This window comes from Phyllobates terribilis, unplaced genomic scaffold, assembly GCF_046119375.1.
Source record: "Phyllobates terribilis strain yellow unplaced genomic scaffold, ASM4611937v1 Scaffold_11__3_contigs__length_659146591, whole genome shotgun sequence".
NCBI classification, from domain to species: Eukaryota; Metazoa; Chordata; class Amphibia; order Anura; family Dendrobatidae; genus Phyllobates; species Phyllobates terribilis.
This window is the reverse complement of record NW_027362771.1, coordinates 631,076,572-631,220,750: the sequence shown is the minus strand read 5'-3', so window position 1 is coordinate 631,220,750 and position 144,179 is coordinate 631,076,572. Positions and strand designations below refer to the sequence as shown.

The following is a 144,179-nucleotide window of genomic DNA, read 5'->3' as shown; positions in this document are numbered from 1 at the left end:
GCCTGGCAGCTGGTGCAAATGGCTTTCATGGGTTTATCGGTAGAGTCTTTAAAAAACAACCAGACTCGGGAAGACCTAACAGTTGTACTGGCAACTTCCTTTGTGCTGGTGTTACGTGGGAATGGTAGCCTACCTTCTGTCTGCAGCCATCACACTGCTTCTTCCTGCCTGTTGGGCTGCTCTCCTCCCTCCCCCTGTGTGCTACTCTCCTTGCTCTGCATGTCCTCCTGCCAGGTTGGGTCAGTTACTATATCATCTACCACATCGTCTTCCACTTCTCCACACTAGTCCTCCTCCTTACTTTCTGGCAATTGTGCCTCATCATCGTCCACGTCTTTTGACACTATCCCACCGTCACCTTCGTGTGACCCTGGCTGCTCAAATATTTGGGCATCGCTACACGCCATCTCCTCTTGCCCCGCTTCAAGTGGGCCAGGCGAGAGGCCCGAATCTATGAATGGAAAAGTGAACAGCTCTACAGAGTGTTCAAGTGGGGGATCAGTTGTCTCTGGGTACTCGGCATGGTGGGAAGAAGGAGGATCAGGGTGAGGAATATGCGGTCCAGACTCACGGCTACTGAGACTTGACCGTGTGGAAGACTGGGTGGTGGTGGTGGTGGTGGCTTAGTGACAGGAAGCATTATCCGCTATCCAACCAATAACCTTTTTACACTGCTCTGGGTACAAAAGTGGTTTGCTGCGGTACCCTAGAAATTGGGACAGGAAGGTCAGGCGAGAAGATGTGGGTGTTTGTTGTGGCACAATTTCAGCTTGCCCATGGCCTTGTCCTCGGTCTCTGCATGCAACATTACCATCACGTCCAGTTCCCCGTCCCTTGCCACGTGCCTTGCCCATTTTAAATGAAGGACAGTATCTTCCATGCTCACTACAAATGTTTGTTAAGATGGATATGTGTAATGTACGTTTTTTCTCCCTACTCTACCTAGTGCACAAGCAAATCTCCACAGCAGCACCTCTCCCTACACTGTCTGATTCCAGAGTGACCGTGATGAGCAAGGCGGCGCCAGGTCTGATATAGACTCGATGACGCTATGCGGCCAGCCAATCACTGTAATGCCACAACCAACATGGCTACGGCATTACAGCGAGTGGCAGGCAATCCTTGCATGTTCATTGACTCTCTAAAGAGCGCCAAACATGCAGGGAGGAGACCCAAGCTCCCGCCGAGAATCCCCGGAAATACTCGGCGAGCGCCGAGCATCTCGAGCAGTGAGATGCTCGGGCGAGCACCGAGCAGTAGCGAGCATACTCACTCATCACTAGTCACCACCATTCATCTGGTCAATGTCGCATCATCGGATCGGCGATGGCAGTGCTGACATCTCCAGTGGCTTCTCTCATTAGCTAGGTTCAAGAGAATTCTGCACATGCACCAGCAAAGGCCATAGCCCATGATGCTACAGCGTGGACTGTTACCTTTGCAGGTGCATATGTAGAACACATTCCCTGGCTAGCAAGCCCAGAAGCTTCAGCCTAGTGACTGAGGCAATGGGGATAACAGTGCCACCAATCCGAAGATGAGACAAGGTCCATTCAAGTGGAGTTGAGGTGAGTATAAAGAATTTTATTATTTTTTACATATTACAGTTATTATGCCCTGGGGTCTGGAAAGAATTCTTGCCCCTTCTTTGCACACTTGCTCTTGCTCAGTGAGATTGGATGGAGACGTCTTTGAACAGCAATTTTCAAATCTTGTCACAGATTTTCTGGGATTTAGATCTGTACTGTGACTGGACCGTTAACATACATGAATATGCTCTGATCTAAATTATTCATTGTAGCTCTGGCAGTATGCTTAGAGTAGTTGTCCTGCTCGAAGTTGAACCTACGCCCCAGTGTCAAATTTTCTACAGCCTCTAACAGGTTTTCCTCCAGGAATGCCCTGTATTTAGCTCTTTCCATCTTCCCATCACCTCTGACCAGCTTCCCTTTCCCTGCTGAAGAAATTATGCTGCCATGATGCTGCCATCACCATGTCTGATGGTGGGGATGTTGTTTTCAGGGTGATGTGCAGTGTTCATCTTCCACCACACATATTTTGTAATATAGCCCCAAATTTCTACTTTTGGTCGCAAATGAAGAGAGCACATTCTTCCACATCCTCACTGTGTCTAGTGATGAGCAAGCCTGCTCTCCACTACTTGGTACTCGCCCGAGCATTACTGTGTTTGACATGCTCCGCGAGTATTTCCGAGTTGCTCGGGTGGGAGCTCAGGTCCCTGCTCTGCATGTTTGATGCTCTCTAAAGAGCCATTGAACATGCAGGGATTGTCTGCCACGCACTGTAATGCCGCTGCCATGTTGGTTGTGGTATTAAAGTGATAGGCTGGCCGCATAGCGTCATTGGGTCTATATGACCCCGCTAGGCTCATTACAGTCTAACCTGGAAACAGGCAGAGTAGGGAGAGCTGCTACTGAGTCAGTGAGAGATTTGCTTGTTTATTAGTTAGTGTAGATATTCAACAACATATCTATATATCTATCTGGACTAACAGTCCTTCTGAGGACTAATCCAGCTGCATATATTCAGTGGTGATTGGAGTTAGGCAGGCAGGCAGGGTTTGTGGCAGTGTATACAGCACAAGAGGGTCCATTGCACGTTCTGTCTGCTGCTGATGTTACAGATATCCGTAGACATAGCCCCAGATATCAGGGACCAGGGCTAATTTTTTTTTATCTTAATCCTGATTATTTGCATAAAAGGCAATCCATAGTACACCATTTTACTCCTCAATTTGCTTGTTAGCACTGCAGAATACAGCCAGATCTTTTCCATCATCAGATGTGATCCCATATTACAGCGATAAAAATCCACAAATTTCTAGTGAATGTGGAAAATATTGTCCTCCATTTAAGAGTTTTGCATCAGGTGTGTCAGTGAAGCTATTCACACGTGATCACTGTGAAGAATAGTAAACTACAGGTCCGCTATTTAAAATTGTGGCTGTCCGTCAGACGTATCACATATAACTGTGGTTCAAATCCAGACATTTGTAGCAAACATGGAAAATATTGTCCTCCATTTAGTGTTTTGCATCAGGTGTGTCAGTGAAGATATTCACACGTGATCGCTGTGAAGAATAGTAAACTACAGTCCAGCTATTTGAAACTGTGGTTTACCGTCAAACGTATCACATATCACTGCGGTTCAAATCCAGACATTTGTAGTGAGCGTGCATTTAAAATGGGCAAGGCACATGGAAAGGGACGGGGAACTGGATGTGATGGTGATGGGGCATGCAGAGACCGAGGTCGTGGGCAAGCTGAAATTGTGCCACAACAAATACCCACATCTTCTCGCTCGACTTTCCTGTCCCAATTCCTAGGGGAACACAGTACACCACTATTGAACCCAGAGCAGTGTCAAAAGGTTTTGGTTGTATAGCAGATAATACTTCCAGTTACTTTGCTACCAGAAGAAGAATTGCTTTTATTCATTTTTAACGCCGTTACTCGTGTGGTATGAGTAATTAGCCGACTTTATTCTTCGGGGCGATGCGATTACAGAGATACCAGATTTATGTAGTTGTTATGTTTATTTATTGATATAATATTTGTTTCTTTTTTGGGTGATTTTTTGGGGGGGTTATTAACTCCCTTCTGACGTATGACCTAATAGTACGTTAGAAGTGACCTGAGCCGATTGGACCAATGACGTACTATTAGGTTATATGGCAATCGTGCTGCACACAAGCGGTGCATAGCGATCACCGCAGGGTGTCAGCTGATAGTCACAGCTGACACCCGGTGCTATGTGCAGGGAGCGGTCCTGCACCGCTCCCGGCATATTAACCCCCTCAATGCTGTGATCTAAGTCGATCGCAGCATTGCGGTGGCAAGGGGAGGTGATCGGTATACTAACTAGTGTTGAGCCACCCCCGTAGTGTTCGGGTTCGGTTCGGTTCGTCGAACACCGGGATGTTCGAGGAACTGTTCGTCGAACTGTTCGTCGAACACCTTAGAACACCGTCGAACACCGTTAAAACCAATGGCAGGCAAACAAAAACACATAGAAACACATAGAAAACACCTTCAAAGGTGTCCAAAAGCTGACAAACTGCTCAGAAGACGCTTTCTTTAAAAAAGCCGGCCGGCAATTCAGCAGCGGCATACACCGGTACCCGACAATTTAGACAAGAAGGAAAAGAGCATCACACATAGATTAGATAGATAGAAACATGTCAGTCACATATATATGAAGTACAGTGACAGTGTTGCTTACTGTACTTGTCATTTAGTGTAAAGGATTTATTAAAAAAAATAATAGTGTTTTCATGCACCGTCTCTTTAAGAAAGCCGGCCGGCAATTCAGCACCTGTACCCGACAATTTATAACCGAAAGAATAGAGCTTCACACATAGATTAGATAGATAGAAACATGTCAGTCACATATATATGAAGTACAGTGATAGTGTTGGTTACTGTACTTGTCATTTAGTATTAAAATAAAGGATTTATTATTAAAAAAAAATTGGCGTTGGGTTCCCCTTAATTTTAGTCTCTAGCGGAGGTTAAGCAGACAGCTGGGGCAGATGTTTGAAGCCTGGGAAGGTTGTAATACCCACGGAGCTTCCCAGGCTACTAATATCAGCCTCCAGCTGAATACATAGCCTTTACTAGCTATTAAAATGGGGGACCCCCCCAAAAAAATGACGTGGGGTCCCCCCTAATTTAATAGCTAGCAAAGGCTAGGCAGACAGCTGGGGGCTGATATTAATAGCCCAGGAAGGGTACCATGAATATTGGCCCCCTCCCAGGCTAGAAACACCAGCCGTCAGCCGCCCCAGAAATGGCGCATTCATAGGATGCGCAATTCTGGCACTTAGCCTCGCTCTTCCACGCTGCCCTGTAGCGGTGGCAGGGGGTAATAGGGCTGGGGTTGATGTCAGCTTATAATGCCAGCTGACATCAATCCCAGGTTAGTAATGGAGAGGCGTCTATAAGACACCCCCATTACTAACCCCATAGTCAAAGTTAAAAGAAAACACAAACACCCAGAATAAAGTCCTTTAATTGAAATAAAGACACAATCCTTTATTGTTCTAAATTAAACCATACTTACCATCACGCCCATTCCAGCTGAAGCCAACGATCTCCTGCAATAAAAGAAAAATAATAAAGCAACATCATCCTTACCTTTCCATGGTTCCCACGACAGCTTTCATGAATTTCCTGAAATAATTTAAAAAAATTGAAGTGGGGCTTCGCACTATATTTGTGTCCAGCCAGGTACAGCAGGCAGGAATGGGCTGCCCCCAACCACCAGCTGCCTATTTGTACCTGGCCGGACACAACAATATAGGGAAGCCCTTTTTTTCTTAATTATTTCATGAAATAATTTAAAGAAAATTGACGTGGGACTTCGCCCTGTTTTTGTGTCCAGCCAGGTACAACTAGGCAGCTGGGGGCTGGAATCTGCAGCGCAGGGAGGCCCAAGCTTTCTGGGCCCCCCCGCTGCAAATTGCAGTCCGCAGCCACCCCGGAAAATGGCGCGTTCATAGAAGCGCCATCTTCTGGCGCTGTACCCAACTCATCCAGGGCCCTGGTGCGGTGGCTCACTGGGTAATAAAGGGGTTAGGGCCAGCTTGGTATTATCAGCTGGCCCCAAGCCCAAAATTTATGGGGTCACGCCAGTATTAGACATGACCGCCATGAATTTCTAGTAAAGTATTTAAAAAAAACACAACATCCAGAATAAAGTCCTTTAATTGAAATAAACACACAATTCTTTATTGTTCTAAATTAAACTATACTTACCATCACGCCCATTCCAGCTGAAGCCAACGATCTCCTGCAATAAAAGAAAAATAATAAACCAACCTCATCCTTACCTTTCCATGGTTCCCACGACAGCTTCAGCTCTGCTATATCGAGATGACAGGCTGGACCGCAGCAGAACGCTGCCATCCAGCCTGTCATGCCGCAGACACTGAGAAGAGCAGGCATGCTTGCGCTCCTCAGTGTCTCGCTGTGACGGCATCCAGATGAGCCGAGGTCATGTCCAATGAACTCAGCTCACCTCATGCACGTCACTGACAGCGTGGGAAAATTTTCACGCTGAAGTGCTGAGTGCAGGAGAATTCTCCCACGCTGTCAGTGACGTGCATGAGGTGAGCTGAGTTCATTGGACATGACCTCGGCTCATCTTTATGCCGTCACAGAGAGACAATGTGGAGCGCAAGCATGCCTGCTCTTCTCAGTGTCTGCGGGATGACAGGCTGGATGGCGGCGTTCTGCTGCGGTCCAGCCTGTCATCTCGATGTAGCAGAGCTGAAGCTGTCGTGGGAACCATGGAAAGGTAAGGATGAGGTTGCTTTATTATTTTATTTTTATTACAGGAGATCGTTGGCTTCAGCTGGAATGGGCGTGACGGTAAGTATGGTTTAATTTAGAACAATAAAGAATTGTGTCTTTATTTCAATTAAAGGACTTTATTCTGGGTGTTTGTGTTTTTTTTAACTTTGACTATGGGGTTAGTAATGGGGGTGTCTTATAGACGCCTCTCCATTACTAACCTGGGCTTGATGTCAGCTGGCATTATAAGCTGACATCAACCCCAGCCCTATTACCCCCTGCCACCGCACCAGGGCAGTGGGAAGAGCGAGGCTAAGTGCCAGAATTGGCGCATCCTATGAATGCGCCATTTCTGGGGCGGCTGACGGCTGGTGTTTCTAGCCTGGGAGGGGGCCAATATTCATGGCTCCCTTCCTGGGCTATTAATATCAGCCCCCAGCTGTCTGCCTAGCCTTTGCTAGCTATTAAATTAGGGGGGACCCCACGTCATTTTTTTGGGGGGGTCCCCCATTTTAATAGCTAGTAAAGGCTATGTATTCAGCTGGGGGCTGATATTAGTAGCCTGGGAAGCTCCGTGGGTATTACCCCCTTCCCAGGCTTCAAACATCTGCCCCAGCTGTCTGCTTAACCTCCGCTAGAGCCTAAAATTAAGGGGAACCCCACGCCAATTTTTTTAATAATAAATCCTTTATTTTAATACTAAATGACAAGTACAGTAACCAACACTATCACTGTACTTCATATATATGTGACTGACATGTTTCTATCTATCTAATCTATGTGTGAAGCTCTATTCTGTCTGTTATAAATTGTCGGGTACAGATGCTGAATTGCCGGCCGGCTTTCTTAAAGAGACGGTGCATGAAAACACTATTATTTTTTTTAATAAATCCTTTTCACTAAATGACAAGTACAGTAAGCAACACTGTCACTGTACTTCATATATATGTGACTGACATGTTTCTATCTATCTAATCTATGTGTGATTCTCTATTCCTTCTATTCTAAATTGTCGGGTACAGATGCTGAATTGCCGGCCGGCTTTTTTAAAGAGACGGTGCATGAAAACACTATTATTTTTTTTGATAAATCCTTTACACTAAATGACAAGTACAGTAATCAACACTGTCACTGTACTTCATATATATGTGACTGACATGTTTCTATCTATCTAATCTATGTGTGATTCTCTATTCCTTCTATTCTAAATTGTCGGGTACCGCTGCTGAATTGCCGGCCGGCTTTTTTAAAGAGACGGTGCATGAAAACACTATTATTTTTTTGATAAATCCTTTACGCTAAATGACAAGTACAGTAAGCAGCACTTTCACTGTACTTCGTATATATGTGGCTGACATGTTTATATCTATCTAATCTATGTGTGAAGCTCTATTCTTTCGGTTCTAAATTGTCGGGTACCGGTGTATGCCGCTGCTGAATTGCCGGCTTTTCATGTTTCACTGTTGGCACTGTTCCCATCGATTTGGGCAATCACTGTAATGCCACAACCACCATGGCTGTGGCATTACAGTGAGTGGCAGACAATCCCTGCATGATTGGTGCTCTAAATAGCGCCAGACATGCAGGACACGCTTTTGGTGCACGAACAGTTATCGAACATAACCTCGAACAGCCGAATTTTTTGCAAATCGTTCGGGTTCGTCGAACAACTCGAACACCGCCCAAAACAGCTCGAATTTGAGATTGGCGAACAGTTCTAGTCGAACACCGCTCATCTCTAATACTAACCTCTTCTTCTGGCCTCCAGTGCTGTCTGCCGTTGCTTCCTGGCTGTTGTCATGACGATCCGATGTCATCATGACAACATTCGGGTCATCAGTCAGCAGGAAGATTCTTTGGGCATGCACAGAGCATGCTCAAAGAATTTTCTCCCTGTGCAGTATTGACAGCCTGTGTAGCACAGGAATGGTGCTGCATTCCTGTGCTATACAGGCGACCAGAATGAAAAAAGTGAAAATCCCAGAGTGGGACAAAGTATAAAAGTCCAAAAAGTGTTAAAAAATGAATAAATAAATAAAAAAAAAAGTGAAAAAATATTTAAAAAAAATAATTCACCAAAAATAAAAATATTATGTACCCATCAATAAATATTATTAGGAAAAAAAACAAAAAAATAAATAAAAGTACAGATATTTGGTATAGCCGCGTCCGGAATGACCTGACCTATAAAACTGTCCTACTAGTTAGCCCCTTCAGTGAACATGGTAAAAAAAAAAAAACAACGCAAAAAACAATGCTTTATCAACATACCGCCAAACAAAAAATGAAATAACACGCGATCAAAAAGACGAGTATAAATAAAAATGGTAACACTGAAAACATTATCTTGTCCCGCAAAAAACAAGCCACCATACAGCTCCATCAGCCGAAATGAATGAATGCGAATGAAGCGATGCAAAAAAATATTTTTTTCTATAAAATAGCTTTTATTGTGTAAAAGCGCCAAAACATAGAAAAACTATATTAATGTGGCACCGCCATAATCGTACTGACCCAAAGAATAAAGCTGCCTTATCAATTTTACCACACTCAGAACAGCATAAAAAAAAACCCATAAAAAAAATTCTGGAATTGCTGCTTTTTGTTTATTCTGCCTCCCAAAAATCGGAATAGAAGGCGATCAAAAAATGTCACGTGACTGAAAATGGTACCAATAAAAACGTCAACTCATCCTGCAAAAGACAAGCCACCACATGACTCTGTCAGCCGAAATATGGAAAAATTATAGCTCTCAAAATATGGCGATGCAAAAACTAGATTTTACAAAAAATGCATCTTTTAGTGTGTGACAGCTGTCAATCATAAAAACCCGATATGAATCTAGTATTGCTGTAATCGTACCGACCCGAAGAATAAAGCCATCTAATCACTTATACCGCAGGAGGAAAGGCGTAAAAAATAAACTCTAGGGTTAGGGTTGGGGTTGGGTTAGGGTTGTGATGGGGTTGGGATTTTTTTCAAAAGTGAAAAAAAAAAGATGACAATATGGTGACTAATGTTGAGCGCAAGTGCTCGCTACTTTAGTTTGCATCGCGTATGCACTGACTATCACGGATGCTTAAGTGACATGCTCGATTCTCTGCCCCATATTCTTCGTGGACAAAAAAAACTCGCGGGGATTGCCTGCCATGCACGAGCGATCCCCACAGGATTTTTTTGGGTGTCTAATCATGAAACATGCGAGCGGGGACTCGAGCATGTCCCTCAAGCACGCGCGATACCTGATGCATACCCGTATACCTGATGCAAACTCAAGTAGCGAGCACTTGCGCTCAAGACTAATGACAACTTATTCAGTATGATGGCCTAATGTTATCAAATTCTGTGTCGTACCTCTGGATTCAAAATGTTCACTATACCGCTTGATAAAATCCTTAAGTGGTGTAGTTTCCAGAATGTTTTCACTTGCGGGGGGTTTCCATTATTTAGGCACAACATGGCGTCCTCTAATTATTCAAGCAAATTTTACAATCAAAAAGTCAAATTGCGCTCCTTCCCTTCCAAACCCTGCCGTGTGCCCAAACAGTGTTTTTTCCCCACATGTCGGGTATCTGCTTACTCAGGAGAAATTGCACAACAAATTGCATGGTGCAATTTCTTCTGTTACCCTTATGAAAAAGCATAAATGGTAATAATTTCATAAATGAATAACATTTTTGTGGGAAAAATGTGAAAATTTTATTTTTATGGCTCTATGTTCTAAACTTCTGTGAAGCACCTGGGGGTTCAAGGTGCTCACCACACATCTAGATATGTTCCCTGAGGGGTTCGTTTCCAAAATGTCACTTGTGGGGCATTTCCACTGCTTTGGCACATCAGGGGCTCTCCAAACGCAACATGGCGTCCGCTAATTATTCAAGCAAATTTTACATTCAAAAAGACAAATGGCGCTCTTTCTCTTCCGAGCTATGCTTGGCGCCCAATCAGCAGTTTTTCTCACGTATGCGGTTTCTGCATGCTCAGGGGAAATTGCACAACAAATTTTGGGGTCAATTTTTTTCTGTTATCCCTGCGAAAATAAAAAAAAATGGGTCTAAAGTAACATTTTTGTGAAAAATTTAAATGTTAATTTTTTTCTACCACATTCCAAAAATTCCTGTGAAGCACCTGAAGGGTTAATAAAGTTCTTGAATGTGGTTTTGAGTACCTTGAGGGGTGCAGTTTTTACAATGATGTCACTTTTGGGTATTTTCTATCATAAAGATCCCTCAAATTGACTTCAAATCTGATGTTGTCCCTAAAAAAATGGTTTTGTAAATTTTGTTGTAAAAATAAGAAATCGCTGGTCATCTTTTAACCCTTATAGCTCCCTAATAAAAAAAAATTTTGGTTCCAAAATTGTGCTGATATAAAGTAGACATGTAGTAAATGTTATTTATTAACTATTTTGTGTGACATATCTCTCTGATTTAAGAGCATAAAAATTCAAATTTTGAAAATTGCAAAATTTTCAAGATATTTGCCAAATTTCCATTTTTTTCACAAATAAACGCAAGTGATATCGAAGAAATTTTACCGCAATCATGAAGTCCAATATGTCACAAAAAACGATCTCAGAATCAGTGGGATCCATTGAAGCGTTCCAGAGTAATTACCTCATAAAGTGACAGTGATCAGAATTGTAAAAATTGGCCTGGTCATTAACGTGCAAACCACCCTCGGGGGTAAAGGGGTTAAAACTTTTTTTTATACTTTTTTGTCTTGTTTCAGTTTGGGACATCAACTTTTTCTTTCCAGATCATTGATCTAATACTCTGCAACACTTTCACATTGCAGGGTATTAGATTAGTGTCTCGCTCACAGGAAAGAGGTGTGTTAGCTCCTGCTCTCAGCAGAAACTTTCAGGTCACCATACTCAGATGACCATGCAGCCATCTTTCAGCCCATTGAGAACATTGGCACAACATATTTGCAATCGCGTTGTGACGATTGGAGTAGAGAGTTAGATCCCTCTCTCTCTAGACCGATCAATGTTGCATTCGCTATTGACAGCAGGATCAGAGCGGTTACATACCCACCATCGGCGTTAGCATTGATCAGGGGCATTTCTACAGAGTGTCAGCTATGATACAGTCATGGCCAAAAGTGTTGAAACCCTTGATACTGTTCCATAAAATTATTGTAGTTACATATGTTTGGTTATACACATGTTATTTCTTTTGTGTGTATTGGAACAACACAGAAAAATGATAATTGGACATAATTACACATAAATCTCCAAAAATGGTCCAGAATTTTTTTATTGGCATCTTTCCAAAATTGTGTGCTAACAACTTTGTTTCATGCATATGATACTCGTTCAAACTCACCTGTGGCAAGTAACAGGTGTCGTCATTATGAAAATCACACCTGAAACTAGATAAAAAGAGAAGTTGACTCAATCTTTACTTAATGTGTCTGTGTGTGCCACACTAAGCATGGGGAACAAAAAAAGAAGAGAACTTGAGAACCAAAAGTGATGAAAAATATCAACAATCTCAAGGTTACATGTTCAACTCCAGAGATCTTGATATTCCTTTGTCCATGGTGCGCGTCATAATCAAGAAGTTTACAACCAATAGTACTGTAGCTAATCTCCCTGGATGTGGATGACAGAGACAAATTAATGAAAGGTTGCAATGCAAGTCGTGTTGAGCCACCCCCGTAATGTTCGAGTTCGGTTCGGTTCGTCGAACACCCGTATGTTCGCCGAACTGTTCGTCGAACACCTTCGAACACCGTTAAAACCAATGGCAGGCAAACAAAAACACATAGAAACACATAGAAAACACCTTCAAAGGTGTCCAAAAGCTGACAAACTACTCAGAAGACACAAATAACACATGGAAAAGTGACAAGTACATATAGTCATGCGAAAAGAAAAGAGGTGGAGGAGTAAAAGGAGGGGGAGACACAGATATAGGCATGTCATGCTCTTCCAAAACCAAGAAAGTGCGTAGCCGACACGGCCAGTCCGTTCCTACCCATGCGACCTCCGAGTCGCCGGGTTTGTGCCAGACCTGCAGTGGACCCTGACAGCCAGCCCCCCTCTCCCAATACTGGTGCCTGTAAGTGGTGGGTCGAGCGAGCCCCCCTGTGGTGGAGGCAGGTCTAAGCTTTTTAATTTAAATTGTCCCTCTAATTTGAATGAATACACTTTAAATCCTTTTACAAGGATCTATTGGAGGGCAAGTCTCATTCCAGCAGCCCCGTAATTCCAGCTCCAGTAGCGTCCACTAAAGCTGCTGCAGTTAAAAAGCTTTTATAAGGATCGAGCTCGGCAGTCCACCACAAGGCGTCCTACCGCCAGTCCCAGCCACCGTGCCTTGGGGTGCCTCCCCAATGCTCTTCACTGAGTGTCCCGGGGGCCCGAACCATTTCCTTTGAAAAAATTAAGTGTCCACTTAGGCACAAAGTATTTCCTGGGCTAGATGCAGTTAAAAATTTGTAATTAGATACTCTCGTTGGATGCAGAGAAAGCACTCCATGGAGTCTCCTGGCACGCCATATATTATTCCCTTAAAAAGCTTTGGGTAGGGGTCTAGGGGACCCTTTTATAGGCAAAATCACGGCCCTGTATCACAATACGTCACCTAGGCTGAATATAAATGGAACATTATCATCACCTTTCATAATCACCAATGGGACAAGGCAGGGATGTCCTCTGTCCCCTCTCTTATACATCCTAGTGATGGAGCACCTGCTCTCATCAATTTGCCATGACCCCAATATTAGGTGGATTGAGGTGGGAGGCACCGAGTACAAGTGCTCTGCATTTGCTTATGATGTCCTAGTATATATCACTCAATTACAAATATCCATCCCTGCTGTTATGTCTGAAATAGATCACTTTGTTACATGGTCAAATTTTAAAATCAATGCGGCGAAGTCTGAGGCCCTCGATGTCTCCCTCCCCAAATCCATACAGGATTCCATCCGGTCCAACTTTCCCTTTGCCTGGCCCTCACAGGGTATCAAATACTTAGGAATTCCTATTCATAGAGACCTCTCCTATCTATGTTATCTTAATTTTGGGCCCTTTATTGAACAACTCCATACAGACCACAGTTGGCAAGTTAGAACTGTAAGATTCACTACGAAAACCACTGGTGTTTTGTGGAAAAGTACATGTACACTGTGTTCCAAATTATTATGCAAAAAGTGTTTAGGAGTGATAAGGTAAGAATTTTTTTGTTTGTCAGTTAAACTCATTGATGGTGATGTGTGTCAGGGCTCTTTATATCACTGTAAGCAATTGCACCTGTGCTAATTAGTTTGGCAGGTGTGTCCAATGAAAGGCAAGACTACTTAAGAAGGCTCTCTCACATTATTAAGCAGCCTACATTTTCTGCCAAAATGGGAAAGAAAAAGGATGTGTCGGCTGCTGAGAAGCAACAAATTGTGGAGTGTTTAGGTCAAGGCATGACTACAATCAACATTGCCAAGACGCTTCATCCTGATCATCGCACAATCAAGAAGTATGTAGCTGATTCACAGTACACACCTGTGCGTGCTGATAAGGGAAAATTGAGGACTCTTTCCTACAGGCAATTTACGTCAAGTTAAAAGAGCAGCGGCAAAAGAGCCTTGTCATAGCAGCAGACAAGTTTTTGAAGCTGCTGGTGCCTCCAACGTCCCCCGAACAACAAGATGCAGAGTCCTTCAAAGGTTTGCAGCTGTGCGTAAGCCATCCTGTCGACCTCCTCTATCCACTGGACACAATCAGAAACGGCTCCAGTGGGCCAAACAATACATGAAGACTGACTTCAAAACTGTTTTGTTCACCGATGAGTGCCGTGCAACGCTCGATGGTCCAGATGGATGGAGTGGAGGATGGCTGGCTGATGAACACCCCACGCAAACACGGCTACAGCGCCAACAAAGAGGAGGTGGAGTAATGTTTTGGGCTGGAATCATGGGGAGAGAGATTGTCGGCCCCTTTAGGATCCCTGAAGAGGTAAAGATGAACTCCATAATGTATGTGGAGTTTCTCAAACAGCACTTTCTGCCATGCTTCAAGAAGAAGAACCGTGTAATCCACAGCAAGATCTTTTTCATGCATGATAATGCACCGTCTCATGCTGCACATAACACATCTGCATTTCTGGCTGATATTGGCATAAATGGGGACAAACTTATGGTGTGACCCCCATGCTCCCCTGACCTCAACCCCATTCAGAACCTCTGGAGCATCATTAAAAGGAGTGTCTATGATGGAGCGAGGCAGTTCACATCTAAGCAACAGCTCTGGGAGGGTATTCTGTCCTCATGCAAAACAATTGAAGCAGAAACCATCCAAAATCTGACAAATTCAATGGATGAGAGAGTTCAGAAGCTCCTTTCGAACAAGGGGTTCTATGTGCAAATGTAACATCACCTAGAATAAAGTTTTGAGTTGAAAACTGTTTGATTTCAGTTTCTAATAACCTGCTAATGCTTATAATTTCAAAAATGAGCATATTTTTGTTCTTTATTAAAATGAAAAGGTTGATCGAAGAGTGTGGGGGATCTAAGAGTGTGGCAACCCAGTAGTCAGGATTGCTTTGAATTCTGACAATCTGAGGGTCATGTTGCAAGTAGTGCAGCAAGAAGGCACTCATGTGTCTTGTGCATCTCGGAGCCCCAAAATTATTTTCCGGGCTAGATGCAGCTGAAAATTACTATTAATTTGAAAGCTGGTGGAGCTTAGTATAGATGGCCTAATTGAATCAGTACTTCAAACTGCTACAAAGCCCAAATTATTTTCCAGCCAAGATACAGATAAACTTGTTTAGTAATTTTAAATCTTGCGGAGTTTAGTATAGATGACCTAATAGAATCGGTACTGCACACTGCTACAAGGCCCAATTTTTTTACCAGCCAAGATACAGGTAAACATGGTTAGTAATTTTAAAGCTTAAAACGTTTGGTGAGGTGATTTTAACAAATCATCAAGCTTTTACTCTCCCCAGGAAGACACAGGGGTAGAAAAGTCATTTCGGATCCATGATTTGTTCATCTTTATGAATGTGAGTCTGTCTACATTATCAGTGGAGAACCGCGTGCGCTTATTTGTCAGCACACCACCAGCAATACTGAACACACGTTCAGACAGAATGCTGGCTGCGGGGCATGACAAGATCTCCAAGGCGTAAGTGGCAAGCTCCGGCCATTTATCCAGATTGGAAGCCCAAAAAGAGCAAGGGTCAAGTGACACAGTCATGGCTTCAATGTTTACTTAGAGATACTCCTGTACCATCGTATCTAGGTGTTGACTATGTGTCAGACTTCTTGTCTCCTGTGGCTTGCAAAGGATGCGCTAAAAAAGTGGTGAAATGATTCCGCAAAATTGATGTTACCAGCAAATACTGTGTTTCTGTTATGTTTTGAGAGCTGAACACTCGACAGTCCCACGGTTGGCAAGTTGGAACTGTGAGATTCACTACGTGCACCATTAGTGTTTTGGGGAAAAGCACATGTAAGATTCTGCAACAGTCTCTGCTGATTCTCCGGCATGCGTGCATCTCTTTCTATGGCAGGAATAATTTCTGCAAATTTACTTTTGAATCGGGGATCTAACAGTGTGGCAACCCAGTAGTCAGGATTATTTCTAATTCTCACAATTCGAGGGTCATGTTGCAGGTAGTGCAGCAAGAAGGCACTCATGTGTCTTGCGCATCCAGGAGCACCAAGTCCCTGTTGTGTTGGTGGCGAGGTAACAATCATGCTTCCTTCCTCTGCCATCTCCCCTCAACCTCGCACAACAGAAATGTGATCAAGGTCTCCCTCATCTGATGAGTCTTCCATCAGTTCGTCCTCCACTTCTTCCTGGGCTCCTGCACCTTCCTTACTAGTTTTGCTGCTACCATGCGCCCTGGTAAAACCATCTCCCTCACCCTCACATGCCTTGGTGCTGCCGACCGTCTGGACCTTGCAGATGTTATCCCTTGAGCACTCCTCCTCCTCTACTCCCTCCACCCCCTCTTGTGCCACCACTGTTTAACATGTTCTCCAGCATGTAAATCACCGGAATAGTCATGCTGATAATGGCATCGTCAGCACTAAACATCTTCGTCGCCATTTCAAACCTGTGCAGAAGGGTGCATAGGTCCCTAATCTGAGACCACTCCTCCAGCGTGATTTGCCCCACCTCTGGATCTCGTTGGCCCAGGCTATACATCACAAAGTATTGCACCAGGGCTTGTCGGTGCTGCCACAGTCGTTGCAACATGTGCTGAGTTGAATTCCACCGGGTAGGCACATCGCATTTTGGCCGGTGAAGTGGCAGGCCCAACGACTTCTGTAGAGATGTAAGTCGCTGAGCTGCGGGATGCGAACGGTGGAAGTGAGCACACATCGACCTCTGGAGAAGGCCATCTAGTCCGGGATAGTGGGCTGAAAATTGCTGGACAACCAGGTTCAACACGAGAGCCATACAAGGCACGTGTGTGACATTGCCCCGGCGAAGGGCCCCACCCAGGTTTGCAGCATTGTCGCACACAGCCTTCCCTGGTTTCAGATCCAGAGGAGACAACCATTCATTAAACTGGTTCTCCAGAGCTGACCATAACTCCTCAGCTGTGTGACTCACATTTCCCAGACATTTCAAAGTAAAAACTGCCTGATGACGTTGAGCCCTGCTGCCAGCATAGTAAGGAGGTGTGCAGGATCCCTTCTGCGCAGTTAGAAATCTTGTGGCATGACCAGACAGGCATTGGGTGCAGGTGGAGGACCGAGAGGAGGTTGAGGAGGCTGAAGCAGTGGAGGAACACTGACATAAAGAGGATTGACGCACAACTCGTGGGGACGGCAAGACTTGGACAGCAGCCCCTTGTCCTGCTGTCACTATAGTTACCCAGTGCCCAGTCAGCGACATGTAATGCCCCTGTCCATGCCTACTCGTCCAAGTGTCTGTGGTGAAATGCACCCTGTCATACACAGAGTTTCTCAAAGAAGCAGTGATGTTGTGTGCGACATGCTGGTGGAGCGCAGGCACACCTTTCTTTGAGAAGTAGTGCCGACTGGGCATCTGGTACTGGGGCATTGCGCCGGACATAAGGTCTCGAAAGTGCTCTGTGTCCACCAGGCGGAAAGGCAGCATTTCTGTAGCCAAGAGCTTGCAGATGGTGAAATTCAACCTCTTAGTTTTCTCATGGCTAGGAGGAAATGGTCTTTTACTTGTCCACATCTGAGGGACCGAGGGCTGGCTGTTGTGCTTAGACAGGGTTGAGAAGGGTGTCCCCGGAAAACTACCAGTCTGTGAGGAAGATGCAGGCGGACATGTTAGGTTGCCTTGATCCAAAGGTGGTGCTATCGATGTCAGACAGTGCTGAACAGCAGCTGGTGTTTCCACCTCCAAAGAAAATGATGACCTGCCAATCACGCTGGTACTTGTGGGTAAAGAGTAGTGTTGAGCCACCCCCGTAGTGTTCGAGTTCGGTTCGGTTCGTCGAACACCCGTGTGTTCGCCGAACTGTTCGTCGAACTGTTCGTCGAACACCTTTGAACACCGTTAAAACCAATGGCAGGCAAACAAAAACACATAGAAACACATAGAAAACACCTTCAAAGGTGTCCAAAAGCTGACAAACTGCTCAGAAGACACAACTAACACATGGAAAAGTGACAAGTACATATAGTCATGCGAAAAGAAAAGAGGTGGAGGAGTAAAAGGAGGGGGAGACACAGATATAGGCATGTCATGCCCTTCTAAAATCCAAAAAGTGAGAAGCCGAGACGGCCAGTCCGCTCCTGCCCGTGCCACCTCCGTGTCGCCGGGTTTGTGCCAGAGCCGCGGTGAACCCTGACGGCCAGCCCCCCTCTCCCAATACTGGTGCCTGTCCGCTGGTGGGTCGAGAGAGCCCCCCTGTGGTGGAGGCAGCTCTAAGCTTTTTAATTTAAATTGTCCCTCTAATTTGAATGAATACACTTTAAATCCATTTACAAGGATCTATTGGAGGGCAAGTCTCATGCCAGCAGCCGCGTAATTCCAGCTCCAGTAGCGTCCACTAAAGCTGCTGCAGTTAAAAAGCTTTTATAAGGATCGAGCTCGGCTGTCCACCGCAAGGCATCCTACTGCCAGTCCCAGCCCCTATGCCTTGGGGTGCCTCCTGATGCTCTTCACTAAGTATCCCGTGGTCCCGAAGCATTTCCTTTGAAAAAATTAAGTGTCCAAACTACAGGTGGTGTAGCTTGCTTAACAGCCGGGATAATCCGCTGACTAGCAGACACTGCTACTAGGCACAAAGTATTTCCTGGGCTAGATGCAGTTAAAAATTTGTAAGTAGATACTCTCGTTGGATGCTGAGAAAGCATTCCATAGAGTCTCCTGGCACGCCATATATGATTCTCTTAAAAAGCTTGGGGTAGGGGTCTAGGGGACCCTTTTATAGCCAAAATCACGGCCCTGTGGGGCAGGGCGACCAATATGCCCCTGAGATGGGCACGACAGTCCCTGTCCCTGGCTGGAGTGGGGGGAGGGAACACTGAGGAAGGGGAACCCTGCAGTGCAGGAGCAGGGAGGAAGCAGTTCCTGGGTGCATTGAGAAGGGAGTATAAAAGGTGGGCACCATCTTAGTTCAGTGCAGAGAAGTCTGAGCAGAAGTGGCAGGGAACAGGGGCTCTGCATGAGCTCTGCTCCGGAGGCGGGCCTAGTAACAGAGGCCCAGGCCTGCAAGAGGGAGAAGGAAGGAAGAGGAGCGGAGAAGGCTCCAGGAACGAGGAATGAAGGGATCCCAGGGGTGCGGACGGGCGAGTCGCCACCGCACGCCCGAATCCACCTGCGTGGAGGGGTCAGGCCAAAGGGGGAGACCGGTCCCCGAACTAGTGGAGGCAGGAAACGACCCTCAGCTAGAAACCGGAGGCTCTGACATTTTATGTGGCGCAGCCCCTTGCTCCACCCGCTAGGAAGGCACCACATAGGGTCAGGGAAACTGGCGCTAAGTTTACCAAGAGGAGGCCCGAGGCAGCCGGACAGAAGTGTTGGTAAGAGAGGCCAGACAAAGGACACACAAAGGGGGTCCTGTGAAGCGCTCCAAAGTTATCTGGGAGTTGTCTGAGCCCCTCACCTGGTGTGCACAGAACGACGTGGGCAGCCGTTACCTGCAGACGTGGTCTGGATAATAAGAACTGTGAGTAAAGGCCCTGAACTGCATCACTGACTCCGTGTCGTTACTGCTGCTGCCCTGCACCATCACCCCCATCCTCCGCATACACTGCCCTGAGGCTATACTCCTCCCGTGGGGAGTTATGCTACGCTCTGCTGCACCCACAACACCAGCCTTAGCGGTCTGCCCTGTAGCGGCGGTTCACTCTGACCGCAATCCACGGGTGGCGTAGTCGGACATTTAAACATCAAAACCACATAAATAGTTCCGCCACTGGTTTGACCGCCCTGAGCCACGGAACCGGATCGCCGCCACGAAGACTACAACCACCAGCATCCACCAAAAAGGGTCCGGCTCCGGGTGTCCCAAGGCCCAGGGGGTGCGTCAGAACATTTTCATCACCTTTCACAATCACCAATGGGACAAGGCAGGGATGTCCTCTGTCCCCTCTCTTATACATCCTAGTGACGGAGCACCTGCTCTCATCAATTCGCCATAACCCCAATATTAGGTGGATTGAGGTGGGAGGCACCAAGTACAAGTGCTCTCTATTTGCTGATGATGTCCTAGTATATATCACTCAATCACATATATCCATCCCTGCTGTTATGGCTGAAATAGATCACTTTGTTACATGGTAAAATTTTAAAATCAATGCAGCGAAGTCTGAGGCCCTCGATGTCTCCCTCCCTAAATCCATATAGGATTCCATCCAGTCCAACTTTCCCTTTGCCTGGCCCTCACAGGGTATCAAATACTTAGGAATTCCTATTCATAGAGACCTCTCCCATCTATGTTATCTTAATTTTGGGCCCTTTATTGAACAATTCCATACAGACCACGGTTGGCAAGTTCGAACTGTAAGATTCACTACGTGAACCACTGGTGTTTTGTGGAAAAGCACATGTACACCGCGTTCCAAATTATTATGCAAAAAGTGTTTAGGAGTGATAAGGGAAGAATTTGTTTGTTTGTCAGTTAAACTCATTGATGGTGATGTGTGTCAGGGCTCTTTATATCACTGTAAGCAATTGCAGACACCTGTGCTAATTAGTTTGGCAGGTGTGTCCAATGAAAGGCAAGACTACTTAAGAAGGCTCTCTCACATTATTAAGCAGCCTACATTTTCTGCCAAAATGGGAAAGAAAAAGGATGTGTCGGCTGCTGAGAAGCAACAAATTGTGGAGTGTTTAGGTCAAGGCATGACTACAATCAACATTGTGCGATGATCAGGATGAAGTGTCTTGGCAATCAAGAAGTATGTAGCTGATTCACAGTACACACGTGTGCGTGCTGATAAGGGCAAATTGAGGACTCTTTCCTACAGGCAATTACGTCAGGTTGAAACAGCAGCGGCAAAAAAGCCTTGTCATAGCAGCAGACAAGTTTTTGAAGCTGCTTGTGCCTCCAACGTCCCCCGAACAACAAGATGCAGGGTCCTTCAGAGGTTTGCAGCTGTGCATATGCCATCCTGTCGACCTCCTCTATCCACTTCACACAAGCAGAAACGGCTCCAGTGGGCCAAACATTACATGAAGACTGATTTCAAAACTGTTTTGTTCACGGATGAGTGCCGTGCAGCGCTCGATGGTCCAGATGAATGGAGTGGAGGATGGCTGGTTGATGGACACCCCACGCAAACACGGCTACAGCGCCAACAAGGAGGAGGTGGAGTAATGTTTTGGGCTGGAATCATGGGGAGAGAGATTGTCGGCCCCTTTAGGATCCCTGAAGGCGCTAAAGATGAACTCCATAATGTATGTGGATTTTCTCAAACAGCACTTCCTGCCATGGTTCAAGAAGAAGAACCGTGTATTTCACAGCAAGATCATTTTTCTGCATGATAATGCACCATCTCATGCTGCACATAAAACATCTGCATCTCTGGCTGATATGGGCATAAAAGGGGACAAACTTATGGTGTGACCCCCATGCTCCCCTGACCTCTACCCCATTCAGAACCTTTGGAGCATCATTAAAAGGAGTGTCTATGATGGCGGGAGGCAGTTCACATCTAAGCAACAGCTCTGGGAGGGTATTCTGTCCTCATGCAAAACAATTGAAGCAGAAACCATCCAAAACCTGACAAATTCAATGGACGAGAGAGTTCAGAAGCTCCTTTCGAACAAGGGGTCCTATGTGAAAATGTAACATCACCTAGAATAAAGTTTTGAGTTGAAAACTGTTTGATTTCAGTTTCTAACAACCTGCTAATGCTTATAATTTCAAAAATGACCATTTTTTTGGTCTTTATTAAAATGAAAAGGTTGATCGAAAAGTTTGGGGGATCTAAGAGTGTGGCAACCCAGTAGTCATGATTACTTCGAATTCTGACAATATGAGGGTCATGCTGCAGGTAGTGCAGCAAGAAGGCACTTATGTGTCTTGCGCATCTCGGAGCCCCAAAATTATTTTCCGGGCTAGATGCAGCTAAAAATTATTTTTAATTTTAAATCTGGTGAAGCTTATTATAGATGGCCTAATAGGATCAGTGCTGCACACTGCTACAAAGCCCAAATTATTTTCCAGTCAAGATACAGATAAACATGATTAGTAATTTGAAAGCTTAAAACGGTTGGTAGGGTGATTTTAACCAATCATCACGCTTTTACTCTCCCCAGGATGACACAGGGGTAGAAAAGTCGTTTCGGATCCATGATTTGTTCATCTTTATGAACGTGAGTCTGTCAACATTATCAGTGGAGAGCCGCGTGCGCTTATCTGTCAGCACACCACCAGCAGCGCTGAACACACGTTCAGACAGAACGCTGGCTGCGGGGCATGACAAGATCTCCAAGGCGTAAGTGGCTAGCTCCGGCCATTTATCCAGATTGGAAGCCCAAAAAGAGCAAGGGTCCAGTGACACAGTCGTGGCTTCAATGTTTACTTGGAGATACTCCTGTACCATCGTCTCTAGGCGTTGACTATGTGTCAGACTTCTTGTCTCCTGTGGCCTTGCAAAGGATGGGCTAAAAAAGTGGTGAAATGATTCCGCAAAATTGATGTTACCAGCAGATACTGTGGTTCTGTTACGGTTTGAGTGCTGAACACTTGACGGTCCCACGGTTGGCAAGTTGGAACTGTGAGATTCACTACGTGCACCACTGGTATTTTGTGGAAAAGCACATGTAAGATTCTGCAACAGTCTCTGCTGATACTCCTGCATGCGTGCATCCCTTTCTATGGCAGGAATAATTTCTGCAAATTTACTTTTGTACCGGGGATGTAACAGTGTGGCAACCCAGTAGTCAGGATTATTTCTAATTCTCACAATTCGAGGGTCATGTTGCAGGTAGTGCAGCAAGAAGGCACTCATGTGTGTTGCGCATCCAGGAGCACCAAGTCCCTGTTGTGTTGGTGGCGAGGTAACAATCATGCTTCCTTCCTCTGTCCTCTCCCCCCAACCTCGCACAACAGAAATGTGATCAAGGTCTCCCTCATCTGATGAGTCTTCCATCAGTTCGTCCTCCACTTCTTCCTGGGCTCCTGCACCTTCCTCACTAGTTTGGCTGCTACCATGCGCCCTGGTAAAACCATCTCCCCCACCCTCACATGCCTGCCGCCTTGGTGCTGCCGACCGTCTGGACCTTGCAGATGTTAGCCCTTCCGCATACAACTCCTCCTCCTCTACTTCCTCCACCTCCTCTTGTGCCACCACCTGACTCCGAATTCTGTTTAACATGTGCTCCAGCATGTAAATCACCGGAATAGTCATGCTGATAATGGCATCGTCAGCACTAAACATCTTCGTCGCCATTTCAAAACTGTGCAGAAGGGTGCATAGGTTCCTGATCTGAGACCACTCCTCCAGCGTGATTTGCCCCACCTCTGAATCTCGTTGGCCCAGGCTATACGTCAGAACGTATTGCACCAGGGCTTGTCGGTGCTGCCACAGTCGCTGCAACATGTGCAGAGTTGAATTCCACCGGGTAGGCACATCGCATTTTAGCCGGTGAAGTGGCAGACCCAACGACTTCTGTAGAGATGTAAGTCGCTGAGCTGCGGGATGCGAACGGCGGAAGTGAGCACACAGCGACCGTGCCCTCTGCAGAAGGCCATCTAGTCTGGGATAGTGGGCTAAAAATTGCATGACAACCAGGTTCAACACGTGAGCCATACAAGGCACGTGTGTGACATTGCCCCGGCGAAGGGCCGCACCCAGGTTTGCAGCAATGTCGCACACGGCCTTCCCTGGTTTCAGGTCCAGTGGAGACAACCATTCATGAAATTGGTTCTCCAGAGCTGACCACAACTCCTCAGCTGTGTGACTCACATTTCCCAGACATTTCAATGTAAAAACCGCCTGATGACGTTGAGCCCTACTGCCAGCATAGTAAGGAGGTGTGCAGGATCCCTTCTGCGCAGTTAGAAAGCTTGTGGCATGACCAGACAGGCTTTGGGTGCAGGTGGGAGACCGAGAGGAGGTTGAGGAGGCAGAAGCAGTGGAGGAACTTTGACATAAAGAGGATTGACGCACAACTCGTGGGGACGGCAAGACTTGGACAGCAGCCCCTTGTCCTGCTGTCACCATAGTTACCCAGTGCCCAGTCAGCGACATGTAACGCCCCTGTCCATGCCTACTCGTCCAAGTGTCTGTGGTGAAATGCACCCTGTCACACACAGAGTTTCTCAAAGAAGCGGTGATGTTGTGTGCGACATGCTGGTGGAGCGCAGGCACACCTTTCTTTGAGAAGTAGTGCCGACTGGGCATCTGGTACTGGGCACTGCGACGGACATAAGGTCTCGAAAATCCTCTGTGTCCACCAGGCGGAAAGGCAGCATTTCTGTAGCCAAGAACTTGCAGATGGTGAAATTCAACCTCTTAGCTTTCTCATGGCTAGGAGGAAATGGTCTTTTACTTGTCCACATCTGAGGGACCGAGGGCTGGCTATTGTGCTTAGACGGGGTTGATAAGGGTGTCCCCGGCAAACTGCCGGTCTGTGAGGAAGATGCAGGCGGACATGTTAGGTTGCCTTGATTCAAAGGTGGTGCTATCGATGTCGGACAGCGCTCAACACCAGCTGGTGTTACCACCTCCAAAGAAAATGATGACCTGCCAATCACGCTGGCTGTTGCGGGTAAAGAGGTGGCAGGTCTGCGCCCCAAAACAGGTGTGACTGCTGTCCCCCCAGTCACAGAGGATGAAGAGGCCGCGGATGCACAAGATATGGCAGACGGTGATTGGCCCGGCCGGCTAGGCCGCATTGTAGCACACTGAGCTTCCCACTGCAACTTATGCTTCATGTCCATGTGCCGGTTCATGCATGAAGTACTCAAACTATGTATTTTTTGGCCTTTACTTAGCTTTTGCTGACAAATGTTACAGATAACACGAGTTGGGTCATCTTTATCGATCTGAAAAAATGCCCAGGCTATGCAAGGCTTAGCACCCATGCGACCTGAAGAGCCACCACGACTTGTGGTGAGAGGCAGAGTTGTGTTTGAGGATGCAGTTGTTGACGTGCTTCCAGTACTACGTCTCTGTCCAGGAAGGCGCAACCTGACCTCGTCGTCACTAGCATCTTCCTCCACCTCCTCTGCTGACCTCATCTCTTGGCTGACTGTGGGTTGACAGTAAGTGGGATCTCCGACCTCATCATCATCACCCTGTGCGTTATCACACCCGTCGTCCTCAGAGCCAACCTGTTCCTGCCCTGACAAAAAACTAAAGTTGTCGCTCCAATCAGGTATTTGAGTCTTATCATCGTCTTCCTCATTGTCTCCACCAACAGGAGTTACAGTTTGGGAATGAGGGTCTACATTATGGTCAGAACCTTCTGCGTCTGGTCCTGGATCCGACTCATAAAGATTCTGGGCATCAGTGCAGATCATTTCCTCGTCTGGATTCACAGAAGCGCTGGAGTCGACCTCTGATTCCCAGGCTATAGTATGAGTAAACAGCTCTGCAGACTCAACCATCTGTTCTACCTCATACTCAGACGGGCAGCTGGAGATTTGGGAGCTGTGAGGAAGCAAGTGCGATTTGGGTGACACCTTTGAGGACTGGAGTATTTGTGATGTTGAAGTTGATGTGGAGGAGAGCCCACTTAAAGGAGCACTTGATATCCCTTGAAGCACCTGCTGTTTTTGTGCCTCATCTGGAATTTGTAGCGATTGGCGTGGCCGTAAGAAAGGGATCTTATCACATTGTCCGCTAAAAGAAGTAGACATTTTAGTTTGGCTGGAATATGGTCTTTCTTCTGCACCTACCCCACGGACACAACCTTTTTTCCCCTTCCCAACACGCCTATTCCCCTTTCCACCAGCAGCAGGCCTTTTTCCACTCATTTTGGTGGTTAACTAATTCACAACTCTGGAGTTGTTTGCACAAAAAAACAATGGATGGTAACCGAGCAGAGCTGAGTGGCCAAACTGGTATTAGGCCAAAACTATTGGCTGGGCTAGATGCAGAAAAAAATTATTTTTAATTTGCAACCTGATGGAGGTCAGTATAGATGGACTAATAGAACAAGTCCCACACGCTGCTAGAAGCCCAAATATTTTTTCAGAGATAAATGAAGAAAAAAATTATTTTTAATTTGCAACCTGATGGAGGTCAGTATAGATGGACTAATAGACCAAGTCCCACACACTGCTAGAAGCCCAAATATTTTTTCAGAGCTAGATGCAGAAAAAAATTATTTTTAATTTGCAACCTGATGGAGGTCAGTATAGATGGACTAATAGACCAAGTCCCACACACTGCTAGAAGCCCAAATATTTTTTCAGAGCTAGATGCAGAAAAAAATTATTTTTAATTTGCAACCTGATGGAGGTCAGTATAGATGGACTAATAGACCAAGTCCCACACACCGCTAGAAGCCCAAATATTTTTTCAGAGCTAGATGCAGAAAATTTTTTTATTCAATTTGCAACCTGATGGAGGTCAGTATAGATGGAGTAATAGACCAAGTCCCACACACTGCTAGAAGCCCAAATATTTTTTCAGAGCTAGATGCAGAAATTTTTTTTATTCAATTTGCAACCTGATGGAGGTCATTATAGATGGACTAATAGACCAAGTCCCACACACTGCTAGAAGCCCAAATATTTTTTCAGAGCTAGATGCAGAAAAAAATTATTTTTAATTTGCAACCTGATGGAGGTCAGTATAGATGGACTAATAAACCAAGTCCCACACACTGCTAGAAGCCCAAATATTTTTTCAGAGCTACATGCAGAAAAAAATTATTTTTAATTTGCAACCTGATGGAGGTCAGTATAGATGGACTAATAGAACAAGTCCCACACGCTGCTAGAAGCCCAAATATTTTTTCAATGATAAATGAAGAAAAAAATTATTTTTAATTTGCAACCTGATGGAGGTCAGTATAGATGGACTAATAGACCAAGTCCCACACACTGCTAGAAGCCCAAATATTTTTTCAGAGCTAGATGCAGAAAAAAATTATTTTTAATTTGCAACCTGATGGAGGTCAGTATAGATGAACTAATAGAATGATGCTATGCCCAAAAGATTTTACTTCACTAGGTGCAGTAAAAAAATTGGTATTCTATACACAGGTGGTATATCTTGCAACACAGATAGGCTACTCCACTGACTAACACACTCTGCAATAGGCCAAAAAGGATTAGCTTCGCTAGATTCAGCCAAATGCTGTGAAAAAAACTTGCACAGCACTGGCACAGACCTGCCTGGCAAAAACTGATAGGAACTGATGTAACCTAGTCCTGAAAAGGACTCCAATTACAATTAGTCTTTACTCCCACAATCTATCTATTTAAGAGCACAGACCTGCCTGATAAAAGTCGTAGGAAATGCTGTAACCTAGTCCTTAAAAGGACTGCAATCACAACTATTCCCTACTCCCAAGCTATCTGTATATTTGTGCGAAAATTGGCTTGAAATTAACAAGGTATAGCGCACACAGCAACAGCGGTGCCGTCTAACACGCAGCTGCAGCAGTGAGAAAATGGTGGCGACGGGGAAAATGGCTTGGTCTTATAGGGCAAGGACATGTGACATACACTGCCAATCACACATGCCCTTCCTTGTGTGAAAAAAAGCACTTCGCTCCGTGTGTGCGCTGCTGATAGGCTGACAGATTGCACCTCCCCACTGCAAATGCGGGAAAGAGAAAAAAAAATTTAGATCTTCATTGTTCCTGCAGAGATCCATCCCCTGCCCCTCCCCCCGCCCCGCTGTACACTCAAACTGCGTATTAACATTAATTTTCATCATTACTGAGAAAAAATCCAGTTATGATTTTGGTGCACTAACAGTTATCGAACATAACCTCGAACAGCCGAATTTTTCTCAAATTGTTCGTGTTCGCCGACCGGCTCGAACACCGCCCAAAACAGCTCGAATTTGAGATTGGCGAACAGTTCGAGTAGAACAACGCTCATCTCTAGTAAAGAGGTGGCAGATCTGCTGTCCCCCCAGTCACAGAGGATGAAGAGGCCGCGGATGCACAAGATGTGGCAGACGGTGGTTGGCGCGGCCGGCTAGGCCGCATTGTAGCACAGTGAGCTTCCCACTGCAACTTATGCTTCATATCCATGTGCCGGTTCATGCATGAAGTACTCAAACTATGTATTTTTTGGCCTCTACTTAGCTTTTCTGACAAATGTTACAGATAACACGAGTTGGGTCATCTTTATCGATCTTAAAAAATGCCCAGGCTATGCAAGGCTTAGCACCCATGCGACCTGAACAGCCACCACGACTTGTGGTCAGAGGCAGAGTTGTGTTGGAGGATGCAGTTGTTGACGTGCTTCCAGCACTACGTCTCTGTCCAGGAAGGCGCAACCTGACCTTATCGTCACTAGCATCCTCCTCCACCTCCTCTGCTGACCTCATCTCTTGACTGACTGCAGGTTGACAGTAAGTGGGATCTCCAACCTCATCATCATCACCCTGCGTGTTATCACACCCGTCGTCCTCAGAGCCTACCTCTTCCTGCCCTGACAAAAAACTAAAGTTGTCGCTCCAATCAGGTATTTGAGTCTCATCATCGTCTTCCTCATTGTCTCCACCAACAGGAGTTACAGGTTGGGAACGAGGGTCTACATTATGGTCAGAACCTTCTGCGTCTGGTCCTGGATCCGACTCATAAAGATTCTGGGCTTCAGTGCAGATGATTTCCTCATCTGGATTCACAGAAGCTCTGGAGCCGACCTCTGATTCCCAGGCTATAGTATGAGTAAACAGCTCTGCAGACTCAACCATCTGTGTTACCCCATACTCAGACGGGCAGCTGGAGATTTGGGAACTGTGAGGAAGCAAGTGCGATTGGTGTGACACCTCTGAGGACTGGAGAATTTGTGATGTTAAAGTTGAGGTGGAGGAGAGCCCACTTAAAGGAGCACTTGATATCCGTTGAAGCACCTGCTGTTTTTGTGCCTCATCTGGAATTTGTAGCGATTGGCGTGGACGTAAGAAAGGGATCTTATCAGATTGTCCGCTAAAAGAAGTAGACATCTTAGTTTGGCTGGAAGGTGGTCTTTCTTCTGCAGATGTTACTGTTACTTTAACACCTACCCCACGGACACAACCTTTTTTTCCCTTCCCAACACACCTATTCCCCTTTCTACCAGATGCAGGCCTTTTTCCACTCATTTTGGTGGTTAACTAATTTACAACTCTGGAGTTGTTTGCACAAAAAACAATGAATGGGAACCGAGCAGAGCTGAGTGGCCAAACTGTGGTATTAGGCCAAAACTATTGGCTGAGTTAAATGCAGATAAAAATTATTTTGAATTTGCAACCTGATGGAGGTCAGTATAGAAGGACTAATAGAACAAGTCCCACACACTGCTAGAAGACGAAATATTTTTTCAGAGCTAGATGCAGAAAAAAATTATATTGAATTTGCAACCTTATGGAGGTCAGTATAGATGGACTAATAGAACAAGTCCCACACACAGCTAGAAGCCCAAATATTTTTTTAGAGCTAGATGCAGAAAAAAATTATATTGAATTTACAACCTGATGGAGGTCAGTATAGATGGACTAATAGAGAAAGTCCCACACACTGCTAGAAGCAGAAATATTTTTTCAGAGCTAGATGCAGAAAAAATTATATTGAATTTGCAACCTGATGTAGGTCAGTATAGATGGACTAATAGAATGATGCTATGCCCAAAAGGTTTTACTTCACTAGGTGCAGTAAAAAAATTGTATTCTATACACAGGTGGTGTAGCTTGCAACACAGATAGGCTACTCCACTGACTAACACACAATGCAAGAGACCAAAAAGGATTTGCTTTGCTAGATTTAGCCAAATGCTGTGAAAAAAACTTGCACAGCACTGGCACAGGCCTGCCTGGCAAAAAGTGAAAGGAACTGATGTAACCTAGCCCTGAAAAGGACTGCAATTTCAATTAGTCTTTACTCCCAACCCATCTGTTTAAGAGCACAGACCTGCCTGATAAAAGTCGTAGGAAATGCTGTAACTTAGTCCTTAAAAGGACTGCAATGACAACTAATTGGCTTGAAATTAACAAAGTATAGCGCACACAGCAACAGCGGTGCCGTCTAACATGCAGCTGCAGCAGTGAAAAAATGGTGGCGACGGGGAAAATGGCTGTGTCTTATAGGGCAAGGACAAGTGACATACACTGCCAATGACACATGCTCTTGCTTTTGTGAAAAAAAGCACTTCGCTCCATGTGTGCACTGCTGATAGGCTGACAGATTGCACCTCCCCACTGTAAATGTGGGAAAGGGAAAAAAAAATGGAGATATTCATTATTTCTGCAGAGATCCATCCCCTACCCCCCCCCCCCACCCTGCTGTACACTCAATCTGCGTATTAACATTAATTTTCAGCATTACTGAGAAAAAATCCAGTTTTGATTTTGGTGCACGAACAGTTATTGAACATAACCTCGAACAGCCGAATTTTTTTCAAATCGTTCGTGTTCGCCGAAGTGCTCGAACACCGACCAAAACAGCTCGAATTTGAGATTGGCGAACAGTTCGAGTCGAACAACGCTCATCTCTAAATGCACGATAGTCCGGATGGTCGATAAGCAACCCTAATTAAATTCCAAAGAAACTCAAGCTTTCTTTCAAGCTCAGGGAGCATCAGTGTCAGCATGAACTATCTATTGACATTTGAATGAAATTAAACACTAAGGAGACCCAGGAGGACCTCACTGCTGATACAGAGACATAAAAAAGCCAGACTGCAGCTTGCCAAAATGTACGTCAGTCAGCCAAAATCCTTCTGGGAAAGCATCTTGTGGACAGATGAGACAAAGATGGAGCTTTTTGGTAAAGCACATCATTCTACTGTTTAAGGAAAACTGAATGAGGCCTACAAAGAAAAGAATACAGAACCTACAGTCAAATATGATGGAGGTTCAAAGATTATTTTGGTTGTTATGCTGCTTCTGGCACTGGGTACCTTGACTGAGTGCAAGGCATTATGAAAATATTATGAAGATTACAAAAAGATTTAAGGTCTTAATATAGTTCCCAGTTTCAGAAAGCTAGGTTTGCTACCTAGGTCATGGGACTTCCAGCAGGACAATGACCCCAAACAAACTTCAAGAAGCACCCAGAAATGGATGAAAACAAAGCGCTGGAGAGTTTTGAAGTGGCCAGCAATAAGTCCAGATCTAAATTCTATTGAACATCTGTGGAGAAACATTAAAATTGCTGTTGGGTTAAGGTGTCTTCAAATATGAGAGACCAGGAGCAGTTTGCAAATGAAGAGTGGTCCAAAATTCCAGCCTAGAGGTGTAAGAAGCTTGCTGATGGCGATAGGAAGTAAGTGATTGCAGTTATTTATTCCAAAGATTTCAGCTAAATATTAAGTTGATGCTGCCAAAAGTTTTATAAAGGTGGCAACAATTTTGTCCTGCCCATTTCTTGGGTTTTGTTTGAAATATTGTCCAATTTGCCTTTTTTTCTGTTTTTCTTGTGTTGTTCCAATACACACACAAAAAAAATAAACACGTGTATAACAAAACGTTTAATTGCAATAATTTTCTGTTAGAAATACTTACATTTCTGGACCAATTTCAAGGGTGCCAACACTTTTGGCCATGACTGTATATACAAATAGGTGTATATACACAATAGAATAGACACTATAATGGCAAATAATTTCTGCTTCCCCCTAGATCCCAACTACTGAACTTTCACGTGATGGTTTACAAAAGCAGGAAGACCTGGCTGCAGCAGTGGGTGCTGTGAATTGTGTGTTGCTGGATTGGTGTTGCAGAAAGCAATTCAACATGAGTAGCACCAGCGTTCCTGCACACTTCTCCCCTCCCCTGACATGGTCGCTGACTCATCACTGCCTCGGCCCCTGGCCCACACTTCCTCCTCCTCTGGCTGCTCACGGCTTGCAAATCCCAAGGCACTGTGCTTAGAGCATGCTCCTTCTTAAAAGGGACAGTGCTTGCAATCCTAAAATTGTCCACTGCCAATGGAGAAATTTATTTATGGCACCTCCACCTGATGGGAGGTGTCTGAGCAATGTGCTAAGTCAGTAGTCTGCACAATTGCTAGTTGTCAGGTTCCCAATGCCCACCAGTCCGTTTACCTGTCCTGTACTTGTCTACCTGTACTTGCCTTGTGTTCCTGTACATCAGCTGTGCCCGCCTGCACCTGCCTGCCAGTATATCAGAAGTGCCCGCCAGCACCTACATGCCTGTACATCAGCCATGCTCGCCTGTACCTGCCTGCCAGTCTATCAGTCGTGCAGTCCAGCACCTTCCTGCCTGTACATCAGCCATGCCCACTAGCCCTCCCTGCCTGGACATAGGCGGTGCTCACCAGCAACAGTCTGTCTGTATATCAGCCATGTCCACCAGCATCTGTCTGCCTGTACAACAGCGGCACACATTAGCACCTGCCTGTCTGTACATCAGCCGTTGCCGCCAGCACCTGTCTGCCTATATATAAGCCATGCCCGCCAGTGCTTGCCTGCCTGTATATTGGCCGTACCTGCCTGCACCTGCTGTGTCAGTCTGTGTACAAGCCGGAACTGCTGGAACCTGCCGTGTCAGTCTGTATACCTGCTGTGCCTGCATGTACTTATCAACTTCATCTAGTCTTGACCATTTCATCTACCTGCCCCTTTGGGGTTCAGCTGCTGTGCATCCAAGGTCTATTTTGCAGTAACACCTGGCATCCATATGGAGCCATGTCTAACCTCACCATCAGGGGCTCTGGTGAAAAGTCAGGTAATCATCCAGCTACGTCCCTCCAGGTTTTCCTCAGATCACGGCACAGTGGTTCCACCACTACCATTAAACCATACAGAGGAAACAAGTGTTTAGATTGTCAGAAATTTAGCTTTATTGGTGAAGCCCCCTCCTCCAAGGGCCTGACTGCACAGGGGGTATGCGCACGCCTGGTTAGGAGCCATAGTGTCCTTCCTGCTAGAAACAGCAACTTGTAAATAGGACATATGAACTGGTGAGTTACCGCAGTTTATGAAGAAGAGATTGTGTCTGCGACTGACCTAGGCAGAGGAAGCTGTTACTGCCTGAAAGGAGAAAAGAAAGGGTCAATTCAGAGAGTCAGCAACTTAGAGAGGGTATAATGAAACTTTTTGATCCCATTTAAGGAGCCATTGAGCTGTATTGCAAGAGGACTAAATGTACATGGATGATGAAGAGTTACTTCCCAAGATCATAACATATGTGGGTGATGAGGAGCCTTTATAAGTGTGTGTAAAACCTTCTTATAATCATTCAACGGTCACACGTTATTTATGTCAGCAGAACAGTGCAACATTTAACTAAGATTATTCACCGGGGCGGCAGAATCAGGCGGATATGCAGCGATACTAAATAACCAATGGTGCACAAGCTTATGGCCTCCATATTGGGCAGAACAAGTGCTGACAAAAAATAGACACTCCTGGAAGTCTTCTCAATAGTGGTAGCAATAGAAATATGGGGCGCGTGCCGGGCAAACAAAAATATATGCTTCATAACAAAAAACACCAGCCTAGCGCACTGAATTAATAAGATGGCATCATCGTCTCTCCCAGTGCTAGGCCTACTACGCCGGCTAGCAATCCTGTGCCTAAAACACAATGAATGGGTCAACGCTAGCCACGATGCTGAGGGGTCTAACGCTGCTGCTAACGCTTTATCACAATTCAATTGGCAGATTTTCACAGAGCTCCTCCCCAATGCCCACCCATTGGGCAACAGTTGCCCACCCTCCCTATGGGATCTAGTGGCAAACAGTTGATGCCATTAATCAGAGCGTCAGTTGCCCCATCGACGTGGCAAGCATACGATATGGCATGGGAAGAGTGGACACGACTAGTAGCAGGCAGACGGGTTGACCAATGTGAACAAGCCAGATTACAAGTCACCATAGAATTTCTCCACCAGCTAATGATGAGGGCCATATCAGATTAGATCGAGATAATGATTAAACAGGATGATGGGGGGCTTTCACTTAGTCTTGATGCCGAAAAAGCCATTAATTGGCTGAGCTGACTCTTCATGTTCAAAACACTTAAAACCTTTGGCCTTTCAGGCCCCTTCTTAAATGCAGTCTCAAACTTATACACTAACCAGACATCTTTAATAAAACTATACATCACTCTTCAGAAACCTTCACCATTGATAGTGGCAAAAGACAGGGATGCCCCAACTATTATCCCTTTTATTCACCTTTTGCAATGAGCCCTTAGTGGCCAGGGTTAGTTCCCACCCTGAAATAAAAGGGGTTCAGGTGCATGATAGACATTTTTAAGTCTCCCTGTCTGCGTATGACATATTATTAACATTTACTAAATAATAAACAACCTATCCCAATCTGCATGCAGCGCTTGGGGAGTATGGTCAACTTCCAGGCTACAGAATAAATACAGCTAAAACGAAGGTTCTCCCTCTAAGCATCATCCCTGACTCTCTAAAACTTCTCTGCAGTAACTTCAAATATCAATGGAGGATTGCCTCTCTAAAATACTTAGGTGTCCATCCTACATTGTCCTACTTGAAATTATATACTCATTTTATCCCTCTACTTTTCTGTGAACTACGTTCCCTTCTGGCCATGGGGAAACCACTTGAAATATCCTGCTTGGTCATCAAAATGTCCCTGCTGCCTAAACTATTATATTACATCAAGAACTTTCCTGTAAGAGTTCTGTTTCTGGAACTGAAGTTTCTTCAAACTAGAATCCTTGACTTCATATGGAAGTTTAAGCAGTACAAAATACCAAGGTGATGCTCTCATGTAAATCACAGGGAGGGCTGATTTGCAAAAATACTACTCGACCACCAACCTTAGATCAATTCCCTCTTCGACGGCCCAGTTTGCTGACTCTCTATGGATTGAAATTGAGCTTTTGTGGCAAGCTCCAGTGCACCATAAAACCCTCCAATGGCATCACACTCCCCCTAGGGCCCATTGTGATTTTCTAGGTCCCATGTCTTTCATGAGAAAATAGTGGAAGTCTTTCCAAACACATTTCCCATAGGTTTCCAAACAATCACTAAGTATTAATTTCCTTTATAATCTTGAGATTTCAGACAGCTTGATGGCCAGAATGGTCAGATCATGGCCCTCAGCTGTTGCTTTTAGAACTACACTCATTTGGTTGGGTTCCGGCAAATGACCACCTGAGGAATATTTCCACCAACAATTTATTAATTATACCCTGTGCTCCCAAACAGTCTCCCTATACTCCTTTTGAGAGGCTATACTGGCAGAGCACCTCCTCTAAGGGACTTATCACTGTGTTCTAACATACAGTATACTATTTTCCCCTATGACATCCACCCTCTGCACCATAGACACAGAAATGAAGTGGAAACAGCCTGTTGGCATAAATATCTCCCAAGAAATGTGAAGTTCTAATTGAGGCTGAACATGTACATCCTCTATCTGTACTGCCCACAAAGAAGTGCAGTTCAAACTACTCATGCATTGGTACCATACCCTGGCTATCCATTACTTCCTAAACTCATCAATTCTACCCATCTGCTATAAATACTTAATGTCTACTGGCTCCTTTAGTCATATAATCTGGGAATATAGTCTTATTACCCTTTTTTGGGTGGGTGGGCGCATTGGTAGATGGCCTATTCTCCTTTCGCCTTCCCCTGAATCCTCTAAATTATTACTGAATAATCCCATCACGAGCAAGATAAAGAAGTCAGTCAGGCTAATCCTATACAATTGCACGAATGCTAAATCTCTGATAGCTAGACCCTGGAAACAAACTGAGCCCCCATCTCATCTAGATATATATGAGTGACTATAGGAAATCTGCTCATTGAAGGGAACAGCCAGGAGATCCCACAGATATCTCCCCGCCATTGCTAGATGATCATGAACCAGCACTTTGCCTCCTCCAATCCAACTACAGTAAACTGCATCTCCCAGGATTGGCAAAGATTATAATTTGCCATTTGCCATTATCAGCACAAGTTACCCCACATACCTCACCCTCCAGTGACTCACAACTGGGCTGGCCTTCAAAAAACCATAGTATGTGGCTCAGTCTTAGAAAATTATGAGATACCCAAATTTTATGATATCTTGACCCCTGGAATTCCTAGACAGGAAATATTACAGTCATGTTTTCTATGACGATTCTACCTTTATATTGATAGGAAACATGGCAAGGATAGTATCATCCATCTGTCGTTATTCAATTTGAAGATGTTATGGTCACTGCCCAAGATAGTAAGACAATGCGTTACACCAGACACTTCGTCATGACTCTACAAATACGCCTTTCATATTTATCCTTTCTATGCCGTTCATGAAAACATCAATATTCATAATAATGTGAATGGAACAAAGAATATGGAAACTCATATCAGTCTGTTTGCAGTTCAGAGACACATGTGGGCATGGGCCATAATCTGTCACCTTCCACATTTTTAAGCAAACTGGTGGATCAGGTATTCATCATATTCCAACTTTAATTACCTGTTTCCAGAAGAGCGGGAATTGGTTGGTCTCAGCCCAAGACAAGCGTCATATAGAGGTTAATAACCAGCTTTTTGCTCCATTTAATCCACACAATATGAGAACTTGATAGATTTTCGCAATCATATTTATAACAAGGGCCTTAAGGCCCCTCTCCAAAACACCCTGGACAAATTTGCACAGATTATGGATCCCCTGGGATGTTAATGATGCCACAGCCAACTTTCTAGATGCCTAATGGAGTCACGACCATAATACCTCTCTCATTAATCCATTTTGTCAAAATCTTTACCTTATTTATTGTCCTTCATCATATGGTATGTACCCCCCTTCTCAACTTTTGTTTTTCTTTTCTTATTAAACATTGAATTGAACATATTATTGAGAGTTAAGAACACTGGACATTAAAGGGGTTGTCCGGTCTAAAATAACAAGTCTGTTGTCTATGAGACTGCAGATTTGTGAATCCTCAGAGTGCACGCACTGCGAGCTGTGAAGATTTTCTAATGTCAGAGCTAAGAATGGTGGTCATGTCACCGCAGGTTTTCCATAATCATTTTCTACTCCAGAATTCGACCAGACTGTTTCCAGTGCACTCAATGCAAGTGTATTGCACAAGGTTGGAAAAAGAGTAATCAGGTTCTTGCGAAGAGAATGCATATTGCATACTTGTGGTCACATCACCGCCATTCTCAATGTTGACATCGGAGAATTCTCACAGTGGACAGTGCTTGTGCTGTGACGATTCACAAGTCTTTAGTCACCTAAAATGACTGTAGACTTATCGATTGAGCTTGGACAACCCCTTGAATTTTGTATCCGAGTTTGTGAAATTTGAAAAATAAAAATGACAGTTAAAAAAAAAAACTAAACCAAAAACAAAAAGTTGCCAAGAAATATTTTCTTCCATTTCTTCAGTGCAAGATTTCAGGGTGATATTTTGAAGATAATAGACCAGAGCCCATTGCCTATGCACTGGAAAATTCACTACTTCCTTTTAAAACAACTCTTCCATTTACTTCCTGATTTTTATCCACTTTGAAAAAAGACAGCAGAGTAAGAAAAAGTGTAAAAGGAGCCACAGAAAGATTGTGCTGAGATCTCTAATCAGTTTTTTCCTCATTCCAGAGCTGGATTCACAACAACACAGCTTAGTACTGCTGTATAACTTCCTCTATCCTGCTGCTGCTTCTGTGTGATAACCTTATTCCATTTTTTTAGTTTATGTTAGACATCATGGCAGCTTGTGTCCTCCCACCAGCTCAGAGTCAACTGAGATATAGAGCCTGCCAATGGGAAAACTGGGGGAAATGTAGTGAACAAGTTATACAGTATATTGCCCATGAATTCCTCATGTATACACATGGGGCAACTTTTTCTAAAACTTAATTTAAAATATATTTAGCTTTTAAATTTCCCAGATCCAATGACCATGCCAATCTTTCAACATACCCTTTACACAATGGGGGGCATTATATCTGAAAGAACGACTGTAATCAACAACCTCTCTGAAAAACTAACATGAAAGAAACTAAAAAGGACATTATCTGAGACTGGAATTTAATTTTGTATTCTGTACTCACATTATTACTTACTCTGAAGTAAAACATTTTTGCTTGGTTGCAACCATATATCATGGTTCAAACTTTAGATATCAGAGATCTACGTCTTTCCTCTCTTATAGCTCCTACCTAGGTTATTTCTCCCTCCTTATCTTGAAAACATGATCAATGCATTCTTTGCATATGCCCTTTACCCCCTTCCCTCTCCCCATTCAACACAGATTATTTCCTCTGATATTTAGGCTTAATGTCCACAGTGCAGAAATTAAGCAGAAATTTTCCTGAGCATTTCTGCATCTCCTTGGCAGAAAAACACATGCAGTTTTTCCATGCATTGTTGAAGCGTTTTTGCATGCTTATTTGCCATGCGTTTTTCCAATGCATTGTATAAGCAAATTCGCATGCAGAAACGCACAAGAATTTGTCATGTCCGTATTTTTTCTGTGAGTAAAATCCACACAGAAAAAATTCTGATCATGTGCACAGAACTTGCAGAATGTCATAGGAAGTCATGGGATAAGGTAGGCAATGCATTTCCGAAGCGTTTCCGCGCTGCAAATCCGCACCAAAAAACGCACCAAAAACGCATCGTGGGCACACAGCCTTACGATATAGAACCATAATGCAGCCACTATACTTATTTTGTTGGTATATTCTTATTTTTGTATTTTTCTGTTTATTCTTTGAGGATATTTCGTTTCCTCATCATCACCCTTATCGTTCTCTGTTACCATCCTATATGGTGCTAGCAAACAACACATTTTAAAGATTTCAAACACACTTATATGGAATTAGGTTTTTTGAAGGCATTTTGCTAATTGGTGGGGACCTGAACCTATCACTACATCTCCAACCAAAAATATGTTCATACTTTGATCATGGCAAAGTAACAATGGATCTTTGGGTCTGAAGATATTCGGCTCCTTATAAACAGTTACAGAGGTGATTAAATTTGGTTTGATCTTCTTATATGGACTATCGGATCTTGACCCAGTTCTATTGCTGTTGTTCTTCTCTGATATTGTCTCTCTTCATACATTGAAAACAAAATCAGGAGTGAATGCAAAATAAAGGAGAAATAAAATTCCTTAAATGTATATTCTTTATGATTCAGTCCTGATTGAGTTACAGGGTATATGGACAAGTTAAGTATTTGCGGCAGGCATTTCTGTACCATAATTGTGTCTCTTGGCATAAAAAACATGCATCTTTAATGTGATTTTTCCAATTTATTAGAATAGGAGAAACCTTATGCAAAACACTGAAAGAATTGACATTATGATGATTTGAAACTGTCTCAAATCTGCAAAGAAAAAAATAAGCAACATGTGCATGAGGTTTCTAAAGTCTCATTCACTTCGTCGGGTCAGTAAAATGCTGCATTTTTCGCTGGAAGAACAAACTGAGGAAAAATGCGGCAAAAAAGGAAAACACACACTTACAAATTCTCTAAAATTAAAAGCACCAAAACTTTGGACAATTATGGGGACCATAGTCTCTCAATTGCTAGGGAACCTCTACTCCTACAGAAAAAGGAAGTGAATAACCCCAAAAAGCTAAGAAAAAATAATAGAGACCTATTTGAGTATAAAAAATATGAATTTTTATTACATAAAAATTGGCAAAATACAATTATATCATAAAAAGCTATAGTAGTGGATCAGAGGTGAGGACACAAAAAAAGGAGTGACATCAAGGACAGACAATGGAATCAATATGTGATTGGGTAGCAAAAAAATGACTATACATATGGTTACATGTTACTAGCAATGAAAAAGCATTCAATATGTGTTTCATGGGAATGAAGTTAATGATGTGGTATGACCACTAAGTTTCCCCCACATATACACAAAGTCACAAGTCTCATACAACTATCACATAACCCAGTGAGACATAATGAGAAAGGTAAAAAAATGCAAAACAAGAAAAAGAAAACCATGTATATATATATAAAGTGACAAGTGCTTACCCATAAAGTAGTGTGCATGTCTATGCCATTTTTGCGCACATGTGTATAGTCATTTTTTGCTACCCAATCACTTATTGATTCCATTTTATATCCTTGATGTCACTCCCTTTTTTGTGTCCTCACTTCTGATCCACTACTATAGATTTTATAACATTATTATATTTTGCCTATTTTTGTTATATTTGATAAAAATTGATATTTGTTATATTAAAATATACTTCTGTTATTCTGTCTTAGCTTTTTGGGGATAATCACTTCCTCTTTCCTTAAAAATATAGTAGAAGAATTGTTCTCAAATATCTGATGTAAAAAACAGCAAAACTACTTAGAACACGACACCTAGATGTGTTTGTACCTGTGCGACCTGACTTATTGGCCAGGATTCAAGGTGCAGTATGCGAACAGTTTGCAAAACATGAGAAGAATCTCATTTGGGAGGAATTTATAGGTTAGGGAACAAAACATACAAATGTTGCAGTGTTTCATCGCCTTCTTGTCCTTCTCATTCTAACTTTGAAAACTTTAGCTAAATTAGCAGATTTCAAAAGAAACTTAAATGTTATATCCGTCAAATTATATCGAACAAGCACTTTTATCAGGAACTGGCTCATTTTATGTTATGGTGTCAACCAGTGGTGGTGCTGTTATAGGTCATTGTGCTACTATTCTAATGATATTTCTTTGGTCAACCACTGTTGCAACTTTTTTGATCAATTCTGCTCTTTACGTGTATGTTTGTTAGACAAGTGACCTTTTTGGGTGGACGGATGTCCTTGCACATAATTGAGCATGGTAACTTTGTGAGCTATATATTATGTGCAGATGGAAAACAGAAAGTTTGTTAAAAGTTTAGTCTCGGAACAATGTGAAGTTGGTCGAGACTTTAAAGATGTTTCAACTTTCAGTGCAGATGTTTCCAGCTTTAATGGAAGTATTCCATTCTGCTGGAGAAAACTTTTTAGATATGGTATATGGGCACAGTGGTCATAGCCTTTTAATAGAATTAGGTAAGCAAATTCATATTCAAGGACAGAGTGTGTTTTGACTCTTGACATTATTGAGGACATATAAAGGACAACATCAGGTCCACCTCATTTTTGATAATGATCTCTATTGGATGAATATTCTCTGGTTCTCGGTGGCATGAGGTCATTTGCCAGACGTCCAATATAGTCACTGGAAGCTCAGAAAGCATAGTTCTCATCACTGTGTCCAACTGATAGGACAACCAATCACTTCCATGGTCAAACCGGTATCCGGTGTTGGCTGATTTAATGAGAATCTTTGTATCAGGGCTACGTTCCAAGAGTTGTCTAATAGCTTCTCGAATGTGCCATAATCTCCGGACATAAAATGCTATGGGATATGTGAGAAAGTGACTCCAGCAAGTCAACACAATGACCATATTTCCCCTAGGCCCCAGCCTATGAAGCTCTGTAGCAATGTACTGTAGCTCTCTAATTCCTGTTCGTTTCATGCGCAGAGGCTTCTGATGTGATCTCCACTGTACAATATAGTTATTTTCTGAGTCTGTGGCCAATAACGGACCAGGGTTATGAGTTACATGAAGGTCTATTTGCTTGAGAGCTGAAAATGTAGAAAATAAAATTAGTCAACTGAGCTTTACAACAACGTAATCTTGGAAATCTTCTGAAATTATAGTATAGAACGCCTATAACCCTTTTTTAAATAATAAGTTTAAAAATGTATTAAATATATTTATTACTATTTAGCTGAAATCATATTATAACTCTGATGTGCCATTGGCAAATCCAAGCACTTATGTGAGTAATTTTAACCACTTACTTGGAACAAACTTCACTAGATATTCCCACCATTGGCGGAGTGTGGAGTCTCCGAACATGTAGACCATTTTTTTAGCAAGGCATTTAGCTACTTTGATGGAAGTATTGAAGTCTTGATTGGAGCACACATGGGAGCTCCATATATCTTGGTAATAAAATCCTGATGGATTTGGATTTTTCAGTACAGATGTACAAGTATTGTTAGCTTAAAAAAAAAAATATATATAACAATAAATGTGCAGTTTCATTCATTCAAATGTTCATTTCTGATTATGTTTTCAACAAATTCTTAAATATTTCAAAGAGAATTATTCTAAATATGAAGGATAGTATACAATCACCAAGTAATCCTTTGCATATATAACAAAATTGTCTCCGAAATGTTTCTCATTACTTGACTCCCTTCATTCTCTACTAAATTTGATTTTATGGTGTTTAGAGTTTTTTGCACTATTTTATTAATTGTCACTAAGCATACACCATTTAATTAGTAGTTTCACTCCATATGTGAAGTTGAACATAACTTGTTTTGTTGTATTTTTCAATGTTGACATCACAGAGGAGCAGTAGTAATTTGTGAGAGGAGTAGGGACTTGTCATTGACAGCCACCACACTGGAATAATAGCAAGGATGAGTAGCATCTGCGATTTCAGCCATTTAATTGGTCAATAGGAATTTTCATATCACAAAGAAGGGGTTACGATGCCCTTAAAATTTAATATATGCAGTAATGTACAGGGTAACATTTCTCCTTATGGAGAGACACATGCCTGGCATGTCAGTGTAAGAAGGCTTATACGCCAATACAATGCTCCTCTAGAAAATTAAATTTGTAAACTGCCACTTAAGAGAGGAAGAGAACTTGAACTCTAGTACCACCTTTTGGAAGTAGCAATCCTAAAAGTCAATATTGACCCTATAATGGGCCTTGTCACATGACTTAGGATAAAAACCAAACCAGAATCTCAATTTGCAGACACTGTTTCTGGGTGTTGCCTTCATCAGTGCAAAGTGGGGATCTCATTTGGTAATTTACATATTTAATTTCCCAGAGAAGCATTACATGGCTTTTAAGCTTCCTTACACTGACATGCCAGGCATGTCACTTTCCACAAGAAGAAAGGTTACCCCTTATATCCCAGTCTTAAGCCTCTCATCCAGACAAATCACATCATACTTTGAACTGATGAGGAGCAACACTCCAAAATACCGTGTTTGCAAATTGAGATTTTGGTTTTATTTTCATAGTAAGTCATGTGACAAAGCTCGTTAAATGGTCGATATTGACTTTTAGGATTTCTACTTCCTATTGGTGGCTCTAGAGTTCAAGTTCTTTTCATCTCTGAAGAGAAAATTTACAATATATGCTCTAAGTATTAAAATTCATTACAATGAAAAATAAGATTAAGAATTAACACTCTGCAAAAAAAGATGTAAAAATGTAAAGGAATTGTCCATTTTTTATATAAAAAATTAAAGAAGAATTGTTCACTTATCTTCAGTTACTCTTATTCTGCCAATTCATTTGATTGCTAAGGCGTTCTCCCAACAGATGGATATATTGCCATCTAGTTCCAGTGTGTCGGACAATGCACTAGAAATCACAGACAAGCCGAGACTAGATAAACTTTGGAACAAAAACTGCAGGGGATCACTCGGGGTCTTATTTATTTTTTGTTTATGTTGTCTGAACCTTTCTAACAATATTTTAAATTCCTCGAAAATTCTTTTTAAGTGAATTGAAGGAAAGATGGATGATCATAGATAGATAGATGGATAAAACATACCTCTAACATAATCTTTACGGGGAAGAACATTAAAAGGTTTGACATTTGATGAAAGTTCTTGTTCAATCAATGACCTTGTAGAGAAAAAATATATATATTATTTTTGCTTTTGTGTTCTAATTCTGGATGAACTATTTTGAGCTGTTGATATTATTTTTTAAAATTTGTTGTCTTATAAAGGAATGTTTCAGCAGGTTTTTGCTACCTCATCTGAAGGCAGCATAATGTAGGCAAAGAGAAGCTTAGTTTACTGGGTGCCTCAGTTCTGACATAGAGTTTATAGATTTAGCAATAAAGCAGAGCTGAGAAAGCTAGCCCCGCCCACATCAGGCTCTCCATATACAAAATCCATAGACTCTGAGCTGCTTATTAGAGGAGGGGGCGTTGCTGGACTAATGTAGTCCAGCAATATTAATCTCTTACTGATAAATTAGTAGAAAATCCTTCACAATTAGTAAACAAGTGAAACATCCCTGAATTCTGTGTTTCAGCCTCTATCTCCTGCTGTCTACAGATTACATAGAAAAAAAAACTGCTGATAGATTCCCTTTAAGATGGAACCAAAACTGATATTATTTAAAGATTATGTACATTCACGGCACAATGATAAACTAATCAACAGATAGGTAATCAATTTGAGGTCGGCGGGTATCTGAGAGCCAGCACCCCCACAGATCAGCCATTATTTTCTTGGCGACCCCCAGATATAAGCAATTTGAATGGCGCTGCAAAGGAAAAATCCACACAATGTGTAGTAGTCGCTGCCCTGTTCTACAGAGTAACTTCTATTCTTTTAAACACAACTGTTCTGCAGTATCAGCCAGCAGCTGCTACACAATAAATGGAGCTTAGCCGGAGAAATTAAGAGCTGATTGGTGGGGTTCTGGTGTTTATTTTTTTTTTCTTTTTTTTTTTTTTTTTTTTTATGTAGAAGAGTACAAAACAAGTAATTACAATGAGAACAACTGTTGTTCTTTTTTATTGAGGATAACACGATTGCCACCAGATGAATGGTCACGATAAGAATCATAGGGTAGCATTTTTGGCCTTTTGCACACCCATTTTTCTTCATTGAGTGTGTCATAATATTCACAAACATCTTGCCCGGGAAGGTCAAAATTACATTCCACCACTTCTATTTTTCCATTTTTGACAAAATAGCCTTTGAAGAAAACCTGAGTCAAAGATAAGAACAAACAGAGAATTATATGAGTAAAGGGTCATTCACACAATTGAAATTATTACGTATCCATAATTTATGGAACTTGGAACTATGGATCTGTGGAAGCAGCCCATCAACATACTCAGCTTTCACCAGTAACCCACAACAATGAATAGAGATGATGGTGGTGGGGAGTTGAACATGCATACCTCTGCTCCATTCAGACAGGGCACTTTAGAGGCCCATCTCAGGATTGCTGCGGGAACCAGTGAGACGATTTTCGTGATCAGTAAGTTTTCCACTTTTAATGACATGGAATAAAGGACAAATGTGTTAATACCCCTTTAATCTCTTCTTTTTAAAACAGGGGTGTTCAGCTTTTGGAATGGGGTTGGATACTCCACCCATTATATACATTATGTAATTTACATTGAAAAGATTTTACCAGATTTATGTCCTTCTCATTTCTTCCTCATTGAAGTGCTAAATTGTGGGTCTAAAACACACAGTCCCCTGTGTGTCCCCTGTGTGTCCTACATCCTACATCCTACAGATAAAACAACCCTTTATCAGACATTTGTGACATATGTCACAACTGACATAATATAAATGGCACTGGCAGATCATGTTAACATCATGCATCAGGGACTTACGGACTGTATCAAATTTATTGGTATTGATAAGATCAGGTTTCCACAGAGGAGTGAAGATTGGGATAGGAGTATCCTACAAAGAGGATACATGATCTACATACCATGGTACCCAGGGGACTGAATGAGCAGGTATCATATAAATGTTTCCTGTAAGGTGAGGGATAGTTGAGGGACAGGAGAGTAGGGATAGCCACCGCGGAGTGGGGCCGGGCACCAATGCACAGGTGTTAGGGTGCCAACCTCCAATGTCAGGTAGTGCAAGGTGTTGAAATCAAGTTTTAGGTTCAGATATAGCCACACCCATTTCTGAACATCAGACTTTGTTGGTCATCCTGCGAACGATAAATTCTCACCTGACCCTCATTGTCCCCATCATGGTTTAGCCTTGTTCCCCTTCCAGCAACATAAGTCATAATGTGTACTCTCAGCTCCTTGGGGTAGTCAGTTCTCTTGTCGGTGTCTCTGACCTAACCTCTATTCATTTTTTTTTTTTTGCATTTTTTTGCCTATTTTACCTGTTCTTGACTCTCAAGGTTCTGGAAATCTCTCTGTTTTGCCCAGTGTTGCTTTACTGTATTATGATGTACCGTGACAAGAACACAAGCCATACCTTAGAGGTTGGGTTGCACATATTGAGTAAGGACATATTTTGTCTGTGCTGCCCCCTGTTTTCCCTGCCTAGACTATCTTTGTCCAACACTTAATGTCATTTTGAGATGTCAACATGTGGAGGGTGGCCAGTTAGGGATTCATCTTTTAAGTGGGTATTGAGAACAGGATTCTCTCTCCCTTTGTGAACATCTTTCTTGCTTCTTTTGCAGTATTGTGTGACTGCTTAAGCATAGTGCTGTTTTGCAGTGTTCAGTGCATTCCACTGGAAATGACGACCAGGCAGCCAGGAATGCTCTCCACTGAGGTGGATTGCGCTCCAAGTGCCATAATTTGGTCAGATGCGACCGGAAATGTTGCAGCCGGGAGCTCCAAAAGCGGCTGGCATAAATAGCAGCTCCAGAGCGGGGGATACTATGGCACTCATGGTCAGATGTTACCACTTAGGAGGATATGGACTGGTTGGTTTGCAATGCTGCAGCATTCCCAGTCATGAAAGTCTCCCCTGAGGAATTTGGATGAGAGGAAATGCATAGGGAGTTGTGATGAGCGAGTATGCTCGCTACTGCTCAGTGCTCGCCCGAGCATCTCACTACTCGAGATGCTCGGCGCTCACAGAGTATTTCCGGGGTTGCTAGGCAGTAGCTTGGGTCTCCTCCCTGCATGTTTGGCGCTCTTTACAGAGCCAATGAACATGCAGGGATTGCCTCCAACTCACTGTAATGCCATAGCCATTTTGGTTTTGGCATTACAGTGATTGGCTGGCCGCACAGCATCATCAGGTCTATATTAGACCTGGCGCCGCCATGATCATCACAGTCACAGTGTAGGGAGAGGTGCTGCTGAGCAAGGGAGAGATTTGCTTGTTTCTAGTTAGTGTAGGTGTACCAAACTATGTTAGAGACACATATCCATCTCAACACACAGTCCTTCTGAGGACTAATCCATCTGCAGAGATGTCAGGCAGGCAGTGTATATAGGCAGTCAGGGTATATAGTAGACTGCAGTGCACATATCACAAGAAGCTCCATTCCTGCTTTGTGGTTTCTCCGTCACACGGATTACATATGGCTTCGCTCCAAATTCAGCCATTTGTAGTGAGCGTGGAAGATATTGTCCTCCATTTAAAATGGGCAAGGCGCGTGGCAAGGGACGGGCAACTGGTGACGGTGATGGTGCATGCAGAGGCCAAGGCCGTGGGCAAACTGAAATTGTGCCACAAAAATTAGCCACATCTTCTCGTCTGACCTTCCTGTCCCAATTCTTAGGGGACCGCAGCACAACACTATTGAACACAGAGCAGTGTCAAAAGGTTGTTGGTTGGATAGAGGATAATGCTTCCAGTCACTTTGCCTTCACCGCCACCACCACCCTGTCTTCCGCATGTTCAAGTCTCAGTAGCCGTGAGTCTAGACTGCATATTCCTCACCCTGATTCTCCTTCCTCCCACCTTGCCGAGAGCCCAGAGACAGCTGACTCCACACTTGAACATTCCGAAGAGCTGTTCACATTTCCATTTGTAGATTTGGGCCTCTCGCTCGGTCCACTTGAAGCGGGGCAAAAGGAGATTGCATGTAGCAATGCCCAAATACTTGAACAGCCACGGTCACATGAAGTTGACAGTGGGAAAGTGTCACAAGAGGTGGACGATGATGAGACACAATTGCCAGAAAGTCAGGAGGAGGACCAGGGTGCGGAAGTGGAAGACATGGTGGTGGATGATATAGTAATTAACCCAACCTGGCAGGAGGACATGCAGAGCGAGGACAGCAGCAGACAGGTGGAGGGAGGCAGAGCACCCCAACAGGCAGGAAGAAGCAGTGTGGTGGCCACAGAAAGAAGGCAGGCAACCTTTCCCTGAAATACCAGCATGAAGGAAGTTGCCAGCAACCTGATGGTGACGGCATTCCCTCGGTACTCGTTTTCCAGCCGCCACTATTCCTCCCGGTGTGCCGTCCCCGCATTACACAAGTACGTGTCCCAAAACATTATCCGTGCTCTCAACAACACAGTTACCGGGAAAGTCCAGCTAACCACGTACACGTGGACAAGTGCCCCTGACGAAGGCGCTTGCCAAAACGCGCGTCGGGGTGGACGCGTGTCCTGCGTGTGGGAGCCCCTTACTACATAATTGTAGGTATATATCAATTTTCACTATTTACTAATCATGCAAGGATAGCTATCTACTTCAGGTACACATTGATATATTTTCAGGCACTTGCATCGCCGTTCTCTTGATGTAGGCATTGATATTCTCTGCCCTGTCTCCCTGGTATACATATATTGACCAACATATATTATGCATTGATGCTGCTATTTACCTGTACCCAGTACACTATCTTGTACTTTGTACACAATCTTGGGATAGACATCTAAATATCCATAGCACTGACACTTTTTTCATTGTGCACCCTATTTATATTTCACCATTTCCTATTTTATCCTATCTATTTATATGACTATTTATTTAATCATCATGATATAATATTCCCCCTTTGTTCTACTTTTCTCTCCCACATGGAATATCATATCGGACACTCGCCCCTGTTTTTAGATGCTTTTAGTTTATTTTTATCATGTATTTGATCTGCTATTCATTGTTGTCACCTGTTGTTAATTAATAATAAATATGGAATTATTCACTACACCTTGATATTTGGGACTTTATGGTCGGCTTCCCTTTCTCCCCTTCTTCTTTTGGTGGACAAGTGATTGTAGGCAGGGACGGTACATCTCGCTGACGGCATACTGGGTTAACATAGTGGAATCCGGGACCCAGTCGGACCTTGGGACGGAATATGTCCTTCCAACATGGATTGCGGGCCCTAAGTCAATCAAGGTTGCCTCCACAGTCTACAGCTCCTGCACCTCATCCTCCTCAGCCCCCCCCCTCCTCTTCAGCCTCCATCTCCAAAATGACCACATTAGTCACAAGCTGGAAGCACTGCAGCATTGCCTCGGCCAAGCAGCAAAAGGCTGTGCTGAAGGTAAAATGCTTAGTTGAAAAACAGCAAAATGCTGAAGAGTTGTGGAGAGCTCTGAAAGAGCAGGCAGATCTGTGGCTCACACCACTGAAGCTACCAGCCAGGAATGGTCGTGTGTGACAATGGCTGGTACCTGGTGGTGGTTCTGAGGCGAGGTGAGCTTGCACACATACCATGCTTGCCCATGTGCTTAACCTTGTGGTTAAGTGGTTTCTCAAATCCTACCCATAGCTTCTGGATCTGCTCGTTAAAGAATGCCGCCTGTGTGCCCATTTTAGAAATTCACCTACAGCTTCCGCCTCCTTTGCAATGTTTCAGCAGCGTTTGCCCCACCGACTCAAAGACTGGTGTGTGATGTCCCCACTCGTTGGAACTCTACACTGCAGATGTTGGGAAGGATTTGTGAGCAGAAGAGGGCAGTTGTTGAGTATCAGCCTTCACAAAGCAGTCGGTATTCAGTTCAGACTCCAAACATTAGACCTCAGGAGTGGACATGTATGTCAGACATATGTACCATCCTTCAAAACTTTGAGTACTCCACCAAAATGGTGAGCGGCGATGATGCCATAATTAACATCACCATCCCGCTTCTCTGTCTTCTTAAATGCTCTCTGCTCACAATCAAAGAGGTTGCATTGCAGGAGGAGCATGATGAGATGGAGCAAGGAACCATATAGGGTGATTACACCCAGCCCAACATCATCTCATCCCAAAGTGGATTGGGTGACCATGAGGAAGAGGAGGAGGAAGAGGAAGAATAGGAGCTAGTTTTATGCACTATAGATGGTACTAGCTGCACAACTGTTATACCGTCTGTTCAGCATGGATGACCACAGGACAGAGAGGAAAAGGAGGTGGGGAGCATGGTCAGTCATCCTCTTGGTGAAGACACGGAAATCTTGCCTGTTAGCAGTCTGGCACGAATGGCTGAGTTTATGTTACGCTGCCTTTCCCATGACCTTTCCGTTCTCAAAGTTTTGGGTGACAGTCATTACTGGTTGGTGACACTTCTAGACTCACGCTACAAGATCAACTTTATATCTCTTATTCCTGAGGCGGACTTGTCTACAAAAATGGTGCAGTACCAGAAAGCCCTTGTTGCGGAACTAATAAAAAAATTCCCATCTGAAAACGCTGGCGACAGAGGTCACAGTTTGTTGGACAACCAAGGAGTACAGGCAAGAGAAACACAACTTCAATCCAGCAGAGGCAGGGGAACACTGTCAAAGTTCTGGGAGAATTTCCTCAGCCCCTCCCATTGCACAGACACAGAGGCGCAGGGTACTCTCACAAGGAGTGCAAAGTTTGGGAAGATGCTGAGGGAGTACCGTGCCGACCGTACCAAGATCCCCCGTGATTCCTCTGTGCCTTATAATTATTGGGTATTCAAGCTGGACACGTGGCATTAACTGTCTCTCTATGCCTTGGAGGTCCTGGCTTGCCCTGCCCCTAGAATTATATCAGTGCGGATTTTTAGTGCTGCTGGTGAAATTATAACAGATAAGAGCATCCGCCTGCCAACTGAAAATGCTGACAGGCTGACTCTTATAAAAATGAACAAGGGCTGGATTGGGCCAGACTTCTCAACACCACTGAATGATAGCAGCATAACATAAACTCAAATCTAGTGTCTTTTTTTGGGAGGTCTATTCCCATGCACCTCTACACACAGACACATGGGTATACGCTTCCTGATTTTGGCTATTTGCTCTTGTCCTCCTCCTTCTCCTCATCCTCATCCTCCACCATCATATCACCAGGGTGACCGTGGTCTGTGATGCAACACCCACATAATTTTTTTAAAGGTTGTTTATGATGCCAGTAAAAAAAAATGGTATACAGTATGATCATGTACACTCCCCAGGGGTAAATGTTTGTCACCCCATGCACTTAGTGCATGGGCATTACAAGTATAGGAAACCGGCTCCTTTCTAATGGGAACATTTTTTATGAGGCCCTCCTCCACGTCTCTTCCAAGGGGCATTGGAGTGCCTCCCAATTTTTGGCAGCCATTGCATTCACTGCATAGGCAAACATAATGGGAGACTCACTTCCTAATAATGGTAACATTTTTTTTCAGGAGGCCCTCCTCTATGCCGCTTCCAAGGAGCATTGGAGTGCTTCAAATTTTTGGCAACCCTTGCATTCACTGCATAGGCAAACATAATGGGATACCCACTTCCTTATAATGGGAAGATTGTTTTCAGAATGTCCTCTGACCTCCACGTCTCTTCCAAGGGGCATTGGAGTGCCTCCAAATTTTTGGCAACCATTGCATTCACTGCATAGGCAAACACAATGGGAGACTTTTCTCCTAATAATGGGAATATTGTTTTTAGGAGGCCCTCCTCTAAGTTTCTTCAAAGGGGTATTGGGGTGTGTCCAAATTTTGGGCAGCCCGGCCACTCACTGCATACGAAATAACAGTATAGGAGACCCACTCTTTAATGCTTAACTTTTTTCACAAAAATTTTACCTTAGACCCATTTTTTTTTTTTTTTCGCAGGGATAACAGGAAAAAATGGACTGACTTTGATTGCAGCATTGAGGGGGTTAATGTGCCGGGAGCGGTGCGGGACCACTCCCTGCACATAGCACTGGGTGTCAGCTGTGACTATCAGCTAGCACCCAGCAGCGATCGCCCCTCAACGCTTTCGTGCGGGCGTAATCACCATATGACCTAATAGTACGTCATTGGTCCAATCGGCCCAGGTCACCATGACGTACAATTAAGTCACATGCCAGAAAGGGGTTAAAGATAAATAACAGGGCAAATACAAAAACCACCACAAAGATATATAGGTTCATATATTGCATGAAGGCATATAGGCCAAAGTACTAAAGTGTCTGTCACAAATCAGAACAAATCTGTTTAAGAATGCATAGGACTCCTACTGTAGATAAAAACTGAAACAGTCTTACCAAGTCCTGCAAAAAGGCTGTGGCTCACTCAGTACCAATGTGGTGTAAATCTCATAGGTCCAACAAACTGGCGACTTGTAAGGGGAGATGGAGGTGCGGTGCTCCCTACTAGTGATGGGCGAGCACCAAAAATGCTCGAGTGCTTAATGCTCGGGTCGAGCACATTGGAATACTCGGTTGCTCAACCCGAGCAATGAGCCCAATGTAAGTCTATGGGAAACTCGAGCATTTTTCAGGAGGCTCCCCCCGGCGGTCTGCAGAGGGCCTAAAAATTGCCCAAATCAATGGGAACAGTGCTCAAATTACATGGGGACAGCATGGGGAAGACTCCTGGAAAAATTTATGACTCCCAGGTCACTGCTGTCAACAACGTTGTCAGAGTATTACGCCACTTTTACGGACTCACAATAAAACATACAAAAACAAAACCAAATGGATTTTCCTGGGAAATATGTTATGGAACATCCTTTCCAGGGTAATGACTTGTATGGAAGGCAAAATAAATAACCAAAAATAAAAATACTCCACACCTTGGGTTATGTTCACATGTAGCATTTTTGATGCATTTTTGCACTTTTGCATTGCTTTGAAACGTGGCAAATGCATTCACTGGGAAATGTCATTTTAGCATTTTACGACCTTATCTGGCCATGTGCTGTGTGACACATCATGAGGCACATCCTGTTTCATTTATGAAGGAGGGACTCTGAAGGTCACAAACATTATTTTTACATCCTTACTATTCTAAAAGAGCCAGCAGTCGGCTATGCTTTGTTGTTCTCATTATTAAAGAGTGGGTCTCCTATACTGTTATTGCATATGCAGTAACTGCAACACAATTTTGGACGCAACCCAATATCCCTTTGAAGAGACAGAGGATGGTCTCAGTAAACAAAAAAATTCCCATTATAAAGGAGCGGGTCTCCTATAGTGGTAATGCCCATGCTGTGACTGCAAGGGTTGCCAAAATTTTGGAAAAATCCCACTATATACAGTATTTAAAGACACATAGAGTAGGGCCACAGTAATCACATGTTCCCATTAGAAAGGAGAGGGTCTGCTATACAGTTATAGGGTATGCAGTGAGTCCAATGGCTGCCAAAATTTAGGAAAAACTCCACTAACAATTTAAACACAAATAGAGCTGGGCTACAGTAACGAGTATAACATGTTCCCATTAAAAAGGAGTGGGTCTTTCATACTCTTTGCCTATGGAGTGAATGCAACGGCTGCCAAAAATTTGGAGGAACCCCAATACCCCTTGCAAAAGACACAGAGGTCAGAGGGCCTCCCGAAAACAATGTTCCCATTATTAAGAAGTGGTTCTCCCATACTGTTTGCCTATGCAGTGAATGCAATGGCTGCCAAAAATTTGGAGGAACTCCAATGTCCATTGCAAGAGATGTAGATATGGTGATATGGTAGATATGGTCGTGATGTGGAGGATGAGGAGGAGGAGGAGGAAAGAGCAAATTGACAAAATCAGGAAGTGTATACCCATGTCTGGGTGTGAAGACAGAGGTGCAAGGGAATAGAGTTAGACCTCCCAAAAAAAACCCCCACTTTATTTGAGTTTATGTTATGCTGCTATAACTCGGTGGTGTTGAGATGTCTGGCAGAATCCAGCCTTTGCTCATTCATGTTTATAAGAGTAAGCCTGTCAGCATTTTCACTTGACAGGCAGATGCACCTATCTGTTATAATTCCACCAGAGGCTCTAAAAACCCACTCTGATAAAACACTAGCGGCAGGGCAGGCCAGGACCTCCAAGGCGTAGAGAGCCAGTTTATTCCACATATCTAGCTTGGATACCAATAATTATAAGGCACAGAGGAATCACGGAGGATGTTGGTACGGTTGGCACGGTACTCTCTCACCATCTTCCCAAACTTGTCCCTCCTTGGGTGAGTACCTTGCACCTCAGGGCCTGTGTGATGGGAGGGTATAAGAAAACTGTCCCAGTACTTTGACAGCTTTTCCCTGCCTCTGCTGAATTGCATTTGTGTCTCTCTCGCCTGTAATCCTTGGTTGTCCAACGAACTGTGACATCTGCCGCCAGATGGGAATTTTTAAATAATTTTCCAACAAGGCCTTCTCATACTGCCCCATTTTATTAGGCCTGTCCTGTTCAGGAATAAGAGACAGAAAGTTCTCCTTGTAGCGTGGGTCTTGAAGTGTCACCAACCAGTAATCACTGTCACCCAAAATTTGGACAATGTGAGGGTCATGGGAAAGGCAGTGTGACATAAACTCAGCCATGTGTGCCAGACTGCTAACAGGCAAGACTTTGTGTCCTCACCAAGAGGATGACTGACCAAGCTCTCCTCCTCATCCTCCTCCTCCTCCCTGTCCTCGGGCCATCCACATTGAACAGACAGTATGACAGTTGTTCAGGTAGTACAGTCTATCGCGCAGGAAAGTAGCTACTGTTAGTCATCCTCCTTCTCCTCCTCTTCCTCATTGTCACCCAATCCACGTTGGGATGAGATGAGGCTTGGCTGTGTGTAATCACCCTGTATGGTTCCTTGCTCCATCTCATCATGCTCTGCCTGCAATGCATCCTCTTTGATTGTGAGCAGTGAGCGCTTCATAAGACAGAGTAGCGGGATGGTGACGCTAATAATGGCGTCATTGCCGCTCATCATCTTGATTGAGTCCTCAAAGTTTTGGAGGATGGTACATATGTCTGACATCAATGTCCACTCCTGAGGTCTTATATGTGGAGTCTGAACTGAATAACAACAGCATTGTTAATGATGGTAGTCAACAACTGCCCTCTTCTGCTCACAAATCCTTCCCAACATCTGCAATGTAGAGTTTCAACATGTGGGCACATCGCTGATCAGTCGGTGAGCTGCAAGCTGCAAACGCTGCTGAAGCACGGCAAGGGCGTCAGAAGTTGTAGGTGACTTTCTAAAATGGGTACACAGGCAGCGTACTTTGACAAGCAGATCTGGGTAGGTTTTGAGACACTGCTGAACCACAAGGTTAAGCACATGGGCCAGGCACAGTACGTGTGTGAGCTCGCCTCGCATCAGAGCTGCCACCAGGTTCTGGCCATTGTCACACTTGACCATGCCTATCTGTAGGGTAAGCAGTGTGAACCAAAGATCTGTCTGCTCTTTCAGAGCTGTCCACAAGTCTTCAGCATTGTGTGGTTTGTCATCTAAGCATATTAGCTTCAGCACAGCCTGTTCCTGCTTGGCTGAGGCAATGCTGCAGTGCTTCCAGATTGTGACTGATGTGGTCATTTTGGAGATGGAGGCTGAAGAGGAGGAGGAGGTGCAGAAGCTGTAGACTGTGGGGGCAACTTTGATTGACCCTAGGTGCAAAATCCTCAGCTTCGGGAGGACGTGTTCCATCCCAAGGTCCGACTGGGTCCTGTCTTCCACTATATTAATCAGTGTGCCATTAGTGAGATGTGCCGTCTCTGCCCACAAACACTTGGCCACATGTCCGTGGCTAGATGGATATTCCCGGTGACTCCGTTTTTGAGGGCACGGCTAATGTTTTGGGACATCTGCTCGTGCAATGTGGAGACGACACAATGGGAGAAATAGTGGGGGCTGAGGACCAAGTAACGAGGGACATCTGCCGCCATCAGTTTGCGGAAAGCTTCCGTCTCCACAAGCCTAAAAGGCAACATTTCTAGCGCAGCGTAGTGTTGCCTGTGGAGCGTTGCCTGCGTATTTGCGCTTGCATTCCAAGGACTGGGGTAGGGACAACTGAACGCTGCACTGGGACAAGGACGTGGACATGCTTGCTGATGGTGCTAGTTTAAAGTGTGCAATGATATGTGCAGGGCGGGAGGCATCTTCACTTGCACCATGGACAGGGGATTTGCAAACACGCACAAGAGCGGAAGAACTAGTGGTGTCACCCGCAGACGCTGTTTCTGGACCTCTGTCATACAGAGCAATGACAGCAGCACACAAGGGGAGGTAGGCGCAGCACCACAATAGGTAGGAAGAATCAGTGTGGTGGCCACAGACACAAGGCGGAAAATTGTTTCTCGCAGCGCCAACAAGACGGAAGTTGCCAGTACAACTGTTAGGTCTACCCTTGTCTGGTTATTTTTTAAAGACTCTGCTTATAACCCAAAAAAAGGCAATTTATACCACCTGCCAGGCCAGCATCAGCAGGAGTGACAAAACTACCAGCCTGACCACCACCAGCATGATCAGGCACACGTCAGCAAAGCACCCGACTTTGTGGGGCGAACCCCAGAGTCCACGACCAGTGTCAGTGGGTGTCACCACTGCTTCTTCCGCTGTTGTGCATGTAAGAGAACCCATTGTTGTGCGTGCAAGGCAATCCCCTGTACATACTGCATGCAAAGATGCCCCCTCCTCTCAATCTTCACTTGTTATGGAAGTTTCTCAAGAAACAGCATCAACGTCTAGGTCCACGTCCCACCGCAGCGTTCATTTGTCCATATCCCAGACCTTTGAACAAAAGCGCAAATTCGCAGCCAACGCCCCGCAGGCCACAATCCTAAATTCTCACATTTCACGACTAGTGTTGAGCATTCCGATACTGAAATATCGGGTATCGACCGATATTCGCTGAATCGGAGTTCCAATACTGAGTTCTGATACTTTTAGAATATCGAATACCGGAATCGGAAGTTCCCATAATGCAATGAGCCAGTTTGATTTTATTCAGCCAATGAGGATCCTAAGTAGTGTGGGCACATCCTATTAGGCATGTTAGGCATGTTAACTAATGGCATGGCTGTGATTGGCTGCTGAAATGATGTCATGATGCACTATAAAAGTCGCCGCCGCCATTTTGGGTTCACTCTGCTGTGAATTCAGTTAGGGACAGGACACTGCTGTTCTGAGGGACAGTTTGAGCTAGCGATTTTCTCTATTGTGCTTTACCCAGGCTACTTTATAAAGCTTTCTTTTGCCTTGCAGCGCTAGTGCACTGTTCACGGCTGTCTGCGAGGTCTCTGTGTGTGAGTGCAGCTCACGCTGTAGTGTGTTCTGCAGCCACGTCCGGTTGAAGCCCGCTCAGCGTCCGTCACTGCCTCATACATTGTCCTTTTTTGCATTAGTAGTGCTCATTTTTCCTGATTTCTCCTATTAGTGTGGTGGTTCCATCCGTATCCATCTAGATTGCTTGCAAACACACTATATAGTAGTAGATAGAGGAGCCTTTCAGCAGCCTTGTGCCCTGCAGCCCCAGCCAAATTGGTATTAGAATATTTTTTGTAGCCTCATCTATTGCATTGTAGGTAACCTTCCTGCACTGTAATAGCTACAAAAAGTTTGTGATACTATCGGTTTTACATCTTTGGGCACATCCAGTGTCTTTTTGTGAAATAAAAAAATTAAATAAAGTTTACCAAACAGTCACTCCACTTTACAGTTGTGTAGGCCACATTAGCTCATATCAAAGTCTAGTCCAAACTTTATAAAATTAGTGTTTCTTATACCTGTTTGCAGCTGTTCAGGAATTAGCAAACTAAGACCTTAGTACTTTTCTGGCTATCTTTATCAGTCTACCAAGATGAAGAAGGCAGGGAGTAAGGCATGTGGTCGTGCTCTTGGGCGTGGAGTTTCTGCAGGTAGAGGATGTGGAGATTCTGTGCCTGCTGTGGGCACCAGTGACTCAGCATCCCCCAGTTCTACCAGGGAACAGTCCTTTATGCGTTAACAGTCCTTTGTAGGAGCTCACCATACCCCACTGCTGCGGGAGGACCAAATTGAAGCCGTTGTCAGATGGATGGCAGCTAACACATCGACTTCAATTAGTTCCAGATTCTCTAAGGTCATGAGCACTGAAGAGCACCCATCTGTCTGTTCACCACCTGCCGAATTGCCCAATCAGTCAGAGAACCCTGGACAGGAACCATCTCTACTTCTGTTCTCTGAATCTCTTTGCTTGGAAAGAGGGGGCCATCCAAGCAGAATTCTAGAATTTGAAGAAGAGGTAGTATGTAGTGATGCGCAACTGCTTTGTCTCTCTGAATCTGAAGAGGCGGGTGGGCCAGTGCCTATGGTCAGCACACCTCAGTACGCATTTGATGATGAGACTCAGGTGCCACTTTCTGGTGCGTACTGTGCTCTCGAGACTACCCAGGAGAAGCAGTTGTTTGAAGAGGGTAGTGTAGATGATGAGGTCCTTGACCCATCATGGCGTGAGGTACAGGAAGGTGGTGGGAGCAACTCTGAGGAAGAGATTCCCCGAACGGCCCAAAAAGGAGGGAGAGGGAGGTGGCTGACTTGGTTGCATGTAGCCTCCACTTCGGCACCCATTAGGAGCATGCATCTTCCAAAACCCAAAACGGGCGCTCCCAAGACTTGCAGTGCCTGGTCCTTTTTTGACGCAGTTGCAGATGACATTTGCTTTGTCAAATGCAAGCTGTGTAATCAGAAAGTGAAAAGAGGGAAAAGTGTCAGCAACCTCAATACCACAAATATGTGGAAACATGTGCGGACCAAGCACGTGGTGGAGTTACAAAGATACACTGAAGACCTAGGCCAACCTACAGTGCCACCTACCACCTCTTCAGCTCATGTTGTAGCCTCTTCCTCCATCTCACACACAGCTGATTCGGCCTCCTCTCAGGATCGCCATGGAAAAACCTCTGGCACTGTTGCACAGAGACACAGTGTTATTCCACCCACAGCACCATGTTCCCTGTCATCCTCACACTCCCAGGCCAGTCTACAGCCATCGTTAGCACAGGCATGGGAGAAAAGGTGCCCATACTTGACAAACGACCCCTGAGCATAGGCTCTGAATGCTGGCATTGCAAAACTACTGTCCCTTGAAATGCTATCATTCAAGCTGGTGGAGACTGACATCTTCCGAACTTGATGGCATTGGCAGTCCCACAATACACTGTGCCCAGACGCTTTTATTTCAGCATGCAAGCCGTCCCTGCCCTGCAACAGCATGTGGAGGGAAAAATTAAACATGCACTACAAAACTCCGTCAGTAGCAAGGTCCACCTGACCACCGATGCGTGGACCAGTAAGCATGGACAGGGACGATACCTTTCCCTCACTGCCCAATGGGTAAATGTTGTGGAGCCGAGTACAGATCTTGAGAGTGGCGCTGTACGTGTTCTGCCAACTCCAAGGGTTGCAGTAATCCAGTCTGTACACATTGACTCCTCCTCATACTCCAGTTCCTCTGAATCAGTGCTGCAGGAGCCGTCACGGTATACCTCCACATCGACCCGTGAACGGTTACCTGTTTTGACCGATATGAGCACAGCCATGGCCAAACATCAACAGGCCGTGTTGAAATAAATTTATTTGGGGAATCGAAGCCACAAAGCGCAGGAGCTCTGGAATGCCATCAAGCAGCAGAGCGACGTGTGCTTTGTGCCAGCGAATCTCCAGCCAGGCATGGTAGTGTGTGACAATGGCCGAAATCTGGTGGCAACTCTGGGCCTAGGCAACCTCACTCACATCCCATGTCTGGCACATGTGCTCAACTTGGTCGTGCAGAGTTTTTTGAGGGACTATCCGGATCTTGATACACTGCTGCACAAGTTCCGCATAGAGTGTGCTCACTTTCCATTTTCCAGCATCACAAGACCGTGCATTGCAGCTCTGCAGCGCCGATTACGCCTTCCGGAACATCGCATCATGTGTGACCTACCCACCAGGTGGAATTCAACGTTACATATGTTGGAGAGGTTGTGTGAGCAGCAGGCAGCAGTAATGGAGTACCAGCTGCAGCAGGCGCAAACAAGTCGCACTGCACGCCGTTCACACTTCACCACCACTGAGTGGGCCTTAATGAATGACATCTGCCACGTTTTGCATGCCTTCGATTATTCCACGCGGATGGCGAGTGCAGATGATGCACTAGCCAGCATGACTATCCCCCTTATCTGCCTGCTTGAAAAAACACTGCAAGCACTAAGGGAGGAGGTTTTGGGAGAGGTGGAGGATGAGGAGTCACAAATGCCATCTGCTTCTGTACAGTCTGCGCAACGTGGTTCCTCATAAAGGCCTAGGCAGGGGACACTTTGTGAGGAGGATGAAGAGGAGTCAATGGAGGAGGATGACATCTGTCCAGAGGAGGGAGGTACACAATGCTCTAGTAGTCAGTATCTAGATCGAGGGTGGGGTGAGGCAAAGCAGGCAGAGATCATGCCTCAAGCAGGAGACAGCATTTCTTGGCCAGTTGGCAGTCTGCAGCACATGGTTGCTTTCATGCTGCAGTGCCTGAGAAACGACCGCCGCATCACCCACATTCTCAACACGGCTGATTATTGGGTATCCACCCTCCTAGATCCTCGCTAACGGGATAACTTACAAAGCCTCGTAACACCGTTGAACCGGGAGTGTAAAATGCGGGAGTACCAAGACGCACTGGTGCATTCCATCATGTTCTCCATTCCACCTGAGAGCAGTGCTGCTAGTGCTTTACAAAGCAGCTCAGTGCGTCGAGGCAGTAGAGGAAGCTCTGCACAAAGAGGGAGCAGAAGCAGGACCTCAGCACAAGGTTAGACCAGTATGGCCGAAATGTGGCAAAGTTTTGTGTCCCCGCCGCCACAAATGTCTATACCATCGCAGACGGCTCCAGTCAGCAGGAGGCAATGTTTCCATCAGATGGTGACAGACTACATGTCTTGCCCTCTCAGTGTACTCCCAGACTGCTCTTCCCCCTTCAAGTTTTGGGTCTCTAAGCTGGATACATGGCCAGAGCTTAGCCAGTATGCATTGGAGGTGCTGGCTTGCCCTGCTGCTAGTGTATTATTGGAACGCGTCTTTAGTGCCGGAGGTGGTGTACTAACAGACCGTGGCATTTGACTATCCTCCAATAACGTTGACAGGCTTACTTTTCTGAAAATGAAAAAGGCCTGGATCTCGCATGAATTTGCCAGTCCTCTTCCAGATTAAATAATTGCTTGGCAACAGTATCCAGGTCTCCTGTTGTATTCATGTTTCTACCACCTGAACTGTAATTCCTGGGCTCCAACACCGCCAGTTGCTGCTCAGAAGTGCCGTCTGCACAGTCAACACTTGCTCCAGTGTAATTGGGGTTCAGTAATGTCAGCTGATCCCCTGCTGTGTGTCCGGCAATTTCTCCTGCTCTGTCCACATTGACACTACTACTAATTTTAAACTTGCTCCAATTTGGCCTCTGGCTCCACTCTGTTTTCAGTATTTACCCTGGGCTCCAACACCACCAGTTGCTGCTCTGAAGTGCAGTCTGCACAGTCAACACTTGCTCCAGTGTTATTGGGGTTCAGTAACGTCAGCTGATCCCCTGCGGTGTGTCCGGCAATTTCTCCTGCTCTGTCCACATTGACACTACTACTGATTTTAAACTTGCTCCAATTAGGCCTCTGGCTCCACTCTTTTTTTTAGTATTTACCCTGGGTTCCAGCACCACCAGCTGTTTCCCAGTAGTGTCTTTGGCACGGGTACCCCCTCCTGCCCTGCCTGGTTCCAGCACGCCAGCTGTTTCCGGGTAGTGTCAACATTACGTTGCCTCCAATACGTTGTCCTGACGTGTTACGGTCGGGTTAGCCGACTGTATGGTGTGTAGCGCCGGCGTCCCTGCCCTCTGCTAGGCAGGGACGCTGTTACCCTCACCTCTCTGCTCCGTGCCCGGCGTCCTCCTCCCGCTCTGCTGGCAGCACGCGCTCCTTCCCGGCCACTGTGCTTAGGGCGCGCGCGCTCTCCCTCCCTCTTAAAGGGGCCGCGCGCGCCGTCCTAAGGAGTCCCCGGCCAATGGCCCGAGGACTTCACCATATATAAGGCACCTCCTCCAAAATGGAGGTGCCCGAGCAATGTTGTTGCACTGTTCACTACTCTGCTTCAGCCCTCAGGTCCCGTTGCCAGTTACCTGCCAGTTACCTGCCAGATTCCTGCCAGCTTGCTGTCTTATTCCTGCCTGATATTCTGCTACCTGCCTGCTAGCCTGAGGTCCGACGGTCTGCCTTACTACTCCTGTCAGTCGGTCTAAGGACCAGCTTGCCCGCTCACCTGGGAGCGCACATCAGCTACCTGCCTCCTTGCCTGAGGTCCGACGGTCTGCCTTCCAGCTCCTGTCAGTCTGTCTATGGACCAGCTTGCACACTCACCTGGGAGCGCACATCTGCTACCTGCCTGCTAGCCTACCTGGAGGCTCTGCCGTCACGTGCTGTGACCACCCGCCTGTCCAGTGACTCCTGACCGCTCACCTGGGAGCGCTCATCTGCTGCCTGTCTGCTAGCCTACCTGGAGGCTCTGCCGTCACGTGCTGTGACCACCCGCCTGTCCAGAGACTTCTGCCCGCTCACCTGGGAGCGCTCATCTGCCGCCTGTCTGTTGGTCTTCCTGGAGGCTCCGCCGTCACATGCTGTGATCACCCGTTTATCCAGAGACTCTCGCCTGCTCACCTGGGAGCTCACGTCTACCATCAGCCGCCACAGGTCGTACCAACCCTTTACCCAGAGACTGCCCCGGTCACTTGCCATGACCTCCTGCCCGTTCTTCCAGAGACTGTCCCGGTCACCTGCTGTGACTGCCTGCCTGGTCGCCACCCGCTCCCTTACAAGGACCGCCCCCTTGTATAGTAGCTCAGAGGTTCCGCCTCCCTAACCCGTTACAGTTTGCTCGGGCCATGGAACCCGGTGGCACCGAAGCTCCCTCGCTCTCGGACCTGTGTCATGAACTGTCCCGTCAGAGGTCCCAACAGGAGTCCATCCTGGGTCACCTGCGGAATGTCAATTCTCGCCTGGACACTCTGACTGCTCCGCCAGCAACCTCCGCCAGTGCCATGACTCGCAATCCGGCAGCTCCGCTGCCCACTAATACCATGGTATCCTACCCCGGACCCCGGCTTTCTGCACTTCCTCGCTTCGGAGGCGACTCCGCCCAGGCTTGGGGCTTCATAAATCAGTGCACCCTGCACTTTGAACTATTGTCCCACCAGTTTAACTCCGACCGGGCCAAAATTGCCTTCATCATGTCCCATCTCACCGGGGAGGCCCTGGCCTGGCTAAATCCTCTATGGGAGAGAGGAGACCCCCTGGTGTCCGACTTGCCTGCCTTTCTCACGGCTTTCCGGAAAGTCTTCGACGAACCCGGATGGAAGACCTCATCCGCATCATCACTGCTACGCCTCCGTCAGGGAAGTCTCACCGTGGGCCAATATGCCATACGGTTCCGTACCCTTGCCTCGGAGCTGGCCTGGGATAACGACGCTCTGGTATCCGTCTTCTGGGAGGGTCTGTCCGGCCGTATTAAAGATGAACTTGCCGGTCGGGACATTCCTACCACTCTCGATGACCAAATAACTCTTGCCACCCGGATTGACCTACGGTTCCAGGAGCGTGCCAAAGAGGTCACCCGTGAGAGGAGGTTTCCACGTCTAGCTCCTACTTTTCAGAAACCCGTCACTCCCTCCGTCTCTCCCCAGGTACACTCTCCTGAGCCTATGCAGGTCGACCAGACCAAGATGGTCAAAACCCGTCAGGACTTACGCCGTGCCGAGGGGAGCTGCTTCTACTGTGGCAGTAAGGAGCACTGGATCCGTGCCTGCCCGGAGAGGTCGGGAAACGCCTGTGTCTAGGTTCGCTCAGAGAGGTCGACCTAGACAAGAATAAATCCTCTTCATCTCTGCTGCTGTCAGTCTCAATCGTCTGCGGGGAGAACCGTTATTTCGAACTAGCCCAACTTCACTCTGGAGCAGCCGGGAATCTTATTTCACAGTCCCTGGTAGAGAAATACCGCATCCCCACCAAACCTCTGGCTGTACCCTTGTCTGTTGCTGCCGTGGATGGGGGTCTCTTACCACGCCCCATCCAACTCATCACCGAATCCATTACTCTGCAGGTGGGAATGCTGCATTCTGAGAGTATCTCCTTTCATGTTCTGCCTGGACTCTCTCACGCCCTCTTGCTAGGTCTACCTTGGCTCCAGAGACATGCACCCGTGCTTGACTGGCAGACCGGAGAGGTCCTTCGCTGGGGACAGGACTGCCATAAGACCTGTCTGGTTCCCGTCCATCCCGTCCATCCTTCTCCTACCCCAGCTAATCTACCTGGACTTCTGATTCCTTATTGGTCTTATGCTGATGTCTTTAATAAAAAGGAGGCAGAGACACTACCCCCTCATAGACCATACGACTGCCCTATCGACCTGTTACCCGGTACTACTCCTCCCCGTGGGCGTATTTATCCATTATCCGCTGCTGAGACCCAGTCGATGTCCGAATATATTGAGGAGAATCTGGCCAGGGGATTCATCCGGAAATCTACCTCCCCGGCGGGAGCAGGCTTCTTTTTCGTCAAAAAGAAGGACGGCTCTCTCCGTCCCTGTATAGACTATAGAGGCCTTAACCAGATCACGGTGAAGAATAAGTACCCCCTTCCGCTCATTCCGGAGTTATTTGATCGTCTGAGGGGGGCTAGAATCTTCACCAAACTGGACCTCCGTGGGGCGTACAACCTGGTTCGTATCCGTCAGGGGGATTAATGGAAGACGGCATTCAACACCCGGGACGGCCACTATGAATATCTGGTAATGCCCTTTGGTCTCTGTAATGCTCCTGCCGTCTTTCAAGAGTTGGTCAATGACATCTTCCGGGACCTTCTCTACTCCTGCGTAGTGGTGTACCTGGACGACATCTTGGTCTTCTCTCCGGATCTCCAGACTCACTGGAGGGACGTTCGTCAGGTCCTGCTCAGGCTCAGGCAGAATCACCTCTTCGCTAAATGCGAGAAGTGCCTCTTTGAGCAGACCTCGCTTCCGTTTTTGGGCTACATTATTTCTCAGACCGGCCTACGAATGGATCCAGAGAAACTGTCTGCCATCGAGAAATGGCCTCGACCGGAGGGGTTGAAGGCCATTCAGCGGTTCCTGGGCTTCGCCAACTACTACCGCCTCTTCATACCACACTTCTCTTCCTGGACTGCCCCAATTTCCGCGCTCACCCGTGAGGGTACTAATCCCAAAGAGTGGCCGCCCGAAGCAGAGGAGGCCTTTCTTTCCTTAAAACAGGCCTTCTCTTCCGCCCCGGTGCTGCATCGCCCGGATGGCAACAAGCAGTTCTTCCTGGAAGTTGACGCCTCCTCCTCTGGAGCCGGAGCGGTACTTACTCAAAAATCATCTTCCGGGAGGATGGTAACTTGCGGCTTCTTCTCTAAACTCTTCTCCTCCTCAGAGCGCAATTATTCCATAGGAGACCGAGAGTTATTGGCCATCAAACTGGCATTGGAGGAGTGGCGTTACCTGCTCGAGGGGGCTCTTCACCCGGTAATAATTTACACTGACCACAAGAACTTGGCTTACCTCCAGCATGCCCAGAGACTTAACCCGCGCCAAACCCGGTGGTCCTTGTTTTTTGCTCGCTTTGATTTTGTTCTTCATTTTCGCCCGGCTGACAAAAACGTTAAGGCGGACGCCTTGTCGCGATCCTTTCTGGTGTCTGATGTCGAGGAAGATCCGAAACACATCATCGATCCCGCCAGAGTAATGCAGGTGGCTCCCGTGAGTCTAAATCGTCTCCCTCCCGGAAAGACGTTCGTATCAGTACCTGATCGGGAGAAGATCCTTCACTGGGGTCACTCGTCTAAACTGGCTGGCCATGCCGGTCAGAAAAAGACCCTCCAGCTTATTACCCAGCACTACTGGTGGCCTACCCTGCACAAGGACGTAATAGACTTTGTTTCTGCCTGTGTGTCCTGCGCCCGCAACAAGGTTCCGAGACATCTGCCAGCCGGTCGCCTCCTTCCGCTTTCTGTACCTGCTGCCCCCTGGCAGAATATAGCAATAGATTTTATAACTGACCTCCCAGTCTCTGTCGGTTGTACGGTCATTTGGGTGGTCGCTGACCGCTTCTCCAAGATGGCTCATTTCGTTCCCCTGCCAGGCCTCCCGTCTGCACCCGAGCTAGCTAAAGACTTTATTCGTCACATCTTTCGTCTTCATGGCCTGCCCCTCCACATCGTGTCGGATCGTGGGGTACAGTTCACCTCACGCTTCTGGAGAGCCACTTGTAAACTGCTAGACGTCACCCTGGACTTCTCTTCCGCTTACCACCCACAGTCCAATGGTCAAGTGGAGCGGATCAATCAGAACCTGACCAGTTACCTCCGGCACTTCGTTAATGCCCATCATTCAGACTGGGTGGATCTCCTACCATGGGCCGAGTTCTCTTATAACAATCACGAGAGCGAATCCTCCTCCAAATCCTCGTTTTTTGTAGTCTTCGGTCAGCATCCTCGGATTCCTTTTCCTGTCTCCACCAATGTGGACAACCCGGCTGCGGAATCTCTCGTTAGCAAATTTTCCTCCATTTGGGAGAGTACCCGATCCGCACTCCTTCAGTCGTCCGAACGGATGAAAAGACACGCTGACAAAAAACGCCTGGATCCTCCACAATTTCGTCCTGGAGATAAAGTCTGGCTCTCATCTAAATATGTCCGACTCAAGATACCTTCTTACAAGTTAGGGCCTCGGTTCATCGGTCCTCTGGAGGTCATCAGTCAGATCAACCCGGTGGCCTATAAATTGAAACTCCCGGCCAACTTACGGATCCCTAACTCCTTCCATGTATCTCTCCTCAAACATGTGGTACTTAACTCTTTTTCCAAGTCTACAGGTACGCCTCCTGCTCCGGTTTCTGCTGAGGACGAGTTTGAGGTAGAGAACATTCTTACCACCAAAAGGGTAAGAGGAAAGACCTTTTTTCTAGTAGATTGGAAGGGGTTTGGTCCTGAGGAGAGAACGTGGGAGCCCCGGGAGAACATCCATGCCCCTCTTATCCTTGCTAAATTTCTGTCTGGCCTAAAAACGGGGGGGGCCTAAAGGGGGGTGTACTGTAGCGCCGGCAACCCTGCCCTCTGCTAGGCAGGGACGCTGTTCCCCTCACCTCTCTGCTCCGTGCCCGGCGTCCTCCTCCCGCTCTGCTGGCAGCGTGCGCTCCTTCCCGGCCACTGTGCTTAGGGCGCTCGCGCGCGCTCTCCCTCCCTCTTAAAGAGGCCGCGCGCGCCGTCCTAAGGAGTCCCCGGCCAATGGCCGGAGGACTTCACCATATATAAGGCACCTCCTCCAAAATGGAGGTGCCCGAGCAATGTTGTTGCACTGTTCACTACTCTGCTTCAGCCCTCAGGTCCCATTGCCAGTTACCTGCCAGATACCTGCCAGATTCCTGCCAGCTTGCTGTCTTATTCCTGCCTGATATTCTGCTACCTGCCTGCTAGCCTGAGGTCCGACGGTCTGCCTTCCAACTCCTGTCAGTCTGTCCATGGACCAGCTTGCCCGCTCACTTGGGAGCGCACATCTGCTACCTGCCTGCTAGCCTACCTGGAGGCTCCGCCGTCACGTGCTGTGACCACCTGCCTGTCCAGTGACTCCTGCCCGCTCACCTGGGAGCGCTCATCTGCTGCCTGTCTGCTAGCCTACCTGGAGGCTCTGCCGTCACGTGCTGTGACCACCCGCCTGTCCAGAGACTTCTGCCCGCTCACCTGGGAGCGCTCATCTGCCGCCTGTCTGTTGGTCTTCCTGGAGGCTCCGCCGTCACATGCTGTGACCACCCGTTTATCCAGAGACTCTCGCCTGCTCACCTGGGAGCTCACGTCTACCATCAGCCGCCACAGGTCGTACCAACCCTTTACCCAGAGACTGCCCCGGTCACTTGCCGTGACCATCTGCCCGTTCATCCAGAGACTGCCCCGGTCACTTGCCGTGACCATCTGCCCGTTCATCCAGAGACTGCCCCGGTCACTTGCCGTGACCTCCTGCCCGTTCTTCCAGAGACTGTCCCGGTCACCTGCTGTGACTGCCTGCCTGGTCGCCACCCGCTCCCTTACAAGGACCGCCCCCTTGTATAGTAGCTCAGAGGTTCCACCTCCCAGACCCGATACATGGTGCCTGAAGTTTAGGTGACTCCTATGTGGGCTGCGGGATCTGGCAATGAATTCTGGTTCCTTAGTGCCAATTGGACAAGCACCCCTGTAGGACTGCGGGTTTCGATAACTACGGCCGGCTCGCGGCCTTGCAACTTTTTTTTTCATGTGTACCTTCTGCTGCCTATCTGAGTTCCAGTACCATTAGCTGGTTCTTTGGAAATCAATCTTGAATATGTCCCCCTGGGTTCCAGTAACATCAGCTGGTTCCAGGCAGTGCCTTTGGCTTAGGTGACTACTTCTCGGTATCCGAGTTCCATCAATGTCTTCTGGTCCTTGGTAGTGCTTTCTGGCACAGGTACCTCCTCCTTATTAACCGGGTTCAAGTACCATCAGCTGGTCCTTGGTAGTTTCATTGGCCTTTGTACCTTCTGCTACCCATCCGGGTTCCAGCACCGTCAGCTGGTTATCGGCAGTTCCTCAGCTTTCTTGTACCTTCTGCTACATTTCCAAGTACAAGCTTTTTGAAATGGTTTTTGGTAATCACTGTGGATCTCCCTGATGATGACCCTGAAGACAACGACCCTGAAGACCACCCCGAAGAAGACGAGGACCCTGAAGACAATGACCCTGAAGACGTCGAAACTGAAGACCACACCGAAGAAGACGAGGACCCCGAAGACGACGACCCTGAAGATGAAGACCCTGAAGACCACCCCAGAGAAGACCAAGAAGATGACCTGAAGAAGTTGAAAAAGAGGATATACAACAAGAAGACAACCACCAAGATACAGAAGAACAAGAGACAGAAGACCAAGAAGCAGAAGAACAAGAAGCTGCAGAACAAAAAGCAGAAGAACATTAAGCATAAGACTAAAAATCAGAGCAAAAGATATTATCTAAATTATAAGCAGAAGAAGACTAAGCAGTGTATGGGAGTGGGTCCGTTCCTCCTCGTGGTGCCCCTGGAAAATACCTGCTTCTGCAGGCAAAACTGAACGCGGACAATCCTGTTGTAAATCTTTTGTGACAGGCAGAACAGAAGGTATAATCTTCAAACTTTTATAGATAAAAACTACAGGAATGCCTGTCACAAATAAGAATATGATGATTAAGAAGATTATGAAGAAGATGAAGAAGTAGAATATGAAGAAGAAAAATAGTTGAATAAGAAAAATATGAAGAATGTAAAAAAAGGAATAATGGGAAGAAGGTGAAGAAGAAGATGAAGAAGGTGAAGAAGAAGTTCCTTCATGTAGAATTAACCTACAAGGAAAAAAAGAGTTTATTTTCATTCCGATATTTGTGTCCCATTGACTTACATTTTTTTCCGATATCGGAATCGGCGATATCCGATATTTTTTGGGTATCGGTCCAATCCAATCCGATCCGATGGTTCCCGATATCAGAAGGTATCGCTCAACACGACTGCTGGCATTGGAAATGCTGCCTTTTAGCCTGGTGGAGACGGAATCCTTCCGCAAGCTTATGGTGGTGGCCATACCTCAGTACTCGGTCCCCAGCCTACACTATTTTGCCCAGTGTGCCATCCCCGCACTACACAAGCACGTGTCCCAAAACATCTGCAGTGCCTTCATCAACGCAGTTACTGGGAGAGTCCACCTGACAACCGACACGTGAACAAGTGCTTGTTGCAAGGGACGGTACATCTCCCTGACGGCACACTGGGTAAATATAGTGGAAGCCGTGACCCAGGCGGACCTTGGGACGGAACACATCCTCCCCACACTGAGGATTTCGGGCCCTATGTCAGTCAGAGTTGCCCCCACAGTGTACAGCTCCTGTGCATCCTACTCCTCCTCCTCCTCATGTTCTGCCTCCATCTCAGATATCACCACATCAGTTACAAGCAAGAAGCACTGCAATATTGCCTCCGCCAAGTGGCAGCAGGCTGTGCTGAAACTCATAAGCTTAGGTGATAAACCTCACTCTGCTTGTGAATTATGGACAGATGTGAAAGAGCAGGCAGATCTGTGGCTGAGACCGCTGAACCTACATCCAGGCATGGTGGTGTGTGACAATGGCCTGAACCTGGTGGTGGCTCTGAGGCGAGGTGAGATCACACAAGTACCATGCCTGGCTCATGTGCTTAACCTCATGGTACAGCGGTTTCTTAAATCGAACCCCGAGTTGCCAGATCTGCTCGTCAAAGTAAACCACTTGTCAGCTAATTTTCGGAAGTCGGCTACAGCTTCCGCCGCGCTTGCTGTGTTGCAGTAGCGTTTGCAGCTTCTGGCCCACCAAATGGTGTGTGATGTCCCCACATGTTGGAACTCTACCCTCCACATGTTGCAAAGGATTTGTGAGTAGAAGAGAGCAGTTGTGGAGTTCCAGCTGCAACAAGGCCGTCGGTATTCAGGTCAGACTCCACACATATGACCTCAGAAGTGGACCTGGATGTCTGACATATGTACCATCCTGACTAACTTTGTGGAGTCCACCAAGATGGTGAGTGGTGATGACACCATCATTAGCATCAGCATCACACTTGTCTGTCTTTTGCAACGCTCTCTGCAGAGAATTAAAGAGGAAGCATTGCAGCCAGAGTATGATGAGATGGATCAAGAAGCCGTAGCGGGCGATTACACACAGCCCAGCCTCATCTCATCCCACCGTGCATTGGGGGACAATGAGGGAGAGGAGGAAGAACAGGAGCTAGTATCATGCACTGTAGACTGTAGTACCTGTGCATTTTTCATACCGTCGGTTCAGCATGAATGGCCTGAGGACGGGGGGGAGAAAGAGGAGAAGGAGAGCATGGTCAGTCGTCATCTTGGTGAGGACACGGAAGTCTTGCCTGTTACCAGTCTGGCACGCATGGCTGACTTTATGTTAAGCTGCCTTAACCGTGACCCTCACGTTGTCAAAATGTTGGGTGACAGTCATTACTGGTTGATGATACTATTAGACCCCCGCTACAAGGAGAACTTTCACTCTCCTATTCCTGAAGTGGAGAGGTCTACAAAAATGGGACAGTACCAGAAGGCCCTTGCTGCAGAACTGTTAAAAAAATTCCCGTCTGAACACGCTAGCGGCAGAGGTCACAGTTCGTTGCCCAACCAAGGAGTACATGCGAGAGAGACGTAACTCCAATCCAGGAGAGGCAGGGGAACACTGTCAACATTCTGGGACAGTTTTATGCGACTGGCCCAGCTTACAGGCCCTGATCCGTGGGGTGCTCTCACAAGGAGTGGAAAGTTTCAAAAGATGATGAGGGAGTACCTTGACGACCGTACCAGCGTCCTCCGTGATTCCTCTGTGCCTTTTAATTATTGGGAATCCAAGCTGGACACTTGGAATGAACTCGCTCTGTACTCCTTGGAGTTCCTGGCCTGGCCTGCCGCTAGTGTGTTAGTGGAGCGTGTTTTTAGTACCGCTGGGGGAATTATAACTGATAAGTGCACTCGCCTGTCAACTGACAATGCTGAAAAGCTGACCCTTATCAAAATGAACAAGGGCTAGATTGGGCCAGACTTCTCATCACCACCAAATGACAGCAGAGTAACATAAAGTCAAATCCACTGTGTTATTTTGGGAGGTATCTTCCCATGCACCGCTTCACACCCACAAATGGGTATACACTTCCTCATTTCGCCTGTTTTTTGCTTTTCCCCTTATCCTCCGATTCCAACACCACTATAAAACCAGGATGACCGTGGTCCGTGTTGCCAGCATTGCAAGTTCCTCCGTCCTAATTTTTGGCAGCTTTTGCTTGGAAGGCATAGGCAAAGACAATGGCAGACCCAATCCCCAATAATGGGAATAATGTTTTTAATATGCTGTACTGCATGGCTCTTGTACGGGGCATTGCAAGTTCCTCCATCCTAATTTTTGGCAGCTTTTGCTTGGAAGGCATAGGCAAAGACTATGGGAGACCCACTCCCCAATAATGGGAATAATGTTTTTAATATGCTGTACTGCATGGCTTTTGTAAGGGGCATTAAAACCGTCTTGTTAAGCTACTGTGACCTCCATGTCTCTTCCAAGGGGCATTAAAACCGTCTTGTTAAATTACTCTGAACTTCACCCCTCTTCCAACAGGCATTAAAACCGTCTTGTTAAGCTACTGTGACCTCCATGTCTCTTCCAAGAGGCATTAAAACCGTCTTGTTAAACCACTCTGAACTCCACAGCTCTTCCAAGGGGCATTAAAACCGTCTTGTTAAACCACTCTGAACTCCACATCTCTTCCAAGGGGCATTAAAACCGTCTTGTTAAACCACTCTGAACTCCACAGCTCTTCCAAGGGGAAATAAAACAGTCTTGTTAAAACACTCTATACTTCACCACTCATCCAACGGGCATTAAAACCGTCTTGTTAAGCTACTGTGACCTCCACATCTCTTCCACGGGGCATTTATATTGTCTTTTAATTCCACTTCGACCGCCACCACTCTTCCAAGGGGCATTAAAACAGTCTTGTTAAGCTACTGTGACCTCCATGTCTCTTCCAAGGGGCATTAAAACCGTCTTGTTAAACCACTCTGAACTCCACAGCTCTTCCAAGGGGCATTAAAACCGTCTTGTTAAACCACTCTGAACTCCACAGCTCTTCCAAGGGGCATTAAAACTGTCTTGTTAAACCACTGCAACTTCCACTACTCTTCCAAGGGACATTAAAACCGTCTTGTTAAGCTACTGTGACCTCCACGTCTCTTCCAAGGGGCATTGAAAATGTTGTTTTTAATTACCTCTAACCTCCACGACTCTTCCAACGGGCATTGCATTTCCTCCTAATTTTAGTCAGCTTTTGCTTTTCAATGCATAGGCGAAAACTAAGGGAAAACCACTTCCCAATAATGGGTAGAAAGATTTTAGTACGCTGTAATACACGTCTGTTTCAAGGGACCATGCAGTTCCTCTTAATTTTTGGAAAGCCTTCCATTAACTGCTTAGGCCAACAGTGTATAGGAGATCCAGTTGCTATAAATTGAGAAAATGGTTTAGTTAAGGCCCTCTGACCTCCATGTCACTTCCAAGGGGCATTGGAATGCCTCGAAATTTTTGGTAGGCATTGCACTCACTGTATGCACTATAACTGTGTTGCCGAACAGCTCCTTTTGGTACAGAAACATATCCTACAAGACATGTGTGGTTGACTGGCCTGATATTGATGTGAATGGTACCTGTTACTCCTGCTCTTTCTCCTTTGTCACCACCTCATCCATCATTCATCACCTGAAGCGTTGTTTTAATGGGAGTCATAGAACTGAAATAGTAGCAGGAAAACATCCAGCGATCCTCGGAGGAGGTAGATATGCGCCAAATCGCTGACCACCTCAGGCCTGGCCGCTGGTACATACATCCGCTTGCATTCCATGGAACAGAAAGCTAAGGAGATGGATTGCCTCATGATCATGAATAATTTACTCGTTGTATAGGAGGCTGACCACTGCTGCAGTCTACCTTCTGAACTTTGTGTTGAAGCCTGATTGACCTAGGACCAGCAATCCTCTATGTCGGGAAGACGTGTTGCATCCCATTGTCCAACTGTGTCCTGGCTTCCACAATATTAACCCAGTGTGAAGGCATCAGTGAGATGGACCAACCATGGCCACATTCACTTGTCCACGTGTTTGTGATTAGGCTGTCCTTCCCACTAAATGCACTGTGGTGGGCACAGGTAATGTTGTGGTATGCACTCTTGTGTATAAGGTGCACCGGTACAAATAGGGGTGGCTGGGGACCGTTTATGGACACCCGGCCATCCCTAGACGGCTGGGGACCAAGTGTGGGCACCCGGTCGCTGGGCGGCTGCGGACTGAGTATGGACACTCGGCCGCCGTGTGGCTGGGGACTGAGTATGGATACCAGGCTGCCGACGCAGCCATGACTTGGTGGCCAGATTTTGCCTCTACATGCCTAAATGGCCCAATTTCAAGTGCAAGCAAGCAAGCAGTATGGTATTGCAGCCTGGAGGTGAGTGGGTGGCAGGCTGCGTACTTGCGCTTGCATTGCAAGGAATGAGGGAGGTACAACTGAACACTGCCCTGGTACAAGGACATGCAAGTCTGCATCTTCTGATGAGGCAAGGATCACTTTTGATGCGCACACTTTAAGGCAGTGACCTGGGTATCAGAGATGCTTCCAGGGGTCTTCCCCATGCTGTTACCAAGTTTTTTCAGCACTATATGCATGTGTCACACAGCACATGGCCAGATAAGGTTGTAAAATGTTAAAATGACGTTTCACAGTTAATGCATTTGTCACGGTTGAAAGCAATACAAAAGTGCAAAAACGCATCAAAAATGCTACTTGTGAGCATAGCCCAAGGTGTGGAGAAGTATTTTTGTTTTTGGTTATTTATTTTAACTTATACACAAGTCATTACCCTGGAAAGGATGTTCCTTAACGTATTTCACAAGAAAACAGTTTCAGTTTCATTTTTGAACGTTTTATTGTGAGCCCATAAAAGTGGCTTAATACCTCTGACCACGTTGTTGACAGCAGTGACCTGGGGGTCAGAAATGCTTCCTGGGGCAATCCCCATGATGTCCCCATGTCATTTGAGCACTGTCACTATCATTCTTGGCATTTTTTAGGCTTTCTACAGTTTGCCGGGGATGCCGCCGCAAAAATGCTCGTGTTTCCCATAGACTAACATTGGGCTCGTTGCTCGGGTCGAGCACCCGAATAACACGGTGAGCTCGGCCCGAGCTTCGAGCATCCGAGCATTTTAGTGCTCGCTCAGGTCTACTGCTGAGACTTGACTGTGTGGAAGACAGGTTGATGGTGGTGGTGGCAAAGTGACTGGAAGCATTAATCTAGTAATTGGGACAGGAAGGTCGAGCGACAAGATGTGGGTGTTTGTTGTGGCATAATTTTAGTTTGGCCACGACTATGTCCTCAGCCTCTACATGCACCATCACCATCATGACCCCTTTCCAGTCCATTGTCACGCACTTTGTCCATTTTAAATGGAGGACAATATTTTCCATGCTCATGAGAAATGGCAGATTTTGGATATATGTGATACGTCCGACAGAGAACAACGGTTTTAAATAGCAGGCCTGTAATTTGCTACTATTATTCTACACGGAGACCTAGTGTGAATAGCTTCACTGACACACTGCAACGGAACAGAAAAGCAGGCCAATATTTTCCACGTTCAGTTTAAAGTTCTGGATTTTTATCGCTGAAATATGGAACAGATCTGGCTGTATTCTGCAGTGAAAACAATTAAATGGAGCAGAAAAATAGTGTACTCTGGATTGCTTTTTAAGCAAATAATCAGGATTAAGATAAAAAAAGAAAATTGCACTTGCCCCTAATATCTGGGGCTATGTCTACATATATCTGTACTTATTAGAGCAGCAGCAGACAGGACGTTCATTGGTCCCTCTTGCGCTATATATACTGCCTTCCTGCCTAGCATTGAATTTATGCAGCTGGATTAGTCTACATATATACAGTACAGACCAAAAGTTTGGACACACCTTATCATTTAAAGATTTTTCTGTATTTTCATGACTTTGAAAATTGTACACTCACACTGAAGGCATCAAAACTATGAATTAACACATGTGGAATTATATACTTAACAAAAAAGTGTGAAAAAACTGAAAATATATCTTATATTCTAGGTTCTTCAAAGTACCCAACTTTTGTTTGATGACTGCTTTGCACACTCTTAATGAGCTTCAAGAGGTAGTCACTGGAATTTGTCTTCCAACAATCTTGAAGGAGTTCCCAGAGATGCTTAGCACTTGTTGGCCCTTTTGCCTTCACTCTGTGCTCCAGCTCACCCCAAACCATCTTGATTGGGTTCAGGTCTGGTAACTGTGGAGGTCAGGTCATCTGGCGTAGCCCCCCATCACTCTCCTTCTTGATCAAATAGCCCTTATGCAGCTTGGAGGTGTGTTTGGGGTCATTGTCCTGTTGAAAAATAAATGAAGGTCCAACTAAACGTAAACCGGATGGAATAGCCTGCCGCTGCAAGATGCTGTGGTAGCCATGATGGTTCAGTATTTTGAATAAATCCCCAACAGTGTCACCATCAAAGCACCCCCACACCATCACACCTCCTACTCCATGCTTCACGGTGGGAACCAGGCATGCAGAGTCCATCCGTTCACCTTTTCTGCGTCGCACAAAGACACGGTGGTTGGAACCAAATATCTCAAATTTGGACTCATCAGACAAAAGCACAGATTTCCACTGATCTAATGTCCATTCCTTGTGTTCTTTAGCCCAAACAAGTCTCTTCTGCTTGTTTCCTGTCCTTAGCAGTGGTTTCCCAGCAGCTATTTTACCATGAAGGCCTGCTGCACAAAGTCTCCTCTTAACAGTTGTTAAGGAGATGTGTCTGCTGCTAAAACTCTGTGTGCCATTGACCCAGTCTCTAATCTGAGCTGCTGTTAACCTGTGATTTCTGAGGCTGGTGACTCAGATAAACTTATCCTCAGAAGCAGAGGTGACTCTTGGTCTTCCTTTCCTGGGGCGGTCCTCATGTGAGCCAGTTTCTTTGTAGCGCTTGATGGTTTTTGCAACTGCACTTGGGGACATTTTCAAAGTTTTCCCAATTTTTAGCACTGACTGACCTTCATTTCTTAAAGTAATGATGGCCACTCGTTTTTCTTTACTTAGCTGCTTTTTTCTTGCCCTAATACATATTCTAACAGTCTATTCAGTAGGACTATCAGCTGTATATCCACCAGACTTCTGCACAACACAACTGATGGTCCCAACCCCATTTATAAGGCAAGAAATCCCACTTATTAAACCTGACAGGGCACACCTGTGAAGTGAAAACCATTTCCGGTGACTACCTCTTGAAGCTCATCAAGAGAATGCCAAGAGTGTGCAAAGCAGTCATCAAAGCAAAAGGTGGCTACTTTGAAGAACCTAGAATATAAGACATATTTTCAGTTCTTTCAGACTTTTTTGTTAAGTATATAATTCCACATGTGTTAATTCATAGTTTTGATGCCTTCAGTGTGAATGTATAATTTCCATAGTCATGAAAATACAGAAAATCTTTAAATGAGAAGATGTGTCCAAACTTTTGGTCTGTACTGTATATATATATATATATATATATATATATATATATAGTGGAATACTTATACTAACAGGACGTTCAATGGACCCTCTTGCTATATGCACTGCAGTCTGCTACATACACTGCCTGCCTAACTCCTGCTATCACCGCTGCATATATAGCTATATTAGTCATCAGAAAGACTGTTAGTTCAGTTATATGCGGCCAGCCAATCACTGTAATGCCACAACCAACATGGCTACAGCATTACAGTGCATGGCAGGCAAACCCTGCATGTTCATTGGCTTTCTATAGAGCATCAAACATGCAGGGATGGGACCCGAGTTCCCGACCGAGCAACCCGAAAATACTCGCCGAGCTTGTCGAGCACAGTGATGCTCGGGCGAGTACCGAACAGTGGCGAGCATGTTCGCTCATTACTATTGGGGAGTAGCTCTGCAAATAGTAATGATTTAGTGATACAAATTACCTACAAAGATGCTGAAACTGCCTAAAGCCTGTACAGCCTTGTGAGAAACATTTAGCTCGGACAATGGCAGGGTGAAATCACACTGAAAAGCACAGCAGAACTGAGATAGATAGTTATAATACTAAATAATATTTTTCTTAAACTACTACTACTTCTAAAGTTTCAGCATATTCTGTAGCCCTTTACTAATCAGAAGGGATATGTAGAGACAATATCAGACATTACAGAACCACACATAATTTAACAGATACCAAGAGGAGTGAGGTTCCTGCTGCTCACAAACGTACAATGTAGGAGGAAATAGGGGAGACAAAAGATAAATGTAATAGTGCTTGTGTTGTACGGTCCTGCCATTAATAAAAAAAATATGGTATTCACAAAACGTTGAAGAACTGGTGACTAGCACAGAGTGCTGTGTGCTATTAAGAACAAGCAAGGTGTGGACACAGATGATATGAGGGATCAGATTCTGAGAAAAGTTTGGGAAGGGCAAAGAGGGAATACTTAACTAAGTGAGGTGAGGTGAAGTGATAAACCATTCTAAATAAATTTTCTCATACAGTGCATTCCAAAAACTGGCACAGCACAAGAGAAGTCTTGGGGATGGGGGTTTAGATTATTGAGGATTTTAGTTTTAGGTCATTAGCAGAGTTGCATTGGTAGGGTGGTGGTCAGAGATGAAGGAGGAGATGTAGGGTCGTGCAGAACTGTAGAGAGGTTTGTAGGTGAGTGTGATAAGTTTATCTTCTATTTTGTAGTGGACGGATAACCAGTGCAATGACTGGCACAGAGTAGAGGCATTGGTATAGAGGTTGGCGAGGAATATGATCCTGGCTGCAAGTTTTAGGATGGATTGGAGAGGGGAGAGTTTAGTAAGAGGGAAACTATAAGGTAGAGAGTTTCACTGGTACAAACAAAAAGGAATAAGAGAGACAATAAGAGTTTTGCTGCCTCAAATGAAAAGAAAAGGTCAGATTCTAGAGATGTTTTTGATGTGCAGGTGGCACAAGAGAGTGAGTCATTGGGTATAGAGAATAAAGGAAAGATATGAATTAAATATAACCCCAAAGTGGTTGAAAGTTGGCAATTACTTGTACAACTTGCCTCTTGGGGGACTTGTAAAATAGCACATTTTTCTGCCCTGTAAATTGCTGCTTAAAACTAAACTAAAAGTTAAAGGGGTTTTCTAGTGATGGGATACTTATTCACATTACAAAACGGAGCAGTAGGTACGATGCACAGTCACTTCTTCATTCTTTCTCTATAGAGCTGCCAGAAAAAGCCAATTGCAAGGGATTTGAGTGCCCAGCTTTACTGTTCAATGCAGGTCCCAGTGGATGGATTTCTACTGATCAAAACATTAACGCATATTCTATGGATAAGCGATAACTTGTTTTCACCGGACAACCCTCTTAACGGCAACCCTCTTAAAGGCTATAGCAGGTTTTTACTATTTAATCTGAGAGCAGCATAACATAGAGCAGGAGTGCCAGAATCCAGAAATGTGTCACTTACTTCACTGCGTTTTGTAATTTCAATACAATCAGCATTTTATCAGCAAGGGATTATCAGTGACTGACAAGGTTTCACATGCAGACCAATCAGGCTAGTTTGTGTAACTCCGCCCTCACCATTGATTGGCAGCTTGTTGGCAATGTACACAGGAAGCTACCAATCATAGGTGTGGGTGTGGTTATTCACAGCTCAGCTTTCTGACCACTTCTACATCTGTAACAGATAAAACAGGAAATCTATCAAAAGTGCAGAAAGCAGTCAAGTAAGTGACACAAAGCTGGAACCAGGCTCTATGCCCCTACAATATGCTGCTTTCACAAAAATAGAAAAAAAACATGGTGACAGTTTCTCTTTAAGTTCTTCAGATTTCACGATCATTGCATAACTAAATGTGTCCTTCAACCACCAAGCTTTTTTTTAACACTTTATGCAGTTGTAACAATCAAACTTTTGTCACAAGGCTGTAACCAGAAAGAAGTAAAGGAATTTGTTTCATCATTATGTTTTCCTTACTTTTTTTTAAGTTGACTCTGAACTACTACCTACAGAGACTTATGGTCCTAGCCAACCAGCAAAATCATCATAGACGACCCACCCTCTATCTGTATTTGCCTCTTTCAAGCCTTTGAAGTCTCAAATGTCAAATATAACTGTTATTTACATGGATAAGACTTTCATTAGTTTCTTGTATTACTTTACCTTATCTGGTCGTGTATTCCTTTTCTCATTCAAAATTGCAATGGCTTCACTGGAATGCATGAGCTTTATGGAGACCATGGTCTCACCAGGCCACTGAAGAATGAAGGAAGCTGTGTAGGAGCCATTCTTGTTGTCTGTCACAGTTCCGCTCACTCCAGCTTTCAGACTTGGGGAATGAAGCTTTGCATTGAAAAAATCTCCACCATAGCTCTTTGCCCGACCTTTATGGTCCTTGGCTATGATGAGAACTTCCAAATTTTCTCCCACAATGTAGGAAGACCGGGGATGAGGTAAGAAATATTCTGAGTTCTTTGGATGGGTGGAAAACTCTAAAATTGTATTGTCCGGGGGCAATGGCCATTGAGTCAACTTCAAAAGAACGAGAAGCTCTTCATCCCAGGGATTCATCGTTGGCAATGATGCAGTAGTAAACGTTGCAGATTTACTTGCCTTCATTATGCAGCTTTCTTTCCTGTTTAGTCTGTAGATAAACTGAAGATCACCTTTAGTTAAACACTAAAGAAGTAGAAATCAAGGGAATCAAAGCTATAAGATACATGAGAAGGTTGTAAGATTGGTGAAACCCAGTATAGGCATTTTCTTCTTAGAACTTACACTGGTCTCCAAAATAAGTATTTTTTAACTCTGATTTTGCCTTGTAAGGTGGCTCCTGTCTGCCACATTCATCCAATAATTATATAGAGAAATGACTTTGCTTGTGTTAGACTGATGGGCAACAACTTGTATTAAAAGGATTCTAAAGTGTCTCACACAAAAATATGGGCACCAAACTAACACATCCCTTCCTTTTCTTGGAAGACAGTGGCCACCTCACCAGGTGCAATAAGGTGCAAGGCCTTTATATATGCAAACCATAGCAGCAGAACTCCGAACATAAATGATACAATGGACTATGGATATATGTAGAAAACCTTTATTGAATCTTGATCTGTCCAAAAATGGCACTGCAGAAAAACGTTCATACACCAATAGTATCAGAGAAATATATATATACACATGTAAAGTGATCATAATTCAAAATGCTAAAATACAGAAGGTTTATAAGTTTACAGGAGTTTATACAGTGAGTAAATTTTATACTCAAGGCAACAAATATTGTAAATAATGAGACATCATAGTACATGCCAAACTATATAATTGTAATTGAGAGACTTCCATAATCCCAAGGATGGCATGTACAAATTGGCAAGAGATTCATGTGCAAGTTACCCAGGAAGGTCTAAAGTGTCTGAAGTGCCGTCCCTAGATGTAAACAAATGACTGGTATGGTAGACGGTTTGCCCAAAAAATAATCCATTAGTAATAAAATAATATAATAATGTGGGCAAGAGACAAAGCCTCAAAGACCGAGGGACCTATGAATGCTAGGATTAGGAAGGCAATGCTATGACAAACCTGTATGGACCCGAGAGGAGTGCGTGGCACTTACCCCGATGCACGTTTCGGCATTGGGCCTTCGTCAGGGGTACTTTATATATGCAGTAGAATCATGTGAGTTGTGCACTCAAAATGAATTAGTGTCCTTATTTTTTTTTTCTTAATACCTCTATTAAAGGGTTGTGTGTCCTAAAAGTTTCTAAACAAAAAATGCTCATAGAAAAATGTAGAAAATTTAAATAAAAAAAATAAAAAATGGGCATATTATGTTTTCCCATTTGTTTGTACCCCAGTATATCATACTGAACAAGAGGCATTGTGGAAATAAAAGATGGCTCTTATGACGCCAGGTGCCTCCCCTTTATTGACTCAGTCATCACTTTCTACAATTCAGTTTGAGAAGAATCTATTTTTTTTTCCTTAAAATTGTCTGGGCTTTAATTAATTCTTATTTACTCCCCCAAAAACACTTCACTGTCTAAAACTTCATGCCTGTTTCAAACTAATATGCATTGGACACACACTTTGGTCTCGTGTGGCTGTCACAAGTTGCATAATGCTGGTTTCTTATCATTCCTATCATATCTCTCCCTCACACACTGGACACTTGTATCTGCTCATTTCCCTCCTTCTTAGCTGAACTCTCCTTTATTATCCATTTCTCACATACTAGATGAGTGTTATATCGCGTCACTTTCCTCATATTTCTCCCTCCTGTACACTGTCTATATCTACCCTAACCATGGACCATGAGTAGTGTTGAGCCACCCCCGTAGTGTTCGAGTTCGGTTCGGTTCGTCGAACACCTGTGTGTTCGCCAAACTGTTCGTCGAACTGTTCGTCGAACACCATTAATACCAATGGCAGGCAAACAAAAACACATAGAAACACATAGAAAACACCTTCAAAGGTGTCCAAAAGCTGACAAACTGCTCAGAAGACATAACTAACACATGGAAAAGTGACAAGTACATATAGTCATGCGAAAAGAAAAGAGGTGGAGGAGTAAAAAGATGGGGAGACACAGATATAGGCATGTCATGCCCTTCTAAAATCCAAAAAGTGAGAAGCCGACACGGCCAGTCCATTCCTGCCCGTGCCACCTCCGTGTCGCCGGGTTTGTGCCAGAGCCGCAGTGGACCCTGAGGGCCAGTCCCCCTCTCCCAATACTGGTGCCTGTCCGCTGGTGGGTCGAGCGAGCCCCCCTGTGTTGGAGGCAGCTCTAAGCTTTTTAATTTAAATTGTCTCTCTAATTTGAATGAATACACTTTAAATCCTTTTACAAGAATCTATTGGAGGGCAAGTCTCGTGCCAGCAGCCGCGTAATTCCAGCTCCACTAAAGCTGCTGCAGTTAAAAAGCTTTTATAAGGATCGAGCTCGGCTGTCCACAGCAAGGCGTCCTACCGCCATTCCCAGCCCCTATGCCTTGGGGTGCCTCCTGATGCTCTTCACTGAGTATCCCGTGGTCTCGAAGCATTTCCTTTGAAAAAATTAAGTGACAAACTACAGGTGGTGTAGCTTGCTTAACAGCCGGGATAATGCGCTGACTAGCAGACTCTGCTACTAGGCACAAAGTATTTCCTGGGCTAGATGCAGTTAAAAATTTGTAATTAGATACTCTCGTTGGATGCTGAGAAAGCATTCCATAGAGTCTCCTGGCACGCCATATATTATTCTCTTAAAAAGCTTGGGGCAGGGGTCTAGGGGACCCTTATATAGCCTAAATCACGGCCCTGTATCGCAATACGTCACCTAGGCTGAAGATAAATGGAACTGTATCACTCTGAGGGCTCGGTTTCTACAAAGGTATTGCACCTCACCCAGAGGTGTGATATCTCACTCTCAGGTAAGGATGGAGTGTGGATCAGGACCCGACACCTGCATGCATTACACCACATTGCCGTGGGGCAGGGCGACCAATATGCCCCTGAGATGGGCACGACAGTCCCTGTCCCTGGCTGGAGTAGGGGGAGGGAACACTGAGGAAGGGGAACCCTGTAGTGCAGGAGCAGGGAGGAAGCAGTTCCTGGGTGCATTGAGAAGGTAGTATAAAAGGTGGGCACCATCTTAGTTCAGTGCAGAGAAGTCTGAGCAGAAGTGACAGGGCGCAGGGTCTCTGCATGAGCTCTGATCCGGAGGAGGGCCTAGTAACAGAGGCCCAGGCCTGGAAGAGGGAGAAGGAAGGAAGAGGAGCGGAGAAGGCTACAGGAACGAAGAATGAAGGGATCCCAGGGGTGCGGACGGGTGAGTCACCACCGCACACCCGAATCCACCTGCGTGGAGGGGTCAGGCCAAAGGCGGAGACCGGTCCCCGAAACTAGTGGAGGCGGGAAACGACCCTCAGCTAGAAAACGGAGGCTGTGACATTTTATGTGGCGCAGCCCCTCGCTACACCTGCTAGGAGGGCACCACATAGGGTCAGGGAAACTGGCGCCAAGTTTACCAAGAGGAGGCCTGAGGCAGCCGGACAGAAGGGTTGGTAAGAAAGGCCAGACAAAGGACACACAAAGGGGGTCCTGTGAAGCGCTCCAAAGTTATCTGGGAGTTGTCTGAGCCCCTCACCTGGTGAGCACAGTACGACGTGAGCAGCCGTTACCTGCAGTAGTGGTCTGAATAATAAGAACTGTGAGTAAAGACCCTGGACTGCATCACTGACTCCGTGTCGTTACTGCTGCTGCCCTGCACCATCACCCCCATCCTCCGCATACACTGCCCTGAGGCTATACTCCTCCCTCGGGGAGTTATGCTACGATCTGCTGCACCCACAACACCAGCCTCAGCGGTCTGCCCTGCAGTGGCGGTTCACTCTGACCGCAATCCACGGGTGGCGTAGTCAGACATTTAAACATCAAAACCACATAAATAGTTCCGCCACTGGTTTGACCACCCGGAGCCACGGAACCGGGTCGCCGCCAAGGAGACTACAACCACGAGCATCCACCAAAAAGGGTCCGGCTCCGGGTGTCCCAAGGCCCAGGGGGCGCATCAGAACATTTTCATCACCTTTCATAATCACCAATGGGACAAGGCAGGGATGTCCTCTGTCTCCTCTCTTATACATCCTAGTGACGGAGAACCTGCTCTCATCAATTCGCCATAACCCCAATATTAGGTGGATTGAGGTGGGAGGCACCAAGTACAAGTGCTCTCTATTTGCTGATGATGTCATAGTATATATCACTCAATCACATATATCTATCCCTGCTGTTATGGCTGAAATAGATCACTTTGTTACATGGTCAAATTTTCAAATCAATGCAGCGAAGTCTGAGGCCCTCGATGTACCCCCTCCCCAAATCCATACAGGATTCCATCCAGTCCAACTTTCCCTTTGCCTGGCCCTCACAGGGTATCAAATACTTAGGAATTCCTATTCATAGAGACCTCTCCCATCTATGATATCTTAATTTTGGGCCCTTTATTGAACAACTCCATACAGACCACAGTTGGCAAGTTAGAACTGTAAGATTCACTACGTGAACCACTGGTGTTTTGTGGAAAAGCATATGTACACTGTGTTCCAAATTATTATGCAAAAAGTGTTTAGGAGTGATAAGGGAAGAATTTTTTTGTTTGTCAGTTAAACTCATTGATGGTGATGTGTGTCTGGGCTCTTTATATCACTGTAAGCAATTGCAGACACCTGTGCTAATTAGTTTGGCAGGTGTGTCCAATGAAAGGCAAGACTACTTAAGAAGGCTGTCCCACATTATTAAGCAGCCTACATTTTCTGCCAAAATGGGAAAGAAAAAGGATGTGTCGGCTGCTGAGAAGCAACAAATTGTGGAGTGTTTAGGTCAAGGCATGACTACAATCAATATTGTGTGATGATCAGGATGAAGTGTCTTAGCAATCAAGAGGTATGGGTCCAGATGGATGGAGTGGAGGATGGCTGGTTGATGGACACCCCATGCCAACACGGCTACAGCGCCAACAAGGAGGAGGTGGAGAAATGTTTTCGGCTGGAATCATGGGGAGAGAGATTGTCGGCCCCTTTAGGATCCCTGAAGGGGTAAAGATGAACTCCATAATGTATGTGGAGTTTCTAAAACAGCACTTCCTGCCATGGTTCAAGAAGAAGAACCGTGTATTCCACAGCAAGATCATTTTCATGCATGATAATGCACCGTCTCATGCTGCACATAACACATCTGCTTCTCTGGCTGATATGGGCATAAAATGGGACAAATTTATGGTGTGACCCCCATGCTCCCCTGACTTCTACCCCATTCAGAACCTCTGGAGCATCATCAAAAGAAGTGTCTATGATGGCGGGAGGCAGTTCACATCTAAGTAACAGCTCTGGGAGGGTATTCTGTCCTCATGAAAAACAATTGAAGCAGAAACGATCCAAAGCCTGAAATATTCAATGGACGAGAGAGTTCAGAAGCTCCTTTCGAACAAGAGGTCCTTTGTGCAAATGTAACATCACCTAGAATAAAGTTTTGAGTTGAAAACTGTTTGATTTCAGTTTCTAATAACCTGCTAATGCTTATAATTTCAAAAATGACCATTTTTTTGGTCTTTATTAAAATGAAAAGGTTGATCGAAGAGTGTGGGGGATATAAGAGTGTGGCAACCCAGTAGTCAGGATTACTTCGAATTCTGACAATATGAGAGTCATGTTGCAGGTAGTGCAGCAAGAAGGCACTTATGTGTCTTGCGCATCTCGGAGCCCCAAAATTATTTTCCGGGCTAGATGCAGCTAAAAATTATTAGTAATTTTAAATCTGGTGGAGCTTAGTATAGATGGCCTAATAGAATCAGTACTGCACACTGCTACAAAGCCCAAATTATTTTCCAGCCAAGATACAGATAAACATGATTAGTAATTTTAAATCTGGTGGAGCTTAGTATAAATGGCCTAATAGAATCAGTACTGCACACTGCTACAAAGCCCAAATTATTTTCCAGCCAAGATACAGATAAACATGATTAGTAATTTGAAAGCTTAAAACGGTTGGTGAGGTGATTTTAACCAATCATCAAGCTTTTACTCTCCCCAGGATGACACAGGGGTAGAAAAGTCGTTTCGGATCCATGATTTGTTCATCTTTATGAACGTGAGTCTGTCTACATTATCAGTGGAGAGCCGCATGCGCTTATCTGTCAGCACACCACCAGCAGCGCTGAACACACGTTCAGACAGAACGTTGGCTGCGGGGCATGACAAGTTCTCCAAGGCGTAAGTGGCTAGCTCCGGCCATTTATCCAGATTGGAAGCCCAAAAAGAGCAAGGGTCCAGTGACACAGTCATGGCTTCAATGTTTACTTGGAGATACTCCTGTACCATCGTCTCTAGGTGTTGACTATGTGTCAGACTTCTTGTCTCCTGTGGCCTTGCAAAGGATGGGCTTAAAAAGTGGTGAAATGATTCCGCAAAATTGATGTTACCAGCAGATACTGTGTTTCTGTTATGGTTTGAGTGCTGAACACTCGATGGTCCCACGGTTGGCAAGTTGGAACTGTGAGATTCACTACGTGAACCACTGGTGTTTTGTGGAAAAGCACATGTAAGATTCTGCAATAGTCTCTGCTGATACTCCTGCATGCGTGCATTCCTTTCTATGGCAGGAATAATTTCTGCAAATTTACTTTTGTACCGGGGATCTAACAGTTACATAGTTACATAGTTGCATAGTTTATAAGGCCGAAAAAAGACAAGCGTCCTTCCAGTTCAGCCTATTTCTTGTGCACTGCAGCTATTCCGCAGCGTTGATCCAGGGTAAGGCAACAAAAAACCATGCGGTATAGGCCAATTTACATCATTGAGTAAAAATTCACTTCCCGACACCAATCTGGCAGTCAGATTAAATCCCTGGATTAATTAACTAAGCATAAGATGTAATTTTATTGTTCTCAAGAAAGGCGTCCAGGCCTCTCTTGAACTCATTAAGTGAGTAGGACATCACCACTTCCTCTTCCAGAGAGTTCCAGAGTCTCACGGCTCTGACCGTAAAGAATCCCCTTCTATGCTGGTGCAGGAACCTCCTTTCCTCCAGACGCATAGTGTGCCCCCTCATCTTTGTCACCATCCTTGGTATAAAAAGGTCATGGGAGAGATCTCTGTACTGCCCCCTGATGTATTTATACATATTTATTAGGTCTCCCCATAGCCTTCTCTTTTCCAATGTAAATAGGCCTAATTTTGACCACCTCTCTGGGTATTCTAGTCCCTCCATTCCCTTTATTACCTTAGTCGCCCTCCTTTGTACCCTCTCTAGCTCCAATATGTCTTTCCTGAGCACCGGAGCCCAGAACTGTGCACAATATTCTAAGTGCGGCATTACCAGCGCTTTATACAGAGGAAGAACAATGTTCTCGTAATATGCCCCTATTCCTCTTCTGATGCATGCCATGACTCTATTTGCCTTTGCAGCTGCTGCCTGACACTGGGCACTCCAATTTAATTTGCTATTAACCAAGACGCCCAGGTCCTTCTCCATGTCAGATTTCCCCAACGGTTTCCCATTTAATATGTATGGGTGACTGCTGTTTTTCTTTCCCATGTGCATGACCTTACATTTATCGGCATTGAACCCCATTTGCCATTTTTTGGCCCAACTCCCCAATTTATCTAAATCCTCCTGTAGCTGTGCCCTATCCTCATCTGTGTTAACTACTTTACAAAGTTTAGTATCATCTGCAAATATTGCTATTTTACTATGCAACCCTTCCACTAGATCATTAATAAATATATTAAATAATATAGGGCCCAAGACAGACCCTTGAGGCATCCCGCTAGTAACCCTGACACACAATGAGCTTACTCCATTGATAACCACCCTCTGCTTTCTATCATTCAGCCAGCTATTTACCCACTTGCACACATTATCCCCCAGACCAAGCATTCTCATTTTATATACCAACCTTTTGTGTGGCACGGTATCAAACGCTTTGGAGAAGTCAAGGTCTACAACATCCACTGACTCTCCCCGGTCCAGCTGTGAGCTCACCTACTCGTAGAAGACGATCAGGTTTGTTTGGCAGGAGCGATCCCTCATGAATCCACGTTGATATGGAGTTAGACAGTTATTATCATTAAGACATTCTACAATAGCATCTCTAAGAAATCCTTCAAACAATTTACCCACAACAGACGTTAAGCTGACTGGTCTATAGTTCCCAGGGTCACTTTTAGACCCCTTTTTGAATATTGGTACCACATTTGCTTGGCGCCAGTCTAGTGGGACAGTCCCTGTCCATAAAGAGTGCTTGAATATAAGATACAGCGGCCTGTCTATCACATTACTTAATTCTTTTAGTACCCGGGGGTGTATGTCATCTGGGCCTGGTGACTTGTCTATTTTGATATTATTTAGGCATTTCTGAACTTCCTCCTGGGTTAGGTGGGTGATATTTAGCAGAGGATTTACTTTATCACTCTGCATTTCCTCCAATAAATTGTTTTCTTTTGTGAAAACAGTGGAGAAGAAGCTATTGAGTAGGTTTGCTTTACAATCATCGCCCTCTATGATTTTACCCAGGTTATTTTTCAATGTGTGGCAACCCAGTAGTCAGGATTATTTCTAATTCTCACAAATCGAGGGTCATGTTGCAGGTAGTGCAGCAAGAAGGCACTCATGTGTCTTGCGCATCCAGGAGCACCAAGTCCCTGTTGTGTTGGTGGCGAGGTAACATTCATGCTTCCTTCCTCTGTCCTCTCCCCCCAACCTCGCACAACAGAAATGTGATCAATGTCTCCCTCATCTGATGAGTCTTCCATCAGTTCGTCCTCCACTTCTTCCTGGGCTCCTGCACCTTCCTCACTAGTTTGGCTGCTGCCATGCACCCTGGTAAAACCATCTCCCCTACCCTCACATGCCTGCCGCCTTGGTGCTGCCAACCGTCTGGACCTTGCAGATGTTAGCCCTTCCGCGTACAACTCTTCCTCCTCTACTTCCTCCACCTCCTCTTGTGCCACCACCTGACTCCGAATTCTGTTTAACATGTGCTCCAGCATGTAAATCACCGGAATAGTCATGCTGATAATGGCATCGTCAGCATTAAACATCTTCGTCGCCATTTCAAAACTGTGCAGAAGGGTGCATAGATCCCTGATCTGAGACCAGTCCTCCAGCGTGATTTGCCCCACCTCTGGATCTCGTTGGCCAGGCTATACGTCAGAACGTATTGCACCAGGTCTTGTCGGTGCTGCCACAGTCGCTGCAACATGTGCAGAGTTGAATTCCACCGGGTAGGCACATCGCATTTTAGCCAGTTAAGTGGCAGGCCCAACGACTTCTGTAGAGATGTAAGTCTCTGAGCTGCGGGATGAGAACGGCGGAAGTGAGCACACAGCGACTGTGCCCTCTGCAGAAGGCCATCTAGTCCGGGATAGTGGGATAAAAATTGATTGACAACCAGGTTCAACACGTGAGCCATACAAGGCACGTGTGTGACATTGCCCCGGCGAAGGGCCGCTCCCAGGTTTGCAGCATTGTTGCACACAGCGTTCCCTGGTTTCAGGTCCAGTGGAGACAACCATTCATGAAATTGGTTCTCCAGAGCTGACCACAACTCCTCAGCTGTATGACTCACATTTCTCAGACAATTCAAAGTAAAAACCACCTGATGACGTTGAGCCCTACTGCCAGCATAGTAAGGAGGTGTGCAGGATCCCTTCTGCGCAGTTAGAAAGCTTGTGGCATGACCAGACAGGCTTTGGGTGCAGGTGGAGGACCGAGAGGAGGTTGAGGAGGCAGAAGTAGTGGAGGAACTTTGAGATAAAGAGGATTGACGCACAACTCGTGGGGACGGCAAGACTTGGACAGCAGCCCCTTGTCCTGCTGTCACCATAGTTACCCAGTGCCCAGTCAGCGACATGTAACGCCCCTGTCCATGCCTACTCGTCCAAGTGTCTGTGGTGAAATGCACCCTGTCACACACAGAGTTTCTCAAAGAAGTGGTGATGTTGTGTGCGACATGCTGGTGGAGCGCAGGCACACCTTTCTTTGAGAAGTAGTGCCGTCTGGGCATCTGGTACTGGGGCACTGCGACAGACATAAGGTCTCGAAAATCCTCTGTGTCCACCAGGCAGAAAGGCAGCATTTCTGTAGCCAAGAGATTGCAGATGGTGAAATTCAACCTCTTAGCTTTCTCATGGCTAGGAGGAAATGGTCTTTTACATGTCCACATCTGAGGGACCGAGGGCTGGCTGTTGTGCTTAGACGGGGCTGAGAAGGGTGTCCCCGGCAAACTGCCGGTCTGTGAGGAAGATGCAGGCGGACATGTTAGGTTGCCTTGATCCAAAGGTGTTGCTATCGATGTCGGACAGTGCTCAACACCAGCTGGTGTTACCACCTCCAAAGAAAATGATGACCTGCCAATCACGCTGGCTGTTGCGGGTAAAGAGGTGGCAAGTCTGCGTCCCAAAACAGGTGTGAATGCTGTCTCCCCAGTCACAGAGGATGAAGAGGCCGCAGATGCACAAGATTGGGCAGACTGTGGTTGGCCCGGCCGGCTAGGCCACATTGTAGCACAGTGAGCTTCCCACTGCAACTTATGCTTCATGTCCATGTGCCGGTTCATGCATGAAGTACTCAAACTATGTATTTTTTGGCCTCTACTTAGCTTTTGCTGACAAATGTTACAGATAACATGAGTTGGGTCATCTTTATCGATCTGAAAAAATGCCCAGGCTATGCAAGGCTTAGCACCCATGCGACATGAAGAGCCACCACTACTTGTGGTCAGAGACAGAGTTGTGTATGAGGATGCAGTTGTTGACGTGCTTCCAGAACTACGTCTCTGTTCAGGAAGGCGCAACCTGACCTCATCGTCACTAGCATCCTCCTCCACCTCCTCTGTTGACCTCATCTCTTGGCTGACTGTGGGTTGACAGTAAGTTGGATCTCCAACCTAAGCATCATCACCCTGTGTGTTATCACACCCGTCGTCCTCAGAGCCAACCTGTTCCTGCCCTGACAAAAAACTAAAGTTGTCGCTCCAATCAGGTATTTGAGTCTCATCATCGTCTTCCTCATTGTCTCCACCAACAGGAGTTACAGTTTGGGAATGAGGGTCTACATTATGGTCAGAACCTTCTGCGTCTGGTCCTGGATCCGACTCATAAAGATTCTGGGCATCAGTGCAGATCATTTCCTCGTCTGGATTCACAGAAGCACTGGAGCCGACCTCTGATTCCCAGGCTATAGTATGAGTAAACTGCTCTGCAGACTCAACCATCTGTTCTACCTCATACTCAGACGGGCAGCTGGAGATTTGTGAGCTGTGAGGAAGCAAGTGCGATTGAGGTGACACCTCTGAGGACTGCAGTATTTGTGATGTTGAAGTTGATGTGGAGGACACCCTACGTAAAGGAGAACTTGATATCCGTTGAAGCACCTGCAGTTTTTGCGCCTCATCTGGAATTTGTAGCGATTGGCGTGGCCGTAAGAAAGGGATCTTATCACATTGTCCGATAAAAGAAGTAGACATTTTAGTTTGGCTGGAAGATGGTCTTTCTTCTGCAGATGTTACTGTTGCTTTAACACTTACCCCACGGACACAACCTATTTTCCCCTTCCCAACACGCCTATTCAACTTTCCACCAGCAGCAGGCCTTCTTCCACTCATTTTGGTGGTTAACTAATTCACAACTCTGGAGTTGTTTGCACAAAAAAACAATGGATGGGAACTGAGCAGAGCTGAGTGGCCAAACTATGGTATTAGGCCAAAACTATTGTCTGGGTTAGATGCAGAAAAAAATTATATTCAATTTGCAACCTGATGGAGGTCAGTATAGATGGACTAATACAACAAGTCCCACACACTGCTAGAAGCCCAAATTTTTTTCAGAGCTAGATGTAGAAAAAAATGATATTCAATTTGCAACCTGATGGAGGTCATTATAGATGGACTAATAGAACAAGTCCCACACACTGCTAGAAGCCCAAATTTTTTTCAGAGCTAGATGTAGAAAAAAATGATATTCAATTGGCAACCTGATGGAGGTCAGTATAGATGGACTAATAGAACAAGTCCCACACACTGCTAGAAGCCCAAATATTTTTCAGAGCTAGATGTAGAAAAAAATTATATTCAATTGGCAACCTGATGGAGGTCAGTATAGATGGACTAATAGAACAAGTCCCACACACTGCTAGAAGCACAAATATTTTTTCAGAGCTAGATGTAGAAAAAAATTATATTCAATTTGCATCCTGATGGAGGTCAGTATAGAAGGACTAATAGACCAAGTCCCACACACCGCTAGAAGCACAATTTTTTTTCGGAGCTAGATGCAGAAAAAAATTATATTCAATTTGCAACCTGATGGAGGTCAGTATAGATGGACTAATAGAACAAGTCCCACACACTGCTAGAAGGCCAAATATTTTTTCAGAGGTAGATGCAGATAAAAATTATTTTTAATTTGCAATCTGGTGGAGGTTAGTATAGATGGACTAATAGACCATGTACCACACACTGCTAGAAGCCCAAATATTTTTTCAGAGCTAGATGCAGAAAAAAATTATATTGAATTTGCAACCTGATGGAGGTCGGTATATATGGACTGATAGACCAAGTCCCACACACTGCTGGAAGCCCAAATTTTTTTCAGAGCTAGATGTAGAAAAAAATTATATTCAATTTGCAACCTGATGGAGGTCAGTATAGATGGACTAATAGAACAAGTCCCACACACTGCTAGAAGCACAAATATTTTTTCAGAGCTAGATGCAGAAAAAAATTATATTCAATTTGCAACCTGATGGAGGTCAGTATAGATGGACTAATAGAACAAGTCCCACACACTGCTAGAAGCACAAATATTTTTTCGGAGCTAGATGCAGAAAAAAATTATATTCAATTTGCAAACTGATGGAGGTCAAAATAGATGGATTAATAGAATGATGCTATGCCCAAAAGGTTTTACTTCACTAGGTGCAGAAAAAAAATGGTATTCTATACACAGGTGGTGTATCTTGCAACACAGATAGGCTACTCCACTGACTAACACACTCTGCAATAGGCCAAAAAGGATTATCTTTACTAGATTCAGCCAAATGCTGTGAAAAAAACTTGCACAGCACTGGCACAGACCTGCCTGGCAAAAACTGATAGGAACTGATGAAACCTAGTCCTGAAAAGGACTCCAATTACAATTAGTCTTTACTCCCAACCTATCTATTTAAGAGCACGGACCTGCCTGAAAAAAGTCGTAGGAAATGCTGTAACCTAGTTACTTAAAAGGACTGCAATCACAACTATTCCCTACTCCCAAGCTATCTGTAGATTTGTGCGAAAATTGGCTTTAAATTAACAAGGTATAGCGCACACAGCAACAGTGGTGCCGTCTAACATGCAGCTGCAGCAGTGAGAAAATGGTGGCGACGGGGAAAATGGCTGGGTCTTATAGGGCAAGGACATGTGACATACACTGCCAATGACACATGCCCTTGCTTGTGTGAAAAAAAGCACTTCGCTCCGTGTGTGCGCTGCTGATAGGCTGACAGATTGCACCTCCCCACTGCAAATGCGGGAAAGAGAAAAAAAAATGGAGATCTTCATTATTCCTGCAGAGATCCATCCCCTGCCCCTCCCCCCACCCCGCTGTACACTCAAACTGCGTATTACATTAATTTTCAGCATTACTGAGAAAAAATCCAGTTATGATTTGGTGAATGAACAGTTATCGAACATAACCTCGAACAGCCGAATTTTTTTCAAATCATTCGTGTTCACCGAACGGCTCGAACACCGCCCAAAACAGCTCGAATTTGAGATTGGCGAACAGTTCAAGTCGAACACCGCTCATCTCTACCCATGAGCTCTCCCTGATTCCCTCCCACTTGTCCTTATCACTCACACACATATATTTTAAGGAAATACTTATGTACTAGTTACATTGTTAAACAACAAAATTGAAAATTGAACAAAAGTAGCTAATTCCTATAGATTTGAGGCTGCTAAAATGAAAATGACAGATAAAATTGAGAATTAGCTCTAGTTTTATTTTGCAAGTATCAATCATGGAGAATTGTAATGAGATAAATGTATGGAAGCAAAGACATTTTTTCATATTCTCTTGTATTAGGTTGGCAATATCTGGGGAAGAGAAACACTGCAGCATGGTACAAAAAATACAAAATGAATCATTGGTTGATTTTAAGAAAACTTTTCTCTCTCCTCTACACATCAAACCAGGACTAATAAAAAACTTTGTAAAGAGCAACAAGAAAGTGATGGCTTCAAGTAAATGACAACAACCTTTCCTTGACTAAGTCATGCCAAGATGAAAGAGGGTATCTTTGTTGGCTCACAGTTTAAGGAGCTTTACAAGAACGTTCAGTTCAATGATGTACTTCAGGCTGTCAAGAAGGTAGAGTGGAATAGTTTTAAACCCTTTACCACCTTGAGATTTTCCTTTTTAGCACTTTCGTTTCTTCTTGCCCTTCTTCCCAGAGCCATAGCTTTTTTATTTTTTCCATCAATATGATGATGTGAGGGCTTATTTTTTTGAGGGACTAGCTGTAATTTTTGATTAAACCATTGGTTTTACCATATAGTGTACTGGAAAAAGGTAAAAAAAATTCAAAGTACGGTGAAAATGCATAAAAAGTGCAAATTCACAATATTTTTTGGGGTTTTTCTTTTGACTTGTTCACTAAATGCTAAAATTGACCAATGCATAAGATTTTCCAGCTCATTACGAGTTTGTAGAAACCAAAAAATGTATAGGTTCTTTTTATATAAGTGATTAAAGATAATTAAAAAATTGTAAGAAAAAAAAAATTGGTAATGTTCCCATTTTCCGACACTCATAGCGTCTTTATTTTTCAGGATCTGGGGCCGGGTGAGGGATTATTTTTTGTCACCTGAGCTGACTTTTATTGATATCATTTGATAAACAATGGACAATCAATAGAGACGCTCCATAGCTTTATTACAAACGGCACGCCAAGAGAAAGCGCCCTACTTGAACCTGCAATAAATGTACTTATCTAGTTATTTACTATGTACTTTTGCCCATGTAATGATAGTTTGTCACAAAAATTCCCAATAAATGTGTGGATTAGTGGATTTCATTAGTCTCATTGCTCCGCATTTCCTATTTTAAAGTCTAGAGCTAATTATCTAGCGATATGGTAATATTCTCCTCTCTTATGGTCGTAGAAATGTGAATAACCTCATATCGATGCATTTACAAAGAAGTCATGAAAATTTGTTGAGCAGTGTCATTTTTCCCCCATTTACCTTTTTTGCTTTTTTGCTGAGATATGATATATAAAAAAGTTACACATCCCTTTCACTAATCCTAATTCTATCCCTAATTCTAGTCCTCACCTTAGTTCTCACCTGAGCTTATCCATCAACGTAGCCATAGTCTCTGTCTTTCCACTCAAATATTGAAAGGAAGAGAAAATGTACGGGCTTTCTACTTGCCATGATAGGTGAGAATAGGAGTATTTTTGCCCCGATAGTGTGCACCTGAGTGCATTCCCTTCAGACCCTTCCCGCGCATACCTGTCAATAGTCAACTGGATGAGATCCAGCTGGTTAAGGCGGACATAAACTCCTGAAAGGGATAATTCAGTGACCTAGTTGAGACAGAGCAAATATCAATATTTGCAGATGACACAAAGTTATGTAAAACAATTAATACAAAAGAGGACAGTGCAGACCTACAGAGGGATTTGGATAAGCTGGGTAGGTGGAGCATTAAATGGCAAATGAGGTTTAACGAGGAGAAATGTAAGGTCATACATATGGGAAGGAAAAATGGAAGTCACCAGTACTCACTGAATGGGAAATCATTGGGGAATTCAGAGATGGAGAAAGACTTGGGCATCTTGATTGATAGCAAACTAAATTGGAGTGCCCAAAGTCAGGCCGCTGCTATAAGGGCAAACAGGGTAATGGGATGTATCAGAAGAGGTATAGCTGCAAAGGAGGAGAACATTGTTCTTCCACTGTACAAAGCACTGGTCAGACCACACTTGGAATACTGTGCTCAGTTATGGGCCCCAATATATAGAAAGGATATAAACGAGCTTGAAAAGGTACAAAGGAGGGCAACAAAATTAATAAAGGGAATGGAGGGACTGCAATACCCAGAGAGGTTGGCAAAACTAGGACTATTCAGCCTGGAAAAGAGAAGGTTGAGGGGGGATATAATAAATGTGTACAAATATATTAGGGGACAGTATAGAGACCTTGCCAGGGATTTGTTCAAAAGGAGGGATATTACGGTAACAAGAGGGCATTCACTAAGACTGGAAGAGAAAAGGTTCCAGCACCAGCATAGGAAGGGGTTCTTTACGGTAAGAGCAGTGAGAATATGCAATTCACTGAGTGAGGAGACGGTAATGTCGGATTCACTACACCAGTTCAAGCGGGGACTGGATGCATTTCTTGATACCAGGCAGATTTCAGCGTATACTTAAAAATAAAATAAAATAGTAGGTTGATACAGGGATTTATTCTGACTGCTGGTTTCAGAGTCGGGAGGGAATTTTTCCTCAGGTGAAGATTGGCTAAATCATTTGGGGTTTTTGCCCTCCTCTGGATCAACTTTAGCAATTACAGAACTAACAGGTCGAACTTGATGGACGCAAGTCTTTATTCGGTTTTACAAACTATGTAACTATGTAACTATATTTAAAAGGGAGAGGGAATTGCAAATTTTTGGCCTCTCGAAGAGGATTAGATGGACTGACATGATAAAGCTGAAGGGTGATATCTAAGCATCAAATATACATTGATTTTGAAATCAAATTAAATTTAATTACAGTTATATTAGTATTTATTTGCAAGATAGCTGCAGGATGATTAGCAACTACATAAATTTTAGTCATATATCATCTTTAACCCCTTAAGAACTGAGTCATTTTTTTGTTTTGCTTTTTTTTCTTCCACCTTAATTTATCCCTCGTATATTAGAAAGTTAAAGAAGTCAGAACCCAATAAACCGATATCGACCTAAATCATACCCAAAAAAGGACCAATTCATATAAAGAGAAAAAAGAAGTATGTACAAACAAAGAGATTATCTGAAACTAGTCACTGTTTATTGATTAGCCCCCTTCACAACCTTTGACGTATATCTACATCAACGGTCATGTTCCTGGTTTTGATTCGGGCTCCAACGCTGAGACATCATCTTTCCCCACACTTGATGGTTGATTTAACTAGTCATCAAGTGCCTTTAACAGTCTCCGGCTGTTAACCAGATATTTACACATGGCAGTCGAAAGTGTGTCACAAATCCCGCCCATCAGCACCCTTGTCACTTGATCACGGGGTGCTAATGGATTATTATGACAGCTGGGGGTCTGCAGAAGACCCCCGTGCCTGTCATTGTGAACCTCCTGTGAATGCCGGCTCATGGCCATCGTTCATGGGAGATTGTGATTTTTTATGGGAGTGCTTCTTTAAAGGGTTCGATCACACAAGTGTAAAGCATCCAATGATTCTCTCATGTGAGAGAATAAAATGCTTTATGCAAATGACAATCAACTCAAACTCTGCAGCAAGCATGAGCCGAGTGTCAATTTACTGTGCTCCGACTGACACGCGAGAATCAGATGATAGAGGCAGAGAAGATGGAGAACTTAATTTCTCCATCTTTTCCATTATGCGACTTGGCAGGGGCATAACGACCATGGTCGCAGCTGCAACTGGACACAGTGGGTGAGGGGTCTGCTGATGCCAGCCCCTACTTCAGCTGGATGTGCGTCTTCTGATGCACATCCAGCTGAAGTGTATTGCAGTGTAAAGACCCATCAGGTCCGTGCACCGCAATACACGCTGCTGGATAAGAGGCCAACAGCTGACGTCGATATGCATGTGACCGGGGGTGCATGGCAGTGTCGTCATGTGCTTTCATTACACGCCGATGTCAGCTGCTGGCTTCAGAAGTGGACCAAAAGCAGGGCCAAATATGAGGATGTGGGCCATATACCAGGATGAGGGCCATACACCAGAATCAGGCCTAGGATGAGGGACATAAACCAGGATGGGACCCAGGATGAGTGACATATACCAGGATGGGGCCAAGGATGAGGGTCATATACTAGGATGAAAGTCATGCACCAGAATGAGGGACATATACCAGGATGGACTGTGCATTTTACCATATTTTTCAGACTACAAGACGCACCGGACCATAAGACGCACCTAGGTCTTAGAGTAGGAAAATAGAAAAAAAAGTAAGCAAAAAATGTGGTCATGATGCACTGTTACAGGGGAGGGGGGTCTGCTGCTGACACTGGTATAGGGGTAACATCTTCCAATTTTGTTAATATCCTCCATCTGGGTATGTATGGCCCCTCCTTCCTGGTATACATGGCCCTCATCCCCATCCTGGTATATGTGGCCCTCATTCCCATCCCCATCCTGGTATACATGGCCCTCATCCTCATCCCCATCCTGGTATACATGGCCCTCCTCCCCATCCTGGTATGCATAGCACCCCAATCCCCTATCCTGGTATGCATGGCACCACTTGATCCCCCATCCTGGCATGCATGCACCCCTTGATCTCCCATCATGCTTTGCATGGCACCCCTTGATCCCCCATCTTAGTATGCATGGCACCCCTTGATTCTGGTATACATGGCATCCCTTGATCCTGGTATGCTTGTCACTCCTTGATCCCCCACTCTCTTATGCATGGCACCCCTTGATCCCCCATCTTGGTATGCATAGCACACTTTTATCTCCCATCCTGGTATGTATGGCACCCCTTGATTCCCCCATCCTGGTATGCATGGCACCCATGGATTTGCTCATCCTGGTATGCAAGGCTCCCCTTGAGATCCTGGTATGCATAGCACCCCTCTTCCTGGTATGCATGGCACCCCTTGATCCTCCATCTTGGTATGCAAGGCATACCTTGATCCTGATATGCATGGCACCCCTTGATCCTGGTATGCTTGGCACCCCTCGATTCTTGTAAACAGGGCACCACATGAGTCCCCCATCCTGGAATGCATGGCACCCCATGATTCCCCCATGCTAGTATGCATGGCACCCCTCTATCCTTGAATGCATAGCACCCCTCCATCATGGTATGCATGGCACCCCTTCATCCTCCATCCTGATATGCATGGCACCCCTTGATCCTGATATGCATGGCACCCCTCCATCCTGGTATGCATGGCACCCCTTGAGCCCCCATCATGCTGCCCACAAAAAAATAAACAATTATACTCACCTCCTCTCTCCTCCATCTCTGTGTCCCACTCTGCTGCCGACACTCTCACTGCGTGAGACGCACCATGGCAGAGCGCGTATGGCGTCCCTGCCATGTGCCCTCACACAGTGAAGTGCTGTGCCGAGTAGTCAGTGCTCCCCATACAGGGACTCTGTGCGTGGGGAGCAGTGACCATTCACTCTCTTCAATGGCATGCAAACTGCAGCCTCTGCGCAGCTCCCCTTGGGCTCAGCGGTCAGTGTGCCCACTATTAAAGACCATGAATATTCACTACAACCCATGGGTATTTACACTGCTCAAAAAAATAAAGGGAACACTCAAATAACACATCCTACATCTGAATGAATGAAATATTCTCATTTAATACTTTGTTCTGTACAAAGTTGAATGTGCTGACAACAAAATCACACAAAAATCATCAATGGAAATCAAATTTATTAACCAATGGAGTCACCCCCAAAATTAAAGTGGAAAAACACACTACAGACTGATCCACCTTTGATGTAATGTCCTTAAAACAAGTCAAAATGAGGCTAAGTATGGTGTGTGGCCTCCACGTGCCTGTATGACCTCCCTACAATGCCTGGGCATGCTCCTGATGAGGTTGTGGATGGTCTCCTGTGGGATCTCCTCACAGACCTGGACTAAAGCATCCGCCAACTCCTGGACAGTCTGTGGTGCAATGTGACGTTGGTGGATTGAGCGAGACATGATGTCTCAGATGTGCTTAATTGGATTCAGATCTGGGGAACGGGCGGGCCAGTCCTTAGCTTCAATGCCTTCATCTTGCAGGAACTGCTGACACACTCCAGCCACATGAGGTCTGGCATTGTCCTGCATTAGGAGGAACCCAGGGCCAACTGCACCAGCATATGGTCTCACAAAGGGTCTGAGGATCTTATCTCGGTACTTAATGGCAGTCAGGCTACCTCTGGAGAGCACATGGAGGGCTGTACGGTCCTCCAAAGAAATGCCACCCCACACCATTACTGACTCACTGCCAAACCGGTCATGCTGAAGGATGATGCAGGCAGCAGATCGCTCTCCACGGTGTCTCCAGATCTGTCACGTCTGTCACATGTGCTCAGTGTGAACTTGCTTTCATCTGTGAAGAGCACAGGGCACTAGTGGTGACTTTGCCAAACCTGGTGTTCTGTGGCAAATGCCAAGCGTCCTGCACAGTGTTGGGCTGTGAGCACAACCCCCATCTGTGGACGTCGGGCCCTCATACCACCCTCATGGAGTCGATTTCTAACCGTTTGTGCAGACACATGCACATTTGTGGCCTGCTGGAGTTCATTTTGCAGGGCTCTGGCAGTGCTCATCCTGTTCCTCCTTGCACAAAGGTGGAGGTAGCGGTCCTGCTGCTTGGTTGTTGCCCTCCTAGGGCCCCCTCCATGTCTCCTGGTGTACTGGCCTGTCTCCTGGTAGTGGCTCCAGCCTCTGGACACTACGCTGACAAACACAGCAAACCTTCTTGCCACAGCTCGCATTGATGTGCCATCCTGGATGAGCTGCACTACCTGAGCAATTTCTGTCTGTTGTAGAGTCCGTCTCATGCTACCGAGTGTGAAAGCACAACCAACATTCAAAAGTGACCAAAACATCAGCCATAAACCATTGGTACTGAGATGTGGTCTGTGGTCCCCACCTGCAGAACCACTCCTTTATTGAAGGTGTCTTGATAATTGTCAATAAGTTCCATCTATTGTCTATTCCATTTACACAACAGCATGTGAAATTGATTGTCAATCAGTGTTGCTTCCCAAGTGGACAGTTTGATTTCACAGAAGTTTGATGTACTTGGAGTTATATTCTGTTGTTTAAGTGTTCCCTTTATTTTTTTGAGCAGTGTATATACACACACAGTGGGAAAAAAAGTATTTAGTCAGCCACCAATTGTACAAGTTCTCCCACTTAAAGAGATGAGAGAGGCCTGTAATTGACATCATGGGTCGACCTCAACTATGAGAGACAAAATGAGAAAACAAATCCTGAAAATCACATTGTCTGATTTGGAAATATTTTTTTTTCAAATTTTTGTAGCAAATAAGTATTTGGTCAATTACAAAAGTTCATCTCAATGCTTTGTTATATATCCTTTGTTGGCAATGACAGAGGTCAAACGTTTTCTGTAAGTCTTCACAAGGTTGGAACACACTGTTGATGGTACTGTATGTATGTTGGCCCATTCCTCCATGCAGATCTCCTCTAGAGCAGTGATGTTTTTGGGCTGTTGCTGGGCAACACAGACTTTCAACTCCCTCCAAAGGTTTTCTATAGGGTTTAGATAAGGAGACTGGCTAGGCCACTCAAGGACCTTGAAATGCTTCTTACGAAGCCACTCCTTTGTTGCCCTGGCAGTGTACTTGGGATCATTGTTATGCTGGAAGACCCAGCCACGTTTCATCTTCAATGCCCTTGCTGATGGAAGGGGTTTTACGCTCAAAATCTCATTATACATGGCCCCATTCATTCTTTCATGTACTGTACACTGATCAGGCTGGTTCGGTAGATAGCCAGACTGGTGCTCTGGGTAGGCAAGCAGGCGGGCGTTACAGGTAACAGTCAGGAGCTCCAGGTAGGCAGACTGGTTGGCACGGCAGGTTAAAGGCAGGTGCTCCAGGTAGGCTGGCTGGTGGGCACAAACTGTAGACAGACAGGAAGACAGAATTGTTAGACAGACTGACAGGCAGGACTGACAGACAGCGGGACCTGAGGGCTGGAGCAAGTGTTAGCACACGGAAGAAAAACCTTGCACAGGCACCTCCATATTGGAGGAGGTGCCTTATAAAGGGGAAGTCCTCCGGCCATTGGCCGGGGAATCTGTAGGCTGGAGTGCTTGGCCCTTTTAAGAGGGAGGGAGCGCGTGCGCCCCAAGCTCAGTGACCGGGAAGCTGCGCGCGTTGCGCGCCACAGCAGTAGGGGAGCCGGCGGATGCCTGGCCTGGACCGCGGAGGTGAGGGGAACAGCATCTCTGCCCGGCAGGAAGCTGACACCCAGATGCTACAGAAAACTTCAGATGGGCCCGGACATGTAATGGCTTAAGCAGGGAGACACTGCAGGATCTGAGTCCCTGGCGGAGTAGAGTGTTGCTGATGGCAGTCTGTGTAATGTTGGTCCCACCTCTCTGCAGGTCATTCACTAGGTCCCCACGTGTGGTTCTGGGATTTTTGCTCACAGTTCTTGAGATCATTTTGACCCCATGGGGTGAGATCTTGTGTGGAGCCCCAGATCGAAGGATATTATCAGTGGTCTTGGATGTCTTCCATTTTCTAATTATTGCTCCCACAGTTGATTTCTTCACACCAAGCTGCTTGCCTATTGAAGATTCAGTCTTCTCAGCCTTGTGCAGGGCTACAATTTTGTTTTTGGTGTCCTTCGACAGCTCTTTGGTCTTCACCATAGTGGAGTTTGGAGTGTGACTGTATGAGGTTGCGGACAGGTGTCTTATATACTGATCACAAGTTCAAACAGGTGCCAGTACTACAGGTAATAAGTGGAGGACAGAGGAGCCTCTTAAATAAAAAGTTACAGGTCTGTGAGAGACAGAAATCTTGCTTCTTTGCAATTGACCATATACTTATTTTCCATCAAAATTTGAAAAAAAATTATTTCCAAATCAGACAATGTGATTTTCAGGATTTGTTTTCTCATTTCATCTCTTATAGTTGAGGTCTACCTATGATGTCAGTTACAGGCCTCTTTCATCTTTTTAAGTGGGAGAACTTGCACAATTGGTGGCTGACTAAATACTTTTTTTCCCCAGTGTATATATGCACATACAGTAGCTATTGTACCCGTTCTAAGTGGGTGGCAAGCATTTTTATTGGTATATGGTCTTCCATCCTGTTATGTGCTGTATTAAAGTTGACTCAACCTCTGTCCTGTGTGCTTGTGTGTACCACATTGAGCATGGAGAAAAGAAAGAAGACCAAAGAACTGTCTGAGGACTTGAGAAATCAAATTGTAAGGAAGCATGAGCAATCTCAAGGCTACAAGTCCATCTCCAAAGACCTGAATGTTCCTGTGTCTTCCGTGCGCAGTGTCATCAAGAACTTTAAAGCCCATGGCACTGTGGCTAACCACCCTAGATGTGGACGGAAAAGAAAAATTGACGAGAGATTTCAACGCAAGATTGGGCGGATGGTCGATAAAGAACCTCGACTAACATCCAAACAAGCTCATGCTGCCCTGCAGTCGGATGGTACAACAGTGTCAACCCGTAATATCTGTCGGCGTCTGAATGAAAAGGGACTGTATGGTAGGATACCCAGGAAGACCCCACTTCTTACCCCGAGACATGAAAAAGCCAGGCTGGAGTTTGCCAAAACTTACCTGAGAAAGCCTAACACGTTTTGAAAGAATTTTTTCTGGTCAGATGAGACAAAAGTAGAACTTTTGGGGAAAAAGCATCAACATAGAGTGTACAGGAAATAAAAGAGGCATTCAAAGAAAAGATCACGGTCCCTACAGTCAAACATGGCGGAGGTTCCCTGATGTTTTGGGGTTGCTTTGCTGCCTCTGACACTGGACTGCTTGACCGTGTGCATGGCATTATGAAGTCTGAAGACTACCAACAAATTTTGCAGCATAATGTAGGGCCCAGTGTGAGAAAGCTGGGTCTCCCTCAGAGGTCATGGGTCTTCCAGCAGGACAATGACCCAAAACACACTTCCAAAAGCACTATAAAATGGTTTGAGAGAAAGCACTGGAGACTTTGAAGGTGGCCAGCAATGAGTCCAGACCTGAATCACATAGAACACCTGTGGAGAGATCTCAAAATGGCAGTTTGGAGAATGCACCCTTCAAATATCAGGGACCTGGAGCAGTTTTCCAAAGAAGAATGGTCTACAATTCAAGCAGAGCATTGTAAGAATCTCATTGATGGTTACAGGAAGCGGTTGTTCGCAGTTATTTTGGCTAAAGGTTGTGCAACCAAGTATTAGGCTGAGGGTGCCAATACTTTTGTCTGGCCTATTTTTGGAGTTTTGTGTGAAATGATCAATGATTTTATTTTTGCTTCATTCTATTTTGTGTTTTTTCCTTGCAAGCAAATTAAATGAAGATAATAAGACCAAAGAATTTGTGATTGCAATCATTTTCAGGAAGAAACTGAGTATTATCTGACAGAATTGCAGGGGTGCCAATACTTTTGGCCACCACTGTATATATATACACATACACTGCTCAAAAAAATAAAGGGAACACTCAAATAACACATGCTAGATCTGAATTAATGAAATATTCTCATTGAATACTATGTTCTGTACAAAGCTAAATGTGCTGACTACAAAATCACACAAAATGCATCAATGGAAATCAAATTTATTAACCAATGGAGGCCTTGTTTTGGAGTCACCCCCAAAATTAAAGTGGAAAAACACACTACAGGCTGATTCAACTTTGATGTAATGTACTTAAAACTAGTCAAAATGAGGCTCAGTATTATGTGTGGCCTCCACTTGCCTGTATGACCTCCCATCAATGCCTGGGCATGCTCCTGATGCGATTGCGGATCGTCTCTTGTGGGATCTCCTCCCAGACCTGAACTAAAGCATCTGCCAACTCCTGGACAGTATGTGGTGCAAGGTGATGTTGGTGGATGGAGCTGTTAGAACCATCCTGTTTGTTTTTTCCATGTTGTGTTTTCCGGTCACGTGACCATCTGCCTTTTTATTCCAGCTTCGCACTTCTGGCTGTTCTGGACTTCAGTGATTGACTGTTTCTCTAGCCAGGTGCTTCTGTGCCTTTCTCTGTCGGTTCGCTTGGTCCTTCTGGGACCTCTAGTACTTTTTTTGTCAGTTTGTCTTTTTGTGTTCTGCAACTACTTTTCTGTTTAGGAGGTGTCCCATTTTTGTCCCAGTCCTTAGTTCTTTTAGGATCCCCTCCCTTAATGCCATAGGTCTTCGTTCAGACTAGCCGAGGACTAAGGCGGGTCGGTTCGCTATGAACAGGCAGCCCGCTACATCGTAAGGATTCAGCTTAGTCTTACTGTAGGGTCAGATTTCCCCTATCTTTCCTTAGTTCATGTTGCAGATCATAACAGGAGCGAGACATGATTTCCCAGATGTGCTCAATCGGATTCAGGTCTGGGGAACGGGCGGGTCAGTCCATAGCTTCAATGCCTTCATCTTGCAAGAACTGCTGACACAATCCAGCCACAAGAGGTCTGGCATTGTCCTGCATTAGGAGGAACCCAGGGCCAACCGCACCAGCATATGGTCTCACAAGGGGTCTGAGGATCTCATCTCGGTACCTAATGGCAGTCAGGCTACCTCTGGCGAGCACATGGAGGGCTGTGCGGCCCTCCAAAGAAATGCCACCCCACACCATTACTGACTCACTGCCAAACCGGTCAAGCTGAAGGATGTTGCAGGCAGCAGATCGCTCTCCACGGCTTCTCCAGACTCTGTCACGTCTGTCACATGTGCTCAGTGTGAACCTGGTTTCATTTGTGAAGAGCACAGAGCGCCAGTGGCGATTATGTCAATCCTGGTGTTCTTTGGCAAATGCCAAGCGTCCTGCACAGTGTTGGGCTGTGAGCACAACCCCCATCTGTGGACACCGGGCCCTCATACCACCCTCATGAAGTCGGTTTCTAACCGTTTGTGCAGACACATGCACATTTGTGGCCTGCTGGAGTTCATTTTGCAGGGCTCTGACAGTGCTCCTCCTGTTCCTCCTTGCACAAAGGCGGAGGTAGCTGTGGCAGTAATCTTTTTTCTCATGCCATCTTGGCATGTGTGAGAAACACCAGCTGGCACTGCTCCATAATATAACATAAGAGCAAGTGCTATCCAATGACATATCAGACAGCACTCATCCGAGTTATACGCTGGCTACTTGTCAGTGTCAGTAAAAATAAAAATGGTATATGCTCAAGTTCGAGAACTGTGTACACAGAAAACAATAAGCTGAGGGAGAAGAGCAACAGGGACATGCTCATAGTAAAGCACATGCCTAGACCTCAGAGGACTGTTTACATAGTGATGCACACTAGAGAAAATGCAGAAAATATGCACATCAACAAGGTTGTTATCTTACACACAGATGTAAAGGTCAAAGTCGTGTGCAGCTTACATGCAAATAATGTACCACCAGCACAGCCCAACCTATACTTCAAACAGTGTGACCCACAAAATGGTATTTAGTAAAATGAATGTTATATACTCAAGTCTGGGAACTGTATACATCGGCAGCACTAAGCTGAGGGAGCCCACGCGTATCGCCAACGAGAAGTGCTGCTTGCTCAGGGATAAAGTGTAGAGATGAGCAAGCCTCTCAAGGTTTGATTTGTTTCAGATCGACGAACGTCCCAATGTTTTCTGAGCAAAACTTCCCGATGTTCTCTGAACATATCCGAATCCCATTGGATTCAAGAAGAGTCAAAACCAAATGCATACAAGACCTTCAAAATGGACCAAAAGCTGCCAAAACAGCTCAAATTAGGGGCAGACACCAGGAAAGGTGGCATCAAGTGACATACAGTCAAAATTTTATAATGGCACAGAAGCAATGAGCCGTAGGCCATGCATGAGGGATCAGGGTTTGGGCCAGCATTTACAGCTTTGAATTTAACTTTAAGTTAAGATGAGGTTGGTGAGGGATCAGTGTAGGCCTGCTGTGCTGTGAGCCCTGATACCACCTGCAACAGCTCAAGCTGCTTTTCTTCTCAGCCACACTCAGGTGGCAAAAATATCAGCTTTGTAGACTACAATTGCTAAAAAATGTAAGTATAGTAACACAGGTAGTTGCCTGAAAGTAAGTGCAGGCCTGTCAGTTTGGGAGCACAACTGCTGCAGGCAACACACATGAAAGAGATTCAATCAGGAGTCTCCACATTTACAAAAATTAGGGGCAGGCACCACCAAGTGGCATCAATTTCATCACAGTAGAACTAGTATAATGGGGTACTGACACCCCTTCTACAACAGCAAACCCAGCAGATGGAGACCCAATCATAAGTCTCCAAATTTCCAAAAATTAGTGTGAAAAGCAGCAACAGCAACTGCAGGCACAGAAGCCACGACAAAGATATCACAGCCTGCAATAAGAAAGAGATCAATGCAGCACACTAAAAAAATACACCATCGTTTAGTCTGCACAGTCTGTGATTGTGGTGTAAAAGTCCTTGGAGATCCATGACTTGTTCATCTTGATGAAAGTTAGGCGATCAACACTTTTAGGGGACAGTGGGATGCGCTTATCCGTCAGGACACCACCAACAGCGCTGAACACACCTTCTGAGAGAACTCTCGCTGCCAGGCATGAAAAAACCTCCAAGGCGTGACAAGCGAGATAAGTCCACTCTCCCATTTTGGAAAACCAAAATATAAAAGTGTAAAAGCCCTCCCTGATGGTATTGACATTGAACTCGAGATACTCTTGCCATCCTGTTATCCTTGCCAGTCATTCACCACGTGTCAGTACTCTGTTGTGCTGGTGCACGAGCTGGTCTAAAAAACGTGTGAAAGGACTCACAGAAATTGCTTCTGCCACTTACACTGCTGCTAATGTTTTTGCATTGACAAATTGATGTTCTTGGGGTTGGAAGTTTAGAGCTATAATGCACACTGTGTGCCTCGCAGCTGTCATGGGGAAAACCTCTCTTAAGGTTATCTAAAAGCGTGTTTCGATACTCCAGCATGCACGTATCCCTTTCCAGGGTATGAAGCATCTGGCAAAATTTACTCTTGTATCGTGGATCTAACAGAGTAGCAACCCAGTAGTCAGGACTATTTCAAATCCAAAGACTATGGGGATCATGTTGCAGAAAGTGCAGCAAGAAGGCGCTCATGAGGTGGTCTGTGTTGGGCTCTTCCATGAGGTTCAAGCCCATGTTTTGTTGGTGGCTGGGTAACACCGATGCTTGTTTCTTCCGTCCTCTCCCACCAACCACGGACAACAGAGATGGGATCATCCTCTTCAGCTCCTGACTGTTGCTCACCCATCACCTCTTCCTCCACATCCTCTTCCTTTTGTTCCTCTGTTCCTGCACCTTCACTAACAGTTTGCCTGGTAACATGAGCCTCCCTAGATTGCTGTAATCCACCCTGCCTTGGCACCCACCTTGTTATCCCTTCTGCATCCTCCTTTACTTCTTCCTCTTCCTCTGAGACCACCACCTCCTCCTGCAGGTTATTCAAAGTTTGTTCCAGCATCTAGATGACCGGAATAGTGATACTGATGATGGCATCATCAGTGCGAACCATTTTGTGGCCATTTCAAACCTGTGCAGAAGTTTGCAGAGGTCCTTAATCTATACCCTCTCCACAAACGTTATTTGCTCCACGTCCGTAGTGCATTGGTCATGGCTATATGACATGAGATACTGTGTCCGGACTCATTTGTGCTGCAATAGTTGCTGCAACATATGCAGAGTGGAATTCCATCATGTTGGCACATCGCATATCAACTGGTTAACCGGTAGGCCAAAAGACCTCTGTAGCGATGCAACTTGATGACTCGCGGGGTGCTATAAGTGGAAGTAAGCACACAGTATCCAAGATTTAAACAGCAGTGCATCAAGGCCAGGATAATGACGGAGAAATTGCTTTACCACCAGGTTGAGGGCAGGAGCTATGCAAGACACATGTGTGAGGTTGCCCTTTTGTAAGGCCACCACCAGATTCGCACAGCTATAGCATGCGACCTTCCCAAGCTCCAGGTTTAGTTAAGACAGTCATTGCACAAGCTGTCCATAACTCTTGACTGCGTGTGTTACAACTCTCCTCTTAGTTTTTTTTTTAGTTTGCTGGTCACATGACCATTTTGCCTATTTAATCCGGCTCCGCCCTCCTGGCTTTGCTGGACTTCATTTGTATTTACTACTGTTGAGCTAGCTTGTTACTCTTTTGCCGTTCCCTGTTAGTTTTTGCTAGGTCTTTTGACCTCTACGCTTTTTATTGTGTGTTTGTCTTTCACTGCTTCTATTTCTGCTAGGAGGTGTCCAACTAATCCCCGACAGATTTATCACCCGACAGAAACATATATTAGCTTTGTTACGAGAGAAGTTGAATCTCTATTGAATCGGATACAACTAGGAGGTTTTTCTTACAGTAGTAATCTAACCATGAAAGAAAGGGAAGCCCTTAAACTTTTACAGGATGATAAGACAATAGAGATAAAGCCCGCTGACAAAGGGGGATCAATTGTAATAATGGATAGGGAGAGATATATTGGGGAGATAATGAGACAATTATCAGATTCTACAACTTATCAACCATTAAAAGGAAACCCATTGAAAGATATACAAAGGAAAATTGAGATAATGATAGATAGATATAAATTAGGGGGTAATATTGATTCAAAGTTGGCTGATTTTTTGATTAAAGATGATCCTATCACCCCAGTGTTTTACATATTACCGAAAGTGCATAAAACTTTAATTGATCCTCCAGGCAGACCAATTGTGGCGTCCACAGAGTCAGTATTATCCCCTCTATCTATAACATTGGAACACATTTTGACCCCTCTAGTAAAGAAAAATAAATCTTTTTTATTAGATACAGGAGATTTTTTGAAAAAAATTAAAACTATTCATAATATATCTGCAGATGCCATCATTACCACAATAGATGTTACAAGTTTATATACATCAATAGAACATGAAAAAGGATTAAACGCAGTGAGGTGGCTTCTTGAGATTAATGAATTTCCAGGGGTTCAAAGAGATATGGTGATGGAGTTACTAAGGGTGGTTCTGTATGAGAACTATTTTTTATTCCAAGATGTATATTACAAGCAGAAGAGGGGATCGGCAATGGTTGCGAATGTGGCCCCCCCATACGCAAATACATATATGTCATTTTTTGAGGAGCATTATGTCTATGAACATCCTCTATTCAAGATACATGGGAGAGCCTGGTTTAGGTTCATAGATGACATTTTTTGCGTATGGGAGGGGCCACAAGAAACCCTAATGACATTCTATGATGATTTGAATAGTGTATGGAGTGAACTAAAATTTACCATTTCATATAGCACTGAGAGGATAAATTTTTTGGACACTATGGTAATTAGGAATGAGAAAGGGGACTTTGAGACAGATTTATATAAAAAAGATACGGACAGGAATAGTATCTTACATTTTAGGAGTGCACACCCACATTCTGTTAAAAAGGCTATCCCCAAATCACAGTTTCAGCGAGTGACTAGGATTGTTACCAACCCCTCCACCTGTTCAAGAAGAATTAAGGAAATGTGTGAAAATTTTAGATTGAGAGACTATCCTCAACGTATTCTAGATGGGGCATTAAGAGAGGTGGTTACTGATGAAAAAACACGTAGAAGGGATGAATCACGTATATGCTTTGTGAGGGAATATCATCCGGTCAATTTAAAAGTAGATCAGATTATAAAGAAATATTGGCATATTCTAGGGCAGGCATATCCGAATGTGATGGAATTTAATATACCTCCCCTTATCTGTAACAAGAGATTGCCCAATGTGAAGGATAAACTAATACGGGCGGATGTTGGGAGCGATGCAATAATTCCAAGACAAACTTTTCTTACAACAAAAAATAAAGGAACGTATTCCTGTCTGAATTGTGCTCAATGTAGTAATGTAATTAAGGGGGAATATTTTAGTCATCCTAGTACAGGTAAAAGATTTAATATTAAGGGCTTCTACACGTGTAAATCTACAAATGTGGTTTATCAGATAAAATGTCCGTGTGGTTTTTCATATATTGGAGAAACAATGCAGTCAGTAGGAACACGGGTCAATAAAAATAAATCTACTATCAGGTGTGGAGATACTTCGCTTCCCCTTCCATTACATTTTAAGGAAAAAGGACATTCAATAGCCCAATTGAAATATCAGGTGTTAGAACAAATAGATACACCTAGAAGAGGAGGCAGTATCAAAAAAATCCTTTTGCGTAGAGAAGCCTTTTGGATTTATACTTTGGAAACTTTATATCCAAATGGCCTAAATCGAGAATATGATGTTAGTGGTATTATGTGATTAGGATAATGAGTAATATATACATCCTATTTCTCTTTCTAGACATCTCAGATGCGATGAAATCCTGAAGTATCTGCATAGGAACAAATGGGATGCATATTGTACTTGCCATATTTTGTCGGATTAAATAAGATTGAATGCGGAGATAAGACATGATGTAAGCTGGACGGCTTCCCTATGTATTTCTAGGAATCACGGGTGGACAGTTAATTATACTGTCACCGTTAACGAAATAAATAAGGTCTAATTTAGGGAATAGAGGATAACAAAGGATAAATTTAAAAAGTCACTTTTATCTCAGACAACGATCTGGGGGAGGTGAGGATCACTTAGGACATAGATGTTCTCTATTCCCGTATGTCTGTGATTGTTATTTCAGTAGTAGCTTTATATGTAGTTACAATTTATAATGAGATATAAAGTGATATAGAAATAATATGATGAATTTTTTCTACTATGTGAATTGGGATCTATGGGAATATGGCAGTATACTGATCTCTTTATAAGGTATTTATTAATAGAATTATAAAGGGCAAGAGAATAAAAGATAGATTTAGTCACTTGTTGCAGGCTGTTCATGAGGAATCAGTTGTATATACAAATGTAATAAACAGTATTGTTCTAATAAAAAATCCTTTTGAAAAAATCTAGAAATATCAAGAATTTTTTTTCCAGAAAAATGATATAATGTTGAATGTGTTTAATAAAAAGAACATTGAGAAATTTAGATGGCAATATCTTTGATACATTTATGAAATGGAATCTATGTTTTATGAATTTACTTGTCATTGATATATTTGATTCCATGGGAAATATTAAAAAATCCTAAAAACATTAAGGATTTTTTCTGGAAAAACTATGAAATGTTATATATTTTTAGCGAAAAGAATGTGGAGAAATAAAGATATAATGTGGTATATGCATGCAATAAATTTTACAATCTACGATGTATATGGTCTTTGTGTAATTGGGGATTATTTAAATATATGAATTTACTTGTTTTTTTTCATTGTGCAACTTGAGTTTATTATTGCTTAATTTTTTGTATGTTGTTGTAAATTCTGTTATATATAATTTTTTTATTGGTCTACTCTTTTTTTTATGTTAATGAGAATTATGTCATTTCCGGGGATTTGTTTATAAATATTTTGACTGAATGTATTTAACCACAATTGAAAAAAGCCTTGGACAGGCTGAAACGTCTTGTGTGAGTTGTGGAATAAATCAACTGATTATCAACACGTGAGTGCCGGGATTTTCTTTTCCTACAGACATTGTCTTCCACGTGCACCACCCTAGCTATACGGAGTGCCGACTATTCCTTTTTGATTCCAACTAATCCCAGTCCTTAGATCTTGTAGGGATCCCTCCCCCACATCTATAGGTCTGCGTTCAGACTAGCCGAGGACTTTAGCGGGTCTGATCGCAGGATCAGGTTCCCCGTTACATCGTAGGGATCTAGTTTAGTTCTATTGTAGGGACAGATCTCCTGCCTTTCCTTAGTCTCTTAAGCAGATCATAACAGTAAGTCCAGCCAAGTAAAAAAAATATATATATATTTTCTCTAAGGAAAGACCTCCAGTTTTCCTTCATGGTCTTGGTGCAAGATTTGGCTCAACGCTTGCAGGGACTCTCTCTGGAGGTGACCAAGCTCCAACAACACGTGAGTAGCTGTTCTGGAGCGCATTTTGTGGAACCAAAGGTACGTCTGCCTGATCTATTTTTTGGCGAACAACAAGATTTTTTTTCTTTTAAAAATGCTTGTCTATTATATTTTCGTTTGAGACCCGGATCCTCTGGTGATGAATCACAGCGCATAGGGTTCATAATGTCACTTTTGCGCAAAGATCCTCAGGGATGGGCCTTCTCTCTACAACCTAGTGATCCGTGCTTTAGATCAGTGGATAGTTTTTTTTCTGCTTTAGGTTTGTTGTACGATGATCCTGATCGTGTCTCATCTGCTGAGTCTGAAATAAGACGTTTGAGGCAGGGATCAGGTAATGTGGAAAAATATTGTTCTCACTTCCGTCGGTGGTCTGCCAGGTGAGGTGGAACGATTCTGCTTTGAAAAGCTTGTTTCTTGCAGGGCTATGTGAAAGGGTAAAGGATTTACTGATTGCTTATCCCACACCTGGAAACTTGCAGGAGGCAATGCAATTAGCTATACGGGTGGACAGGAGACTGCGTGAAAGGGTTAATGAGAGCAAATCCTCTGCTATGTCAGCTTCGAGTCTTGAGAGGTTCTGTGCTGACAATGGAGAGCCAATGGAAATTGGGGCGATGGCACCCCGCTCTCAGGAAAAAGACCGCCACTTTCTGAAGGCTTGTGTTTCTATTGCGGAAATTCTGGTCATTTTATTAAAAGCTGTGTGCTTCGTATGAAGAAAGAAAAAAAATGGTCAGTCATGCCCGTATTGCCTGTTTAAATTCTAAGGGAGTATTCCTATCTGTCACTACTGCTGCTCAGGATGAATTAATTGAATTTCGGGTATTTGTGGATTGTGGATCTACTCTGAATGTGATTGATGGGGGATTCTTGGAAAAACTTAAATTAGAACCTAAAACTTTGTCATCCCCTATTGCTGTGGTTTCTGTCGATGGCTCTCCCTTGAAGAGTGTTACTCACAAGGTCTGTGAATTTCCCCTCACTATTAATGGTATTCAGCAAGAGAATTTGGATTTGGTGGTATTGGATAATTTGCCTTCTCCAGTAATATTGGGGTTACCCTGGTTGAAATTGCACAATCCTGTGCTGGATTGGTCTACCAATGAAATTAAGTCCTGGAGCCCTAAGTGTTATGACAAGTGTTGTAACGGGCGCATTGCTGCTGTGGATAGAGGGGAATTGCCTGTACCTATTCTGGATTTTTGGAGAGTTTTTTCTGAGGAGGAGTCGCAGGTTTTGCCTCCCCATAGAGACTATGATTGTACCATTGAATTTGTCCCTGGAGCGACTCTTCCTAAGAGTCGTTTATTTAATCTTACTATTCCTGAGAGAAAGGCTTTGGAGGAATACATACAGACAAGCTTGGCAGCTGGTCACATTAGGCCTTCCAAGTCTCCTGTGGCTGTTGGTTTTTTTTTTGTAAAAAAAAAAGATGGCGGTTTACGTCCTTGTCTGGACTTTCATGAGATTAATAAAATTACTGTACGCAAATCCTTACCCACTGCCATTGATTCCCGATTTATTTAACCAGTTAGTGGGGGCCAAGTGGTTCTCTAAAATTGATCTCCGGGGGGCATACAATTTGTTGTGCATGAAGGAGGGTGATGAATGGAAGACTGCTTTTAACACTCCTGTAGGTCATTTTGAGAATCTGGTTATGCCTTTTGGTCTCACCAATGCTCCAGCATTTTTTCAGAATCTTATTAATGATATCCTTAGACCTTTAATCGGCAAAAATGTGGTTGTGTATTTGGATGACATTTTGATTTATTCGCCGGATCTGGAGTCTCATTGTCGGAGCGTACGTGAGGTATTACAGTTATTAATGGACAATTCACTTTTTGCTAAGCTGGAGAAATGTGAGTTCGCTGTACAGAGAATTAGTTTTTTGGGCTACATTATCTCCAGTGAAGGTTTTGAGATGGACCCGGTTAAAGTTCAAGCTGTGCAGGAATGGCCTAGGCCTATTGGTTTGAAATCGATACAGAGGTTTTTGGGTTTCGCCAATTATTACAGAAAATTCATAAAAAATTTTTCTATTATTGTCAAACCGCTGACCGATCTCACCAGGAAAGGTGCTATTGCGGTTCAGTGGACTTCTGAGGCCATTGAAGCTTTTGTGTTTTTAAAGGAGAGGTTCACCTCTGCTCCCATCCTTATGCAGCCTGATGTGACTAAGCCGTTTTTGGTTGAGGTTGATGCTTCTTCGGTGGGGGTTGGTGCGGTGTTGTCTCAGGAAAACAATAATGGAGTACATCCCTGTGCCTTTTTTTCAAAAAAATTTTCCGAGACTGAACTGAATTACGATATTGGTAATTGGGAATTGCTGGCGATTAAACTCGCATTTGAACACTGGCGTCACCTCTTGGAAGGTGCTGAATTTCCCGTTCAGGTTTTCACTGATCATAAAAATCTGATCTATCTTGATGCTGCCAAGCGCTTGAATGCCCGTCAGGCTAGGTGGGCACTTTTTTGCTTGCGGTTTAATTTTTCCGTTACTTACATCCCGGGTACCAAGAATGTTAAAGCGGATGCTTTGTCTCGCAGCTTTTCTCCCATGGTCGGTGTTGAGGAGGAGGAGGAGACCATTTTACAAGAAGGTGTTGTGATTGCTGCATTGGACTCCGTTTTGGAGGATGAGATTCTTAAAGCACAGGAGAATGCCCCATCTAACACTCCCCATGGGAGGTTTTTTGTGCCTAGGACCTTTAGGAGAGATTTGTTTGTTGAGTGTCATGAGTCTCGGTTGGCAGGTCATCCAGGAATTTCTGAGACCAAGAGACTTGTGGGTCGCAGTTTTTGTTGGCCTGGATGGCAGAAGGAAGTCATTAAGTGGGTGCGCCAATGTACTGTGTGTGAAAGATCCAAGTCTTCGCATGCTCCTGCTGCGTGGTTGCTTTGCCCTCTGGAGGTTCCTAGTGCACCTTGGACACATCTGGCTATGGACTTTATTACTGACCTTCCTCCCTCTGAAAGTTTCACGGTCATCTGGGTGGTCGTGGACCATTTTAGCAAGATGTGTCACTTGGTTCCCTTCATCAAACTGCCTTGCGCTAAGACACTCGCTAAGGCCTTTGTCAAGGAGATTGTCAGACTACATGGTGTTCCTACTGACATTGTTTTTGATAGGGGACCTCAGTTCGTGGCTCGTTTTTGGCGTGCCTTTTGTGACAGGTTGGGAGTTCATTTGTCATTTTCATCCGGATATCATCCTGAGTCTAATGGCCAGACAGAAAGGAAGAACCAGGATGTTGAGCAGTTCTTGCGTTGTTTTGTGGCAGACAATCAAGAGGGGTGGTCTGAGTTTCTGCCACTTGCTGAATTTGCTCTTAACAACCATACATCCTCTTCTGCTGGGTGTTCGCCTTTTTTTTGTTGTTCTGGGAGACATCCGTCTTTTGGGTCATTTTCCAAATTGGTTTCGGCTGTGCCTGAGGAGGAGAGTTTTTCCGGTGATTTGGAGAGAGTTTGGACGGATGTGCGTGGTAATCTTCAGGAGGCTAACAAAGAATCTAAGAGGTACTTTGATAGGAAGCGGCAAGAGGTTTTGTTTGCTGTTGGTGACATGGTTTGGTTGTCCTCTAAGAATCTGCGATTGAGGATTCCTTCGAAAAAATTGGGTCCCAAGTTCGTAGGGCCCTTTAAGGTACTTCAGATAGTTAACCAATCTGCTGTTAGGCTGGAGGTTCCTACGTCCTGGAGGATTAATCCGGTGTTTCATGTTTCTCTGTTGAAAAAAGCTGATGTGTCGGATGGTGACGCCTCTGCCACTGTTCCTCCGATGGTGGAGGACGGGGAATATGAAATTTCCCGCATCCTAAATTCTAGACGGTATAGAGGGAGTTTGCAGTATCTCGTCGCTTGGAAGGGTTTCGGACCTGAGGATAACTCATGGGTGAGGGCGGATGATGTTTCTGCCCCCAGAGTTGTCCGAGCGTTTCACAGGAGGTTTCCTGGTAAGCCTGGGCCTAGGGGATCCAGAGGATCCTCTTAGAAGAGGGGGTACTGTTACAACTCTCCTGTTAGGTTTTTTTTTAGTTTGCTGGTCACATGACCATTTTGCCTATTTAATCCGGCTCCGCCCTCCTGGCTTTGCTGGACTTCATTTGTATTTACTACTGTGGAGCTAGCTTGTTACTCTTTTGCCGTTCCCTGTTAGTTTTTGCTAGGTCTTTTGACCTCTACGCTTTTTGTTGTGTGTTTGTCTTTGACTGCTTCTATTTCTGCTAGGAGGTGTCCAACTAATCCCAGTCCTTAGATCTTGTAGGGATCCCTCCCCCACATCTATAGGTCTGCGTTCAGACTAGCCGAGGACTTTAGCGGGTCTGATCGCAGGATCAGGTTCCCCGTTACATCGTAGGGATCTAGTTTAGTTCTATTGTAGGGACAGATCTCCTGCCTTTCCTTAGTCTCTTAAGCAGATCATAACAGCGTGACTGTGATCTCCAAGACATATTAATTTTAAGACTGCCTGATTGCGGTGAGCCCTGGCTGCGCAGTACAGAGGTGGTGGGGATTCGCTCTACACTATTGGAATGCATGTCTCATTAAAGGGAATCTGTTACTCCCTGGGACTTATCAGACCTCTAATATGGACATATAGGTGATAGAAATTTAAATCCATACATACCTGCTTGCTTTGATATATCTTTTTATAAAATCCATTTTTCTAGGCATGGCGACCGGGGGACGCCAAGAAATGCTTGCCTACCTACTTAATTTAAATATTCACATATAAATTTTGGAAAAGAAAGCGCATGGATGTCATTTACAAAGGGTTGTATCCTGAGACAACACAGTCCCTACCCCCACCTCCGATGCATCAACTTCCTACAATGAAAAATTGCAAAGCAACGAGATGGCTGAGTATAGGTGCTGTGGCAAAACATCTCCTTAAGGAGGAAAAAGCCTGCTGGGCGGCATTCAACCAGTTAGAAAGATTGGACACCTTTCTTGTCATGTCAGTGAGTGGTTTCTCAATTACAGAATAATTTTGGATAATTTTCTGGTAAAAATTAGTAAAACCCAGAAAGCGCTGTAATGCCCTTCAGTTTCTTGGAACGGTCTCAATCAAGTACAGCACGGATCTTCTCCGGATCCATCCGAAAATCTGATGATGACAACAGGTACTTCAAGAACTACACCTCCTGGATTGCAAAAACACATTTCTCTAGTTTGGTATATAGTTTGTTATATCTTAATATGTGTACTACCTGTTTAATAAGATCCTGATGCATTTGAAAATCGGGTGAGTAAACCAAAATATCATCCAAATAGACCACCACAAACCTGTCCACTAAATGATGGAAAATATCATTTATGAAATGCTGGAACACCACATGTTCATTTGTAAGACCAAAAGACATAACCAGAATCTCAAAACGCCCCTCAGGGGTATTGAATGCCGTTTTCCATTTATCCCCCTCTAACCAGATTGTAGGCTCCCCTTTAATCAAACTTTGAGAACACCATAGCTCCCACAACCTCATTGAATAAATCTGGAATCGGAGGGAGAGGTTACAGATTTTGGACAGTAATTTGATTCAAATCCCAGAAATCTAAACAAGGATGGATACCCCATCTTTCTTCTTCACAAAGAAGAACCTGGCCGCCACAGGCGAAGATGAGGGTCTGATATGTCCCTTCTCCAGAATGAAAGGAAGGGAAATGTTTAAGCAGTTGACAGTAATCTCCCCATTCAACAATTTCCCTGGATTGCCAATCCACTATCGGATTAGGTTTCACCAACAAGGATTGACCCAGTACAATCGGAGTGGGAAGACCCTCAAGGACATAACAAGGAATTACCTCATAATGAAAAGACCTCCCCATCAGTCTTATATTATGTACAATCTGAGTCAGAGCTTTCTGTGCAAGTGGCAATGAGTCAATTGCATAAATAGGAATGGGCTTAGTCAATGTATAGCAAGCAAACCCATGAGTTCTCACAAACCCAGCATCATCCATGCTGACTCCAGCTCCACTGTCAACAAACACAGAAATTTTCTCAGTCCTACTATCTAGCAGCGGAATATTGGCGCCAAAAATTACAAGCTGAGATATGGCCTGCTGTAGGTATCACATTAGTAACAGAAATTCGATATTTATACTCTGGACGAGCTCTGGATACAGCTGAATTTCACCGCCAGAAAATTTTAAGTTCAGATATGGCCTGCTGTATGTAGCACTTTAATAACAGAAATAATTAGACTTTCAAAAGATGTACTCCTGCATGGAACACAATATCAGCAGTGCACAACAGAGTTCTATGCTGGAATGTTGCCTGCTGTCTCTGTCTGGACCACACTAATAGAAAAAAAGTCCTAATAAAGTCCTAATAAATACAGTAGTGGTAACACAATCATTTCCCGCACTTTTACTGAATTGCTCTGGTGTCCGATCACGAATCCGATCATGCAATGTTGGTGAGGAATTTGAAAAAACTAACATTTTCCGAATATGTTCACTCATCTTTAATTGTCATATTCTGAGAGCTGTAACCTTTTTTTTTTACTACATGAGCCATGAGCCATATTAGGGCTTGTTTTTTGCGGCACAATTTGGTGTTTTTATTTTTATTTTTTTTATTATTTATGTATTTATTTATTTTATTTTTTACACATGACTTTTTGAAAACTTTTCATTCAATTTTCAGTATGTTGAAAAAGTGACATTTTTGTCATTTTTTTTTTAAAACTTTTTTTTATGATGTTCTCCATATGGAATAAATAACGTGACCGTTTTATAGTTCAGGTCATTCCAGGTGTGCCGATGCCAATTATGTATAAGCTTTATTTTATTTATTTTTTTTAATGTAACACAAAGGTTGAGTTTTTATTGGCAAGGTGGCTTTTCATGATTTGTTTGTTTTGTGTGGGGTTTTTTTTTTTTTTTACTTTTTTCTTTATATTTTAATCAATATTTTATTTTTACTTTTTCATTTAATCCCACTGTGGGACAGGAATATTTTTTTTATTTTGATCACTGGTCTCATACACTGCAGTCCTGCAATGCCTGAGACCTGTCAATTCTATGGTGAGTCAGCCTGTTGGAACCAGCTAATAGCTGGGTCTAACAGGCCACATTAACCGGGGGTCTTCAGAAGACCTCAGGGTACAATGACAACGATCAGCGCCTGAGATTAATAGAGACTCCTCTGTTCACTGAGAATAGATGATGCAATGTCCAGCACGCATCCTCCTCTCTGCAGGGCGGCCCAGCTCCTCTCCCCCGCAAAGAGGTAAAGTTAATCACAGGCATGGATTGATGGCAGAGAGAGTAACTTGAACCTGACTCGCTGTTGCCCCACTGCAGTCTGGCAGCCAGCGCCCTGTAATGTCAGACAGGTCACTCGTAGCTGATGCCGGCCATGCTTGTAGTTCTCCAGCCAGCAAGGAACAGGTGTGAATACTACAAACACTTAAATCACACGACAGTTAAAGCACAAGATCCTGGGCAGTTTAACCCCTAAGATACTGCCTTCAATAGTGATTACAGCAACTCTGAAGAATAGATTGTACAGTATCAAAACAACACATGGATTTACAAAGAAAGATGATTTTTTTTTCTATTGTCTCCCTTTAATTTCTAAATATTATGTGCTCCAAAGTTGCTGCGATTTTGGTGCCAAAACCTGAGGAAGTTGTATAAGGTTTATTTTTAAACTTTATCAACATGCACAAGAGACAAATGTTCCATGACAAAAATGCAGCAAAAGTACAGTAACAACCTGCTTTTTTTTAATCAGCTTTTTTATTGCCAAGAGAGCAGGTTTTGATGCAGAAAGAAAATGCAGCAAAAACGCAACGTGTGAACAAAGCCTTAGAGTCAATTCCACTGGTGGGGTTACACAAGGATTCAGCAGAGATACTAATGTCATAGATCTTCCTCTGGTGTGTACTATGCAGTACATAGTTAGAAGAGTATACGATGGAGGAAATATACACTACAGTGCGCTTTGTGCTTAATTGCAGGGTGGCTCTCCGGTGTCTATCCCACGGGTAGGTACTCGGCACCCCAGTAAAGCAAAAGCTGATAACTCATGTAAATTGTCCTGTATACTAGACTTACCCCTGTGAGGAGAGAAACTGTGCACACTGCAACGAACGCCAACTTCTTCATTGTCCCCTTGTGACCCACATCTGCTTAGATACCGAGCCTCAGTAATTCATAACCTTCACTTCATCTCAACATTGGTGGATCCAAAGAGCTCCAGTCAAAGAGCAGACAGATCTCACCCTCCACATTAATAATCAGATCATAATAAACTTATTTGGCCGCTCCCATCTCACACAGTCCTCCAATTGTAACATAGTGACACAAAAATCATGTTACTATGTTACAATTGGAGGACTAACTCAGAAAATACTCTAATTAGCTCGTAAAGAGGGAAAACTAATTAGGGGCTGACAGGTTATTTCATGAAGATGATTCACAAACAGGATAAGCAGGTTTCACTTAATATCCGAGAACATGAGCAAAAACAAAGAAGATACAAGTCATCTCGTAGGACGTCACTTTGCTTGTGTTACTTACAGATAACAAGGTTTGATGTCTGGAACCAAAAGAAGTCCAGTTGCATAAGGCACATTTTCTTTCCCCTGAGTTAATAATTGGTAAAGTGAAAAAAGATTCAAGCCCATCGAGTTCAGCTAGTAATCCTTACCAAGACCATATATGTAAGTAAAGAATTAGTCCTGGGCAGAAACTGGCAATGTGTATTGTTGGGCATATTCCTGGTGGGCTGATTTGTAGGGGCACTGCCTGCACAGATACCAACCCTGCAAGTTGCAGTATCTATATGTTGAAGGGCTGAAAAAATTGTGGTGACATCATAATCATAAAATCATAGTCCACACAGCCACCTCCCAGCTGAAGTGTGCTGCCTATAAGTGAACAGAAGGGGACGAAAGAGAGGAGAGTGCTAGTCCCCATATCACATGTGGGAGGGGTGACAACAACAAGACGTCTGGTGCTAATAGGGAAGGACGGTTTAGGGGTGTGTTACTGCCACTGAGGGAAGTGAGGGCAACAATACTACTAGTGAGGAAAGGGGACGTAATAATACTATAAGTGACTGAAGCGGGAGCAATTATACTACCAGTGAGGGAAGTGGGGGCCATAATAATACCAGAGAGGGAAATAGGGGCAATATTATTACCACTAGCATCAATAGTGCTAGTGAGGGAATCTGGGACAATAATTCCACAAGTGATGGAAGTGAGGGCAATAATACTATCAAACAGAGTAGTGGGGGCAAAAATACTTTCAGAAAGGGAAGTGGAGGCAATAATGCTACCAATGAGGGAAGTGAGGGCTATACTGTTACCAATGAAGGAAGTGAGGGCAATAGTACTTCCATTGAGGAAAGTGGGGTCAATAATACTACCAGTGAGGAAAGTGGGGGCAATAATACTATTAGTGAGGGAAGTGGGGGCAATAATTCCACCAGTGAGGGAAGTGAATGCAATAATACTTGCAGTGGGGGAAGTGGGGGCAATAATACTACCAGTGAGGGAAGGGGGTGCAATAACATCATAAGTGAGAGAAGCGGTAGCAATTATACCAGTGAGGGAAGCCCGGGCAATAATTTCACCAGTGAGGGATGTGAGGGCAATAATACTATCAAAGAGGGAAATTGAGTCAATAATACTACCAAAAAGGGAAGTTGGGGCAATAGTGCTACCAGTGAGGGAAGTGAGGGAAATAATACTACCAATGAGGGAAGTGTGAGGGTGGTGAGGATGGTATCCCACTCCTCTGATATTTCTGTTGGTTGAATGTATTTTACATGCATGTTACTGCCATGTTTTTAATGGTCATTTCCCTATGGGCTGCAGTGTTGACTGGAGGCCACAAGATATCACTGTCTTTCTTTTCACTTTGGTATAGAATGTAGGTGAAATCTGTCCAGAAATAAGACAAGATACAGACATCAGGCACAAAGATAGTGTGAGGGTTAACTGGGTACAGCCCATAGTGGGAGGGTGTTCTGTGTATGTCTGGGGGAAGGGATCCATTTTAGGCAGTCTAGAAGAGTTTAGAGTAGTCAGTGAAGAAGGATTAGTGAGAAGAAGAGAGACGCGTGTGTGCTGGAGAAACAAGGAGGATGGGCACATCACAGTATAATCTATACTCTAAGGTCAATTTGTGGATCCTGGCCTCTTCTAGCCGATAGGCAGTAACGGACGTGCTTGGACTAGGGAGGCTCAGAAGCGAGGTAGTCCCTGCTACAGTTAGGTATTGCTAGCCGTTGGGTGAAGCAGGAGCTTCCTCGTTTCCCTTAGGGCCAAGTCACACCGTGATTAGCACCGTGTGGGGATTGAGACTGTGTTTTACCATCTGTGAATGCCGTGTTTTGCAACATGTGTTGTACCAGTAATCCCCTGTTTCGAAGGCCATGCTGAAGAAGTAAATTAGACTGTTTTGGTTTTAAAGAACTGTGTTGTCTTTCATTCAAAGAGCAGAAGATCTGAACCCGCCTGAACCAAGGATGAAAGTGAGTAAAGACTTCCACAGCATACAGCCCAAAGTGCAGCCCCCCACACACACCCAGGGATAACCACATCCCCATATTTCTCTAGTGGGCTGGGGTGATGAAGAAACCATAACATCCCTCGCCACTGTCTACCACCCTGAGCCCCGTTACAGAAGTAGGGGCAATAATACTACCAGTGAGGAAAGCGGGGGAGATAATACTATCATTGAGGGAAATAAGGGCAGTAATGCTACCAGTGAGGGATCTGAAGACAATAATATAATCAATGAGGTAAGTGGTGGCAATAATGCTACCAGTAAGGAATGTGGGAACAAGAATACTACCAGTGAAGGAGGTGTGAAAGGGAGCCATAATGCTACCAATGAGGGATGTGAAGACTATAATGCTATCCGTGAGGGAGGGGAGAAAGAGAGCATTAATAAACAAGTGAGGGAGGGGTGGGACGGAACAATAATTCTACCAGTGAGGGATGTGGATAATAAAGCCAGAGAGGTTAGAAATAAAGGGGGCAAAAAAGGAAACCAGTGATAGTAGGGTGGAGTAATAAAATAATACTACCAGCACGGGACATGAGGGCAATTACTATACAAGTGAGGGATGTGTAGAATTACTACAACAGTTGTAATATGTTCTAGTTGTAGTTAATATGTATGTAAAGCCCATGTGAGTTATTTCTGTGCAGAATGTAAGACTGCCTGAATATAAGTGAACATCTACAACTTTTTTCTAAAGAAAATAAAGCAAACTGAAACTTGGATTTTTTTTTTTGACCAACCATGTTCACATACAATTAAATAATGCAACTGGTATTCAAATAATCCGCTTCAAGTAGCTAGATGGCAAAATTACCAGACGTTACTAGGTCGGGTCATATTGACCCAAACAGTACAAGTGTATGATCAATACAAACAGAAAAGCAGGGTAAAACACAACCTAAGCTCTTAAAAGCTGCTACATTAATCACAGTGTTCCATGCTGTTTATACCACATAACAATTGGCTAACTTACTGCCAGAAGTTTATAACATTATTTAGGCACATTGCCATTTTCTACTAAGTCACTTTCCTTTGAAGGACATTGAAGCAATCAATCAAAATGAAATTTGCATGCATTAAATGTAAATTTACATTTATTGTTCAATAAAAACTTTGTCTTCAAAATTTTCATATTCCTTAGCTTGCTCAGAGTGAGGTTTCATCTGTTCATTTATAGGCCCTTGTTGGACAAGGTACAGAAAGTGTCAGAATGTTGTTTTGAAAGTCACATAAGAAAATATTCTGGTGTATTTAGCATAATTAATGTCCCTCAACTGTGGCTTGACTGGTGAGATTATTTGGCCAGATGACAACATTTCCTCCTTTGTCTACCTGTTTGATTACCACTCCTCTGATCTATTTTAAAGGGAATCTGTCACCCCCCTGGGACTTTTCAGACCGCTAATATGGGCATACAGATAACAGAAATGTGAATCTATACTTACCTGTATGGCCCATATTAGCGGTCTCATTTCTGTGTAATAGCTTTTTATTAAATCATTTCTGCTAAGCTTTGCATCCCCCGGATGCCCAGAAATGCCCGGGTACTAGCCCTATTTCCATACTCACCCCACCTCCCCTTCACGTCACAGGGCCCTGTGATGTGCAGTTCCCGGCCGGATCCCGCACCTGCGCTGTTTCCTCTGTACTGACGGCGCTCCTCTCCCTGCCATCAGTGTAGTGTTTTGCAGCAGGGAACTTGTGCGCAGGAGCTGGGAAGGCAGAGTGACTCACTGGCGCCTGCGCACATGTTCCTGTATTCAGTATTCAGACCCCTTTAAATTTTTCACTCACCTCAATTTGGTGAATTCTAAAAAGTTCATTTTTTTTCTCATTAAAGTACACTCTGCACTCCATCTTGACTGAAATAAAAAGAAATGAAGACATTTTTGCAAATTTATTAAAAAAGAAAAACTAAATTATCACATGGTCATAAGTATTCAGACCCTTTCTCAGACACTCATATTTAAGTCACATGCTGTTCATTTCCTTGTGATCCTCCTTGAGATGGTTCTACTACTTTATTGGAGTCCAGCTGTGTTTAATTAAACTGATAGGACTTGATTTGGAAAATCACACACCTGTCTATATAAAACCTCACAGCTCACAGTGCATGTTAGACCAAATGAGAATCGTGACCTCAAAGGAACTGCCCAATGAGCTCAGAGACAGAATTGTGGCAAGGCACAGATCTGGCCAAAGTTACAAGAGATTTTCTGCAGTACTCAAGGTTCCTAAGAGCACAGTGGCCTCCATATACTTTAAATGGAAGAATTTTGGGACCGCCAAAAGTCTTCCTAGACCTGGCCATTCAGACAAACTGAGCAATTGTGGGAGAAGAGCCTTGGAGAGAGCGGTAAAGAAGAACCACAAGATCACTGTGACTGAGATCCAGAGATGCAGTAGGGAGATGGGAGAAAGTTCCACAAAGTCAACTATCACTGCAGCCCTTCACCAATCGGGCCTTTATGGCAGAGCGGCCTGACGGAAGCCTCTCCATAGTGCAAGACATATGAAAGCCCACATAGAGTTTGCTCAAAAACACATGAAGGACTCCCAGACTATGAGAAATAAGATTCTCTGGTTTGATGAGATGAAGATAAAACTTTTTGTGCGATAATTCTAAGCAGTATGTGTGGAGAAAACCAGGCACAGCTCATCACCTGCCCAATACAATCCCAACAGTGAAACATGGTGGTGGAAGCATCATGTTATGGGGGTGTTTTTAAGCTGAAGTGAGAGGACGACTGATTGCAATTGAAGGAAACATGAATGCGGCCAAGTACAGAGATATCCTGTATGAAAACCTCTTCCAGAGTGCTCTGGACCTCAGACTTGGCCAAAGGTTCACCTTCCAATAAGACAATGACCCTGAGCACACAGCTAAAATAACAAAGGAGTGGCTTTAGTACAAATCTGTGACCATTCTTGACTGGCCCAGCCAGAGCCCTGACCTAAACCCAATCGAGCATCTCTGGAGAGACCTGAAAATGGCTGTCCACTAGTGTTGAGCGAGCACTAAAATGCTTGGGTGCTCGAAGCTCGGGCCGAGCAACGAGCCCAATGTTAGTCTATGGGAGACCCGAGCATTTTTGCGGCGGCTCCCCCGGCAGTCTGTAGAAAGCCTAAAAAGTGCCCAAAACGATAGTGACAGTGCTCATAAGACATGGAGACAGCATGGGCATTGCCCCAGGAAGCATTTCTGACCCCCAGGTCACTGCTATCAACAACATGGTCAGAGGTATTAAGCCACTTTAACGGGCTCACAATAAAATGTTCAAAAACTAAACTGAAATGGTTTTCCTGCGAAATGTGTTAAGGAACTTCCTTTCCAGGACTTGTGTATAAGGTAAAATAAATAACAAAAACCAAAAATACACACCTTGGGCTATGTTAACAAGTCGCATTTTTTATGCGTTTTTGCACTTTTGTATTGCTTTCAACCGTGACAAATACATTCACCGGGAAATGTCATTTTAACATTTTACAACCTTATCTGGCCATGTTCTGTGTGACACATGCAGACAGTGCTGAAAAGACATGGGAACAGCATGGGGAAGACCCTGGAAGCATCTCTGACACCCAGGTCACTGCCTAAAAGTGTTCCCATCAGAAGTGTTCCTTTCCGCATCAGAAGATGCAGACTTGAAACTTTTCCCGTGCAAGTCCTTGTCCCAGGGCAGTGTTCAATTGAACCTCCCCTATTCCTTGCAATGCAAGCGCAAGTATGCAGCCTGCCACCCACCCACCCCCAGGCTGCAATACCATACTGCTTGCTTGCTTGCACTTGAAATGGGGCCCTTTATTTTGGAAGAGGCCAAAGCTGGCCACTACCTCATGGCTGCTTCGGCAGCGAGGTATCCATACTCAGTCACCAGCCGCCTGACGGCCGGGTGTCTGAGCTCGGTCCCTAGCCACCAGGAGGCGACCCGGTGTCCATAAATGGTCCCCAGCCGCTCCGTGGCTGGGTGTCCAAACACGGTCCCCAGCCGCCTGGGGGCAGCTGGGTGTCAAAAAATGGTTCCCAGCCGCCCCTATTTCTCCTTGGAACACCCCCCCACACACTTTTCTTAGCCCGGCCTGCTTTAGGGCAGTATTGGACGAGTCCACCAGAGAACCAGACTCCTCCGGTGGTCCCTGGCTTCTCCATCAGAGGAGTTGAGAGTGCCAAGGTGAGGAGCATGATGATGACAATAGAAGTTAGCATCTGCTTTGTTTTCTTGGAATGCAAGCGTAAGTATGCAACCTGCCACCCACCCACCCTCAGGCTGCAATACCATACTGCTAGCTTGCTTGAGCTTGAAATGGGGCCTTTTAGTTTGGAGGAGGCCGAAGCTGGCCACTACCTCATGGCTGCGTCGGCAGCGAGGTATCCATACTCGGTCCCGAGCCACCCCGCAGCCGGGTGTCCACACACAGTCCCCAGCCGACTGGGGGTGGCCGGGTGTCCATAAACGGTCCCCAGCCGCCCCTATTTCTCCTTGGAACATCCCCCCACACACTTTTCTTAGCCCGGCCTGCTTTAGGGAAGCATTGGATGAGCCCACCAGAAAACCAGACTCCTTCGGTGGGCCCTGGCTTCACAGTCAGGGGAGTTGAGAGTGCCAAGATGAGGAGCATGATGATGATGATAGAAGTTAGCATCTGATTTGTTTTCTTGGAATGCAAGCGTATGTGTGCAACCTGTCACCCACCCACACCCAGGCTGCAATACCAAACTGCTAGCTTGCTTGCACTTGAAATTGGGCCTTTTAGGCATGTGGAGGCAGACACCGGCCACCATATCATGGCTGCGTCGGCGGCCTGCTATCCATACTCAGTCCCCAGCCGCCCGGCAGCCAGTTGTCCATGTTCGGTCCCCAGCCACCAGGGGGCAGCCGGGTGTTCATATTCGGTCCCCAGCCGCCCCGCGGCCGGGTGTCCACACGTGCTCCCCAGCCGTCTGGGGGCGGCCGGGTGTACATAAACGGTCCCCAGCCACCCCTATTTCTCATTGTAATATCCCCCCACACCTTTATTAGCCCGGCCTGCTTTAAGGTAGCATTGGATTAGCCCACCAGAGAACCAGACTCCTCTGGTGGGCCCTGGCTTCTCCATCAGGGGAGCTGAAAGTGCCTAGATGAGGAGCATGATGATGATGATAGAAGTTAGCATCTGCTTGGTTTTCTTGGAATGCAAGCACATGTATGTAGTAGCGGCTAGCCCTGAGGTGGTCAGCGTTTTGGCGCATATCCTACCTCCTCTGAGGATTACTGGATGTTTTCCTGCTACTATCCCTGTACTATGACTCCCATTAAAACAAAGGTTCAGGTGATGAATGATGGATGAGGTAGTGGCAAAGGAGAAAGAGCAGGAGGAACAGGGACCATTCACATCAATATCAGGCCAGTCAACCACACATGTCTAGTAGGATATGTTTCTGTACCAAAAGGAGAGGTTCGGCTACACAGTTATAGGGCATGCAGTGAGTGCAATGCCTACCAAAAATTTTGAGGTACTCCAATGCCCCTTCGAAGTGACATGGAGGTCAGAGGGCCTTAACCAAACCATTTTTTCCATTTATAGCAACTGGGTCTCCTGTGCACTGTTGGCCGAAGCAGTGAATGGAAGGCTTTCCAAAAATTATGAGGAACTGCAATGCTACCTTGAAACAGACGTGTATTACAGCATACTAAAAACCTTCTACCCATTACTGGGGAGTGGGTCTCCAATAGTGTTCGCCTATGCATTGAAAAGCAAAAGCTGACTAAAATTAGGAGGAAATGCAATGCCCGTTGGAAGAATGGTGGACTTTGCCATGGAATAAAAAGGCAATATCAATGCCCCTTGAAAAAGTGGTGGAGGTCGCAGTAGCTTAGCAAGACGGTTTTAATGCCCCTTGGAAGAGCGTTGGAGGTCGCAGTAGCTTAACAAGACGGTTTTAATGGCTCTATGAATGCCCCTTGTTAAAGTGGTGGAGGTCGCAGTAGCTTAACAAGATAGCTTTAATGCCCCTTGGAAAATTGGTGAAGGTCACAGTAGCTTAACAAGATGGTTTTAATTCCCCTTGGAAAAGTGGTGGAGGTCGTATTAGCTTAACAAGACAGCTTTAATGCCCCTTGGAAAAGTGTTGGAGGTCGCAGTAGCTTAACAATACGGTTTTAATGCCCCTTGGAAAAGTGGTGGAGGTCACAGTGGAATTAAAATACAAAATCAATGCCCATGGGAAAAGTGGTGGAGGTCGCATTATGCTTAACAAGACGGTTTTAATGCCCCTTGGAAGAGTGGTGAAGGTCACAGTAGCTTAACAAGACTGTTTTAATGCCCCTTGGAAGAGACGTGGAGGTCGCAGTGGAATAAAAAGACAATATCAATGCCCCTGGGAAAAGTGGTGGAGGTTGCATTAGCTTAATAAGATGGTTTTAATGCCACTTGGAAGAGAGGTGGAGGTCGCAGAGAAATAAAAAGACAATATCAATGCCGCTGGGAAAATTGGTTGAGGTAGCATTAGCTTAACAAGACGGTTTTAATGCCCCTTGGAAGAGCGGTGGAGGTCGCAGTAGATTAACAAGACGGTTTTAATGCCTCTTGGAATGCCCCTTGTTAAAGTGGTGGAGGTCGCAGTAGCTTAACAAGACCGCTTTAATGCCCCTTGGAAACGTGTTGGAGGTCACAATAGCTTAACAAGACTGCTCTAATGCCCCTTGGAAAAGTGGTGGAGGTCACAGTAACTAAACAAGACAGCTTTAATACCCATTGGAAAAGTGGTGGAGGTCGCAGTAGCTTAACAAGACTGCACTAATGCCCCTGGGAAAAGTGGTGTAGGTCGCAATAGCTTAACAAGACGGTTTTAATGCCCATTGGAATAATGATGGAGATTGCATTTGCTTAACAAGATGGTTTTAATGTCCCTTGAAAGAGACGTGGAGGTTGCAGTAGCTTAACAAGATGGTTTAAATTTCCATTGGAAGAGACCTGGAGGTCGCAGTAGCTTAACAAGATGGTTGTAATGCCCCTTGGAAAAGTGGTGGAGGTCGCATTAGCTTAACAAGACTGCTTTACTGCCCCTTGGAAAAGTGGTGGAGGTCACATTAGCTTTACAAGACGGTTTTAATGCCCCTTGGAAAAGTGGTGGTGGTCGCATTAGCTTAACAAGAAGGTTTTAATGCCCTTTGGAAGAGACATGGAAGTTGCAGTAGCTTAACAAGACTGTTTAAATGCAACTTGGAAGAGTGGTGGAGGTTACAGTAGCTTAACAAGATGGATTGAATGCCCCTTCAAGAAGTAGTGGAGGTCGCAGTAACTTAACAAGACGGTTTTAATGCCTCTTGTAAAAGTGGTGGAGGTCGCAGTAGCTTAACAAGACTGCTTTACTGCCCCTTGGAAAAGTGGTGGAGGTCACATTAGCTTTACAAGACGGTTTTAATGCCCCTTGGAAAAGTGGTGGTGGTTGCATTAGCTTAACAAGAAGGTTTAAATGCCCTTTGGAAGAGACATGGAAGTTGCAGTAGCTTAACAAGACAGTTTAAATGCCCCTTGGAAGAGACGTGGAGGTCCCAGTAGCTTAACAAGACGGTTTTAATGCCCCTTGGAAAAGTGGTGGAGGTCGCAGTGGAATAAAAATACAATATCATTGCCCCTGGGAAAAGTGGTGGAGGTCGCAGTAGCTTAACAAGATGGGTTTAATGCCCCTTGGAAGAGTGGTGGAGGTCACAGTAGCTTAACAAGATGGTTTTAATGCACCTTGCAAAAGACGTGGAGGTCGCACTGGAATAAAAAGACAATATCAATGCCCCTGGGAAAAGTGGTAGAGGTTGCATTAGCTTAAAAAGACGGTTTTAATGCCCCTTGGAAGAGAGGTGGAGGTCGCAGTGGAATAAAAAGGCAATATCAATGTCGCTGGGAAAAGTGGTGGAGGTAGCATAAGCTTAAATGACGGTTTTAATGCCCCTTGGAAGAACGGTGGAGGTCGCAGTAGCTTAACAAGACTGTTTTAATGCCCCTTCAAGAAGTGGGAGAGGTCGCAGTAGCTTAACAAGATGGTTTTAATGCCTCTTGGAAGAGATGTGGAGGTCAGAGTGGTTTAACAAGACAGTTTTAATGCCCCTTGGAAGAGCGGTGGAGGTCGCAGTATCTTAACAAGACGGTTTTCATGCTCCTTGAAAGAGTAGTGGAGGTCGCAGTAGCTTAACAAGACGGTTTTATGCCCCTTGGAAAAGTGGTGGAGGTCGCATTAGCTTAACAAGACGGTTTTAATGCCCATTGGAAGAGATGTGGAGGTTGCAGCAGCTTAACAAGACCGTTTAAATGCAACTTGGAAGAGTGGTGGAGGTTACAGTAGCTTAACAAGATGGATTTAATGCACCTTCAAGAAGTAGTGGAGGTCGCAGTAACTTAACAAGACGGTTTTAATGCCTCTTGTAAAAGTGGTGGGGGTCGCAGCAGCTTAACAAGACTGCTTTGCTGCCCCTTGGAAAAGTGGTGGAGGTCGCAATAGCTTAACAAGACGGTTTTAATGCCCATTGGAAGAGATGTGGAGGTTGCAGCAGCTTAACAAGACGGTTTAAATGCAACTTGGAAGAGTGGTGGAGGTTACAGTAGCTTAACAAGATGGATTTAATGCCCCTTCAAGAAGTAGTGGAGGTCGCAGTAACTTAACAAGACGGTTTTAATGCCTCTTGTAAAAGTGGTGGAGGTCGCAGTAGCTTAACAAGACTGCTTTGCTGCCCCTTGGAAAAGTGGTGGAGGTCGCATTAGCTTAACAAGACGGTTTTAATGCCCTTTGGAAGAGACATGGAAGTTGCAGTAGCTTAACAAGACAGTTTAAATGCCCCTTGGAAGAGACGTGGAGGTCCCAGTAGCTTAACAAGACGGTTTTATTGCCCCTTGGAAAAGTGGTGGAGGTCGCAGTGGAATAAAAATACAATATCATTGCCCCTGGGAAAAGTGGTGGAGGTCGCAGTAGCTTAACAAGATTTTTTTAATGCCCATTGGAAGAGTGGTGGAGGTCACAGTAGCTTAACAAGATGGTTTTAATGCACCTTGGAAAAGACGTGGAGGTCGCACTGGAATAAAAAGACAATATCAATGCCCCTGGGAAAAGTGGTGGAGGTTGCATTAGCTTAACAAGACGGTTTTATTGCCCCTTGGAAGAGAGGTGGAGGTCGCAGTGGAATAAAAAGGCAATATCAATGCCGCTGGGAAAAGTGGTGGAGGTAGCATAAGCTTAAATTATGGTTTTAATGCCCCTTGGAAGAACGGTGGAGGTCGCAGTAGCTTAACAAGACAGTTTTAATGCTTCTTTGAATGCCCCTTGTTAAAGTGGTGGAGGTCGCAGTAGCTTAACGAGACAGCTTTAATGCCCCTTGGAAAAGTGGTGGAGGTCGCACTAGCTTAACAAGACAGCTTTAATGCCCCTTGGAAAAGTGTTGGAGGTCGCAGTAGCTTAACAAGATTGTTTTAATGCCCCTTGGAAAAGTGGTGGAGGTCAAAGTAACTTAACAAGAGAGCCTTAGTGCCCCTTGGAAAAGTGGTGGAGGTCGCAGTAGCTTAACAAGACTGCTCTAATGCCCCTTGGAAAAGTGATGGAGGTCGCAATAGCTTAAGAAGACGGTTTTAATGCCCATTGAAATAATGTTGGAGATTGCATTAGCTAAACAAGATGGTTTTAATGTCCCTTGGAAGAGACGTGGAGGTTGCAGTAGCTTAACAAGATGGATTAAATTCCCCTTGGAAGAGACATGGAGGTCGCAGTAGCTTAACAAGATGGTTTTAATGCCCCTTGGAAAAGTGGTGGAGGTCGCATTAGCTTAACAAGACGGTTTTAATGCCCATTGGAAGAGACATGGAGGTTGCAGCATCTTATCAAGACGGTTTAAATGCAACTTGGAAGAGTGGTGGAGATTAGAGTAGCTTAACAAGACTGTTTTAACACCCCTTCAAGAAGTGGTAGAGGTCGCAGTAGCTTAACAAGACGGTTTTAATGCCGCTTGGAAAAGTGGTGGAGGTCGCAGTAGCTTAACAAGACTGCTTTAATGCCCCTTGGAAAAGTGGTGGAGGTCGCATTAGCTTAACAAGACGGTTTTAATGCCCCTTGGAAAAGTGGTGGAGGTTGCATTTGCTTAACAAGACGGTTTTAATGCCCCTTGGAAGAGACGTGGAGGTCACAGTAGCTTAACAAAACGGTTTTAATGCCCCTTGGAAAAGTGGTGGAGGTCGCATTAGCTTAACAAGACAGTTTTAATGCACCTTGGAAGAGACGTGCAGGTTGTAGTAGCTTAACAAGATGGTTTAAATTCCCCTTGGAAGAGACATGAAGGTCGCAGTAGCTTAACAAGATGGTTTTAATGCCCCTTTGAAAAGTGGTGGAGGTTGCATTAGCTTAACAAGACAGTTTTAATGCCCATTGGGCGAGACATGGAGGTTGCAGCATCTTATCAAGACGGTTTAAATGCAACTTGGAAGACTGGTGGAGATTACAGTAGATTAACAAGACTGTTTTAATGCCCCTTCAAGAAGTGGTAGAGGTCGCAGTAGCTTAACAAGATGGTTTTAATGCCTCTTGGAAGAGATGTGGAGGTCAGAGTGGTTTAACAGGATGGTTTTAATGCCCCTTGGAAGAGCGGTGGAGGTCACAGTATCTTAACAAGACGGTTTTCATGCTCCTTGAAAGAGTAGTGGAGGTCGCATGAGCTTAACAAGACGGTTTTAATGCCCCTTGGAAAAGTGGTGGAGGTCGCATTAGCTTAACAAGACGGTTTAAATGCCCCTTAGAAGAGACGTGGATGTCAGAGTGGTTTAACAATATGGTTTTAATGCCCCTTTCAAGAGCCATGCAGTACACCATATTAAAATCATTATTCCCATTTTTGAGGAGTTGATCTCCCATAGTCTTTGCCTAAGACTTCAAAGCAAAAGCTTCCAAAAATTAGGACGGAGGAACTTGCAATGCTGGCAACACGGACCATGGTCACTCTGGTGTTATAGTGGTGGTGGAGGCTGAGGATAAGGAGAAGAGCAAAAAAAAGCCGAATTGAGGAAGTGTATACCCATGTGTGGGAGTGAAGCGGTGCATGGGAATACACCTTCCGAAATAACACAGTGGATTTGACTTTATGTTACTCTGCTATCATTTGGTGGTGATGAGAAGTCTGGCCCAATCCAGCCCTAGTTCATTTTGATAAGGTTCAGCTTGTCAGCATTGTCAGTTGACAGGCGAGTACGCTTATCAGTTATAATTCCCCCAGTGGCACTAAAAACACGCTCAGATAACACGCTAGCGGCAGGGCAAGCCAGGACCTCCAAGGTGTACAGAGCGAGTTCATTCCAAGTGTCCAGCTTGGATACCCAATAATTAAAAGGCAGAGAGGTATCACGGAGGACGCTGGTACGATCAGCAAGGTATTCCTTCACCATCTTTTGAAACTTTCCACTCCTTGAGAGAGTACCCCGTGCCTCAGGGCCTGTAAGCTGAGCGGGTGTCAGAAAACTGTCCCAGAATATTAACAGTACTCCCCTGCCTCTGCTGGATTGTAGTTGCGTCTCCATCGCCTGTACACCTTGGTTGGTCAACGAACTGTGACCTCTGCCGCTAGCGTGTTCAGATGGGAATTTTTATAACAATTCTGCAGCAAGGGCCTTCTGATACCGCCCCATTTTTGTAGACCTCTCCACCTCAGGAATAAGAGAGTGAAAGTTCTCCTTGTAGTGGGGGTATAAAAGTGTCACCAACCAGTAATGACTGTCACCCAACATTTTGGCAACGCGAGGGTCACGGTTAAGGCAGCAAAGCATAAAGTCAGCCATGCGTACCAGACTGGTAATGTGCAAGACTTCCGTGTCCTCACCAAGATGAAGACTGCCCATGCTCTCCTCCTCCTCCTCCCCCCTGTCCTCAGTCCACCCACGCTGAACTGACTGTATGACAGTTGTACAGGTACTACCGTCTACAGCACATGATACCAGCTCCTGTTCACTCTCCCCCTCCTCCTCCTCTCCCTCATTGTCCCCCAATGCACGTTGGGATGAGATGAGGCTGGGCTGTGTGTAATCGCCCATTACGGGTCCTTGATCCATCTCGTCATACTCTGGCTGCAATGCCTCCTCTTTAATTCTCTGCACAGAGCGTTGCAAAAGACAGACAAGTGGGATGCTGACGCTAATGATGGTGTCATTGCCACTTACCATCTTGGTGGACCCCTCAAAGTTTGTCAGGATGGTACATATGTCAGATATCCAGGTCCACTCCTGAGGTCTTATGTGTGGAGTCTGACCTGAATATCGATGGCCTTGTTGCAGCTGGTACTCCACAACTGCTCTCTTCTGCTCATAAATCCTTTGCAACATGTGGAGGGAAGAGTTCCAACGTGTGGGGACATCACACACCAGTCAGTGTGTCAGAAGCTGCAAACGCTGCTTCAACACAGCAAGGGTGGCAGATCTGGCAATTCGGGGTACGATTGAAGAAACCGCTGAACCACGAGGTTAAGCACATGAGCCAGGCATGGTACGTGTGTGATCTTGCCTCGCCTCAGAGCCGCCACCAGGTTACGGCCATTGTCACACACGACCATGCCTGGATGTAGGTTCAGCGGTCTCAGCAACAGAACTGCCTGCTCTTTCACAGCTGTCCACAACTCACAAGCAGTGTGAGGTTTATAACCTGAGCTTATGAGTTTCAGCACAGCCTATTGCCGCTTGGCTGAGGCAGTACTGCAGTGCTTCCAGCTTGTAAATGATGTGGTGATATCTGAGATGGAGGCTGAACATGAGGAGAAGGAGGAGGATGATGCGCAGGAGCTGTACACTGTGGGGGCAACTCTGACTGACATAGGGCACGCAATCCTCAGTGTGGGGAGAATGTGTTCCGTCCCAAGGTCCGACTGGGTCCCGGCTTCCACTATGTTTACACAGTATGCCGTCAGGGAGATGTACCATCCCTGGCCACAAGCACTTATCCACGTGTCCGTTTTCAGGTGAACTCTCCCAGCAACTGCGTTGTTGAGGGCACGGCAGATGTTTTTGGACACGTGCTTGTGTAGTGCGGGGATGGCACACCGGGAAAAATATTGTCGGCTGGGGACCAAGTACCGAGGGACGGACAACGACATAAGGTTGTGGAAGGATTCCGTCTCCACCAGCCTAAAAAGGCAGCATTTCCAACGCAATCAGTCGTGAAATGTGCAAATTTAGGACTGTGGCCTGTGGGGCGTTGGCTGCGAATTTGCACTTTCGTTCAAAGGTCTGGGATATGGACAATTGAACGCTGCGGTGGGACGTGGACGTGGACTTTAATGCTGTTTCTTGAGAAACTGCCATAACAAGTGAAGACTGAGAGGAGGGGGCATCTTTGCATGCAGTATGGACTGTGTATTGCCTTGCACACACAACAGGGGGTTCTATTACATACACAACAGCGGAAGAAGCAGTGGTGACACCCACTGACACTGGTCGTGCACCCTGGGGTACGCCGCACAAAATCGGGTGCTTTGCTGCCATGTGCCTGATCATGCTGGTCGTGGTCAGGCTGGTAGTTTTGTCACCCCTGCTGATGCTGGCCTGGCAGGTGGTACAAATGGCCTTTTTGGGTTTATCAGCAGAGTCTTTAATGAAATTCCAGGCTCTGGAAGACCTACCAGTTATACTGGCAACGTCCCTCTTGTTGGTGTTACGGGGAACTGTTGCCCGCCTTCTGTGTACGGCCACCACACTGCTTCTTCCTGGCTGTTGGGTTACTCTGCCTCCCTCCCCATGTCTGCTGCTGGCCTCGCTCTGTGTGTCCTCCTGCCACGTTGGGTCAGTTACTAGATCATCCACCACCTCCTGCTCTTCCACTTGCGCACCACGATTCTCCTCCTCACTTCCTGGCAATTGTGTCTCATCATCGTCCACCTCTTGTGACAAATTGCCAGCGTCGACTTCCTCTGGACGTGGCTGTTAAAATATTTGTGCATCGCTACATGGTATCTCCTCTTCCACCACTTCAAGCGGAGAAGGCGAGGGGCACAAATATGGAAATGGACCAGTGAACAGCTATTCAGAGTGTCCAAGTGTGGGATCAGTTGCTGTCTGATGACACTCGTCATGGTGGGATGAAGGAGCATCAGGGTGAGGAGAAGTATGCGGTCGAGACTCACGGCTACTAAAACTTAACCGTGTCGAAGACACACTGGAGGTGGTGGTGCCCAAGTAACTGGAAGTATTATCTGCTATACAATTAATAACCTGTTCACAATAATCAGTTCGCAATACTGGTGTTGTAGTGTGCTTCCCTAGTAATTTGGTCAAAAAGTGGGAGTGAGAAGATGTGGCTTTTGGTTGTGGCACATTTTCACCTTGGCCACGGCCCCATCCTCTACATGCACCATCACCAGAACGTCAAGTTCCACGTCCCTTGCCACGCGCCTTGCCCATTGTAAATGAAGTAAAATAGCTTAAACTCGCACTATCAATGGAAAAAGGGTAATAAAAAGTAGATTAGAACCGTGGAAGAGGAAAACCACAGTTCTATTTCTCTGGCCTACACCAGAATCTTTTAAACAGATATATTTGTGTCTGAACAATCAGGGAGACACTATTACTGTTTTTCTTTATGGAAAAAATGCCAAAAGCAGGATAATACAGAGATTGGAAACGTGGAACTGCAAAACCACAGTACTATTTCTCTGGCCTACACCAAACTCTTTTAAACAGATATATTGGTGTCTGAACAGTCACAGAAACAGAAACCCTACACTAACTATTTCAGAGTATAAATCTCTTCCTAGCTCATCAGCACTGACCCTACACTGGCAGATCCGGAACGACTGTGTCCAAGATGGCAGCGCCCGGTTTTAAATAATCAAGGTGACTCTGTGCAGCCAGCCAATCACTGTAATGCCCACAAACAACATGGCTGCGGCATTCCAGTGACTGGCTGGCAATCCCTGCATGTTCATTGGCTGTGTAAAGAGCGCCAAACGTGCAGGGCGGAGACCCGAGCTCCAGCCCGAGTAACCGGGAAATGCTTTGTGCTCGGCGAACATCCCGAGTAGTGATATGCTTGGGCTAGTACCAAGCAGTGTCGAGCATACTCGCTCAACACTAGTCCTGGGGCATGTCTCTGTTTTGCATGCATGCCTTCATATGGTGAAGCTGGGAGATCTAATGACGCTGCTACTGCATGTAAGCTCAACAAACAGCTGATTAATTATAGGGACAGAGCCCATTGACTGCCTTCCCCTTAAAAACACCCAGTATACGATTTACTGCTAGTGATGAGCGAGCACTAAAATGCTTGGGTACTCGTTGCTCGGGTCGAGCAAATTGGAATACTCAGGTTCTCGACCCGAGCAACGAGCCTAATGTAAGTCAATGGGAAACTCAAGCATTTTTCATGCGGCTCCCCCCGGCGGTCTGCAGAGGGCCTAAAAATTGCCCAAATGGATGAGAACAGTGCTCAAATGACATGGTAACAGCATGGGGAAGACCCCTGTAAGAATTTCTGACTCCCAGGTCACTGCTGTTAAAAACATTGTCAGAATATTAAGCCACTTTTACGGACTCACAATAAAACATACAAAAACGAAACCAAAATGGATTTTCCTGGGAAAAATGTTAAGGAACATCCTTTCCAGGGTAATGACTTGTATAGAAGGCAAAATAAAAACCAAAACCAAAAATACTCCTCCACATCTTGGGCTTTGTTCACATGTTGCGTTTTTGATGCGTTTTTGCACTTTTGCATTGCTTTCAACCAAGACAAATGCATTCACCAGGAAATATCATTTTAACATTTTACAACCTTATCTGGCCATGTGGTGTGTGACACATCATCAGGCACATGCATACAGTGCTGAAAAGACATGGGAACAGCATGGGGAAGACCTGTGGAAGCATCTCTAACTTTCAGGTCACTGCCTGAAAGTGACCCCATCATAAGTGATCCTTGGGGCATGCAAAGATGCCTCCCGCTATGCACCTGTCATTGCAGACACCGTCCACGTCCTTGTCCCACTGCAGCGTTCTGTTGTCCCTACCCCATTCCTTGGAATGCAAGTGCAAGTATGCAGGCAGCCACCCACCCACAGGTTGCAATACTATACTGCCAAATTTTTGACACCTGCTTGCACTTGAATTGTGGCCTATTAAGCTCGTGGAGGCGGAAGCTTTTCACAACCTCATGCCGGCGGCGGCCGGGTGTCCATACTCTGTCCCCAGCCGCCATTATTTTTCCCGGTATCGCCTCCCCCTTCCACAAGTACGAGTCCCACAACATTACCCGTGCCCTCCCCAGTGCACTTACTGGGAAGGACCGCCTAACAACAAAAACGTGGACAGGTGAATGTGGCCAGGGACAGTACGGAGCCAGTCCACAACTTTTTTTTGCTGACAGTTGTATTTAGCTCGGTGAAAGGACTGGCATAGGGGGAAACTCTATCTACCCTGCATGTCATTTCTCACAGGAAGTCCGGTAATGCAGCTGGTTGCAGAAGCAATGGCAGCCCGTCCAACATCAACTCTCCTTGTCGGTGGTGCTTTGACACACACACACATATTTCTTTGCGCATTTAATTTCTTGAATACAGAGTTGGACAATGGCCTGATCTGTAATGCAGTTTGAGAAATAACATGCATATGCTTGGCCGATCCACAATAAAAAATCAGCCAGAGAGTGTCCGGGAACCTTCCCCCACACTTTTCTTAGCCAGGACTGCTTCTCGGCAGGGTTGGACAGTCCCACCAGAGAATCCTCTGGTGTGCCTTGGCTTCTACCTCAGGAAAGTTCATGATAGCGTTAACTTTGCAGCTGCTATTGGGCTCTTGAGCGGGGGAGAAAGGTTAGCCCTCAGAAACAAATCCTCTGGTGGGCACAATGTTTTTCAATCTGAAATAGCTTCTCAGTGGGAGTTTTATTTCACCACAGCTATATTCTTTAGCTCGGTAAAAGGACTGGCATAGAAGGAAACCGTATAAACCCCGGCTGTCATTTCTCCGTCACCAGGTTCCGCCCATTGTCACACACGACCATGCCTGGCTGTATGTTCAGCGGTGAGATCCACAGATCAGGCTGCTGTGTTACAGCTTTCAACAACTCTGCAGCACTGGGCGGTTTGTCAATTAAGCATTAAGCAAGTTATCCTCAGCACAGCCTGTTGCCGCTTGGCCAAGGCAGTGCTGCAGTGCTGTCAGCTTGTGACTGATGTGGTCATTTTGGAGATGGAGGAGGAGGAGCATGAGCTGAACAATGTGATTGCATTGTTGTTAGATTGGTGATGCTCTTTTTTATACTAAAGAAAGATCCTATTGTTTTGGTTCTTTTACGTTTTTTTTAAAGACAAATGCATTCACCGGGAAATGTCATTTTAACATTTTACAACCTTAGCTGGCAATGTGGTGTGTGACACATCATCAGAAACATCCTGTTTTATTTATGATGGAGGGACTCTGAAAGTCATAAAGCCTATTTTTATAGGGACATCAGACGGCCCTTAATATTCTTAAAAGGCCAGCAGTCGGCCCTAGCTATTTTTAAAGAGTCATCAGCCGACTATGCTTTGTTGTTCTCATTATTAACAAGGGGGTCTCATATACTGTTATTGTGTATCCAGTGACTGCAAGGGCTGCAAAAAATTTGGACGCAACCCAATACCTCTTTGAAGAGACATAGAGGAAGGTCTGAGTAAAAAAAATTTTCCCATTATAAAGAAGCTGGTCTCCTATAAGTGGTAATGCCCATGCTGTGACTGCAAGGGCTGCCAAAATTTGGGAAAAACCCCACTAAGTATTTAAAAACACATAGAGCAGGGCCACAGTAACAAGGTACGACACGTTCCCATTAGAAAGGAGAGAGTCTGCTATACAGTTATAGGGTATGCAGTGAGGTCAACGGCTGACAATTTTAGGAAAACCCCACTAATAATTTTAAGACACATAGAGCAGGGAAACAGTAATAAGGTACGACATGTTCCCATTAGAAAGGAGAGAGTCTGCTATACAGTTATAGGGTATGCAGTGAATTCAACGGCTGACAATTTTAGGAAAACCCCACTAAGAATTTAAAGACACACAGAGCAGGGACACAGTAACAATGTACGACATGTTGCCATTAGAAAGGAGGGAATCTGCTGTACAGTTATAGGGTACTAGATGGTGGCCCGATTCTAACGCATCGGGTATTCTAGAATATGTATGCGGCCGACCGGGCGCGACTAATCAGCGAAGCAGTGTTTAAATAGGTTGTGCACTACTTTAAATTAACCCCCCAATGTATCCCCCCGGGGCCCCTAATGAATTTTGGAGGACCGGGGAGCGAGGCCGCCGGTCGGGGAACTTCTGCGAGCAGTCAGGAGATGACCGGCTAGAACAGGGTGAGCATGTGAGCGGGTGAGCGTGGGAGCGGGTGAGCGAGTGAGGGTGAGAGTGTGAGGGTGAGCGTGGGAGGTGTGAGGGTGAGCGTGGGAGCGTGTGAGGGTGAGCATTGGAGCATGTGAGGGTGAGCGTGGGAGCGAGAGAATGTGAGCGTGAGAAAGTGAGCGTGTGAGGGTGAGTGTGTGAGGGTAAGCGTGTGAGGGTGAGCGTCCGAGGGTGAGCGTCAAAGCGTGAGCATCAGTGCATGAGCGTCCGAGCATGAGTGTCACAGCGTGAGCGTCAGAGTGTGACCGTCAGAGCCAGAGCATCAGAGCCAGAGCGTGAGCATCAGAGCGTGAGCGTCAGAGCATGAGCGTGAGCGTCAGAGCCTGGGTGTGAGCATCTGAGCGTGAGCGTCAGAGCGTGGGCGTCAGAGCGTGAGCGTCAGAGTGTGAGCCTCCGCGTGTGAGCGTCTGAGCGTGAGCGTCTGAGCATGAGCATCCGAGCGTGAGCGTCCGAGCGTGAGCATGAGTGTCTGAGCATGAGCGTCAGAGCATGAGAGTTCGAGCGTGAGCGTCAGAGCGTGAGCATCCAAGCGTGAGCATCCGAGCATGAGCTCCCGAGCGTGAGCATGAGCGTGAGCGTCACAGCGTGAGCGTGAGAGCCTGAGCGTCAAAGCGTGAGCATCCGAGCTTGAGTATCAGAGCGTGAGCATGAGCGTCAGAGCGTGAGCATCCGAGCGTGAGCGTCTGAGCGTCCGAGAGTGAGGGTCAGAGCGTGAGCGTCCGAGCGTGAGTGTCCGAGCGTGTGCCTGAGCATCCGAGCGTGAGCGTCCGAGCGTGATCGTCAGAGCGTGAGCGTGAGCATCAGAGCGTGAGCGTCCGAGCGTGAGCATACGAGCCTGAGTGTCTGAGCGTGAGCGTCCGAGTGTGAGCATCAGAGCGTGAGCGTGAGCATCTGAGCGTGAACGTCAGAGCGTGAGCGTGAGCATCTGAGCGTGGGCGTCAGAGCGTGAGCGTCAGAGCGTTAGCGTGATTGTCCGAGCATGAGCGTCCGAGCGTGAGCGTCCGAGCATGAGAGCGTGAGCGTCAGAACGTGAGCGTCAGAGCCTGAGCATGAGCGTCAGAGTGTGAGAGTGAGCGGTAGAGCGTGAGCCTCAGAGCGTAAGCGTCTGAGCGTGAGCGTGAGAGCGTAAGCGTCTGAAGGTGAGCGTGAGCGTCCGAGCTTGAGCGTCAGAGCGTGAGCGTCTGAGCTTGAGCGTCAGAGCGTGAGCGTCTGAGCGTGAGCGTGAGCGTCCGAACGTGAGCGTCAGAGCATGAGCGTCCGAGCGTGAGCGTCTGAGAGTGAGCGTCAGAGCGTGAGCGCGAGCGTCCGAGCGTGAGCGTCAGAGCGTGAGCGTCCGAGCGTGAGCGTCCGAGTATGAGCATCAGAGCGTGAGCGTCCGAGCGTGAGCGTCAGAGCGTGAGCGTCACAGCATGAGCATGAATGTCAGAGCCTGAGCATGAGCGTCAGAGCGTGAGTGTGAGCGTCAGAGCGTGAGCGTTAGAGCATGAGCGTCTGAGCGTGAGTGCGAGCGTCAGAGCGTGAGCGTTAGAGCATGAGCGTCTGAGCGTGAGCGTGAGTGTCTGAGCGTGAGAATCAGAGAGTGAGCGTTAGAGCGTGATCGTCTGAGCGTGAGCGTCTGAGCGTTAGCGTCCGAGCGTGAGCGTCAGAGTGTGAGCGTGAGCATCAAAGCGTGAGCATCTGAGCGTGAGCGTCCGAGCGTGAGTGTCCGAGCGTGTGCCTGAGCATCCGAGCGTGAGCGTCCGAGCGTGATCGTCAGAGCGTGAGCGTGAGCATCAGAGCGTGAGCGTCCGAGCGTGAGCATACGAGCCTGAGTGTCTGAGCGTGAGCGTCCGAGTGTGAGCATCAGAGCGTGAGCGTGAGCATCTGAGCGTGAACGTCAGAGCGTGAGCGTGAGCATCTGAGCGTGGGCGTCAGAGCGTGAGCGTCAGAGCGTTAGCGTGATTGTCCGAGCATGAGCGTCCGAGCGTGAGCGTCCGAGCATGAGAGCGTGAGCGTCAGAACGTGAGCGTCAGAGCCTGAGCATGAGCGTCAGAGTGTGAGAGTGAGCGGTAGAGCGTGAGCCTCAGAGCGTAAGCGTCTGAGCGTGAGCGTGAGAGCGTAAGCGTCTGAAGTTGAGCGTGAGCGTCCGAGCTTGAGCGTCAGAGCGTGAGCGTCTGAGCTTGAGCGTCAGAGCGTGAGCGTCTGAGCGTGAGCGTGAGCGTCCGAACGTGAGCGTCAGAGCATGAGCGTCCGAGCGTGAGCGTCTGAGAGTGAGCGTCAGAGCGTGAGCGCGAGCGTCCGAGCGTGAGCATCAGAGCGTGAGCGTCCGAGCGTGAGCGTCCGAGTATGAGCATCAGAGCGTGAGCGTCCGAGCGTGAGCGTCAGAGCGTGAGCGTCACAGCATGAGCATGAACGTCAGAGCCTGAGCATGAGCGTCAGAGCGTGAGTGTGAGCGTCAGAGCGTGAGCGTTAGAGCATGAGCGTCTGAGCGTGAGTGCGAGCGTCAGAGCGTGAGCGTTAGAGCATGAGCGTCTGAGCGTGAGCGTGAGTGTCTGAGCGTGAGAATCAGAGAGTGAGCGTTAGAGCGTGATCGTCTGAGCGTGAGCGTCTGAGCGTTAGCGTCCGAGCGTGAGCGTCAGAGTGTGAGCGTGAGCATCAAAGCGTGAGCGTCCGAGTGTGAGCATCAGAGCGTGAGCGTGAGCGTCCGAGTGTGAGCGTCCGAGCGTGAGAGTCAGAGCGTCAGCGTCAGAGCGTGAGCATCACAGCGTGAGCATGAGCGTCCGAGCGTGAGTCTCAGAGCGTGAGCTTCCGTGCGTGATCGTGAGCATCAGAGCT

General features: G+C 45.3%; 1 protein-coding gene across 3 annotated transcripts; it reads right to left on the bottom strand.

The window, feature by feature from the left end:
* Positions 1-39,059: 39,059 nt before the first annotated feature.
* LOC141167152 (NXPE family member 3-like) lies at positions 39,060-121,134 on the bottom strand. 3 transcript variants are annotated; one of them, XM_073654541.1, is made up of 6 exons: positions 120,996-121,134; positions 79,259-79,750; positions 44,367-44,587; positions 43,413-43,486; positions 41,626-41,829; positions 39,060-41,406 (listed from the first exon to the last, which is right to left on the bottom strand). In XM_073654541.1, the coding sequence occupies exons 2-6, from the start codon at positions 79,712-79,714 to the stop codon at positions 40,874-40,876; spliced, it is 1,488 nt and encodes a 495-aa protein (XP_073510642.1). In that variant the 5' UTR covers positions 79,715-79,750; positions 120,996-121,134; the 3' UTR covers positions 39,060-40,873. The 3 variants fall into 3 exon arrangements, with proteins under 3 accessions (XP_073510642.1, XP_073510643.1, XP_073510641.1); XM_073654542.1 differs by lacking the exon at positions 120,996-121,134 and adding an exon at positions 120,531-120,807 and having other exon boundaries at positions 79,259-79,739; XM_073654540.1 differs by lacking the exon at positions 120,996-121,134 and adding an exon at positions 120,531-120,806.
* Positions 121,135-144,179: the final 23,045 nt, after the last annotated feature.

Coding starts and splice junctions, on each gene's coding strand:
- LOC141167152 (XM_073654540.1), bottom strand. CDS start 120,581: ATGAAGAAGTTGGCGTTCGTTGCAGTGTGCACAGTTTCTCTCCTCACA. Junction 79,751..120,530: donor CAGTTTCTCTCCTCACAGGG/GTAAGTCTAGTA, acceptor GGTGATCTTCAG/TTTATCTACAGACTAAACAG. Junction 41,830..43,412: donor CCGTAAAGATTATGTTAGAG/GTATGTTTTATC, acceptor TTTTTTTTTAAG/CTAACAATACTTGTACATCT.